Genomic DNA, 129,168 nt, shown 5'->3' with positions numbered 1-129,168 from the left:
TCCCTGTGTGTGACAGCTGGCCCCGGCGTCTTTGTCACTGCTCCCTTAATCACACACCAGCAGGTCTGCTGCAGCCTGCCACTGAGCTGTGGGTAACCTGACAGATCGCACACCCTGCCACACTTCCTGCTCCTACTGACTGTCCGGCCCTTGTCTGGTGACTCTTAACCTGACCCGGGGCCGAATTTGGGTCAGGTGGGGTTAGGGCCAAGGCCATGGTTTGGGGGGCCAGCAAGACGGGTCGCGGTTCTCTTGGTCGCTGTGGTCGTCATTCATCAACTCTGTGCCTGCTGTCCACTTGTCCCCCCCCCCCGACCTCTTTTTTTTTGTCCTCCGCATGTTGATCCCACACAGCGGCACGCGTATCAGCTGAGCTCAGGAAACGGTCGTGTCAGAAGGGTCATGCGGCAGACGCCGTGTTAATTCTCTAGAATTAGCACAGCCATCACCCTCAACGCGCGCACACACACACAGACACGCACACCATCAGTCTTGACACACACATGTACACCACCGCCCCTCAAACCGCATGCACGTGCACACACACACACACACACACACCTCAATACACACATGCTCCAAATCCCACTAGTACTACCCCATCAATCAAATATGAGACAGTAGAGAGGGCATCCATATCATGCGTGGGGTTAAGCGTAGGGGGGAGAGCAGGGGAGGAACCCCAGACAGACAGACAGACAGACAGACAGACAGACAGACAGACAGACAGACAGACAGACAGACAGACAGACAGACAGACAGACAGACAGACAGACAGACAGACAGACAGACAGACAGACAGACAGACAGACAGACAGACAGACAGACAGACAGACAGACAGACAGACAGACAGACAGACAGACAGACAGACAGACAGACAGACAGACAGTGTGGATTACAACATCCATGGGCCAGATGGAGAGAGAGAGATAGCCCATTATGTAGATCCTCCCTCTGTCCTCATGCATCTATACCTTTACATTATTCAGGAAGAAAAGGGTGACAGTAAATAATGAGCGCGAACGCCGAGGGGACAATAGAGGACAGAGCTATAGGGCAGAAGGCGCACAGGTCTCAGGTGCAGCCTCCCTGACCTCGAACTCTCCCTTGACCCCTCATTGCCATCCAAAGTCTCACTCATGGCTCGAGTCACCTCTGTCTGTGGTACTGTATATTCCAGGTGGGGGATGAATATTGGTTAATGGACACACACACACACACACACACACACACACACACACACACACACACACACACACGCACACACACACACACACACACACACACACACACACACACACACACACACACACACACACACACACACACACACACACACACACACACCAGGCTAACAGTCAGGGCCCTGGGCCACGTAACCTTGTCTCAATCAGGGTGGCAGAGCCCAACCTCCACCCCCCACCCCCTTGACAAGCTGCTGGGGGTAGCAGGCCAGGCTGCCAGCCGTCCACTCAGACAGACACACTGGCCCATATGGCAGCAGCTCTGCAGATCTGGAGAGGGGGAAGGGGGTCGAGATGGAGGGGGGAGTTTAAATTAATCAGCAGACCATCCCCAACTGTCCACCACTCCACCACCACCGTCTTCAGGGAGTTGAGGCCGTCTTCAGGGAGTTGAGACCGTCTTCAGGGAGTTGAGGCCGTCTTCAGGGAGTTGAGACATGGTTTAGATTGTGGCTGATTGTAGTTACGTGTCTGTTTTTTTGAGGGGAGGATTGTGTTTGTATTTGTGAATGCATATGTTATGTTTGTATATGCATACACACACACACACACACAAAATACACACATACACACACATATAGTGACTTCAGAAAGTATTCACACCCCTTTACTTTTTACACATTTTGTTATTACAGCCTGAATTAAAAATTAATTAAATGGGGATTTTGTGTCACTGACCTACACCAATACCCCATAATGTCAAAGTGGAATTATGTTATTTTATTAATTCATTTAAAATGAAGAGCTGAAATGTCTTGAGTCATTAAGCATTCAACCCCTTCATTATGGCAAGCCTAAGTCAATTCAGGAGTAAAAATGTGCTTCATAAGTGGCATGGACTCTGTGTGCAATAATAGTGTTTAACACGGTTGTTGAACGACTACCTCATCTCTGTAACCCGCACATACAATTATTTGTAAGACCCCTTAGTCGAGCCGTGAAAATCAAACACAGATTCAACCACAAAGATCAGGGAGGTTTCACAATGCCTCGCAAAGATGGTCACCTATTGGCAGATTTTTTTTAAATCAAGAAAAAACAGCAGACATTGAATATCCCTTTGAGCATGTTGAAGTTAATAATAACATTTTAGATGGTGCATCAACCCACCTAGTCACTACAACGATACAGACATCCTTCCTAACTCAGTTGCCAGAGAGGAATGAAACCTCTCAGGGATTTCACCCATGAGACCATGGGTGACAGTTACAGAGTTTAATGGCTGTGATAGGAGGAAACTGGATCGACAACATTGTAGTTACTCCACAATGCTAACCTAAATGACAGACCAGTTCCTATTCATTACTCACAACCCTGCGTGTTGGAGATTTTCGAGGGTTGTGTCCCCTTCTCTACTCTCGCTAATCTCTCTCTTCTACCCTTTTCTTTGGACGGACCAGGAGGCAGCAACAGTAACAGTGGCTTGACCGCGGCTGCCGCTGCCTTTCTGGTCCAGCAGCAAAAGCTGATAACGCCTGAAGGACTGGAAGAACCCCAGACAGCATCACCCCCCCCAGACAGCATCACCACCAGAGAAATTAACTTAATGGCCCGAATACAAAGCGTTATGTTTGGGGCAAATCCAACACAACACATCCATGTGTACCACTTTTTCATATTTTCAAGCATGCTGATGGCTGCATCATAATATGGGTATTTTTAATTTTACCTTTATTTAACTGGGCAAGTCAGTTAAGAACAAATTCTTATTTTCAATGACAGCCTAGTGGGTTACCTGCCTGTTCAGGGGCAGAATGACAGATTTGTACCTTGTCAGCTCAGGGATATGAACTTGCAACCTTTCGGTTACTAGTCCAATGCTCTAACCACTAGGCTTCCCTGCCCCATGCTTGTCATTGGCAAGGACTAGGGAGATTTTGGGGGAATAAAAATAAACGGAATAGAGCTAAGCACAAGTAAAATCCTAGAGGAAAACGTGGTTCAGTCGGCTTTCAAACTGACACTGGGAGACAAATTCACCTTTCAGCAGGACAATAACCTAAAACACAAGGCCAAATATACACTGGAATTGGTTACCAAGATGACATTGTATGTTCATGAGTGGCCTATGTAGAGTCTTGACTTAAATCAGCTTGAAAATCTATGGCAAGATTTGAAAATGGCTGTCTAGCAATGACAGCCTACAGAGCTTGAATATTTCTTTTAAGAATAATGTGCAAATATTGTACAATCCAAGTGATTCTAACATGTGTTCTCAGGGGGTAGAATAGTATTTAATAGTATTTTTCCTTCATTTTTTACAAATGTTTGAATTTTTATTCCACTTTGACATTACTGATTATTTTCTGTAGATTGTTGACAAAAATGACAAACAAAATGTGGAAAAAGTCAAGGGTTGTGAATACCTTCTGAAGGTACTGTACACACACGCACGCACGCCCGCCCGCCCGCACGCACGCACACACACACACACACACACACACACACACACACACACACACACACACACACACACACACACACACACACACACACACACACACACACACACACACACACACACACACACACACACAAATCAGAATCATCTGCATCTATGCCAAAATCCTGAAGATGATTGTGTGCTTATATATATATAGCTGCGTGTGATCACTTTGGTGTATACCTGTGTGCAAATGCATTAGTGTTTGCTGGCTCCATTGTAAATGTTTGGAACTACACGCGAGTATGTGCGTGGGGTATTTTGGGTTTGTGTGGATCTATACGGTTAACCCTCAAGTGTGTGTTTGTAACTACGCTCATGGGCCTTTGTTGAGTCTTATATGAACCCATGGTGTTCCATTCATTGTAGCTTTTAAGAATATTAAATTGTATCCTTTAGAATGGCTTGGGGTGGCCACCTGCCGTACAAATTACAAAGGAGCAACAGCATGACAGATGTATGAAGACTAGGTCATATGGTCAAAGGATTTTTCATAATTGTGCCCATTGTTATTTGTGCCACTCAAATCAAGCAGCGTCGTCCGCATAGATATAACCTCTGATACCGAAAGTGTTAAACATGAATACATCATAAATGCTAATGTCATTCTTGTTGCAGTGACTTGGAAGCCTTCATTTGAATAACAGTGCTTGTGTCTGTGACTATAATTTCCGTCGGGGTATTTTGACCTCGGTCAAGGCCTTTCAAATGTACAGTGTTTTAACACATATCAGAGTGGTAGCATCACATTATATTGTCAGACCTGGGAATGTTATTCTGGGATCCAACTTTAAACACGCCACTTACTCAATTGAACAATCCATCAATGTCTGTTTGTCTGTCTTGCTATCTATCTAGACATCTTTAACAGATTAATTTAAGTAACCTTTGGATATCAGCCTAAGTATACATGTCTGTGTTTGGATTTCATGTGTGTGTGTGTGTGTGTGTGTGTGTGTGTGTGTGTGTGTGTGTGTGTGTGTGTGTGTGTGTGTGTGTGTGTGTGTGTGTGTGGGGGGGGGTATTGAAAGTATATTGAAATGGACATCTGTCTGGAAATGCTGTACTCAAGACACTATTGAGGTAAACACTTAATCCTATGGTGCATGGGGTGGGGGGTTGGGGTACAAAGGGTGCTGGTGGCATTTATGTGGCTTGGCTTTGTGTCATATGAATATGTTACACCATAACAAAGCTAGGGATAGATGGCATTGAACACGAGTTCACACAGACAACAGGGCCCGTATTTATAAATCGTCTCTGTGTAGGAGTGCTGATCTAGGATCAGGTCCCCGAGTCCATATAATGTAATTCATTATGATCTAAAAGGATAAACTGATCCTAGATCCCGACTCCAGACTACACATGCCCCCCAGTGGTGGGACTTCGATTTCCGCTTATGAGTGACTTCCCTTTTTCCACATATCCTCTAATCTTTCTCCCATTTCAGTCTTAAATAAAGTATTGTGTTACAGTATACAGTAGCAGTATTGAAAAGTATTAAAGTATTGTAAAGTATTATAGTTAATAGCTGAGGTCAGAGGTCATCCCACATTGCTACATCCCAATCATGTAACTAGATTTCGGAAACCGGTATGTTTGTGTCACATTTAGCTTTTCCTGTTTTTCATGTACTGCTCCGTATTGCTCCGGGGTGAAGTTTCCCTTAGGTACAGGTCTAGGATCAGCTTCCTCTCCCCCAATCCTAACCATTAGTTGGGAGACTTCACCCTACACTCTTCTGTATCGGCATTTCTTATGTGTCACATTAGTGTCACCCCAGGATGAGCAGACATAACATTCTTATGTGAAGAGACCTGAAAGTTCACAAGAAGTCACATGCAATAGATAGGTTTGACCACTAGAGGGTAACAAAGGTTTGGGAAACAAAGAAAGATGATCGAACAGCTCCATTTACAACTTCTTCTTAGTGTCTTACTTACTTTTCATTTTTGGTATTTGCAACATAACAGTATAAACCCTCCAAAAAATATTATTAGTACAAGCACACCTGAATAGAAAATATTAGAAATGTATTCCACACACACGTTGTATTGCAGTTCGTGTCCCTTGGGGCCAACTCTTTCCTCTGTGCATCATCAGGTGTTAAAGGTAGACTACATACATTTGGAAGGGACTCCATTAGTGTACTTCCTCCCTGTATCCTTGTCAGGGCAGTTGCAGTACAAAAAAAGACATAACCTAGAGAGAGAGAGGGCCATGCATACAGGTTGAGGGCCACTCATTCTAAATAGGGGTACAGTAACTGCTGTGCTGCCTTGTAGCAGATACAGTGCAGCAGTGCATTCACAGCTAACCTACATAGCTTGACAGACTCCGACAAGCTCCTTTCTCGCAACTGTCTGGTTGCATTCCAAATAGCACCCTATTCCCAATTAGTCCACGAGCCAGGGGTGTGTCGGTCGGGCTCACTTGGGGTGACGATGTCTCATAGTGATTTCTTTGAAGGTCTATGTCCCTAGAGTTGGAACATGTGTGATAGCAGTGCAGCTATGGTAGCTTTCTGTGTGTTATCACTCTTTCTTTCTTTCATTCATTCATTTTTTTCCAATAAAAATATTACCCCATGACAAACAATGTCAGTATACAACAAGTAATTGCTCACTTATACCGTTTAACCTTATATCATTGGAAAGCTTAGATTCACAATTTCCACATAGACACCGAGAGCCTTAAACATGAATAAATAATAAATACTAAAGTCAATCTTGTTGCAGTGACTTGGAAGCCTTCACTTTAAAAATGGTTACTTGTGTCTGACTATCATATCAGTCAATATATTGAACCTCGCACAAGGGCTTTGAAATAACAAATGATTTTTTACACCGTCTTAACACTTAAATCAAAGCTGCAGCAATACATTGTGTTGTCAGTCTTGGGAATGTTATTCTGGGATCCAACTTTAAACACACTTCGACTTACTATCTATCCACCCCTGCCTGCCTGCCTGCCTGCCTGCCTGCCTGCCTGCCTGCCTGCCTGCCTGCCTGCCTGCCTGCCTGCCTGCCTGCCTGCCTGCCTGCCTGTCTGCCTGTCTGCCTGCCTGTCTGTCTGTCTGTCTGTCTGTCTGTCTGTCTGTCTGTCTCCTGTCTGCCTGCCTGCCTGTCTGTCTGTCTGTCTGTCTGTCTGTCTGTCTGTCTGTCTGTCTGTCTGTCTGTCTGTCTGTCTGTCTGTCTGTCTGTCTGTCTGTCTGTCTGTCTTAATTTAAGTTACTTTTGGATATCAGACTACGGGTCGGTCGGGCTCACTTGGGGTGACAGTGTTTCATAGTGATTTTTGAAGGTCTATGTCCCTAGTTGGAAAATGTGTGAAAGTAGTGCAGCAGTGGTAGCTGTCTATGTGTTATATGACTCTCTTTCCTCCTTCTATACCAGGGCTCTCCAACACCGTTCCTGGAGAGCTACCCTCCAGTAGGTTTTCAATTCAACCCCAGTTGTAATTAACCTGATTGAGTTTATCAACCTGCTAATTATTAGAATCTTTAAAAAACAAAAATTAACACACACACACAGCTAGAATATGGGTCTAAAAAGATTTATAGATACAGGCCCAGAATTCACGCATTTAACCCCACAGCAGCCTTTTTCTTACATGGCCACTAAACTTAATGGGGACTTATTGGACAACTTCGCTTGACCATACCTGTATGAAATATAATAGTATGCCCAAAGACATTAAGTTGTTCCTGGTGATATAATACAACAAAATGAGCCAAATATGTAAAGATAATAGATTATTGATAGAATTGTGGTAAGAATGTGCCCAAATCACTGATTTCTGAAGATGTTATGATCAATAACTTGCCATATTTAAATCTTCAAATATGTGAAATTGTAACAAAGACACAGGAAGCAGGTGAAGTCGGTGAGTTTAAGATGAACAAACACAGAGCGAGTACAAGAACGAGCGTAGCGTCCGAACACACAGAAACAATACTGCCTGATGGGTGATACAATGGAATGGCCCCACAAACCCAGGGGCTCGGCTTCCAGCAGAGCGGGATATTACTGATGGAGAGCCAATGGTGATCACCTCGTACGGAACACTGGAGCCTCACTGCAGTGGTGGTCCGCCTGCTCCTTCTGGGGGCGACTCACGTGGGCAGCGTTCCAAACCATGGAAAACAGAAAGGAAAACGGCGCCCACTGCTGTTCATGCTCCCAGGTGATATTTGTTTACAACAATGTTTTGACCCTGAGGTCTTCATCAAGCATCCATATATACACACAGGGGGAGTACTCAATGACATCACTTCCTGAAACAGGAGGTTTAAAAAAAGTAGTATAACACTTTCACAATATTAACATTCAATGTATCAAAATATCAAAATATATGATCATACACAGGGAATGTGATCAATATTTACAGTAATATACATACAATATTCAATTAGGATTTTTTTTAAATATACAAGACAATAAAAATGGTTTCAAGTCAAACACCTCGTTAAGGCCAAGAGGAGACAGTGTGTTGAACCTGTGGATCCATAAATATTCCCTTTGAAGACGTTGCCTCTCAATGTTCCCTCCCCTGCATGACATCTTGACCACTTCTATTCCAATGTATCTCAGAGAACTAATAGGAAGTCCAGCTTGTACAAAATGAGCAACAACCAGATTTGTTGTCCCACCTGTCCATATATTGCTGCATTGCTCACTGATCTGTGTCTTAAGGCTTCTACGGCTTTTCCCTATGGAAGATAGACCACAAGGACATTTCAACATGTAAATAACATTGGTGGACATGCAGGTAATCAGGCCCTTGTTCTTAAATCTTTGTCCTGTGCTTTCCAAACCACTCTTCCACCGCAGGAGTGGCGGTCTGGCTTGGCGTCCACGGAGCCAGGGTCTGCTGGTACCCCAGGACGCACTGGAAGGGAGACAGCCCGGTGGAGGAGTGATGAAGGGAATTCTGGGTGTTCTCCGCCCAGCGAAGGAGTCGGGCCCACTCTCCCTGCCGTTTCTGTCAGTGACTCCTAAGGAACCTCCCCAACTCCTGGTTCATCCTCTCCACCTGCCCGTTGGACTGAGGCCAGTACCTGGAAGTGAGGCTGACCATGACCCCCAGCTTCTCCATGAAGGCTCTCCATACTCATGACGTTAATTGGGGGCCATGGTCAGAGACAATGTCCTCTGGGAAGCCATAGTGCAGGAAGACCTGCTGGAACAGTGCCTCAGCAACCTGGAGAGCGGTAGGGAGACCAGAAAGCGGGATAAAAACAACATTTTGAGAATCTGTCCAAAACAACCACAATAGCAGTGTAACCATCAGAAGAGGGGAGATCAGTGATGAAATCAATGGACAGATGAGAACAAGGCCGCTGAGATACGGGAAGGATTTTCCCTGCTGGAGCATGTCGAGGAGATTTGGTTTAGGCACAACAGAGCAGGAGTTGACATAGCAAACGACATCCTGCGCCAAGGTGGGCCACCAGTACTTAGCAGAGGTGGATTGAATGGTGCGGGTGATACCTAGGTGTCCAACTTATAGGGGCCACCCTTAAGGAGAGATGAGACGATGGACCTGAAGATCTTAATGAAGCGGTGGTAGAAGATGGCTAACCCCAAAAAACGTTGTAGTCCCTTTATGGTGGTTGGGACTGGCCATGAGCTGATTGCCTCAACCTTCCTTTAATCCATAACCTCTCCCTGCGGGCTGATCCGGTATCCCAGGAAGGAGACAGAGGACTGATGGAACTGACACGTCTCGCTGCCTTGACGTACAGGTGGTTCTCCAGGAGATGTTCTAGGACTTCCTGGACGTGGGAGATGTGATCCTCAAAGGTGGCCGAGTAGATCAGGATGTCGTCGATATACAAGACCACCTGACGCCCAAAGCATGTCGCGGAACGCCTCATTCACGGATGCCTGGAACACCGACGTAGTGCCCAGACATCGTGCTGAAGGCCGTCTTCCATTCATCCCCCTCACGGATGCGGATAGGATTGTAGGCACTCCGCAGGTCCAGGTTAGTAAAAAATACAAATAAACAGGCACCGCGGAGCTGTAAATAAACACAATATAGCCTCAAAACATGGTCAAAACTATCATTTTGATATCATGGATGGTCAGTCCTCACATCTGTAACTGTCTGTGAATTTGAGTGTGGTTTCATTTAGGGCTGTGTGAAATGGCCTCAAAGTAATATCTCTATATTTTTCAGCGGCTTGGATGATTCACGATAAATATCTCGATTTTTCTTGTTTTTCTGTAAAGAAATTTAAAAAGACCAATATATAATTTTAAACCAAACTTTCTTATTAAAATAAAGAAAATATACCAGGCCTCAAGGCCTATTTGTGCAAACTTGCCAGGCTGTCATCATTGTATGCAAATCAAATAAAAAATGAAGAATGAAAAAATGTATCCATAAGAAGATTTTGCACAATAATAAACCAAATTATAAAAATTCTGTCAAACAAAATATCTTCCTTTACTTTGTACTTTACAAGTTGCTGGCGAGGACACAAGCCTGTCTACTGACTCTAGCTTGAGGCATGCCCTGTGACAATGTTCCCACTAGAGGTCAACCGATTATGATTTTTCACCGCCGATACCGATTATTGGAGGACCAAAAAAAAGCTGATACCGATTAAAATCGGGCCAATTTAAAAAATACACAATTACAATTAATTATGACAATTATAACAATATTGAATGAACACTTATTTTAACTTAACTTAATATTTAACTTAATATAATACATCAATAATATCACTTTAGCCTCAAATAAATAATGAAACATGTACAATTTGGTTTAAGTAATGCAAAAACAAAGTGTTGGAGAAGAAAGTAAAAGTGCAATATGTGCCATGTAAAAAAGCTAACGTTTAAGTTCCTTGCTCAGAACATGAGAACATATGAAAGCTGGTGGTTTCTTTTGACATGAGTCTTCAACATTCCCAGGTAAGAGGTTTTAGGTTGTAGTTATTTTAGGAATTATAGGACTATTTCTCTCTATATGATTGTATTTCATATACCTTTGACTATTGGATGATCTTATAGGCACTTTAGTATTGCCAGTGTAACAGTATAGCTTCCGTCCCTCTCCTCGCTCCTACCTGGGCTCGAACCAGAAACACATCGACAACAGCCACCCTCGAAGCAGCGTTACCCAGGCAGAGCAAGGGGAACAACCACTCCAAGTCTCCGCTAACTAGCTAGCCATTTCACATCGGTTACACCAGCGTAATCTCGGGAGTTGATAGGAGTGAAGTCATAAACAGCGCAATGCTTGAAGAATTGTGAAGAGCTGCTGGCAAACGCACGAAAGTGCTGTTTGAATGAATGCTTACGAGCCTGCTGCTGCCTACCATCGCTCAGTCAGACTGCACTATCAAATATCAAGTCATAGATTTAATTATAACATAATGAAACTGTCACGCCTTGGTCATTGTATCTTGTGTTTTGTTTGGGTAGGCCAGGGTGTGACATGGGTTTATATGTTGTATTTCGTATTGGGGTTTGTATTAATTGGGAGTGTGTATTATTAGGGGTGTGTCTAGTTAGGCTTGGCTGCCTGAGGCGATTCCTAATTGGAGTCAGCTGATTCTCGTTGTCTCGGATTGGGAACCGTATTTAGGCAGCCTGAGTGCGCGTTGTATTTCGTGGGTGATTGTACCTGTCTCTGTGTTAGTCACCAGATAGGCTGTAATTAGTTTCACTCGTTTGTTGTTTTTGTATTTTCAGTTATTTCATGTACCACATTATCTTCATTAAAAGTCATGAGTAACCTACACGCTGCATTTCGGTCTGACTCTCTTCAAACAGCAGACGAACTACATTACAGAATCACCCACCTTTCACAGACCGAGCAGGGTGTGAACTGGCAGGATCTAAAGGAGGACGCTATGGACGGCAGAAGCAGGGATTATACGACGTGGGAAGAAATCGACAGGTGGGCGGCCGACCCAGAGAGAGTGCAGGAGCCCGCCTGGGATTCCCTACAGCAATGCGAAGAGGGCTATACACGTATGGAATCGAGAAGGAAAGCATTGCTATACAGAGCGAAAACTGAAGGTAACAGGGGAAAGCGCAGAGAGAGAGTGGCTGAGTCAGGAAACAGACCTGAGCCTACTCTCCCTGTTAATCGTGAAGAGCAGTTGCAATGGGAGAGAATGCATCATTTGGAGATTTGGACATGGGAGTAGGAATTAGACGGTCAAGGACCCTGGGAGCAGCCGGGAGAATATCGCCGTCCCAAGGAGGAAATAGAGGCAGCTAAAGCGGAGAGGCGCATGTATGAGGAGGCAGCACGGCGACGCGGTTGGAAACCGGAAAGTCACCCCCAAAAAAATATTGGGTTGGGGCTAAAAGGGAGAATAGTTATGCCAGGTAGGAAACCTGCGCATACTCCCTGTGCTCACCGTTGGGCTAGAGAGACCGGGCAGGCACCGTGTTATGCTATGGAGCGCACAGTGTTTCCAGTGCGGGTGCAGAGCCAGCTGCGACACATACCAGCCCTTCCTATTGGCCGGGCTAGAGTGGGCATCGAGCCAAGTAAGCTTGGGCAGGCTCGGTGCTCTAGAGCTCCAGTGCGCCTGCACGGTCCGGTCTATCCAGAGCCACCTCTACACACCAGTCCTCCGGTAGCAGCTCCCCGCACCAGGCTTCCTGTGCGTGTCCTCGCGCCAGTACCACCAGTTCCAGCACCACGCACCAGGCCTCCAGTGCGCCTCGCCTGTTCAGCGCAGCCAGTGCTTTTCTCCCCTCCTGCGCTGCCGGAGTCTCCCGCTTGTTTAGCGCAACCAGAGCTGTTCTCTTCTCCTGCGCTATCGGAGTCTCCCGCCTGTTTAGCGCAGCCAGAGCCTTGCTCCTCTCTTGCGCTGCCGGAGTCTCCTGTCTGTCCAGCTCCACCAGTGCTCCCAGACGGCCCAGCGCGTCCAGTGCGCATCGCCTGTTCAGCACAGCCAGTGCTTTTCTCCCCTCCTGTGCTATCGGAGTCTCCAGCCTGTTCAGCGCAGCCAGAGCCTTTCTCCTCTCCTGCGCTGCCGGAGTCTCCTGTCTGTCCAGTGCCACCAGTGCTACCAGTCGGCCCAGCGCGTCCAGTGCGCCTCGCCTGTTCAGCGCAACCAGAGCTTTTCTCCTCTCCTGCACTGTTGGAGTCTCCCGCCTGTTCAGCTCAGCCAGAGCCTTTCTCCTCTCCTGCGCTGCCGGAGTCTCCTGTCTGCCCAGCGCCGCCAGTGCTGCCAGTCGGCCCAGCGTCACCAGTCTGCCAGGATCCACCAGAAGTGCCAGTCTGCCAGGATCCGCTAGAAGTGCCAGTCTGCCAAGATCTTCTAGATCGGCCAGACAACATTAATCATCCAGGTCCACCAGCCAGCCAGGATTTACCGGAGCCTACTACCTGCCTGAGCTTCCTCTCAGTACTGAGCTTCCTCTCAGTACTAGGCTCCCTCTCTGTACTGGGCTCCCTCTCAGTACCGAGCTTCCTCTCAGTACTGAGCTTCCTCTCAGTACTGAGCTTCCCCTCTGTCCCGAGCTGCCCCTCTGTCCCGAGCTGCCCCTCTGTCCCGAGCTGCCCCTCTGTCCCGAGCTGCCCCTCAGTTATGTGGGGATCAGGGTGAGGACTATTAGGCCATGGTCGGCGGAGAAGGTGGATTATCCTAGGACGCGAAGGGGAGGAACTAGGACATTTATGGAGTGGGGTCCACGTCCCGAGCCAGAACCGCCACCATGGACAGACGCCCACCCGGACCCTCCCTATGCTCTTGAGGTGCGTCCCGGAGTCCGCACCTTAGGGGGGGGTTCTGTCACGCCTTGGTCATTGTATCTTGTGTTTTGTTAATTGTTTGGGTAGGCCAGGGTGTGACATGGGTTTATATGTTGTATTTCGTATTGGGGTTTGTATTAATTGGGAGTGTGTATTATTAGGGGTGTGTCTAGTTAGGCTTGGCTGCCTGAGGCGATTCCTAATTGGAGTCAGCTGATTCTCGTTGTCTCGGATTGGGAACCGTATTTAGGCAGCCTGAGTGTGCGTTGTATTTCGTGGGTGATTGTACCTGTCTCTGTGTTAGTCACCAGATAGGCTGTAATTAGTTTCATTCGTTTGTTGTTTTTGTATTTTCAGTTATTTCATGTACCACATTATCTTCATTAAAAGTCATGAGTAACCTACACGCTGCATTTCGGTCTGACTCTCTTCAAACAGCAGACGAACTACATTACAGAAACACAGAAATACGAGCCTTTGGTCATTAATATGGTCAAATCCAGAAACTATCATTTTGAACGTTTATTCTTTCAGTGAAATATGGAACCGTTCTGTATTTTATCTAACAGGTGGCATCCCTAAATCTAAATATTGCTGTTACATTGCACAGCCTTCAATGTTGTGTCATAATTATGTACAATTCTGGCAAATTAATTGCAGCCTTTGTTAGGAATAAATGGACTTCACACAGTTCGCAATGAGCCAGACGGCCCAAACTGCTGCATGTACCCCGACTATGCTTGCACAGAACGCAAGAGAGGTGACACAATTTCCCTTGCTAAAAGAAAGTAATGTTACCAGGCAATATTAATTAAATATTCAGGTTTAAAAATATATACTTGTGTATTGATTTTAAAGAAAGGCATTGATGTTTATGGTTAGGTTCACATTGGTGCAATGACAGTGCTTTTTTCGCAAATGCGCTTGTTAAATTGTCACCCGTTTGTCGAAGTAGGCTGTGATTCGATGAGAAATTACGATTATATGCAACGCAGGACACGCTAGATAAACTAGTAATATCATCAACCATGTGTAGTTAACTAGTGATTATGTTAAGATTGATTGTTTTTTATTAGATAAGATTAATGCTAGCTAGCAACTTACCTTGGCTTCTTGCTGCCCTCATGTAACAGGTAGTCAGCCTGCTACGCAGGCTCCTCGTGGAGTGCAATGTAACGCAGGTGGTTAGAGCGTTTGAATCCCCGAGCTGGCAAGGTAAAAATCTGTTGTTCTACCCTGAACAAGGCAGTTAACCCACTGTTCTTAGGCCGTCACTGAAAATAAGAATGTGTTCTTAACTGACTTGCCTAGTTAAATAAAGGTTAAATAAAAGTGTTAAAAAAATATTTTTAAAAGCAAAAACAAAACAAAAAATATTTAAAAATAATAATAATAAAAATATAAAAAAATCACCCAAATCGGTGTCCAAAAATACCCCTTTCCGATTGTTATGAAAACTTGAAATTGGCCCTAATTAATCGTCCATTCCGATTAATCGGTCAACCTCTAGTTCCCACCTGTGCTAAAGACCCTATTCGAATGGGCACTTGTAGCAGGAATGCACAGGTACTTTTTTAGCAATATTACTCAGTCTTGGGAAGTTGGCCTAATGGAGCCTCCACCATTCAAGTGGGTCTTTGTCTGGGTCTGTGGGCCAGACAGCACTGCCTTCTTTAAGAAGCTTGCAAGTGTTTTCTTGCCTTTCTTAGACACAGGTTTACATTCTTCTTGGCGCACAGTTGTGCCAGAGTGCCATGTGCTTTTCCTCAGCTTAGCAGACTTCAGCTCCAAAACAGCTCTTTGCTTGATGCTCTCAATCTTGTCATCTGCTATATATGTTGTCCTGAACCGGGGATCCACCAGCGAGGCCATTTCAAGGAGTTCAACTGTGGCAGGAGCTTCGTACTTGTTGTTAAGATACTGTAGTGTGGCACTCTTGATTTTCTTTGTGAGCTTTGAAGAACTTCAGATGTTTTCAATGAGGAGACTCTCAGTTACATAGCAAATGTTCAGTTTTTACAAAAATATTATTTTTTCCCACGACAAATCGCTCCGTTTTGTTCATCACATTTAGCTACGAAAAAAACCTGTATCTGTCACGCCTTGGTCTTAGTATTTTGTGTTTTCTTTAATTATTTGTTCAGGGCAGGGTGTGACATGGGGTTATTGTATTGTCGTATTGGGTTTTTTGTAGGCATTGGGATTGTGGTTGATTAGGGGTGTGTCTAGTATAGGCTTGGCTGCCTGAGGCGGTTCTCAATCAGAGTCAGGTGATTCTTGTTGTCTCTGATGGGGAACCGTATTTAGGTAGCCTGGGTTTCACTTTGTATTTCGTGGGTGATTGTTCCTGTCTCTGTGTAGTTTCACCAGATAGGCTGTAATTAGGTTTCACTTTCCGTTTTGTTGTTTTGTATTTGTATCAGTTATTTCATGTACCGCGATTCATTCATTAAAGACATGAGTAACCACCACGCTGCATTTCGGTCCGACTCTCCTTCAACAAACGAAGAACGGCGTTACAGTATCCAGGAGTGTAATTCTCTTGGCAAGCTCATTAGCATAACGCCACGTTAACTATTCATGAAAATCGCAAATGAAATGAAATAAATATATTAGCTCTCAAGCTTAGCCTTTTGTTAACAACACTGTCATCTCAGATTTTCAAAATATGCTTTTGAACCATAGCTAAACAAGCATTTGTGTAACAGTATTGATAGCCTAGCATAGCATTTAGCCTGGCATTCAGCATGCAACATTTTCACAAAAACAAGAAAAGCATTCAAATAAAATCATTTACCTTTGAAGAACTTCAGATGTTTTCAATGAGGAGACTCTCAATTAGATAGCAAATGTTCAGTTTTTACAAAAATATTATTTGTGGAGACAAATCGCTCCGTTTTCTTCATCACGTTTGGGTAACTTTTTTTCCAAATTAACTCCATAATATCGACAGAAACATGGCAAACGTTGTTTAGAATCAGTCCTCAAGGTGTTTTTCACATATCTATCGATGACAAATCCTTCGTGGCAGTTGACTTTCTCTGAAGAAATGGAACGCGCATGGACCAAGAGATTACGCAATAATTTAGACGCAGGACACCGGGCGGACACCTGGTAAATGTAGTCTCTTATGGTTAATCTTCCAATGATATGCCTACAAATACGTCACAATGCTGCAGACACCTTGGGGAAATGACAGAAAGGGCAGGCTCATTCCTGGCGCATTCACAGCCATATAAGTAGACATTGGAACACAGCGCCTTCAGAATCTGGGGCATTTCCTGTATGAAATTTCAACTTGGCTTCGCGTGTAGCATTAGTTCTGGGGCACTCACAGATAATATCTTTGCAGTTTTGGAAATGTTTTTTCTTTCCAAAGATGTCAATTACATACATAGTCGAGCATCTTTTCGTGATAAAATATCTTGTTTAAAACGGGAACGTTTTTTATCCAAAAATTAAAAGAGCGCCCCCTATTTCGAAGAAGTTAAACCGGAAAAACTTCCATATTACTGAAAAAACATTGCTGCCCTTTTTGGGGATTATTTCATCCTCACGAGAGGCTGAGCTGGCTTCCTCACTTCCTCCATTTTGGCAGAACTCTTACCGCCACTAGACTTCTCCGCCATGGTTACAATTTGTGAAAGGCTGTCTAGGGTTGTGATTAGTGGATAACCTCTTTGCACGTGTTGTCACGCAATTGGGACATGATTCGACATTGGGCTGACAGAGAAGAGACCGTGAGATGCTGCATTTGTGAAATGTCACAACATTATAACCAAACCTCTATGCTATGCAATCTGGTTTCTTAGCTGGTCATGGGTGCACCTCAGCCACGCTCAAGTTTCTAAACGATATCTTAACCACCATTGAGAAGAAACAATACTGTGCAGCCCTATTCATTGACCTGGCCAAGGCTTTTGACTCTGTCAATCACCACATCCCCATCGGAAGATTCAACAGCCTTGGTTTCTCAAATGATTGCCTCGCCTGGTTCACCAACTTCTTCTCCAACAGAGTTCAGTGTGTCAAATCTTCTGGCCCTTCTTCAGTGTGTCAGATCTTCTGGCCCTTCAGTGTGTCAAATCTTCTGGCCCTTCTTTGGACACTGAGTTAACAACCCTCCAGACGAGCTTCATTGCCATTACCAGTCTCCTTCCGTGGCCTCCAACTGCTCTTAAATACAAGTAAAACTAAATGCATGCTCTTCAACTGATCGCTGCCTGCACCTGCCCGCACGTCCAGCATCACTACTTTGGACGGTTCTGACTTAGAATATGTGGACAACTACAAATACCTAAGTGTCTGGTTAGACTGTAAACCCTCCTTCCAGACTCACATAAAACATCTCCAATCCAAAGTTAAATCTAGAATTGGCTTCCTATTTTGCAACAAAGCATACTTCACTCATGCTGCCGAAACATATCCTCGTAAAACTGACCATCTTACCAATCCTCGACTTTGGCGATCTCATTTACAAAATAGCCTCCAACACCGTACTCAACAAGTTCGATGCAGTCTATGTCACCAAAGCCCCATATACTACCCACCACTGCGACCTGTACGCTCTCGTTGGCTGGCCTTCGCTTCATACTCGTCGCCAAACCCACTAGGGCCTTCCGTGGCCTCCTTATAAGACCCTACTAGGTAAAGTCCCGCCTTATCTCTGCTCGCTGGTCACCCATAGCTACACCCACCCGTAGCACGCGTTCCAGCAGGTATATCTCACTTGTCACCCCCAAAGCCAATTCCTTCCAGTTCTCTGCTGCCAATGACTGGAACGAACTACAAAAATCTCTGAAACTGGAAACACTCACTAGCTTTAAGCACCAGCTGTCAGAGCAGCTCATATTACTGCACCTGTACATAGCCCATCTATAATTTACCCCAAACAATTACCTCTTCCCTACTGTATTTATTTAGCTCCTTTGCACCCCGGTATTTCTACTTTGCACACTCATTTACTGTCAAATCTACCATTCCAGTGTTTTAATTGCTATATTGTATTTACTTCGCCACCATGGCCTATTTATTGCCTTTACCTCCCTTATCTCACCTCATTTGCTCATATTGTATGTAGACTTATTTTTCTACTGTATTATTGACTGTATTTGTTTTACTGCATGTGTAACTCTGTGTTGTTGTATGTGTCGAACTGCTTTGCTTTATCTTGGCCAGGTTGCATTTAAATAAAGGTGAAATAAAACATTAAAAAATAAAAAAACAGAACCTTGATTCTTGCGATACAGGCATTTTCCATATTGTGCTAAAACAAACTCAAATATATCACCCAGCCCTAGTTACATTTCTCCAGCTCCATCCCTCAGCTTTTTACCGGAAGAGGAGCAGGAAGGACACTTTGTTATTGTTTCTACTGCTTATTGCCACTAAGTTAAGTTACAGATTAAATACACACCAAAATATGTTACAGATACTCTAAAAATGTCACATCACTCAGACAGTTAGTGAATACACAGCATGTAGCCATGCAAACAATCAATCAATCGTATTTTACAAAAGCCCTTTTTACATCAAAATAATAACCACAGTGGTTATAGAGGGTGTCACAGTTCAACACCTCAGGAGCAAATGTCAGTTGGCTTTTCATAGCTGCGCATTCATAGATCGAGACAGCAGGTCCGGGAGAGAAGGAGAGAGTCGAAACAGCAGGTCTGGGACAAGGTTGCACGTCCATTGAAACGGGTAAAAGAAAATCAGTGAAAAAACAATTCCACTCCGATTCCCTTTATGGATGTGTGTATCTTTGAATTTGCTGTTGAACGGCCTGCTCCTTCTCCAATTTCGGGAAACACCATCCCACTCCCCCAAAGTGACCGCCACTTTCTCTCTTTGGGCACTCAGGAGAGTCCGCTGGGATGGTGATAGAGACAGATTTAAGTTACACAAATCATTTTAGGTCATTTCTCTCTACATGTCTACATTTGACATAATATAATGCACTCACCATTAGCACTGCGGTCAACGATGCCATGTAGGAGCTCAGAAGGGAAACACCATGTCTTCTCCTCCTTGATGAGTTTCACCAAAAACGCCCTGGAAGCCTTGGAGAACTGTTGCCTGAAACGCAGCACTCCCTCTTTTGTTGTAGCCTGCTGTCTGTCCACTGAATAATTGTGGTCCAAGGCAGCTACTTGGCGTTTGCGATCATCCTCAGCAGGCCAAACTTGTTCCTCTTGGCCACGTATTTAGTGTACAGGGCATGTACACTCTCGAGTTCTACTCTACAATTGGTTGTAGTTATTCACATAGGGATGGGGGCGGGGGTGAGTGTGTTAATATGTGATGTGGTGAACTGCGATGATCCACTTTTCTTTTAGCACCTGGACACTCCCACCAGCAGTGGCGGCACAGTAATGCCCTCACCCATGGCAGTACCTGACATGCAGGGAATAAATGAGACCCCTGATTCACTGACTTCATAATCATATAGTTTGGATTTTATATATATGACAGTACCTCTGTCTTCCCGATGAACACCAGCTGTTTCCTCACACCTTTGGCAATGTGCCACAGGTCATACTCATGCCAGGTATCAGCATGTGAGCCCCTCAAATGCACCCTCACACTTGGATGCCTGTCAGTGGCCAGGGTTTCAATACTGCATCCATGGGACTGTTGGTAATAATGATTGTATTATCCTAAAAAGGTACCTACAGTGGGGAGAACAAGTATTTGATACACTGCCGATTTTGCAGGTTTTCCTACTTACAAAGCATGTAGAGGTCTGTAATTTTTTTATCATTGGGTACACTTCAACTGTGAGAGACGGAATCTAAAACAAAAATCCAGAAAATCACATTGTATGATTTTTAAGCAATTAATTGGCCTCCGTGTGCTGTGTCCACGTGTAGTTATCCTCTGGCACAATGTAGATGCACTGTTGGTTTGCGAACTGTCGCAGCGACAAGGACACCAGGCTTAGGAGGTGACATGTTTCCACAGTAAGGAAGCCACCAGTAAGGAAGACCGCTGATGGCAACAACAGATTCCTCGCAAACAACTTCCCCACTCTGGTCTGGGACTCCCACTTCCTCCTGTGGCCCACGACACACTGTCTCCATGGTGATGGCAAAACCATTTCTTTTCGTGGATGAACTGATGACACCAGCTCGACATCATGGCTCATGGCAGACATTGAACAACTCCTTCAGCTTGCTATAATAGACTATGTATTTCGGATCTTGCACACACTCTTCGATAGCATATTTTGGCTCGCACTGTGATGACTGTGATTCTGAGCTCTCGGGTTCATACAGCAAGTTCTGGTCTTCATTGATCTCACTCTCACTCTCCGTCAGCTCCATCTGTGGCATATAGGGGCAGGCCTCTGTTGTATACTGATGGTCGTGAGCACAATCTAGCTGGGCCCCGAGCTCTTTAGTGATGGTCCCGGTGGACCTCTCCTCCACTGCAGCACAGGAACACTCTGGCACCCAGGGGTCAGTTTGGCATGCGGTACTAACCGTTCTTTTCTGTTGGTAGAAAACAATTAAGGCAGCTATTAGGCTATAGGTCTATTCAAGAATCACTGCATATACTGCATATTTCCAATTGTATATACAGGGATGACCTATTGTGTCTTGAAATAAACAATAGCCTTAGAAATAACATGGATTAGCTTGTGCCTCCTCCTGTACAGTCTCCTCCAGGATGAAAACATTCTCAGGGATGAAGATGTCACCCTGAAAAGAAACAAACGTTTTGTTAAGTCAGCTGAACCCAAATATATCAGTTGGCGTTAACAAGCTACCTGTCTTGTATGCTATGGCAACACACAGCCAGTACAGGGACACTTATTTTTCAGCAAACATTAGCAATGTCAACTTCAGTCTAGCTAACAAAACATTCAAAAACCAAAACTGTCAACAAAATGTACCACAGTACTTGACCATATATGGTGGAAGCTAGCTACAGTAGCTACCTAATAACAAGGCTACACAGAGAAACTGTGTTTGCAAATTAAGCTGCATTTGAGTTACTTTCGAACGTTAGTTGCTGGAGGGTGTTACACAAAACACTTCAGACGCATTTAGCTAGTTACCTTCAACTAGAGTTGCGACAAGGTGTCTAACGTGTGTCTAACGCTAGCCTAGTCAACAGCAGTCATGGCTCATGAAAGGTTCATGTTACCTCAGGCTCCATTGACTCCTCCTTTCAGTTCGGCTTTTGCTTGACTCCGAAACCAAAGTCAGCGATGTTGACGATGGTCGGTTGGTAACCCCTACATCATAACCTTCGAAATGTAAAATTGAGGGGGAAGCAGAGAGCTTCAAAGTAGGCCTATGACTCCTTTCCAGTCGGAAACTCCCAGCTGCTTCATCGAAAGTGCCTTTCATCTCGAAGTCTTCCTCCGCGAAATGCTGGCTGGAGATCCTGCTAGCTCGAGCTGACACGTCCTTCCTCTTCGGGACATGGAGCCACTTCTTCGAAAGTTGTGGGTCCTTGGGCAGCCGATGGTAGCTTACCGAGGGATTTCTTTGGAGCCAATTCCTACAGCCTGGTGCTATACAGTTTCGTATTTGAATTACCTCTTGTTGTTGCCACCTCCGATGTCCACACCTAACCTCACTCACATCAATTCACTCTCTGCACAAAAACTCAATACCACAGACAATTAGCTCATTCTTGCCAGTGACGCAATGGAGTGAGTCATTACTATGACAATTTAAAATGGCGCTGACCATAGCTCAAATTAACCTTGTTGACGATCAAAATACTAAATATAGAGATGTTTTTATGTTAAATGCATATGTTTAGTATTAGTGCCCTTTTACATGGAATTCCATGGCTAAGCTTCCAAAATTCTAATGTCAATTGCACACTATGGGCAACTTTTAAACAATAGTTTTAGCTGGTGCTTTTAATGTTAGTTATATTATATATAATTTGAATGGTAATTTCATGACCTTTCAGAACCACTTGTAAAATGAAGTTAGATATGTAGCAGGGTTTCCTATTTAAAGACATGTATACAGATCATTCTGCTATCATTCTGCTATCATTATGCTATCATTCTGCTACAGGTACATTCTGAAAATGTGTCTGATGGATAGCTGTGAATCTAAGCCTTCCAATGCTAAAAGGGTATAAGTGAGAAATACATTCTTGTATAATGACATTGCTTGTGAATGGGATGGAGGGATGAAAAGAGTGATACTGATAACACACACAAAGCTACCATTGCTGTACTGCTATCACACATTTTCCAACTCTAGGGACATAAACCTTCAAAAAGATCACTATGAAACATCACCCCAAGTGAGTCTGACAGCCCAAATTTGGGGGTCTGTCTCATGGACTATATGTAGTGTACCACTTTTGACCAGAGCTCTATAGGGCCCTGGTCAAAAGTAGTGCACTCAATAAGGAATAGGGTGCCATTTGGGACAGGCCCAAATGTCTGTCTGATCTACTAAGAGCTCACTCTTCTCACCCCTCCGGGATTTACTGTTTGTCTGTGTCAGGCTCTTTGGAATAGTTGGCAGATAGGGTTGGTATTGATTCAGTTTTCAGAGCCCCATACTACCTCCTCATTTACAGTACGGTGTTAACTCGTTTTGAGGAAGGGCCATATGCTAAGAGCCCAAGAAGCGGTCAATATAGCCTGCATCCCAAATGTAATTCCTTATATAGGGAGTGCACTACTTTTCACCAGGGCTAATTGGGGTCCAATGGTGAATAGGGTGCTGCTTCTGCCTTTCACAACTACTGTCTAGGACTAGTGACTAGTGAGTCTTCTATAAACAGTTTATAGGTTATTGATGATCCTATTACACTGGCAATTTTAATCGGAAAGTGAACTTACTTGCCATTTCTCAGCACTTTAATAAATTAGGCGTATGCTTCACTTAGTTCCTTTAATGTGTCTTTTCCCATGCCAAAAAGAAAATGGATACATATCATGTCACTTCTTAACCTTTTGAGGTGAAAAACTGTAGTGGACTAATAGGCTATGTAAACTAATGATATAAAGTTGCCCTCTGTAAGCATGGTAATGGGCAAATTAAATATCATCACTAAAATGTGATTGTATTGTAATATATTTCTGCTAAAGGTATTGGGATATTTAGATCAACACCAATCCCTATTAGGTACAATGCAACACCATACACATCATGTTTGTTTCATAAAAGTGTAATGAACGAGTTATAACATGATATCAATCTTTTATTTGAGAAAACATCTAACCCAAATCATGGGAAAATAGGGTGAGGTCAAAGATAACATTTCACCCATCAAAAACAGAAATAGGTAGGCTACTGAATTGCAGCATTGTTCTGATATCATTATTGTTACAAACTATTATACAAACAATACATTGATTCATGGTAACTCATGATGTCTGTTCATATAATGATTTATAAGACTTTATAATGGTCTTACTGTGAATTATGAAAGTCCAGCACACCAAAAAATATTTTCATTCACAAAAAGCACTGGAGTAAAATACTTTAGTAAAAATACTTTAAAGTCATTTTTTGGGGTATCTGTACTTTACTATTTATATTTTTTACTACTAAATAATTTACTTTTTACTCCATACATTTTCCCTAACACCCAAAAGTACTGGTTACATGTTGAATGCTTAGCAGGACAGAAATGGTCCAATTAACACACTTACAGTTGAAGTCGGAAGTTTACATAAATTTGGGATGGAGTCATTAAAACAATTTTTTCAACCACTCTACAAATTTCTTGTTAACAAATTGTAGTTTTGGCAAGTCGGTTAGGACATCTACTTTGTGCATGACACAAGTCATTTTTCCTACAATTGTTTACAGACAGATTATTTCACTTATAATTCACTATATCATAGTGGGTCAGAAGATTTTGACGGTGCCTTTAAACAGCTTGGAAAATTCCAGAAAATGATGTTATAACTTTAGAAGCTTCTGATACGCTAATTGACTTAATTTGAGTCAATTGGAGATGTACCTGTGGTTGTATTTCAAGGCCTACCTTCAAACTCAGTGCCTCTTTGCTTGACATCAAGGTAAAATCAAAAGAAGTCAGCCAAGACCTCAGAAAATAAATTGTAGACCCCCACAAGTCTGGTTCATCCTTGGGAGCAATTTCCAAATGCCTGAAGGTACCACGTTCATCTATACAAACAACAGTACGCAAGCATAAACACTATGGGCCCACGCAGCAGTCATACCACTAAGGAAGGAGATGCGTTCTGTCTCCTAGAGATGAACGTACTTTGGTGCGAAAAGTACAAATCAATCCCAGAGCAACAGCAAAGGACCTTGTGAAGATGCTGGATGAAACCGGTACAAAAGTATCTATATCCACAGTAAAATGAGTCCTATATCGACATAACCTGAAAGGCCGCTCAGCAAGGAAGAAGCCACTGCTTCAAAACCACCATAAAAAAGCCAGACTACGGTTTGCAACTGCACATGGGGACAAAGATTGTACTTTTTGGAGAAATGTCCTCCCGTCTGATGAAACAAAACTAGAACTGTTTGGCCATAATGATCATCGTAATGTTTGGAGGAAAAAGGGGGAGGCTTGCAAACCGAAGAACACCATCCCGGGTGGCAGCATCATGTTGTGGGGGTGGTGCACTTCACAAAATAGATGGCATCACGAGGCAGGAAAATAATGTGGATATGTTGAAGCAACATCTCAAGACATCAGTTAAAGTTTGGTCGCAAATGGGTCTTCCAAATGGACAATGACCCCAAGCATACTTCCAAAGTTGTGGCAAAATGGCTTAAGGACAACAAAGTCAAGGTATTGGAGTGGCCATCGCAAAGCCCTGACCTCAAACCTGAAAAGGTGACTGCAAGCAAGGCCTACAAACCTGACTCAGTTACACCAGCTCTGTCAGGAGGAATGGGCCAAAAAACACCCAATTTATTGTGGGGAGCTTGTGTAAGGCTACCTGAAACATTTGACCCAAGTTAAACCATTTAAAGGCAATGCTACCAAATAATAATTAGGTGTATGTAAACTTCTGACCCACTGGGAATGTGATGAATGAAATAAAAAAGCTGAAATAAATCATTCTCTCTACTATTATTCTGACATTTCACAATCTTAAAATAAAGTGGTGATCCTAACTGACCTAAAACAGGGAATATTTACTAGGATTAAATGTCAGGAATAGTGAAAAACTGAGTTTAATGTATTTGGCTAAGGTGTATATAAACTTCCGACTTCAACTGTATCCCTGGTAATCCTGATTGTCAGGCTCACTAAACAAACATGCGTTGTTTATAAATGCTGTCTGATTGTGCCATTGGTGTGCCATTGGTTATCCATGAATAAAAATACAATTATGCCATCTGGTTTGTTTTACATAAGGAATTAGACATTTTTTATACTTTTACTTTTGATACTTATGTACATTGTAGCAATTACATTTACTTTTGTATATATACTTAAGTATATTTAAAACCAAATACTTTTATAGGGTGACTTTCACTTTTACTTGAGTCATTCTCTGTTAATTAAGATATCTTTACTTTTAGAATGGGGTACTTTTCCACCACTTACAAAAAGTATGTTGGCCACTGGTTAAACTTTGTTAATTAATGGAAGAAAAAAAACTCCCCTTTATCTTTAATAATCGTATTGTGCTCAATTAACTGCAATACTTGAGAGAGAGTACTAGGCTAAACCTCTTGGAAGAGGAGAGAGAGAGAGAGAGAGAGAGAGAGTTGGAGGAGGGGGCTGCGCCTCTTGGCATCTCCCCCACCCCTATCTCTTTACACGACTACCGAGTGCCAACCCGTCTAGTTATTCCAGGAATGTGTTGAACATGGCTGCCACGATGAAGGCACAGAAAACGGGACTGTTAGAACTTCGAGTTACCGTGGACCGTTGGATCCGTGTATTAGCCACACTTACGGAGGAGACTTTAACCGTGAGCCCCGGAGAGGTCGCCGAAGACATAGTTAAACCCAACCCAACTCCTGCCGGTGCCATTAACGGAGACCCAGCCAACCTCAGCTCCTCTCCGGTCCCAGAAACAATCACCAACGTTAAGCGCACGGTGCGAGTTACCAAGCAAGATGTGGGAGGACTTGGAATTAGTATTAAAGGTAGGTTCTGTGTATTGCGTAATCAAATGACACTATCAAAAACATTTATTTGGTCCGTTTTTTTCTTCAAGTTTAACAATGTAAGCTACTCGATACTTGCGTTGGACTTTACTAAAAGTAAACGCTGAAAGTACCAACTTCCCTCACCGAATACTTAAACTCTTCGAAGGTCAGTAATTGGGTTGAAGTTTTTCCATGGGTTTTTTCTCAATTGGTTTGTTCAACTCCTTCGTCCTCTTTCCTCAGTCCTCTCGCCTCCTTTTGAAGGTAATCGAGGAGAGGTGGCGAGAGTTTACGTGGGCGAAAATGCGCTTGTATGAAATGAGACTTGGTTGAGTCAGGCAACTTTCATTTACATGGTGGAAACCCAAAATCAATGTGTAAAGTGATACAAAAATAAATAATAATACTTGTTGTGCAAGACATTTAAAAAAATAAAATGATAAGTAGCATATTGTTTTTAAACGTGTACATGCTTTTCTCCTCACACAAAACAAAAGCTGATTCAAATGAGGTGTGGCAGATTTAAAAACAATTCCAGGAAGGACTTGGGTAGGATACACATGACTATCATAGATGAAAGGTGTCTATCGAGGAGGGGAGGACACTCTTCCATTCGCTTAACAATTGAGAAAAGGCCATGCTGTAGTGCACTAGGCTAGGCTGTTTGTGATAGCCGAAGTTTTTCAAACAGCGGAACCTTTTGAAAAAACATCACAAACTGTTCTCGTCAATAAAGCCATTTGAAGCTATTCAAGTAAACTGTGCAACCAACTATTTCTCTAAATGTTATTTTGATGACTTGATTCTCTCCCTAAACATGTTATGATCGGGTGAATATAGCCTACCAAGAAAGTTTGTCAGGATGCATGGTAACTTCAAGAGAAAGGTAGCCTATCTGCCATGCTGCTGTGCAATAGTGGCATATAGTAAACTCTTCATACAGAAATAAGAGCTGATGTTAGACAAGCACCACTGTGAAATAGTTACATGGTGTCATGAGAGCGAAATGTTGCCTAATGTTGACCCATGGGAATAAGTCTGCATGTCTAATTGAATTAGGACATCTATTTATTAGGTGACCTGCTTTTCTTTTAATTATTGTGTTCACGAGTTATTACCAACATCAAAATGTCTCCATATACACTGAATGTACAAAACATTAGGACCACCAGCTCTTTCCACGACATAGGTGAATCCAGGGGAAAGCTATGATCACTTTTTGATGTCACCTGTTAAATCCACTTCAATCAGTGTAGATTAAGGTGAAGAGACCGGTTTAAATAAGGATTTTTAAGCCTAAAGACAATTGACATGTGGACTGTGTATGTGTGCCATTCAGAGGGTGAATGCGTAAGACAAAAGATTTAAGCGCCTTTAAACAGGGTATGGTAGTAGGGGCCAAGAACTGCAGCAGTACTGGGTTTTTCACGCTCAACAGTTTCCTGTGTGTGTCAAGAAAGGTCCACCACCCGAAGGACATCCAGCCAACTTGACACAACACGGGCCAGCATCCCTGTGGAACGGTTTTGACACCCTGTAGAGTTCGTAGCCAGACAAATTGAGGCTGTGCTGAGGGGCAAAAAAGGGTGCAACTCAATATTAGGAAGGTGTTCCTAATGTTTTTCACACTCAGTGTATCCCATGGTCTTTTGGGAGTATTCCATAGTCAATGTGACGGCTCAAACTTGTGATGAGGAAACAAATCATCTCACTGCTTCCGGCATGATCGCGATGGAAAAGCAGGTCAACAAAAACCCTTTGGGGCACACCCTTTAAATCTAATGTAGCCTCATGACTATGTATTGTACGTCATTGTAGTGTGCACATGCAATCAGATAAGGTGATGGAACATGCTTTTAGGAAAAGCGAGACTTTTGAGGTCTCAAGCGGAAAACAGAGTATTTCTAAGAATTACATCCCTACTCCTGTTTGAGCTTAAGACGGTGTGTGCTTGTTTGTCTGTTTGTTTGTGAAGAGCAGTAGCGGTGTGTGGGTAAAATCACCGGGGAAGCCAAGCCAGAAAAAAAAAGCCATAATACAAGCGATGTGGTGTGATAACTGTGTCGTTTGCTCGATAACCTGTTAGTTCATATGCCTCGTGCCATGATATATAGGCACAAGGCCGAGACAAAAGAAAACACAGTGGCAGAATAAATTCAACGACACCTTTGTTTCATCACAAAACCAGAGCGCAGACCTCTGTCCGGTGAAGTCCACAAAGCATATCGCATGTAACAAACAGTTACATGATCTACAGCAAGGTCAAGCAAGTTAACGTCTCCGACATTTTCGGACTAGTAAATAACTATTGATTTAGAACCATGGAGAGTTACCAAGTCAAGTCGCAAAGAAAATAGGAGCTGCCTCCACTAGTCCAACACCATTTCAATTTCAACATTTCAACATAATCAAATCACCTATGCTTAGTCTAATACAGTGACAACTACAAGATACCAAAAATAATTTAGTCCAATCAACGTAAGCTAAATATGATGGTGTTCTCGGAGTGATTAGAGGTGTTGGGTTTGCCCAAGATATAGTATTTTCCTTGATGGCCAAAAAGCTACATTTTAGTCTCATCTGACCAGAGTACCTTCTTCCATATGTTTGGGGAGTCTCCCACTTGCCTTATGGCGAACACCAAACGTGTTTGCTTATTCTTTTCTTTAAGCAATGGCTTCTTTCTGCCCACTCATCCGTAAAGCCCAGCTCTGTGGAGTGTAACGCTTAAAGTGGTCCTATGGACAGATACTCCCATCTCCGCTGTGGAGCTTTGCATCTCCTTCAGGGTTATCTTTGGTCTCTTTGTTGCCTCTCTGCTTAATGCCCTCCTTGCCTGGTGTGTGGCAGGTTTGTTGTGGTGCCATATTCTTTCCATTCTTTAATAATGGATTTAATGGTGCTCAGTGGGATGTTCAAAGTTTCGATTATTTTTTTATAATCCAACACCGATCTGTACTTTGTCCCTGACCTGTTTGGAGAGCACCTTGGTCTCCATGGTGCCGCTTGCTTGGTGGTGCCCCTGCTTAGTGGTGCCCCTTGCTTCGTGGGGTGGCAGAATCTGAGGCCTTTCAGAACAAGTGTATATTTACTGAGATCATGTGACAGATCATGTGACACTTAGATTGCACACAGGTGGACTTTATTTAATTAATTATGTGACTTCTGAAGGTAATTGGTTGCACCAGATCTATTTAGGGGCTTCATAGCAAAGGGGGTGAATACATATGCACGCACCACATTTACGTTTTTTAAACAGTTTAAAACAAGTTTTATTTTTCATTTCACTTCACCAATTTGGACTATTTTGTGTATGTCCATTACATGAAATCCAAATAAAATTTGATTTAAATTACAAGCTGTAATGCAACAAAGTAGGAAAAATGCCAAGGGGATGAATACTTTCGCAAGGCTCTGTACCTGTGCTCAGTTAAAACAGCAGCAAAGCTGGTTAGGAAAATTGCTCAGTATAGCCAATGACAATACAGTGCCAGTCAAATGTTTGGACACACCTACTCATGTTTTTCTTTATTTGAATTTGTTTCTACATTGTAGAATAATAGTGAAGACATCAAAACTATGAAATAACATATGGAATCATGTAGTAACCAAAAAAGTGTTAAACAAATTTATATTTGAGATTCTTCAAAGTATCCATCCACCCTTTGCCTTGATGACAGCTTTGCACACTCTTGGCATTCTCTCAACCAACTGCTTGAGGTAGTCACCTGGAATTAATTTAAATTAACAGGTGTGCCTTGTTAAAAGTTAATTTGTGGAATGTCTTTCCTTCTTAATGTGTTTGAGCCAATCAATTGTGTTGTGACTAGGTAGGGGTGGTATACAGAAGATAGCCCTATTTGGTAAAAGACCAAGTCCATATTATGGCAAGAACAGCTCAAAGAGACACGACAGTCCATCATTACTACAAGACATGAAGGTCAGTAAATCCGGAAAGTGCAGTTGCAAAACCATCAAGAGCTATGATGAAACTGGCTCTCATGAGGAACACAACAGGAAAGGAAGACAGAGTTACATCTGCTGCAGAGGATCAGTTCATTAGAGTTAACTGCACCTCAGAAATTGCAGCCCAAATAAGTGCTTCACAGAGTTCAAGTAATAGACACATTTTAACATCAACTGTTCAGAGGAGACTGTGTCAATCAGGCCTTCATGGTCAAATTGCTGTTAAGAAACCACTACTAAAGAACACCAATAAGAAGAAGAGAATTGCTTGGGCCAAGAAATACGAGCAATGGACATTAGACCGGGGGAAATCTTTCCTTTGGTCTGATGAGTCCAAATTTGAGATTTTTGGTTCCAACCTCTGTGTCTTTGTGAGACGCAGAGTAGGTGAACGGAGGATCTCGCATGTGTGGTTCCCACGTGAAGCATGGAAGAGGAGGTATAATGGTGTAGGAATGCTTTGCTGGTGATATTGTCTGTGATTTATTTAGAATTCAAGGCACACTTAACCAGCATGGCTACAACAGTATTCTGCAGCGATACGCCATCCCATCTGCGTTGCGCTTAGTGTGACTATCATTTGGTTTTCAACAGGACAATGACACTTTTGGTTACTACATGATTCCATATGTGTTATTTCATAGTTTTGATGTCTTCACTATTATTCTACAATGTAGAAAGTAGTAAAAATAAAGAAAAACCCTTAAATTAGGTGTGTCCAAACTTTTAACTGTTACTGTGTAAAATGCACCATCATTAAACATCAATGGTTGTGTTTATCGTGGCTGTTGTAAATAATGCAATATAATAGAGAATAAATGGAGATTTACTTCCTGGAATGTCTGCATAGACCATCTCATCGCTGTGGCAACCTGCCCAGGACAGTGGTCCATTTTGATAGACGGCCTGGACCTACTGCAATGCAAAATGCTTCATCGTTTGTCAGGAATGATGTGTCTGGTGTTGTATTAGTTTCAGCCCCCTTTTACAAAAGGAGTCCCCCTAATGACATAAACATTTAATGACATAAATATAAAAACAATTGCGGCTTAGAAAATCAATTGGCACTGTTTAAATAAGTGAAACCGACCACCAACTGGTGACTCCCCACTGTCTCGACAGAGTGGTGCTGCCACGTCAAGCCGAGAGAGAGCGAGCAAAAGGCAAAGAGGCGGCCAGCTGACACCACAATGCGAACAGATGACAAGAAGATCCCAGAATGCAGTTGTCATTGGCCTAAGATGAAAGCTATTTGATGGCAGTGGAGCAGTCTGTCTGGGATGTTTATTTTCAGAAGCTCACCCTGGTTCGGTGGAGGGAGGCATGGAGTCGACTTTGCGTTTGGACCAAAGTGCCGAAGTGCATTTAAGGCCGGATAGGCTTGAGGCCTAAAGTTTGTTTTGACACCATATACTGTACGATAGGTAGAAGGAGACTGGTGTGTAGAAATTAGTGCACAACTCAGATGTTCAGCTCATGCAACAAATCTTATGTTAAATAGTTAGTCTGTTTGAATAAGCATTGGTTGTATCCCTCAAGAGTAACAAAGCGAAACACAATTGGTGCTCTCCTTTTCCGGTCTCATAGACTAGACGTAAATGTAAATCCGAGACACTCAAATTAGTATTATATGTTACATTTGGTATGGTTACATAAGACCAATGTTTTGCCTTAAGCAAAACGGAAGTAGGATGGTTGGTTGGGGTGGATGGGCAGGTGTATAACGAGAATGTCGAATCTCATAACGGACAACTTTAGCATTTTAGCTAATTAGCAACTTTTCAACTACTTACTACTTTTTAGCTACACTAAAGAACAAAAATATAAATGCAACATATAAAGTGTTGGTCCAATGTTTCATGAGCTGAAATAAAAGATCCCAGAAATGTTCCATATGCACAAATCGCTTACCGTAATTGCTGGACTATTAAGCGCACCTGAATATAAACCGCACCCACTGAATTATTAAAAAAATATGTATTTTGTACATAAATAAGCCGCACATGTCTATAAGCCGCAGGTGCCTACCGGTACATTGAAACAAATGAACTTTATACAGCCTTTAAACGAAACACGGCTTGTAACAAAAATAAATAGACTTTAAACAAAAATAAATAGACTTTAAACACGGCTTGTAACAAAAAACAAAAATAAATAGACTTTAACAAAAATAAATAGGCTTTAACGAAACACGGCTTGTAACAAAAATAAATAGGCTTTAACGAAACACGGCTTGTAACAAAAATAAATAGGCTTTAACGAAACACGGCTTGTAACAAAAATAAATAGGCTTTAACGAAACACGGCTTGTAACAAAAATAAATAGGCTTTAACGAAACACGGCTTGTAACAAAAATTTAAACAGTAGCCTACCAAGAAAGTCATTGGTCACTATCTTCCTCCTGTGCACTGAAACCACAGAGGTCATCTCCTTCGGTATCGGAGTTGAATAGCCTCAGAATTGCTTCATCCGATAATGGATCGTTTTCATTGTCGCTCTCGTCACTTTCATCCGGAGGCAAATACCCCGCTGAGCTCATGCTGCCCCTTCAACACGCAGCAGTCCAGCCTTTCGAAACCCGTTGATGATAGTGGATTTTTTGACAATGCTCCACGCTGTCAGGGCCCACTGGCAGACTTGACCATAAGTTGCTCTTCGCATGCGGCCCGTTTTAGTGAAGGATGTCTCCCCACTTGTCATCCAAGCCTCCCACTGAACACGGAGCGCCACCTTAAATGCACGATTTACACTGATGTTGAGTGGCTGCAAATACTTTGGGCCATCTGCTTTTCTTCCCTCTGAAAGGTTTGTTGTCTTTTTGCACTGAGTCAGTTCCTCACGCTGCTTTTTACAAAGTCTTATAATCGACTCATGAAGGCCAAGCTCCCATGCAGCAGCTCTATTTCCTTTTCCAACAGCCAGATCAATCGCCTTCAACTTGAAAGCTGCATCATATGCATTTCTCCGTGTCTTTGCCATGATGAGGGTGACAAAATTACAACCGTAATCAGAATGATGGGAAGTTTGAGCGTGCTCAATTTACGGTGCTCATTTTTTTGGCGCGGCATGAATCTTGCGAAAGCAGGAAAAATCCATAAATTAGCCGCATCATTGTATAAACCGCGAGGTTCAAAGTGTGGGAATAAAATAGCGGCTTATAGTCCGGAAATTACGGTATTTCTTTCAAATTTTGTGCACAAATATGTTTACATCCCTGTTAGTGAGCATTTATTCCTTGCCAATATAATCAGTCCACCTGACAAGTATGACATAAAAAGAAGCTGATTAAACAGAATGATCATTACACAGGTGCACCTTGTGCTAGGGACAGTAAAACGTCACTCAAAAATGTGCAGTTTTGTCACACAACACAACGCCACAGATGTCTTCAAGTTTTGAGGGTGCTTGCAATTGCCATGCTGACTGCAGTAATGTGCACCAGATCTGTTGCAAGTGAATTGAATGTTCATTTCTCTACCATAATCCTCCTCAAATGTCGTTTTAGAGAATTTGGCAGTACGTACAACCGGCCTCACAACCGCAGACCACTTGTAAACATGCCGGCCCAGGACCTCCACATCCGGCTTCCTCACCTGCGGGATCATCTGAGACCAGCCACCCGGACAGCTGATGAAACTGTGGGCACAACCGAATAATTTCTGCAAAAACTATCAGAAGCTGGTCGTCCTCACCAGGGTCTTGACCTGACTGCAGTTCGGCATTGTAAACGACTTCAGTGGGAAAAGTGGGCCACTGGCATGCTGTAGAAGTGTGGTTTTCACTGGTGGGTACAGGTTTCAACTGTACCGGGCAGATGGCAGACTGTGTGTATGGTTTCATGTGAGCAAACGGTTTGCCGATGTCCACGTTGTGAACAGAGTGCCCCATGGTGGCGGTGGGGTTATGGGCATGTATAAGCTATGGACAATGAACAATGGCAATTTGAGTGCACAGGGATACCGTGACGAGATCCCGAGTCCCATTGCCATTCATCTGCCGCCATCACCTTATGATAATGCACGGCCCCACGGCACAAAGATCTGTACACAATTCCTGATAGCTGAAAATGGCCCAGTTCTTCCATGGCCTGCTTACCCACCCGACATGTGACCTATTTAGCATGTTTGGGATGCTCTGGATTGACGTGTACGACAGCGTATTCCAGTTCCCGCTAATGTCCAGCAACTTCGGATAGCTATTGAAAAGGAGTGGGACAACATCCCATAGGCCACAATCAACAGCCTGATCAACTCTATGCAGATGAGATGTGTCGCGTGAGGAAAATAGTGGTCACACCAGATATTGACTGGTTTTCTGATCCACACCCCTATCTTTTTTAAAGTTATCTGTGACCAACAGATGCATATCTGTATTCCCAGTCATGTGAAATCCATAGGTTAGGGCATAATTTAATTTATTTCAATTGACTGATTCCCTTATATGAACTGTAACTCAGAAAAATCTTAGAATGTTTTGCATGTTGCATTTATATTTTTGTTCATTGCACTTTGCAACTACTTATGATGTTAGCTAACTCTTCCCCTAACCCTAACCTTAACTATTTTACCTAACTCCTAAACTTAACCCCAACCTTAACTCTAACCTTAACCCTTACCTTTAGCCTAGCTAATGTTAGCCAGCTAGCTGACATTAAACACTTAGCTAGAATTTGTTACATATCATACATTTGCATTTAACATCTTATACATTTAACCAAATTAAAACTTATTGTGTGTTTTGCAAATTCGTAACATATAATACGAAGTCGCACAAAAACCATCAAGCACTGTGATGAAACTGGTTCTCATGAGGACCGCCACAGAAAAGGAAGACCCAGAGTTACTTCTGCTGTAGAGGATTTTAAGTTCATTTGAGTTTATTGCACCTCAGAAATCGCAGCCCAAATAAATGCTTCACAGAGTTCAAGTAACAGATACATCTCAGCAGCAACTGTTCAGAGGAGACTGCATGAATCAAGCCTTCATGGTCGAATTGCTGCAAGGAAACCACTACTAAAGGACACCAATAAGAAAAAGAGGCCTGCTTGGGCCAAGAAACACGAGCAATGGATATTAGACTGGGGAAATCTGTACTTTTGGTCTGATGAGTCAAAATGTGAGATTTTTGTCGCTGTGTCTTTGAGACTCAGAGTAGGTGAATGGATGATTTCCGCAAGTGTGGTTCCCACTGTGAAGCATGGAGGAGTTGTGATGATGTGGGGTGCTTCGCCGGTGACACTGTCTGTGATTTATTTAGAATTCAAGGCACACTTAACCAGCATGACTACCACAGCATTCTCCAGCGATACGCCATCCCATCTGGTTTGCTCTTAGTGGGACTATCATTTGTTTTTCAACAGGACAATGACCCAACACACCTCAAGGCAGTGTAATGGCAATTTGACCAAGGAGGGTGATAGAGTGCTGCATCAGATGACCTGGCCTCCACAATCACCCAACCTCAACCCAATTGAGATGATTTGGGATGAGTCGGACCGCGTAGTGAAGGAAAAGCAGCCAACAAGTGCTCAGCATATGTGGGAACTCCTTCAAGAAAAGCATTCCAGGTGAAGTTGGTTGAGAGAATGCCAAGAGTGTGCAAAGCTGTCATCAATGCAAAGGGTGACTACTTTGAAGAATCTAAAATCTAAAATATATTTGGATTTAACATTTTTGGGGTTACTACATGATTCCATATGTGTTATTTCATAGCTTTGATGTCTTCACTATTATTCTACAATGTAGAAAAAAAGTAAAAATAAAGAAAAACTGGAATGAGTATGAAACTTTTGACTGGTACTGTGTATACTGTATATATATTTACAAGAAATATATAGGGGGGATTGGAAATGGTTCCGACAATTAAAAAATAAAAATAGTAATAGAAGTGTGATTTATTTCTTTTCCGAATTTCACATATTCAAGTTGATTGGCTTAAATGCAGTTTATGAAATATAGCCCAATATTGCATATGGTCTATGATTTGTTAATGATCTAATCTAAAAGTCTATTTGGAGTTTGTTCCTTGGTGATTTTGATTTGGTGATGTTACAGTCTGGGATTTCATTATCTGGTAGATCTATTTTTACCAATTGAATCACTGAGGATATTTTTTTCTGCTCTCGCCTCCCACACAATTCACCAGGCATCAGAATCTCAATTTGGTGGCCATAATTTCTGAATCTCAATCACTGAACGAACAACCATCAAATGTCACACTGGCGTGCAACACTAGCCCCACTCAGGAAAGGCATAGATAATGTTGACAGCGATTGAGATGCATGGGTGTGTCAGCCCCGGCATCTTTTATTGAGGGCACCTGGCTCTAGTCTCAGGCATGAATTAAATCCGTAGAATCGCCCGTGGGAGCCAACCTTTGAAATATATATTCGGAGTTAATTTGATTTAATCCTCTTTCGGAACATTTCTCAGCCACCCCAAGGCCAAGACCCAACTGGCACTTGACATTATTGACAATATTTCCCATGAAGGGCCCTCTGGAAGTGGCAGATTCATCAGCCTATGAACTGACCTTCATTATCCTGTTAGAGAGAAGAGACTGCAGCCGGGCAAAGTGGATGACTGGTGTCCTCGTATTCTCTACAACTGCAGTCTAAATGTGAAACATGTCCCTTGCTCAGCTTTTCAAATTAAACCGTTGAGCACTGTCGCGGGTGATGCAGTCTTATGTACTTACTATGAACTCTGAGTGACAGAACAATCTCGTCAGTCTCAAGAGTACCTACACCCATGGAGCAAAACTTTCCTTGTGCATTGCTACTTTCCTTTCTCGTAAACAACGTTCAACAAACTTTAGAAGATTCCCAAGAAACACCTCAAATGTTAGTCACTAGTATCAGATCCACTGGGCAAAAACGTGTTGAATCAACATTGTTTCCACGCCATTTCAACCCAACGAATCAACGGGAAAAAGTGATTGGATTTGCAAAAAGTTTGAACCTAAAACCAATGACACGGTGAAATGTTTTGCTGATTTCACGTTGAACTCACGTTAGTTGACAACTTCAACCACATGTAAATGTGCCCAGTGGGGAGGGACTTACTTTAAGCCCTAGGATAAAGCGTATGTATTATAATCATGTAGACCACAATATTTTATATTCATACCCCATCATATTCATGCACAATCTAAGCCCTGTAACCATCTGGTTTTGTAGTTTGTACGTGAAGCGTACTGTGTCTCATTGATATGAACTGAGCCAATGTCATGTGCTCTACATTATGATAAAAAAATGTTATTTAACCTTTATTTAACTTGGCAAGTCAGTTAAGAACAAATTCTTATCTTACAATGACGGCCTACTTTACAGGTGGAAAAGAGAACAAAATGCCCATTCTCATCTCGAAGATCTTCAAGGGGTTGGCGGCTGACCAGACGGAGGCCCTGTACGTGGGTGACGCCATCCTGTCGGTCAACAGCGCCGACCTCCGGGACGCCACACACGACGAGGCCGTGCAGGCCCTGAAGAAGACGGGCAAAGAAGTCATCCTAGAGGGTAAGCAACACCAGGATATTAAGGCATGGCCGGTGTTCCAGGAATTGTTCTAGCGTGACCAGGTCATTTATCGACACTGGTGTAGAGGTTCAAACCCTGAATTGCATGGTGTGTACTGCTTTGGTTCTCTTATAGCCATGAGTTAGATTCCTTCTCCTTCAGTGAATTAGAAGTAAGATGAATTGTGAGTAAGTGAACAGTAAGTAGCAAACAACTGCCAAGAAATAGAAAGGTTTCACTTAGAGGAAAAGCCTCTAAGAACACTGAGAGAGAGCGGTTCGTAGTTTTATTTTGGGGGCCGTAGAGCGGGCTTATCAGAGTTGATCCTATTGAACCAAAAATAATGGCTGCCACAAATCTCATCAGAGCCCATCAAAACGTCTTGGATAACTGACAATCCACTCATTAGTTCTGTAACTGTTTCATCCCGAAATGATCGGAAAACTTCTGGAGACTTCTAGGCTGCCAGTCGGCACTGCGGGGGAGAGATGTGGAGAAAGTCCTGGAGGGGATCCTGTAGGTTCACTGCTCTCTGTCTGTTACACAGGCCAGGCAGCGCCCACAGCAGGTGAAGGGAAACCGACAGTATTGAATTGGAGATGAGGTCTTTAGCTGCAGGGAGTGGGATTAATAGAAGGCTTTCATGTTGTCCATCGATTGCGTCACAGCTGTTCTCTCCCAATCTTTTATGCACATAAAGAAAATGCACATCATTGGTCAGAGCTGGTATTCTACACTCTACAACATTGATTAAGATTGTGCTAATACTCTAGAAGGGGAGCACAATATCCACAAGAATAGTTTTGAGTGGATTTCTGTCATGTTTAGTTAGGCTGTAAACCTCTCCAGTCCAGTCTAGATCGCCCACTGAGACTTACAGTATACAGTGGGTGGATAAACCAGTTTATTGATGCGAGGCAGACAGACTGTCAGAGGAAAATGTTTTCAGACCCTACGGCTAAGTCTCGCAACGCTACAGTGCTCTACAGCCCGGCAGTCAAGCAGATGAAATCACTCTAAATCCCTCTGCCCTGTCAACACTAGAGCAGAAAAGCATTGATGTCAGACAGCTCATCCACCAGGCCTGTGATCATTAATGTCAGAAATCATTTCGTAGGTTACTCACCTCGAAGGAACAGATGTGGCAGCAAATGGGTCGCGAGGTTTCGGGACTTTGCAATGGGGGAGGTTATTGAGAGGCTTTTGTTGTGTCTGGAATTGCACCTGCAGCGCCTGCATTATCCACCGGTTTGTAAACAACAGCGCTAGACTGTAGGTAGTTCTGTTGTATTGTAAAGTTCACAGCAGAGAAGCTGTTAGATGTCATGGCGATGTGGCATTTTATTAGCATGGCACCTTTGATAACAGTCTGACTTCTACAACTTGGAAAAGAAAGAAAAGTACTGCCTCTGTGCTCCACTTAAAAACAGACTTCCATAGCTTTCCATGAAGTTCAATCAGATCATCTTGATCGACTTCCCGTGTGGCGCTGTGGTTAAGGGTGCTGTACTGCAGCGCCAGCTGTGCCATCAGAGACCCTGGGTTCGCGCCCAGGCTCTGTCGTGACCGGGAGGTCCGTAGGACGACACACAATTGGCCTAGCGTCGTCTGGGTTAGGGAGGGCTTGGCCGGTAGGGATATCCTTGTCTCATCTGTCTCATCTCGCACCAGCGACTCCTGTGGCAGGCCGGGCGCAGTGCACGCTAACCAAGGTTGTTTCCTCCCGTCACATTGGTGAGGCTGGCTTCCGGGTTGGATGTGCGCAGTGTTAAGAAGCAGTGTGGCTTGGTTGGGTTGTGTATCGGAGGAGGCATGACTTTCAACCTTCGTCTCTCCCGAGCCCGCACGGGAGTTGTAGCGATGGGACAATACTAAAAACAATTGGATACCACGAAATTGGGGAGAAAAATGGGTAAAAATAAAAGTACTTTGGGCATTTTTTTTAAATAGTTGGGAGTATTTAAATCACTTCACTAAATACAGTGCTGAACTAAATACAAAGACCTCACTTCCACACATTTAGCTCAAACACCTCATTATGAGCCATTAGAATTCCACTTGATCACAGCGTGAATGTTTTATTAGAAATAATTACGTCTAGAATTGGTATTAGATTCAAAAACAGGCATATGTGGTGTTTACCCGTTATGCCTAATGAATGCTTTTAATGGTGCTCATGTCAAACTTAAGCTACGATTGACATTGCATTTGTATCATTTACAACAGCTATCCCTATTTCAAGCCTGTAGTATGTTACTTGATTATTGTACCACGGAGTTCATGATAATATGTCATGATAATGTGGTCTAAGACAAATGGCATAATGGACAAACATTACTACATTACATTACTTACAGATATGCGAGGAGTGTAGAGGTTTCAGGGTAGAGTAGAACGGCTCTTTAGTATGTTCCTGTCATTCCTCCATCAACGTGGAAATGGAATAATCAATCCGACTTGGGGACATAAACACCTGAGAAAGTCAGATACATATAACAGCAAAGCATCACAGATAAAATCAGTAAGCCGCGGCTGGCTTTCATTTCCTATCTGAGTTAACATGGTGTGTGTGAGAGAGAGGGGGGGGGGTGCGCGCGGCCCCTGATGTGGGCATACTTCGTGTCCACACCCTGTAGGCACACACCTGCAAAATATGCAATATAATATCATATATATCATATAATACAATATATTCTTACTACTTTATTGAGAGTGCTTTCATCGCTGCCAGTGGCCAGCCAGGCACCGTCCCCACACAGTGAGAGTGAACCAGGGGGAGAGAGGGGAGCAGTGGAAGCTGCTGAGGGGAGGACGGCTCATAATAATGGCTGGAATGGAGTAAATGGAATGGCATCAAACACATAGAAACGAGGTGTGTGACAACATTCATTCAGCTCCTGCCATCACCACGAGCCCCTACTTCCCAATTAAGGTGCCACCAACTTCATGTAAGGAAGGATGGAAGGATGCTCCACATGGCAACCAGGCCTGACTGGGTGTCACAGGGGGTGGCCGGGTGGCAGTGAGGTGACACCGTGACATGGATAGGAGATAGAGACAAAGTGTGTCTGTGCGCGTACACATAGCTTACATACACAGGTTTGTGCAGTGTTTAGTGTGTTTTCGTGGGAGGTTGGGTGGGAAAGATTGCTGATGGTGCACCATGTGCTGTGGCGTGGGGCAGAATGCGAAGCTTCTAGGGTAAGGCGATGGACAGGGAAGAGCTCTCCCTAAACCCCAGCAGACCAGTAAGCTTCAGCTCCTTAGGTGGTACCTACATAGCCCGCCGTGTAAAAAGGTTTGGCATGTGTCCCGAAAGGCCCACTACTACCTACTTAGTGTACTATATAGGGAATAGGGTGCCATTTGGGACGTAACCTTGGTTACTGCTAATGAGATAATAAACACAGCCTACCGGTACATGTATTCAGTAGAGACCAACAGATGGGGAAGTAGCGAGAAAGTGTGAGAAAGTTTGGCAATCGCAGCACTGTTCCTCAACTATAACCACATGTATGATGCCAATGCAGCCGTGTTTTAAAATCTCAGTATCAAATCATTTCTGGGCAGTAATTAAGTACCATACTGTTTTTTTTATGGTCAAAAATAAATATAAATAGCTTTCGAGCAAAGATAGATCCCTAGGACTGTCTGAGAGTGGTCTGAGTGGGGAGGGGAAAACCGAAAACTAGCTGTTATTGGCATTGAGGTTTGGAACTCATTGTCTTATTGGTCTGTTAACTAATTTACCACTTGGCGACGTCACCGGGCAAGCCAAAACTCCATCCCACCAAAACAAGCTGAAATTTCAGGCGTTCTTTTCAAACAACTCTTACACTAAAGGGGTATTATCATAATTCTCATAATTTCAGGGGGAAAAAGTTTTTTACTGCGCTGGGCCTTTGTCAGGCTAACTTTCAGTTGAATTTTACTGGACCAGTCTCTGGCAATGGCAGTAAATCCGTGGGTGAAATGTGCTGGTGCCCACTGCCAAGCCATTTAACGAGGCACACTGGTCACGACTGACAGAGCGGCCCAGCCTGCCTTCACACATAGCTAATGGGGCTCTGAGGACAATGTAGACCAGGCTGTGAAATGTCGACCATTGAAGCATTACACTGACAAGGCAATGACAAATATCTCTGGAGCTATTGCAACCACAACCCTTTGCTCCTTGAACTAATCGGGCACTTGAAAAGTCCCTCTGTGTTCCTCTTTATTTGAGTGTGTGCGTGTGCGTGTGCGTGTGCGTGTGTGTGTGTGTGTGTGTGTGTGTGTGTGTGTGTGTGTGTGTGTGTGTGTGTGTGTGTGTGTGTGAGAGAGAGTGTGTGTGTGTGTGTGTGTGTGTGTGTGTGTGTGTGTGTGTGTGTGTGTGTGTGTGTGTGTGTGTGCAAGTACGTGCCTCTGAGTAGTTTACAAAAATGTGTGTGTGAATGTGTGCCTTATGAGTAATTTAGTGTATATGTGTGTTCATGCCAAAAATGTCTTTCTCAGTCCACATGACAATGATGCTAATATGGCCTAGCCAAGTGTGTTTTGTCCAACAAATAAGGCTGAGGGGTCAAGCATCTCTGTGACATACACAGCTTCCCACAGTGCCAGGATGGTCGGACCAAGATGCAGCATGGGGTAGGTTAATCATTTTATTTATGATAGACTACCCACCCTAGCCACTCCCTGACCTAACCAAAATAGAGAAATAAAAGATTCTCTAAGGTCAGGGCGTGACAGAGTTCTTCAACTGCAGCCGCAGCCAAACTCCCTCACTGAAGGAACAGGTGATGGCGAGCAACTATGTCCACCCCTCCCTCCCCTTCCCGGCATATCCCAATCCCTGAAGGCTGAGAAACCGGAAAGCACTATAGGATCTGTGGTAATTCCTCTCATCCCGACATTCCTGTTCTTTCCCAAGGCCAAAGCGAGAAAAGCCAAATCTCCCCAGGGCTTATGACACACGGGCAGTGCTGCAGACATTACATTTATATTTTTTTCGACATTTCTCGCCTGTTATATTTCCCTAAAGTATTTGAGCCTCCGCACCTTGGCACACGTATCTGTCCTAATTTGATTAATTGGCAGTTGGGTGCCAGTTTTGTGCCCACGCAGCCTTGTGAGGTAACAGCCGGAGCTAACTTGACCCTAAAGCTCTCGTGCGGCAGGGCTAGCCTCTGCTAACATGTAATCAACTTAGCAAGGCTTGTAACTTTACTGTAAGCTTAGTGACTGGCTGGTTCTAACTTCTTACCAACAGCAAGAGTACATAAACATGAATTTTGTTGAGAGTTGCTAACCTCCTCTACAGAATGGTTTTCTAAAGGGTTAAAAATATAAAATGTTTACAGGGAATTGTTAAGCTCCCTGCTAAGCAACGCCACACTGATCACTACAGGCTGACAAACATTGACAAAACAACCTGAGGTTTTCTGGTTAATTAGCCTGTCAATCAAAATAAATTGGCTGGTGAAACTTGAAGACAATATCTCAGTGGTCCACATCAAAGCAACCAAGGATGGTGCCAACAAAATGGCTGATGAGCCAGTTACAGTATTACCCCCCACAAATTAATTGGAGCTAACCGCTAACCTTTGAAGGACCACCATGCTTTGTTCCCTGAAATAGTCCTCTCTCATCTGGCATTGTAGTGCCCAAGGTGTTGATACATGATATCGCCAGAGGTGAAATGTCCAACTGTCTTTCAAGTCCATACACAGAAAGCGACTAATGACCACACAGAGGCGCTTTTGTAGGAGGCTCTGTTTGACTCAAACTTTTACTGATCTTAGGTCAGTGGACGAAGTCAGTTGTCCTATCTGGACTGCTACACTAGACGTGTAACTTTTGCAGCCCGTGAGATAACCCTAATCATTTCTTGCGCTGCTCTGGTTCCATTTTCAACATTTCTACACACAGCTCAGGCCCGATAACCCTTGATAAAGTGGCTCAAGCACTGCTCTTGCTGGCCAAAAGGTTTACCCTTCCTGTTACGATTAACGAGTGAAGATACATTAACGGACAGCGCGAAACCCGAAAATGCAAACAAAATACACTCTAACACAAAACAGACGAACAAGCTCGCACGAAACAGAAGCTGGCTGAACAAACTTATATAATCCCACCCTAACAACCAAACAAGAAACAGGTGATACCAATCAGACAAAACCAAAGGAACACAGAACAACGGATCGGTGATAGCTAGTAGACCGGCGACGACGACCGCCGAGCGCCACCCGAACAAGAAGGGGAGTCACCTTCGGTAATATTCGTGACACTTCCAGTGTAACAGTTACGCTTCCAATGTAGCAGGTAAAAACCCTACTTTTTCCCCAACAGGCCGGGAAAAAGAAGAAAGAGAGCTACTGTGGATGGGGCAGAGTCCTGCATGTGTTTGAATCTTGATTCGATTAATAATAATCAGAATAATAGCCTGTTATTTAGCTATGCATAATATGTGTTTTGTTGTGAAGAGAACCAAGTCATGCAGACTTAAAAAAAAAAAAAACGTTTCAGGTATCACGTTTCAGGTAAGACCCAGATGCAGACAGTGTCGAAGTAACCAAAGTTTATTACTAGTACAGGGGCAGGTAAAACGACAGGTCAAGGGCAGCCAGAGGTCATTAATCCAGATGGGGTGCAAAAGGTCCAGAATGGCAGGCAGTCTCAGGGTCAGAACAGGCAGGGGTCAATAATCCAGTGTGGTGTGGCAAGGTACAGAACGGCAGGCAGGCTCAGGGTCAGAGCAGAATGGTCAAAACCGGGCGGAACAAGAACAGAGAGACGCAAGGGGAAACCCGCTGGTAGGTTTCACGAAACAAAACGAACTGGCAACAGACAAACAGAGAACACAGGTATTTAGCACAAGTCTCCAGTCATCTCTAGATATCGAAGTAAGTCGCCCCACATGACTTACTTTGCTATAAAGTGATAAAGACTGTTCTTTTGCCACCTTTTAGTCAGATCTTTGGTTGGTTGCTTGTTAGGTGAGGGTCAATGACATTTAGACTTGGGCAACACAGCTTTGCCTTTAGAGTATACATCAGAATTGTATTTTGTGATGTGCATTTATTCATATAGGCCTATGCAGCAGACACTTAGCTTGGAAACTGTTTCGGCTTTAGTCACACATTTGTGTTCTGGCATGACAACCACACGGCCAGGAGTTGGCTAAAGTAGAATGAAACAGGGCCAGATTGTGTTTGCACCACATCATTTTGTTCTGCAATATAACACCAAATAAAAGCTAAAACATGATACTGTTTCTTTCTCTTAACCTTCACTTAACTTTTTGGACTGTCCTCAAAAACAGGTGCAAAGAGGTAAAGTAATTGGTATGAAGATAATTAGTATGGGTACATTGACTACTTCTACTAGTGGTGTGCCACTGACAACAACAACTAGCTCCAAAACCTTGTTGGGTTTGGGATCCTCGGGTCTCTACAGTATGTGTTTTACATAGTCGGACCACCAGCCTGGGGAAAGATTTGCACGTCCTGTTCCCAAAGACGTTCTGGCCTGAGTGCACATTTTGGTCAGGCTCATATGTGGATTAGTACCACAAAAGAAAATGGTTCAATTAAATTACAACTCACCCTGACCGTTTTTCTTATACACCCCCCAAGCAGGCAAACCCCTTAAGGACCAGTGCCCCCACCCTACCCCCTGAGAGGCCTAGTTCTTCACAATAACTCCTTAACTCATGCTGGCTGAGTTTGTGTATGGAGAGATGTGTGCCATGAGTTAAAATCACTGATGCCTGTGCCTTTATGTCATCACGACAGCTCCTTCTAACAAATCGGTCAAAAGTCTATTAGTATGTCTTATTATGTTGACCCATAGACATATCAATGTGTCATTCCATCAATCGAGTCCCTTTATGTCCCTCAGATATTATGAGTGTACATTTTTGATAAAACACTAACAGTTTGATCACATACATCCAGGGGCACAACTTTAACTGGGTACTGGGCGACATGACCCCCCCCCCACATTCTGAAATTGCATTTTTGTCCCCCCCAATTGTATCATGGCGCTGTGATACAAAAAGTGCCATCGGTGTGCTTTAGGACCACGAGGCCACCTCAGAGCAGTCGGTTAAGCTGTTTGGCTGTTTCAGATAGCTGGATTTAGGACCAGGCGGACGCCACAGAACATTCAGACAGGCTGTGTGAATGCAAAGCTTCAGAAAGGCTGCCTTATAGGACCGGCACAGGAGAGTTGAACAGAGGCAGCTGCTGTCTGTGTGTGTTTAGCTTTTTCTCCAAGTTGTAAAGGCAAGCAGAGCAGAAACTGGCTACTCTTTATTTGACTTTATTTGGCTGCCAAGGTAACTGCTGTTTGACTTAAAAAAACATTTATTCCCAGTGCTGAGCTAGTAGTGTAACTGATATGTAACCTTAGCTAATGTTTCATCCCCTCTCAACTGAAGTTCTGTAGCTACCACAGCCAGCTCTATGGTCTAGCTATCTGTCAAGTAGCAGTATCAAACTGCAGTTGTGTGTATGGAAAGGTTTTGTAGCCTTTGTTTTGCCGTTTCAACAGAAGTAAATAAACTTGGCTAGTTTTTGCCAGTTGATGTACCATTGGAGCTAGCCAAAAGTTGGCTAATGTTATTTTTAAGTTATTATTTTCAAAATAAAACATTGAACATTTATAGTCAAAGCATAGTGTAAAAGCAGGTGGCCTGGTTCTACTTTTTTTCTACCATTTTCTAGTGTTTTGTGGTGGAAAACTGAGCATGTCGAGCATAACATATCAATCTTGTTTCCCATAGATAGGCTAAAATGTTTTAACATGTTCAAAGCTTCCATGTCACAAGAGCAGTAAAGGCTGATTTAAGATGAAATCGTCAACCCTGATACTGTCAACTTTGTCACTTTTATGGTGACTTTTATAGTAAATTTTCTTAATTTAAACTCTTGAGATGGGACATTTTCGTTGTTATGAAGTTGAACATGTGTTCTTAAAGACAGATAAATTCTAAAAAGTTATTTGTCACAAAGTTACACTACCCAAAAGGTACTCTATTAGTGGAATGACAAATATTATGATATACACTGAGTGTACAAAACATTAAGAATACCTTGCTAATATTGAGTCCTGGTGGATCATTCTTGATACGCACAGAAACTGTTGAGCGTGAACCTAGCAGCGTTGCAATTATTGCGCCTGTCTCAAGGCTTAAACAGCTTTCTTTAACCTGTCTACTCCCCTTCATCTACAGTGATTTGAAGTGGATTTAACAAGTGACATCAATAAAGGATCATAGCTTTCACCTGGATTCACCTGGTCAGTCTATGTCATTGAAAGAGCAGGCGTTCATAATGTTTTGTAGATTCAGTGCATATACAGGTAGCTGCCAAAATAAAGGAAACACCAACATAAGGCGTCTTAATAGGGAGCTGGGCCACCACGAGCCAGAACAGCTTCAATGTTCCTTGGCATACGTTCTACTAGTGCTTGGAACTATTGGAGGGATGCGACACTAATTTACGCCAGTGATTGAAAGTCCATAATTTGGTGTTTTGTTGATAGAGACGGAAAACACTGTCTTAGGCACTGCTCCAGAATCTCCCATAAGTGTTCAATTGGGCTGAGATCTGGTGACTGAGACGGCCATGGCATATGGTTTACATCGTTTTCATGCTCCATTCAGTGATCACTCATGCCCTGTGGATGGGGGCATTGTCATCCTATGGGGGCATAGCCATGGTAGCGAAAATAATGTCCAGCATCTTTATACATGACCCTAAGGATGATGGGATGTTAATTGTTTAGGAATTGCTCAGGAACCACACCTGTGTGGAAGAACCTGCTTTCAATATACTTTGTATCCCTCATTTGACAGTTAGAGCGTTGGGCCAGTAACGTAAAGGTCGCTGGTTCGAATACCCGAGCCGGCAAGGTGAAAAGTCTGTCGATGGGCGCTTGAGCAAGGCACTTAAAACGAATTTGCTCCAGGGGTGCCGTATTACTATAACTGACCCTGTAAAACGACACATTTTATTGCACCTGTCTGGTGTGTGACAATACAACATATATTTTTTTAAATTTATTTACTCAAGTGTTTTCTTTATTTTGGCAGTTACCTCTGTACGTTGCTCTGTATTGACCTTATTCCTGTTGGAATTTCTACAGTTTATCCTTGAGCCGCTTTTTAGATGGTGTGCAGTCTCCCATAGGTAAATATCTAAGATTAACTTCCCCTCCCCATTCTTAACCTTAACCATTAGTGGGGGAAATGCAAAACTGAGCCCAGATCAGTGTCTAGGGGCAAATTCACCCTACAACTTTGGTCCATACAATAACTATTTAGCCTACATCTACAGACATGATGTTGCCATGTCGCCACAAGAACCGCTATGGGCGCACCAAGAATCACCTCTGGCATTGGGCTTGGTTTACATAGACTGTTTGTACTTACATTACCTTTGGCATTACCGTTGACTGCAACGAGTGGAGTTCTGAATACAAAATAGACTAAAATGGACATTCAGACTATTTTTTTGCCGGCACTTACACCTTCCAATGGCTACTTGGAATATGCAAATATTTATATTTTTACCTGTGGTAGAAAAAAAGCCCGGAAAGTGGAAGGCTGACGGAATCGCAACTGTAGATGCATATTGAAAAGTGGGAAAATAAGTGCTGAATTCAGTTAACTTTCCCGACTTTGGCGAAATTGTACATAATTACCTCTTTACATTTTAAGCAAAGCAATCACATTTTTAAGATATGCTGTATACCTGAATAAGTTAGGAAGTAACCCCTCTGAGTGCGTCCCAAATAGCACTCTATTCCTAACATAGAGCACTAGTTTTGACCAGAGCCCCATTTGGGATACTGACTGTGACCCACTTATCAGTTTGGCCGTTGTCCATGATTGTAATGATTTGGACTGTGTGGATGATTTGCCTCTCGCACTTGGAGTAAAATCATTTCTATTGGAGGGAATACCTAACTACCTTACCCACTCTAGCCAAGTGAGTCAGTCCACATAATTGGACACACATTACAGGCCTGGCTCTTATAAATCTTACCACATTAAGTTCAGGAAAGACCACACACATACTGTACGCATACACACACACACACCACATCACATATGGCTTTATTAGACTTCATTGCACATGTTAGTAAGGAGAAGAAAAAATAAATGAGCTGGAACAATGGAAGTCCCTGTGAAAATACCGCAACATTGTGTCTTGACTGCAACCATGACACATTGTTTACACACACACACACACACAATCACGTAGAAAAGGGAACCGAGCACTGTGTGTCTGGTGTAGCACTGGGGTGTTCGTATTTGCACAGGGACTGTATTAGGGACTGTACTATCTTGTTTTTGTCGGCCAGGGACATTTTGCGTGGGAGGTTAAGGGACATTCCACTGGCTAATAGAGCTTACGGGGCGAACAGCATGCTTCAAAAGTCACAGTGTAGCGAATGAAACGGAAATTCCAGCAGCTCCCACGGCAACAAAGAAGCAGGGATCTCAGCCACAGAGCATTGTTGTCTTTGACTTGGTAACGGAGAGTTGTGTTTACCAAGTCAGACCGCGAAACGAATGGACCCTACTGGTCTCGCTTTAAATGATGTTCAGCTTATAAAGGCACTACAAAAATGTGTTACAAAGCGTCTATAACCCTATGTCATGCTTTATAAAGGGCTCATTAACGTGGCATAACTGTGATATAAACATGTGCTTTATAAAGGGTGACATGTTGTGGCACATGCTCCAAAGAGAAGTCATGTTAGTCACATTACACCGTAACTCGTTCCCAGACACTTCCGCCCAAATGCGTGGTAGCTCTGGTGGACCGACGCATTAAACTTGGCCTTCATTAGTGGGAGTCAGGTTTAAAATCTAATTTTAAGAAGAGAAATTGTGGAAATTGGCAGGGTTTAGCCATAATGATGACTTTGTGGCTGTGTTAACTAGTGACGACTATGGGGATAGATGACAAATACTTTACTCAGTAAGGTCCCTCCCATACAATTCGATGGTCACTCCCACTAAGGTCAACTTTGAAAGGTTGACATACCAGGCTTATACAGGCTGTGTGCGCCATAGCCTGGGGACGATGTTACGCCAATAAACAATTACCTTGATGAAAGCCCTCAACTTAAGGCAATTGAAAGTGGCTTTATTCTGGAACCAAATGACATGTTGCTCACTACACAAACACACACACAACAATATAACAAGCCATTCCGTGGGGTTCTGGGCCCAGTCAGGTCTTTGACTCAACATTATAAGGAGCCATACCATGCAGTGCTGGGCCCAGTCAGGTCTTTGACACATTCACCCACTCCCCCCGCTGAAAGATCAGCCACAAAATGTTTGCACCATTGTAATAAGTTGTAATCAAGCCCTGGTCTCCAGCATGGGAACAGACAAGGAATACCCGATGCGGTAGTCTCAAGTTGGACTGCTCCAAATGGCTCTCACACACACACACACACACACACACACACACACACACACACACACACACACACACACACACACACACACACACACACACACACACACACACACACACACACACACACACACACACACACACACACACACACACACACACACACACACACAGCTTTGCAGGTCCATCAACCCATCTAAATACCTCTGACACCCTACAGTAACCTGTGGATCATGATAGAACCTTCATAAATCCGTAGAACGTTAATAACCTATTTATTAATACTTTATGTAGTGTCCTGTAATAGTTTGTTTGAAGTGAGACACCTTCGGTCATTCATAACACATACATTATGACTATATCGCAGGACGCTGGTCTGGGGAGCTCTATTTAAAAAAATCACCTTTATTATAAGCATTGCATGCATATAATCACATTGGCATAGAGCAGTAGAGGCACTTACAGATGTTGCACACATGGGCAAACATTTATTTTGTCCTTTTATAAAGGCATTTCATGCGATTCTATATAATTTTACTTTGGCATAATATTTTTTGCAACGGCTGTTGGAAGGAGTGGAGGACCAAGGTGCAGCGTGGTACGTGTTTATTTGAACTGAACACTGATTAACAAAAAAAAACAACGAAGAGAACGAACGAAACCGAAACAGTTCTGTCTGGTGCAGAAAGACACAAAATAGAAAACAACTACCCAGAAGACACAGGTGGGAAAGGCTACCTAAGTATGGTTCTCAATCAGAGACAGCAATAGACCCGGCCAAACACACAGAACTAGAAAACATAGAACACAAGACATAGAATGCCCACCCCAACTCACGCCCTGACCAAACCAAAATAGAGACATAAAAAGGATCTCTAAGGTCAGGGCGTGACAATTTTTAATGCCGCGTCCCAAACAATAGGGAACTCAGAGCTGGGTAATCTCCGACTTCCGACTTCAGTGCGTTCATGTCAAGACTACTGGGAAATCAGGGCAAAAACATTTTGAACGGTCATCCAACTCGGAATTCCAAGTGGGGAACTCTGGCCTATATAGAGCTACGATTTTCCGACCCGAAGATCACTGATGTCATGATTCGACCTAGTTTTTTTCAGAGTTGCCAGTTGTCTTAAAACCACCATAGTACCCCACAAATGATCAAAATTACAGGTCACTTTGACACTGAGAATCTGAGATTGTTGTGAACTCAGAAAATCTCATTTTGTTGTTCTTCTATAAAGTAGTGTGAAAAAAATGGGAAAATCCAAAACCTGGAGAAACAAAACAGAAAAAACAGAATTAAAATTTTAAAAATCAAAGAAATTGGGCATGACTTTTGGCTGTGCATGACTGCATTTTTAATGTGTTTGTCATCCTGCAGCACAGCATTTTGGGGACAGTTGAGGACAGGTTCAATATTGGTTATGCACCCAAGACTGAAAGAGGTTGGGCCATCCTAGAAATGTTTTAGAGTAACATAATATATACAATTTAGTAGGCGCTTTTGTCCAAAGCGACTTATAGTCATGCGTGCATACATTTTTACATATGGGTGGTCCCGGAAATAGAACCCACTATCATGACGTTGCAATGCTCTACCAAGATGCATGTCAAGGTTATAAATGTTTTGTGAAGCCTCAATTTAATATGATTTATAAGGCTTTTATTAACCCCTCTCAGCCAAAAGCCGAGGAAAATGCAGAGCGCCAAATTCAAATGAATTACTATAAAAATCAAACTTTCATTAAATCACACATGCAAGATAGCAAATTAAAGCTACACTTGTTGTGAATCCAGCCAACATGTCAGATTTCAAAAAGGCTTTTCGGCGAAAGCAAACAAAGCTATTATCTGAGGATAGCACCTCCGGAAACAAAGAGAGTAACCATATTTCAACCCTGCAGGCGCAACACAAAACACAGAAATAAAAATATAATTCATGCCTTACATTTGACGAGCTTCTTTTTTTGGCACCCCAATATGTCCCATAAACATCACAAATGGTCCTTTTGTTCGATTAATTCCATCGATATATATATCCAAAATGTCAATTTATTTGGCGCGTTTGATCTAGAAAAATACCGGTTCCAACCTGCGCAACGGGACTTTAAAATATCTCAAAAGTTACCTGTAAAACTTTGCCAAAACATTTCAAATTACTTTTGTAATAACTTTAGGTATTTTTTTAACGTAAATAATCGATAATATTGAAGACGGGATGATCTGTGTTCAATACAGGAGAAAAACAAACTGTAGCTAGCTTTCTGGTCACGCGCCTCGATCTAACAGTACACTTCAAGTGACCCTCGTTCAAGATGGCTGTACTTCTTCATTACACAAAGGAATAACCTCAACAGATTTGTAAACACTGTTAACATCCAGTGGAAGTGATAGGAACTGCAAGAAGGTCCCTTAGAAATCTGGATTCCCAATGAAAACCCATTGAAAAGAGAGTGACCTCTCTGCTAAATAAGTTATGTTATACTCACAGACATGAGTTTTAGAAACCTCAGAGTGTTTTCTATCCAAATCTACTAATAATGTGCATATCTTATCTTCTGGAGATGAGTAGCAGGTAGTTGAATTTGGGCATGCATTTCATCCGGACGTGAAAATATTGCCCCCTGTCACCAAGAAGTTAAGCATTGCGTATGCCACCCTTTATAAAATATGTCATAGTTGATGTAGTGGGTTATGTCACATTTAACATGGGTGGTTATGTCACACAGATCTACCACATTTATGAGCCTTTTATAGAGCATGACATATGGTTATAGTGACACGTTTATGTAGTGTTTATGAAGGCTTTACAAGCTGCATGTCATTTAAAGCGGGACCAACCCTGTCCATCAATGCTGACTGACTACGGCAGTGTACCCCCCCGGACGCCAGTGGACAAGCATTGTGATGTGGACCCAAAAGTGTGCGTGACATGGTTTACCACCATAGCACATCTCCCCCGATAATAACACCAAAGGGGGATTTGTTAAATATGTTTCCATTTACCCCATCTTTTTGAGTTTTATGACAATTTAAGTGGCGACTGCTGTGATCTCTTTTTTGGCCCGTCTGGCGATTTAGTGAATGCTTTAGGAAAACGCCCCGAGTTAAGTGAATAGAGTCTAACTGAATTGGGTAGGAAATGTATAGTCGGGATTTGTGAGTTCAATGTAAAGACTCCCAAAGAAAAGCTTAGCGGGAGATTGGAGCAAAGAAACTCCACACACGCACACATAGAACTACTTTCGAGGCCTGCCAGATAAGCTAAAGTAATAACAGTGCTGTTTCAGCTAAATTTAGCCCAACATTGAATGTGGCCGCCACTGGTATTCATGGAAACATTTGGATTCTGTTAAACATAATTTGCCTCTGGTTGAATCGAGCTTAGTCGTATTTTCCACCCCAGCATTCTCTTATTCTCTACTGGGCCAAGCTATTCAGCGGTGGCCTCCTCCCTTCCCTTTCCATTGGCTCCGATTAGTGATGTAGGGAAATAGAAAATACCTATTACTATTCATCTGGAAAATACCAATGAATCTCGCCCGCTCCTAGTCTTTGGATAATGGGAATTTATCCAAACATATGTAAACCTACCTACATTTAATTTATCATCCAAGCCTATTCACTCAGAACCTACAATGCACCATCTACCAACACCAAAGGCTATACAGTATATAAGCTACCTGAAGAAACTTCTGAAAATAAAAAGACATCTGTCTCAGGCAGGGGAGTGAAAGAGAGTGACCCGGCTCTACATATTTTAATGGTTTGTGACTCACTGACACCGCCCCCGGTTAGAGGGGAATTAAAACAGCCCAAGAGTTAACAACACACACAGGAACTTTATTCACACACAGATACCCATGTTCACAGAAGATGAACATGGGTATGTACACGGGTATGGTTTCTGTGTTCACGCATTCCATGCACATACGTACAGTATGTACACCCATACTCATAGACTGGAGTAACACTGTTCATATACGGCAATATTTCCTCCTGTGGAGAGTGTGGGTCAGGCTGGCTAGCCAATCAGAACCTGGAGAGACTGCATGGCTAGAGCGTGCACAGGGGTGAGACACATGGCTATTGTCCGATTGGCTGAAGCTATGAGCTGGAGGCGATATCGATCTCTCACGTGAGGAGGAGAAAGGGTGATGATGGGTGAGTCAGACAGCACGGCTCTAGCCAGACATGAACAACAACACACACTGGAAATGAGTCCCACAGCGCCCTCAGCAGGGGGATTCTGTAACAGGGAGAGTGAGGTAAATTTAGCAATTTTTTACATTCAGCATTTCTCTGTCAAGGGAAATATAGTATTATTTCTAACAAAGATGTACATATATTTCAGGATGTTGTATATCCCTGGAAATAATCAGAATTCATGTGAACGTAACAGTTTTGAAATCATAGCTTGTCCAAAAAGAAGTGTGCTCTTAGAGACTGAAAAAATAGACAGAAAAAAATATATCTCCAGGTCATCAGACTATTAAATAGTCACCACTAGCCAGCCTCCGCCCAGTACCCTGCCCTGAACTTAGTTACTAGCCGGCTCCCACCCAGTACTCTCACCATTAGCCAGCCTCCGCCCAGTACTCTAACCTGAACTTAGTTACCAGCCGGCTCCCACCCGGTACTCTACCCTGCACCAAACCTTTTCCATATTTTGTTACGTTACAGCAAACATCGGTATCGGCCCAATGTCTAGTTTAATGCCGATGTGCAAAACCGATGTCAAAGCCGACGTGCATACCTACATGACGTAGGTACATGACGTAATGACGCCACGTAAAATGTTGGGCTACACGTGCAACACAGCATTCCTAACCTAGCCCACAATGTCTGCTGTGTGGATCGAGCAGTGATTTGAAAGAATAAGAAAATTTCAGCGAGACAACTCAAAGGCGAAATCCATTAACACCCAAATAATGGAATTCATTGCACTTGACAATCAACCGTTCTCTGTCGTGGGTGATGTTGGCTTTCGCCGACTGGTCGAGCACCGGTACACATGTGGCCCTACCGGAGTTACACAGTAATAGTGTCACTGCTATTAGCTTCACGACATATTATGGAACGCCGTTTGGGTCTTTGCGTGTCAAAAAAGATAAACTGTTAACAAATAACTGTCAAATGTCAAATAACACAGTTAGATTATAGAATGTTGTGTGTTGTGAATTTGCATGTGCAAGCCAAGTGCCACCACTACTATCGGTAGCACTGTCAAAGCTGTACCAATAAGTCTGCAAACAAGCAAACACCGGCCACGAACAATGTGTTTACAATACCGCATTGGTAATAAAGCATTACTTGTTTGACTGCAACTTCTGGGGTAGCTAGCTTTAGCTTGGTACCTAGCTAGCACCAATACAACCAGCCTGAAAACAATGACCAGTAGAAACTGGTCCTTATTCTTAGCAATGATTTAGGAATCCTTGTAAAGAAGGATTAGCTAGGTTGCCACTTGTTGTTCATGCATTGAAATTGAACTTCAGTTCATGAAAATACATAGCTAGCCCGTTTCTTAACCCTGTTGCCCAACGCTAACGTTATAAGCAGCCAGCTAGCTTCATCTGGCTAGTGAGGCTCGACCGGACCGGGTTATGTGTTGTGAAGCTAGCCACAATAAGGATTAGGCACAATAAGGAGTAATCACAATAGTAGAATTTGCGGTTTGCCTTCAAAATAAAGTACCTCTTTGAAAGTGATGCAGAATGTTACAATTGGTGGAATCATGCCATATTTAGACTAGATAATGTTAAACAAGGTTGAAATGTGAAGCAATGAAATGGGGTATCAGTCTACTCGGTGACACCCACAGAACACACCTGTGAAGAGTTTGAGCAAATATTAGCGTTGTAGCTCTTATCACGGGACTGTGACTATGTGAAATCCCCTCCCCAGTCAACCTATTGTGCGTATTTACATTCAAATTGTACTGTACAGCTTTACCTAAGGATTGGGGATCAATGAAATGGGGTGTCAGTCTACACAATACACAATATATTTTTTTCCCAACGTCCTCCTCAGAGTTATCAGACTCCAAAACATCCAGGCAGTGTTGGAGGGAGGCTGCGCCAAGCGGAGGTTTTGGACCCAGATGCTATCCACCCAATTATCCTCGACTCCAGACACCCTCTTACCAGGCTCCTCATCAAGAGTTATGATGAGCGGCTTCTCCACCCAGGGCCAGAGAGGGTCTATGGGGAGATGAGGCGGAAGTACTGGATAATTGGAGGACGAGGAGCCATTCGTAAGCACCAATACGCCTGCGTAGAATGTCAGAGATGGCGGGCCGGAGCTACGGTGCCCAAAATGGCAGATTTACCCCCTGCTCGCTTGCGCCTCCTTAAACCACCCTTCTGGTCAACAGGAGTAGATTGCTTCGGCCCCTTGATGATCAAGTTAGGTCGTCGTGTGGAAAAGCGCTGGGGCATTCTATTCAAGTGTATGACAACCAGATGTGTCCACCTGGACCTACTGGAGAGTTTGGATACGGAAGCCTTCCTCATGGCCCTACGGCGGTTTATCTCCCGACGGGGAAACCCTACGAGATCCTGGCTGACAGAGGTACGAACTTCAAGGCAGGAGAAGCCAGGTTAGAGGAAGCCTTCCAAGCCATGGAACCCAGCCTCCAGGATCAGCTGATGGACCAACAAAAAGAAGAACCGGACATATATCCGGCCAGTTGCCCGACTGATTCCTCTCCCTGAGATGACAGAGGATGGGGAGCAATGAGCCTTTTGAGGAATGTGGAAATTAACAAATTTCCGGGGTGGCTGTAGAAAAGGCCCATGGAGTTGGTGGAATACTCCTTTAATTAATTGCCATTTACTCAGCTGGGCCAGGGGCGCTTTAATTAGGTCAGGTGGAAATGTCCAACAGATCTCAACTCCATAAAAGGAGGAAATTGCCATTGCCTGATCTCGCTGCTTTCTCTTCCCTAAATCCATCTGATCCAGAAGTTCTGTGCGTCCATGAATCCACGTAAGTCCACCGACTCTTACCTTTCATCTGAATGATCTGTGGTGATCGGGAGAGTGGGCCATTCAGTTATTGTTTATAGTTATCACCGCGGAGCGCGGCTTGGAGCGCACGCTTCAAACATATTGTGTAATGTGAATTGTTAATAATGACTGCTATGATTTGATCTTTGATTATTAATTTGATTGTATACATGTTATTTGTTTCCTTTGTGATGCAGCACAGACTACCAGTAAATATACCACTTTATGGTTAAAGGAATTCCTGCCTCAGTCTCATACATTCCTCTGTCACCTGACACGTGACCACCTGTTCACCTTCACTGTCAGTCATCCTACCTGTCCAGCACCCACACAGATTCCACTAATCTTTCAATGCCAGAGATGAGAAGCAGGTACGGGGAGTCAACATTTAAGAAGGAACAGACATGTAACAAGACAGGCACAACGTCAGCACACGGGCAAAACAACGACATTCGACAATCAATTTGATTTATTTATTTTTGATTTAACAAACATACAGTCAATAATACAGTAGAAAAATAAGTCTATATACAATGTGAGCAAGTGAGGTGAGATAAGGGAGGTAAAGGCAAAAAAAGGCCATGGTGGTGAAGTAAATACAATGTAGCAAGTAAAGCACTGGAATGGTTGATTTGCAGTGGAAGAATGTGCAAAGTAGAGATAAATAATGGGGTGCAAATGTGCAAAATAAATAAATACAGTAGGGAAGAGGTAGTTGTTTGGGCTAAATTATAGATGGGCTATGTACAGGTGCTGTATTCTGTGAGCTGCTCTGACAGCTGGTGCTTAAAGCTAGTGAGGGACATAAGTGTTTCCAGTTTCAGAGATTTTTGTAGTTCGTTCCAGTCATTGGCAGCAGAGAACTGGACGGAGAGGCGGCCAAAGGAAGAATTGGTTTTGGGGGTGACCAGAGAGATATACCTGCTGGCGCGCATGCTACAGGTGGGTGCTGCTATGGTGACCAGCGAGCTGAGACAAGGGGGGACTTTACCTAGCAGGGTCTTGTAGATGACCTGGAGCCAGTGGGTTTAGTGACGGGTATGAAGCGAGGGCCAGCCAACGAGAGCGTACAGGTCGCAGTGGTGGGTAGTATATGGGGCTGTGGTGACAAAACGGATGTCACTTGATATACTGCATCCAATTTATTGAATAGGGTATTGGAGGCTATTTTGTAAATAACATCGCCGAAGTTGAAGATTGGTAGGATGGTCAGTTTTACAAGGGTATGTTTGGCTGCACGAGTGAAGGATGCTTTTTTGGCTAAATAGTAATCCAATTCTAGATGTAACTTTGGATTGGAGATGTTTGATGTGAGTCTGGAAGGAGAGTTTACAGTCTAACCAGACACCAAGGTATTTGTAGTTGTCCACATGTTCTAAGTCAGAGCCGTCCAGAGTAGTGATGTTGGACAGGCGGACATGTGCAGGCAGCAATCGGTTGAAGAGCATGCATTTAGTTTTACTTGTATTTAAGAGCAATTGGACGCCACAGAAGGGGAGTGGTATGGCATTGAAGCTCGCCTGGAGGGTTGTTAACACAGTGTCCAAAGAAGGGCCAGAAGTATACAGAATGGTGTCGTCTGCATAGAGGTGGATCAGAGAATCACCAGCAGCAAGAGCGACATCATTGATGTATACAGAGAAGAGCGTCGGTCCAAAAATTGAACCCTGTGGCACCCCCATAGAGACGGCCAGAGACCCGGGCAACATACCCTCCGATTTGACACACTGAACTCTATCAGAGAAGTAGTTGGTGAACCAGGCGAGGCAATCATTTGAGAAACCAAGGCTGTCGAGTCTGCCGATGAGGATGTGGTGATTGACAGAGTCGAAAGCCTTGGCCAGGTCAGTGAATAGGGCTGCACAGTATAGTTTCTTATCGATGGCTGTTAAGATATCGTTTAGGACCTTGAGCGTGGCTGAGGTGCACCCATGACCAGCTCTGAAAACAGATTGCATAGCGGAGAAGGTATGGTGGGATTCGAAATTGTCGGTAATCTGTTTGTTGACTTGGCTCTCGAAGACCTTAGAAAGGCAGGGTAGGATAGATATAGGTCTGTAGCAGTTTGGGTCAAGAGTGTCCCCCCCTTTGAAGAGGGCGATGCAGCTGCTTTCCAATCTTTGGGAATCTCAGACGACACGAAAGAGAGGTTGAACAGGCTAGTAATAGGGGTGGCAACAATTTTGGCAGATAGTTTTAGAAAGAAAGGGTCCAGATTTTCTGGCCCGGCTGATTTGTAGGGGTCCAGATTTCGCAACTCTTTCAGAACATCAGCTGACTGGATTTGGGAGAAGGGGAAATGGGGTAGGCTTGGGCGAGTTACTGTGGGGGGTGCAGTGCCGGGGTAGGGGTAGCCAGGTGGAAAGCATGGCCAGCCGTAGAAAAATGCTTATTACAATTCTCAATTATAGTGGATTTATCGGTGGTGACAGTGTTTCCTGTCTTCAGTGCAGTGGGCAGCTGGGAGGAGGTGTTCTTATTCTCCATGGACTTTACAGTCTCCCAGAACTTTTTTGAGTGTGTGTTGCAGGAAGCAATATTCTGTTTGAAAAAGCTGGCCTTGGCTTTTCTAAATGCCTGTGTATATTGGTTTCTAGCTTCCCTGAAAAGTTGCATATCACGCCATATGATGTTTTTGTGTTGGTTAAGGGCAGTCAGGTCTGGAGAGAACCAAGGGCTATATCTGTTCCTGGTTCTACATTTCTTGAATGGGGCATTCTTATTTAAGATGGCGAGGAAGGCATTTAAAAAAAAAATAACCAGGCATCCTCTACTGACGGGATGAGATCAAAATCCTTCCAGGATACCCCGGCCAGGTCAATTAGAAAGGCCTGCTCGCTGAAGTGTTTCAGGGAGCGTTTGACAGTGATGAGTGGAGGTCGTTTGACCGCTGACCCATTACGGATGCAGGCAATGAGGCAGTGATCGCTGAGATCTTGGTTGAAAACAGCAGAGGTGCATTTAGAGGGCAAGTTGGTTAGGATGATATCTATGAGGGTGCCCGTGTTTATGGCTTTGGGGTGGTACCTGGTAGGTTCATTGATAATTTGTGTGAGATTGAAGGCATCAAGCTTAGATTGTAGGATGGCTGGGGTTACATATGTTCCAGTTTAGGTCGCCTAGCAGCACGAGCTCTGATAGATGGGGGGCAATCAGTTCACATATGGTGTCCCGAGCACAGCTGGGGGCAGAGGGTGGTCTATAGCAGGCGGCAACGGTGAGAGACTTGTTTTTAGAGAGGTGGATTTTTAAAAGTAGAAGTTCAAATTGTTTGGGTACAGACCTGGATAGTAGGACAAAACACTGCAGGCTATCTTTGCAGTAGATTGCAACACCACCCCCTTGAGAGTAAAAGGAGGTTTCTGGGGGCGATAAAATAGCTTCAAGGTATAATGTACAGACAAAGGTATGGTAGGATGCGAATACAGTGGAGGTAAACCTAGGTATTGAGTGATGATGAGAGAAATATTGTCTCTAGAAACATCATTGAAACCAGGTGATGTCATCACATGTGTGGGTGGTGGAACTGAAAGGTTGGATAAGGTATAGTGAGCAGGGCTAGAGGCTCTACAGTGAAATACGCCAATAAACACTAACCAGAACAGCAATGGACAAGGCATATTGACAACTTCTTGCGACTCTCAAACCCGGATCCGGGAGCATAATCATCGCCTCAAACAAATTAGCATAACACAGCGGACATAAATACCCCTACAAAATGTTCCTATTCATGAAAATCACAAATGAAATATATTGAGACACAGCTTAGCCTTTTGTTAATCACACTGTCATCTCAGATTTTTAAAATATGCTAGACAAGCATTTGTGTAAGTTTATCATGGCATAATGCTATGCTAGGCTCTGCTGGCAGCAGGTAACATTTTCACGAAAATAAGAAAAGCAATCAAATTAAATCATTTACCTTTGAAGAACTTTGGATGTTTTCACTCAGGAGACTCCCAGTTAGATAGCAAATGTTCCTTCTTTCCAAAAATATTATTTTTGTAGGCGAAATAGTTCCCGTTTGTTCATCATGCTTGGCTGAGAAATCGACCGGAAAATGCTATCACTACAACGGCAAACTTTTTTTCCAAATTAGCTCCATAATATCGACAGAAACATGGCAAACACTGTTTAGAATCAATCCTCAAGGTGTTTTTAACATATATATTCGATAATATATCTGTCGAGGCAATTGGTTTCTCATAAGAAGGGATTGGAAAAATGGCTACCTCAGTATTTTACGCAAGATTTTCTGCGGGAGACATCAGGTGACCACTTGCTAAATGTGGTCCCTTACGGCTATTCTTCAACGGAAATGCGTAAAAAGACCTCACAATGCTCTAGACACCTTGGGGAATACGTAGAAAACGTAAGCTCATTCGTAGCTCATTCACAGTCACATAAGGAGTCATTGGCATGCAGCGCTTTCAAAATATGGGGCACTTCCTGATTTAATTTTTATCTGGGTTTTGCCTGTAACATCAGTTCTGTTGCACTCACAGACAATATCTTTGCAGTTTTGGAAACGTCAGAGTGTTTGCTATCCAAAGCTGTCAATTATATGCATAGTCGAGCATCTTGTCGTGACAAAATATCCCGTTTAAAACGGGAACGTTTTTTAATCCAAAAATGAAAATACTGCCCCCTAAGTCACAAAAGGTTTAAGGAGAGGCATGCTTAGTCGAGTGATCATAAGTGTCCAGTGAGTAGTGGGGTTGGTTGGTGTCATGGTGATTCAGACAGCTAGCCGGGTCATCGGTTGCAAGCTAGCATAGGATGGAGGTCTGTTTTTAGCCACCTCGTGCGTTTCCGTCGGTAGATTAGTGGGGTTCCGTGTGGTAGAGGGGATCAATCCAATGGGCAAAATAGACATAGTTATAGTGACCCAAGAAAAATTGTCAGATAGACCTATTCAGATTTTTATTTATTTTTATTTTATTTCACCTTTATTTAACCAGGTAGGCAAGTTGAGAACAAGTTCTCATTTACAATTGCGACCTGGCCAAGATAAAGCAAAGCAGTTCGACAGATACAACGACACAGAGTTACACATGGAGTAAAACAAACATGCAGTCAATAATACAGTATAAACAAGTCTATATACAATGTGAGCAAATGAGGTCAGAAGGGTATAGCAGATATCAGCCGATAAGACAGCTAACGATTAGCGGACCGCAGATGTGCGTTCAGTTAATGTCGCGACGGAGGGGCCAGTTGGATAACTCCCTCGGGCAGATAACGTATAATAGATAACATAATGCAGCAGTGGGGAACAGCGATGGGGAACTGACAAATATAGGGGAGGGAATAAACAGGTGACCTAGTCCAATAATATGCTGATGCGCGTGACGGGGAAAGGCAGGCGTGCGTAATGCTGGGGAGCCTGGCGCCTTCGAGCACCAGGGAGGGGGAGCGGGGGCAGGCGTGACATGCAGTATTGTTTTTCCCTCTGGTATAGTGTTCAATACACATATGTTGACAATAAATAAGCCTCAATTCACAGTTCTTTCAGAGTCCCGCAATAAGAGCTACGACGCTAATGTTCTCTGGGTGTCACTGAGTAGACTGATACCCCATGTCATTGATCCACAATTCATAGGTAAGGCTGTGCAGTAAAATAAGTATGCCCCCAAATGCAATTCTAAATTATAATGCATCCAAAGTGATTTGAACAGGTTTTTGGCAAATTAACAAATTATTGTCTTTTGTGGATTTTATAACATTCCAACCTCGTTTAGCATTCAATTATGACATAATTCTACTACTTGTGTTAATTTGCATCACTGTCAATTACATTATTTTATTTTGAAGGCAAAGTCCACTATTGTGGCTAATCCTTATTGTGGCTAGCTTCACAAAGATAGGTCCGACCACCATTAATCAAATAAGAACTGTCTTGTGAATTAGGTTTATTTAAGATGATGACACCTAGCTATATGGTTAGCTAGCTAAACTATAGCTACTGAAACAGATTATGTCGTTTTGCTATGTTTTTGGGGAAGAACAGTGTTTGCATCCATGAGCTCGCTAGCTTTATGACCAGCATTGTAAGTGCACGAGACAACTTTACCAGCTTCATAGCATACGTATCAATGAATCGTTGTGACATATGAAATAGGAGTGATAGTGTAATCTGTGTAATAACAATGTACATTTATGAACATGTTAAATTATTATGTGACTTGCAGTCATATTCAGGTCCTGATAGTGTTATTTGACATGCAAAGACCCAAACGGCGTGTGTGTGTGTGTGTGTGTGTGTGTGTGTGTGTGTGTTTTTGATTTACAATGACGGACTACCCTGGCCAAGGCCGGACGACGCTGGGCCAATTGTCCACCGCCATATGGGACTCCCAATCATGTCCGGATGTGATACAGTCAGGATTCAAACCAGGGACTGTAGTGACGCCTCTTGCGCTGAGATGCAGTGCCTTAGACCACTGCGTCCATGTGTGTGTGTTAACTATTTGACTGTACTAGAATGCTTAAAAGGCAGCAAAAGTTTCATCGGATATCGGTATCGGCCAAAAATGTAATATCGATGCATCACTATTTACAGCCTTATTCTAAAATGATTTTTTTTTAATTATTCCCTAATCAATCTATACACAATACCCATTAATGACAAAGTGAAAAGAGGATTTCAGACATTTTTGCAAAGGTATTTGAAATAATAAATACCACATTAGTATTCAGACACTTGTTGAAGCACCTTTGGCAGCGATTACAGCCTTGAGTCTTCTTGGGTACAAGGCCACAAGCTTGGCACACCTGTATTTGGGCAATTTCTCCCATTCTTCTCTGCAGAACTCTCAGGCTCTGTCAGGTGGGCCACTCAAGGACATTCAGAGACTTGTCCCGAAGCCACTCCTGCATTGTCTTGGCTGTGTGCTTAGGGTCGTTGTCCTGTTGGAAGGTGAACCTTCGCTTCAGTCTGAGGTCTTGAGCACTCTGGAGCAGATTTTCATCAAGGATCTCTCTGTACTTTGCTCCATTCATTTTTCCCTCGATCCTTACTAGTTTCCCAGTCCTTGCCACTGAAAAACATCCCCACAGCATGATGCTGTCACCATAATGCTTCACCGTAGGGATGGTGCCAGGTTTCCTCCAGACATGACGCTTGGCATTCAGGCCAAAGAGTTCAATCTTGGTTTCAACAGACCAGTGAATCTTGTTTCTCATTTTTAGAGTCCTTTAGGTACCTTTTGTCAAACTCCAAGCGGGCTGTCATGTGCCTTTTACGGAGGAGAGGCTTCCATCTGGCCACTACCATAAGGGTCTGATTGGTGGAGTGTTGGTGGTTCCAAACTTCTTCCATTTAAAAATGTGGCCACTGTCTTCTTAGGAACCTTAAATACTGCAGGCATTTTTCCCCAGATTTGTGCCTCGACACAATCCTGTCCTGAAGCTCTACGGACAATTCCTTCAACCTCATGGCTTGGTTTTTGCTCTGACATGCACTGTCAACTGTGTTTTCTATGGGATCGAAGGCTCACTATGGAATATAGGTTCTCCCTGTCAGAACTCTACACACAGCTCAGCTACTTTACAAATGGGAAGCTAGGCTAAACTCTAGAAGGGAAATTAGAAGAATGGTAGAAGCACAACTCTAGAAGGGCAATTAGAAGCATGGTAGAAGCAAAGTATCCAGGAGTCATCGAGGCTTGAAACACTGGTGGGGCTGTCAGGTGTGTGTGTGTTTGTGTGTGTTGGTCAGAGTTTTTGGTGTGAAAGTGTTGCCCAGGTAACCATGTTGGTAGTCTGGTACAAGTGTGAGGGGTGTTAGACTAGCAGTGTTATGCCACAGAGAGAGAGATGCATTGTTATTCTTCCTATAACAATGCATTTTATAATACCATATTAGTATTATGACATTAGCTTTTATAACCTTCAATATGCTTTATTTGATCATATTTTGGACCAGAATAAGGCTCTCTCTCTCTCCACTACCTATTGTTCCTGCATTGAGGATTCAATATCTTCATTGGGTGTTTTCATAATTTATCTGCAGGTAATCGGCAAAAATCAGTAGTACCCTACCAGTATGCAAAATAGGGAGCCAAATGAACCCATCACTAGACAACACTGACGAGTGTCTTCTGTGATCACTGGCAAGTCTCAACATGGTGCTTTGAATCCTATGAAAATACAAAGCTCTGACGAAGGCCGTGAGGCCGATACGTAAGCGTATAAAAGATCAGTGATACTATCAAGAGCAATGTGCGGTTTCCTTTTTCCCTAATCCTAGGAAAATACAAATAAGATCTTTGGTTTACTTGTCCCGATGCGATACCATGGACATATAACTACGTCGTATGATTTATATATATTTTTACGTACTTTTGTATTTAACCTTTATTTAACTAGGCAAGTCAGTTAAGAACAAATTCTTATTTACAATGATGACCTACCCCGGGCCAAACCCTAACACGGACGACGCTGGGCCAATTGTGCACCGCCCTGTGGGACTCCCGATCACGGCCGGTTGTGACACAGCCAGGAAATAGCAAAGGGATGAAAGGAGATTTACTTTATTCAGTCAGTTTGACACCTTTTACTTTATTCAGTCAGTTTGACACCTTTTACTTTATTCAGTCAGTTTGACACCTTTTACTTTATTCAGTCAGTTTGACACCTTTTACTTTATTCAGTCAGTTTGACACCTTTTACTTTATTCAGTCAGTTTGACACCCTTTTACTTTATTCAGTCAGTTTGACACCTTTTTACTTTATTCAGTCAGTTTGACACCTTTTTACTTTATTCAGTCAGTTTGACACCTTTCACTTTATTCAGTCAGTTTGACACCTTTTACTTTATTCAGTCAGTTTGACACCTTTGACTTTATTCAGTCAGTTTGACACCTTTTACTTTATTCAGTCAGTTTGACACCTTTGACTTTATTCAGTCAGTTTGACACCTTTGACTTTATTCTGTCAGTTTGACACCTTTGACTTTATTCAGTCAGTTTGACACCTTTGACTTTATTCAGTCAGTTTGACACCTTTGACTTTATTCAGTCAGTTTGACACCTTTGACTTTATTCAGTCAGTTTGACACCTTTGACTTTATTCAGTCAGTTTGACACCTTTGACTTTATTCAGTCAGTTTGACACCTTTGACTTTATTCAGTCAGTTTGACACCTTTGACTTTATTCAGTCAGTTTGACACCTTTGACTTTATTCAGTCAGTTTGACACCTTTGACTTTATTCAGTCAGTTTGACACCTTTGACTTTATTCAGTCAGTTTGACACCTTTGACTTTATTCAGTCAGTTTGACACCTTTTATAAATTAGTCAACACTTGCTCTTCAGTTGTCAATCAAAGCACAGTAAATAGCCTATTCGCCCCACCTCCGTGACTGTATAGGCCTATGAAACACTTGAAAGAAGGCGGCAGGTAGCCTAGTGGTTTGAGCGTTGGGCCAGTAACCGAAAGGTTGCTTGATGAAATCCCCGAGCAGACAAGGTAAAAATCTGTCATTCTGCCCCTGAACAAGGCAGTTGTTCCTAGGCAGTCATTGTAAATAAGAAGTTGTTCTTAAGTTCTTAACTGACTTTTTAACATTTTTAAGTAAAATAAATTCATGTGCCACAAAACAGAAATGAAGTGGATTTCAACTCATCTTTATTACTTACAGTACATTACATGGGACGTGTAAATTCACTCACAGGAGACGATGAATAAGCATCATGCTCTCCCTCCTCCGTGAAAAGAAATTAGACTGCAGCCAACCACAGCTCACAAAAATAACACATGTACCGAGAGGCAGGACATGCAGCAGACTGACAAACCAGCAATCTTTCCCTTTCATTGCTCACTTTGTGACTGACAGGCGCCTGTCCAATCAATAGATCACTAGAAGATGCATATTGTTCATTCTAGCTGGAGAAGGCTAAACTGTCTTTTCTGACAAGCAAATTGAAACTTTTAAATGAAAAGAAACCTACTTAATTTATGAAGTGGAAAAAGTAGCCGGCTTACATAGTCTGTTATCGGCTATTTAGCCGACGGACGGCGCTTATGGAAAACACTGGAGCATACTGCTGACTTGTTGGTAGGCCTCGGAGAGACTAACTGACTGACCGACTTTTGAGGTCAGAGGAAGCCCCTGTTTGTCCCCTGAGAGAGGACCACTTCACACCTCCCAAGTGAAACCTGAGTCGTACCCTTCTGGTCCCGCTCTCCCGTCCTCTGGTCTATTTATACCCCAGCCTGCACTTCATACCACAGCCTAGTGGGCAGCAGAACCGCCACCACTCTGGAGGAGGAGGCTGTGTGTGTTTGTGTGTTTGAGCATGCACGTGTGTGCTTGAATAATATATAATAATAATATAATAATGTGTGTGTGTGTGTGTGTGTGTGTGTGTGTGTGTGTGTGTGTGTGTGTGTGTGTGTGTGTGTGTGTGTGTGTGTGTGTGTGTGTGTGTGTGTGTGTGTGTGTGTGTGTGTGTGTGTGTGTGTGTGTGTGTGTGTGTGTGTGTGTGTGTGTGTGTGTGTGTGTGTGTGTGCGTGCGTCTGGTGAGTGAACGAGCAGGCTGGCTGTGGTGCGTCTGTGTGGGCATAGGCCATGTGTAAGAAGCATGTATAAGACAGAGAGCGGGTGCTTGCACGACAGGCAAGGCGAGCAGAGGATCAGGATTTGGTCACGGCAGTGAAAGAGAATACTCGCTCATGAAATTCGCAACATTGATAGGAGCCAAGGCTATAGTTCGAACTCCAACTTCATTTGGCTAATTAACCTTCTCTTGCACACTCCATCAGCTAAACACTGAGGGGCGGTTTCCCGGACACTGATAAGGCGTAGTTCTGAACTAAAAGGCATTCTCATGGGATATTTTTAGTCTAGGAGTAGGCTCAACCTGTGTCTGGGAAACCGACCCTCAATTGTTCTTTAACTGAGCTTAGTCTTGGACTAAAAATTCATTTAAATTAAAATCCTCCATTGAGTAGGTATTTTCAGTCCAAGACTAGGCTTAATCTGTGTCTGAGAAACCCCAAAATCCCCCCCCAAAATTTTACGGCTCGCAATTCATCTTATATGACACCTTCCTTAATACAAATTCTCTTTTTTCCTCACAGTGAAATACATCAAGGAGATGTCTGCCTTTTTTAAGAACACCTCCCCCGGTGCACCCTTACCCTGGGACTCCCCCCCTGCCACATCACAGAAAGGCGCACACGCCCCTGCCGAGCTGAAGGAGGCCAGGACCATATCGCTGAAAATGTGCCAGGTGACTAGGAAACAGTGCCCCCCGGACACAGAGAACAGGTACTGCGGGTGAAAACCAGTCCCTGAAAACCGGAACATTCGGTTGTTGGGGACTTGGCACAGGCTAATGGGGAACTGAGTTCCACGATGAGAGAGAGTTAGAGAGAGAAACTGGGTACAATGGCTTGTATCTTGAATTCAGTAAGATGTTCATCAAGTCAAAAGACCCACAAGGCACTCCTTTTGGAATAGAAATGAAGGTCCGTTGAAGGTAACGAGCACCCTACTTCTTAATATTCACCTGAAGCAAAGTAGCGCTGCTCTGTTTTATCTCCTTTTTCACAGCGAGTTCTGAGCTCCGTCTGCTGTCCCCTTTGGTTTAACTTTTGGTAGCCTATGACGTGATGAAAATGATTGAAACTTTGTTTCACTAAGCTTAGTTCAAGGTATGTAGTGGAGCACTAGTGTGTGTGTGTGTGTGTGTGTCCTACTTCATCTCTCTTTATATCTCACCTTTGGTATGAAGAATTCTATCAAAAAGAAGCACACTGGTTTTGGACACTGGTATTCTCCACAATGAGCTTTATCCGGGCTCAAAACCAACGTTTTCGGTCAATGTTAACACATTGTGGAGCAGACCAGGGGACGAGTGTTTATATTTCCATGTATGGAAGACCTTGAATGACAAATACCCAACAAACTGTGTTTAGGTTAGAATCACCTCATGTCAAGTTACCATGACTACTTTGTCCAGAGGTAAAGTGGATGAGAATATTTTCCTTTGACCCTCCTCAACTTCAAGGGTCATCAAAATGTGGAATTTAGCGCATTCACAAGGGACCTGACCACAGCGAATACTGTTTTCTTGTGTTCGTCTCCCCCCTTTCTCTTTTCACCTCTTTTATTTCGCCCCGTCTCTCGCTCTCCCCTCTCTCTCCTCCCCCATTTCTCTCTCTCTTTTTTGTCCCCCTCTCTTTCTTCCCCCTCTCTTTCTCCCTCTGTCCCCTCCCCTTCACACAGGTACTTTGAGGTGATCTCGTCCAGCAGAAAGAGCTCAGTGTTCCTGAGGGCCAAGGACCCCGTCATGGCCCAGTCCTGGTACAACGCCATCCAGGTAGGGGTCTTGGGCCTGGTTCCCCGCATCAGGGATGAGTTGAGGGCCATGCAGGCGGACCTGGAGGTCAAACACATGGGCTGGATCACTGAACAGGTACAAAGGGTCAAAGGTCAAATATTTGTTTGTGTTTGGTTTTATGCATTTTAATGGCAGGCAGGACTGGGTTCAAATAATATTTCAATTCTTTCAAATACATTGAGCAGTTGTACACACTGTTCAGAGGTGCTAAATACTCTCCACCGGTAAAAACTATTGTTGTGTCTGAGCCTTTAGCGTGCCAGGAGTGCCAGGTGGGCGGGCTTTGCACTTTTGAGAATTTTCTATTTGTTCGATTGCAACAGACAAGCTCAATCAAGCACAGATAAAGTATTTGAAATGATTTCAAATAGTTTTTGAACCCAATGACGTAAATTATTCAACCCTAACCAAGAAAGGCCTTTCTATTGGTTGGTCAGCTAATGTGTCCCTTGAGTGTGTTTCAAAGAACATTGTGGGGAATGCATTTTAGGATATACAGTGTATTTGGAAAGTATTCAGACCCATTGACTCTTTCCACATTTTGTTTCATTACAGCCTTAATTTAAAATGGATTCAATTCATTTTTATCCTCATTAATCTACACACAATACACAAAGACAAAGCGAAAACATTTTTTGCAAAGTTATAAATAAACAAAATACAGGAATACATTATTTACACAAGTATTCAGACCCTTTGCTATGAGACTCGAAGATTCGAAATTGATCATCCTTGAGATGTTTCTACAACTTGATTGGTAAATTCAATTGATTGGAAAATGATTTGGAAAAGCACACACCTGTCTATATAAGGTCCCACAGTTGACAGTGCATGTCAGAGCAAAAACCAAGCTATGAGGTCAAAAGAATTGTCTGTAGAGCCCCTGAGACAGGATTGTGTCGAGGCACAGCTCTGGGGAAGTGTACCAAAACATTTCTGCAGCATTGAAAGTTCCCAATAACACAGTGGCCTCCGTCATTCTTAAATGGAAGAAGTTTGGAACCACCAAGACTCTTTCTAGAGCTGGCCGCCCGGCCAAACTGAGCAATCGGGGGAGAAGGGACTTAGTCAGGGAGGTGACCAAGAACCCGATGGTCACTCTGTGGAGATGGAAGAACCTTTCCATGTGTTTGTTGCCATTCCATTCGCTCAGTTCCAGCTATTATTGTGAGCCATCCTCCCCTCTGCAGCCTTCACTGCCTGGCACCATCCCTACGGTGAGGCATGGTAGTGGCAAGGGGGCGTGGGTATATTTTTCAGTGGCAGGGACTGGGAGACGAGTCAGGATTGAGGGAAAGATGAACGGAGCAAAGTACAGAGAGATGCTTGATGAAAACCTACTCCAGAGTGCTCTGGACCTCAGTCTGGGGTGAAGATTCAGCTTCCAACAGGACAACGACGCTTAGCACACAGCCAAGACAATGCAGCAGTGGCTTCGGGACAAGTCTCTGGATGGCCCAGCCAGAGCCCGGACTTGAACCTGATCGAACATCTCTGGTGAGACCTGAAAATAGCTGTGCAGCGACAGTACCCATCCAACCTGACAGAGCTTGAGAGGATCTGCAGAGATGGGAGAAATGGGAGAAACTCCCCAAATACAGGTGTGCCAAGCTTGTAGTGTTTAAAAAATTTAAAAAATACATTTGCTAATATTTCTAAAAATCTGTTTTTGCTTTGTCATTATGGGGTAGGTTGAAGAGGGAAAAAACACTTGAATCAATTCTAAAATAAAGCTGTAACGTAACAAAATGTGGAAAAAGTCAAGGTGTCTGAATACTTTCTGAATGCACTTTTTACTGCGTGACATACATTTATAAATGTATTTGTAATATGTACATTTGTATGGACATTTTATTATTTGGCACATTTTTCTGTTTCACATGTATTTGACATTTTTCCTATGTATTTTTTTCAGCATTTAGCATTTTAGCAATGCGAAAGCCAGATTAGCAATGAACAGAATGAAATAACACTGACTAACACTGTGTTCTGTTTAACTGCATTAGCGACTAGCCTAGAAGCAGTCGACTGAAGACTGTACGACATGTCTGTTTAGTTTATTGAAAGCAACTTTCTGTGTTTTCTGAGAATAGGTTTAGCATTAACGTTAGCCTTGTGCTAAGGAGCTGCCAGCTAATAGGTAGTATGTGCCTTACAAAGGCAAAATAATTAACGTTGTTCAAGGACTTAAATATATAGGGCCCGTTTCCCAGACACAAATTAAGTCCTGGAATCAGAATTATTTCAATAGGGAATAGCCAGAGAGACAGCTTTTTTATTCTGGACTAGGCCAATATTGTTGAAAACCCAACAACAATGTAGTAAAAGCCCTTGATGGACGGAACAATACCATCAAGCACCACAACACATGGAATTTTCCAAGAATTATATATTTCTTTCAAAGTTTTAAAGCAGCCTTGCCTACCGTGAATGCTGACAAATCAATACATTTTGGGATGAAAGGAGTGAAATTGTCAGAAACTAGACACTTCGTTGTTATTTCTGCTGAATAAATGATGTTGTTAAACATTCCCCTACTTTATTATGGAATTGAAAATTATTATTTGATCTTAGCCTTTTGTCAAAGAAGCATTGGAATATGCGACAGTGTCATCAAGGCAAAGGGTGGCTATTTGAATCTCAAATATATAATTTGATTGGTTTAACACCTTTTGGGTTACTACATGATTTCATATGTGTAATTTCATAGTTTTGATGTCTTCACTATTATTCTACAATGTAAAAAATAAAGAAAAACCCTTGAGTAGATGTTCTAAAACTTTTGACCGGTAGTGTATGTTGTGACATTTGATTCCGAAAAAGTGTGTGTGTCTGTCCTCTCCCCCAAGGCGACCCAGGGTCCAGAGAGACCGTTGCTGGCTCTGCTGACTGAGAGAGACCTGCTGCTATACCCCACCCTGCCTGACACTAAAGACAGCATCAACAGCCCAGTCAAGAGCCACCCGCTCATCACAACCAGGTAGGACACAAACACTATCTAAAAACCTTAGCCCCGGGTACACACTAAACATTTCCCCCAAAACCTTTTCTTCAAGGGACATTATCTCTTAAAGGGATGGGCAACGGAACCGGATATGGTGGCCATCTTTGATTTGCCAGTGCTTTCCAGTGCAAATAATGCAGTCAGAACTGGCAGATACAGTACATCACATAAACAGTTGTGAAAAGACACGTAGAAAGGTTTAACCTTGCAAGATTTTGTAACTTTTAACCAGTCATGTATAAGTGTGTACGTGCCTGTCACCTAACACATGTGGCAGTGTCACACTGTGTAGGGTTGAAACCAGACAGTCAAATCTCCTTCCAGCCAAGTCAGTTAAATGACGAGCCACGGCTTAAGATCATTAGGTCAAAAAGTCATTATCTCATCATAACTAGGAGTGACACATTCGCATGTACACACACTACCCTGTTTGCCTGTACTGTATTTAAAGCCAGTCTGTCAAGACATTCTGGCCAAACAGCAAATCATACTTAAACATGCTATTGGCATACTTAATAATCTTCCATAAATGGCCCATTGAAAATGTTCACGCATGTTGTCATATTAATGTGCAAATTATTAGGAAAACCAGCAAGTTGTGTTTTGGGTTTTCTCCACCCCTCATGGTTCTCTCTCTCATTTTCCACTCTTTCTCTGTTCTCTTTTTTTCTCTCGCTCTTTCCCTACTTATCCTCTTTCTCCCTCTCTCTCCATCCCTCCCTACCTCCCTCCTCTTTCATGTCCTACTCTTCCTCTCCCCCCTCCCTCCACCCTTTTCTCTCTTCCACATTCTTACCACCTTTCTCCCTCTCCCCATCCCTGCCTCCTCCAGACTGGTCCACTCGGGTCCGGGGAAGAGCTCTCCCCTGCTGGATTCGGAGCTCTCCTTTGGGCTGCGGATGGGCACCAAGCAGGGTGTAGAGACCCACGTGTTCCGGGTGAACTCGGCCAAGGAGCTTTCAACCTGGACCCACATGCTGGTGGACGGCTGCCACAACGCCGCAGAGCTCATCCAGGAAGTCACCACAGGTACGGATGAAGGAGTAGCGGATGAAGTTAGCCTGCTGAGCTAAAGCCTAGGGGGGCTAATGCGAGTCTTCAGGTTTCAGACAAGGTACAGAACGAGGAGCCTCCGCCAAGTTAGCCCGACTGAGCATAAGCCTAGGCATGAGCTCGGGAAGTTAACACAAGTCTTCAGGTCGCAGACAGGGTTTCAGTACGGAACCATGCTCGTGTCATGAGAGGTCTGAGACAGGAGGACTTACGTTAGCTCCTTGAGAAAATGTTTAGGCTTTTAGCTCAGAGGGCTATCACGGTCTTCACAAGTTAATCTGTAGGCCTACTGCAGTGCAGGTAAAAACATTGGGGATTGGAAATGATGCAGACAATTACATTGACAGAAGCCCCAATCTATCTTCAATATTAAAGCTGATCTACCCCCCATTTAAATGCTCCAACTGTAAGTGTATATGTCATCATGGATTCCTGCAAAACAACAGCAGATAGTCAAGCAAAAGACCACAGCAAGTATGTGCAGGTCTGGCTGTTTAAATAGGGTAGTACTGCCCTCTACTGGTTTTCTGATGTGGTGCAGCATATTGTCAATAAAAAGTCACTCATTGCATTCATGGGATGCAGCCACATCTAAGCTGGACCTACAGAATAAATGAATTGCAACTGTCTGCATTCATACTGACTATATGTTCAATGTCGGGAAGTATGTCTCATAAGAGCTGTCCTTGTCAATTTGTCAGAGAACAGATCAGTCAATAAACTACTGTAGCTTTTAGTATTTGGTTTTGTAAGGGGAGTGAAACAGAGACGTGAACGCCTATTTACAATGTTTAGCAGATGCTTTCACCTAGAACGCCTTACAATAAAAACGTTTAGGGGTGGTTTTCTGGACACAGTTTAAGCCCAGTCCTGGGCTTAATTACGCAAGATCAATGAAGAATCTTCATGAAGAAATCTGTGTCTGGGAAACCGGCCCTTAGTGACCAACCAACCTGTGTTACCCCCCCCCCCCCTGTGGTGCCTGGCAGCCTGCAGCTGGAACGGGAAGGAGTGCAACCTGGGAGTTCACATCAACGAGGGCTTTTCCCTGTTCACCGAGGAGATGGGCATCAGGAAGACGGTGCTCCTCCAGCAGCCCTTCGAGCGCCTGCGCATGTCCTCCGACGACGGCGTGCGCATGATCTTCCTCGACTTCGGAGGACCCGAGGCGGAGATTGTGAGTTGGACTGATGACTGGTTGGTTGGTTATTTGTTTGGTTGGTCTGGCTGTCTTTCTGGATCTCTTTTTCTCTTTTGTTTACTCTTTCTTTCTCTCGCTTCTACTCTCTTTCTCTCTCTTTCTCTCTCTCTCTCTCTCTCTCTCTCTCTCTCTCTCTCTCTCTCTCTCTCTCTCCCTTATCCATTTTCGTTCACGCTGACATTCTACCCATAGAAAGATTACGCCCCGTGAATGATGCCCTGGACACGAGTAAATGAGTAGAGAAGGGGTTAGATCACCCCTGTTGACTTCAGAGGATGGTCTGTTCCATGTGCAGGTGTTGGGCAAAATGATGAGAAAATAATGGTCCCTACAATATATGTGGATATGGAACAGTCCTTCTCAACAACTGGGTGATGCTTTGCATTTTGGCAACTCAACGGTAACACGGTGGGCTAAGAAGTCCATGCTGCGCAGTACAACTTTATTTCACGTAACTTGATGGTAATAGCCTAATAATTGTGTGCCAAAGCCAAATTGTGCTCAGGCGCAGCACACATCATGTAAAAAGAGAAGCATGAGAGGATGTCTACTTTCAAAGGGAGAGGGACATCTGTCTGTCTCTGTGTGTGCCAAATAGATAATAGATAATATACTAAAGTGAAATAAAAAATGTACAGTACACATAAAAGTTCCAAAGGAATAGAGACATTTCAAATGTCATATTATGGCTATATACAGTGTTGTAACGATGTGCAAATAGTTAAAGTACAAAAGGGAAAATAAATCAATATAAATATGGGTTATATTTACAATGTTGTTTGTTCTTCACTGGTTGCCCTTTTCTTGTGGCAACATGTCACACATCTTGCTGCTGTAATGGCACACTTTGGTGTTTCACCCAATAGATATGGGACTTTATCAAAATTGGATTTGTTTTCAAATTATTTTAGGGTCTGTGTAATCTGAGGGAAATATGTGTTTTTAATATGGTCATACATTTGGCAGGTTAGGGTGTGCAGCTCAGTTTCCACCTCATTTTGCGGGCAGTGTGTACACAGCCCGTCTTCTCTTGAGAACCAGGTCTGCCTACGGTGGTCTCTCTCAATAGCAAGGCTATGCTCACTGAGTCTGTACATAGTCAAAGCTTCCCTTAATTTTGGGTCTGCCACTGTATACTCTCTGTTTAGGGCCAAATATAATTCTAGTTAGCTCTGTTTTTTTTGTCAACTCTTTCCATTGTGTCATGCAATTCTTTTTGTTTTCTCATGATTTGGTTGGGTCTAATTGTGTTGCTGTCCTGGGGCTCTGTGAGGTCTGTTCGTGTTTTGTGAACAGAGCCCCAGGACCAGCTTGTTTAGGGGACTCTTCTCCAGGTTAATCTCTCTGTAGGTGATGGCTTTGTTATGGAGGGTTTAGAAATCGCAAACTTTTAGGTGATTTTTGGACATTAACGGTTCTTTTCTGTTTTTTTTAATTATTAGCAGGTATCGACTTAATTCTGATCTGCATGCATTATTTGGTGTAATACGTTGTACACAAGAGGATATTTTTTTGCAGAATTCTGCATGCAGTCTCAATTTAGTGTTTTTTCCATTTTGTGAATTCTTGGTTGGTGAGTGCACCCCAGACCTTGCAACCATAAAGGGCAATGGGTTCTATAACTGATTCAAGTTGTTTTTTTGCCAGATCCTTATTAGTATGTTGAATTTGATGTTCCTTTTGATGGCGTAGAGTAGAAAGCCATTCTTGCCTTCCCTCTCAGATCGTTCACAGCTTTGTGGAAGTTACCTGTGGCCGAGGTGTGTAGATGTTTAGGCCGAGGCATGTATCGTTTTTTGTGTGCTCTAGGGCAATGGTGTCTAGATAGAATTTGTATTTGTGGTCCTGGCAACTGGACCTTTTTTGGAACATCATTATTAATATTTTTGTCTTACTGAGATTTACCATCAGGGCCCATGTCTGACAGAATCTGTGCAGAATATCTACGTGCTGCCGTAGGCCCCCCTCGTTTGGGCACAGAAGCACCAGATCAGCAGCAAACAGTAGACATTTGACTTAAGATTCTAGTAGGGTGAGGCTGGGTGCTGCAGACTGTTCTAGTGCCCTCGCCAATTCGTTGATATACAGTGCATTCGAAAGTATTCAGACCCCTTTACTTTTTCCCCAAAAATGTACGTTACAGCATTTTTCTAAAAATGATTAAATAGTTGTTTTCCCTCATCAATCTACACACGATAACCCATAATGACAAAGCAAAAATAGTTTTTTTAGCAAAAACTTAAAATATCACATTTACATAATATTCAGACCCTTTACTCAGTATTTTGTTGACGCGATTACTTCCTCGGGTCTTTTTGGGATGATGCTACAATCTTGGCACCCCTGTATTTGGGGAGTTTCATCCATTCTCCTTTGCAAATCTTCTCAAGCTCTGTCAAATTGGATGGGGAGCATCGCTGCACAGCTATTTTCAGGTCTCTCCAGAGATGTTCGATTGGGTTCATGTCCGGGCTCTGGCTGGGCCACTCAAAGACATCAAGAGACTTGTCCCGAAGCCACTCTTGCACTGTCTTGGCTGTGTGCTTAGGGTTGTTGTCCTGTTGGAAGGTGAACCTTCACCCCAGTCTGAGGTCCTGAGTGCTGTGGAGCAGGTTTTCATCAAGGAACTCTCTGTACTTTGCTCTGTTCATCTTTCCCTCGATCCTGACTAGTCTCCCACCACCATGCTCCACTGTAGGGATGGTGCCCGGTTTCCTCCAGATGTGACGCTTGGCATTCAGCACAAATAATCTTGGTTTCATCAGGCCAGAAAATCTTGTTTCTTATGGTCTGAGAGTCCTTTAGTGCCTTTTGGGAATCTCCAAGTGGTCTACCACGTGCCGTTTTACTGAGGAGTGGCTTCTGTCTGGCCACTCAACCATAAAGGCTTGATTGATGGAGTGCTGCAGAGATTGTTGTCCTTCTGGAAGGATCTCCCATCTCCACAGAAGAACTCTGGAGTTCTGTCAGAGTGACCATTGGGTTCTTGGTCACCTCCCCGACCAAAGCCAATCTCACGATTGCTCAGTTTGGCCGGGCGGCCAGCTCTAGGAATAGTCTTGGTGCTTCCAAACTTGTTCCATTGAACCTTTTCACATGTGAGTTCCATATATCTTTATCGTTCTCCCCAGTGTGTTGTTTTATTCACGTGATGTCAGAATGCGCTCACTGTTCCAAAATGTGATTGTTACACACCAGGACAGTTAATCTGCACTGCCCTCAAACCAAGGCACGCTGCCTGTATATATTTATAAGCTGTTTCATCTTGTCAATTTCAAATGATTTTCTAACAAGTTTAGTTTTCTAACAACAGTTTGAATTGAGGTGTGTTCCGCCTCATTAATTCACATAAAATCAGGCCATTTCACTTTTGCGGACAATTTATTTTTGAGGCATTACTGACCCGGACAAACTTCCCCAAGCACTTCCCAATTGTTTCTGCAGACATTTGCGCATCTCCAGTCAGAACAAGACCTGCACACACACGTGTTCACATTTTCCGTCTGGTGCCCACATCGAATTCACCGTTGTTTTCATTACTACATGATCACTGGAAATGTGTGTGTTTCTATCAAAGTAAGTGCCTTATTATGTTATAATAGTTTCTGTATGTCGTGTTATCTCGTTTCTACTGTAGCTCACTGTGTGTATGGAGCATAATATTTTTGTGTTTATCCCTTATAACCGCAGACACGCGAGGTAACGTTACTAATTTCATAACCTTTATGGTGTTCTATTAGCTCCGTAAAACAATGCTAATTGCGTCAGAGAAGTACTTTCAGAAACCACACACGCAAACAAACATTATTTGCCAATATCATAACTGGAGCTGGGCATCTTTCGAGCTGGAGATTGAGGCCAGCTGTTGTATGCAAGCGTACGCTCCTTAACAGCTTACCTGGATGTAAACACAGCAAGAAAACACTTAGGCCAATATGTTGAACAACAACAACAAAAACTTGTTTTACTGAAGGGAAAAAAACGGAATATGCATAACCCATAATTCATATTAATAACCCCCCCCCCCAAAGCATGGTGAAACACATAGAGGTGTATCACAAGCTAAACACATGTATTTTGACAACTTCCTCTACTTACTACTCCCGGTGCCAGACAGGCAGACTTTGCAGTGCCTCTGTGTGTGACTACTTTGAGCAGCAGTTTGAAGGGGACTTTGCAGGGAAAATGCTGTGCAGTGAGGTGTAGGGGATTGTCTGCAGCAGGACGACCCCCAGTGGATGGGCGCCAAGGGGTGTGGTGATCCTCCAGCTCAAGTCGCTCTGGATAAGAGCGTCTGCTAAATGACTTAAATGTAAATGTAAATGAGGTTCTCATGAGGTTCTCTCTGTACTTTTGGTAGGTAATGACTTTACCCATGGGGGAGAGGGAGTGGGGAGGATGAGGGAAGGGAGAGGATGAGGAGGCAGTGGGCAGGTGGGTGAGATATTGTCACTATAATTGCATAATGGAACTGTATGTGATTTGTATGTGAACTGTACATCCAATTACAAAAATACCTTGTTCAGTGATCATCTCACCTGTTAGTTGGTGGTGAACTATGTGGCCGTTGAGGGCAGCAGTGTCGATCAGATGGAAAAATACCAATTGGTAGTTTTCCAGAGTGCGATTCCACAAAGCTGTTTATCATGTCCGCCTTATCCACGGCCCCCATTTTGAGGTTATAGTCAAGCACACAGTCTGGTTTGATTTCTCTCTCTCCCGTCAGGTGGTCCACCTTCCCTGTGGCCGACATGGTTGCTGTATGGACAGTAGAGAGGACATGGCCGTCTCGTTTGTCATGCCACTTTACTGCCAGCTGTTGACCGTTCTCCTTGAACTCCACCTCTCCTCTCTGTATCATCCTGCATCCGAATACTGGCATCCCCTTCCTGTTCGACCTGAATGTGCCACAGGCCCCTGTGCTGTTGGAGAGCAGATGCTAGAAGAGTGTCGGACTGCTGTACCAATTGTCAACGTACAAAGTGTGTCCCTTGCTGAGAAGAGGAGCCAGCGTGGTCATCATCACGGATCCGGACACCCCAAACCCCTCATAATGTTAATCCTGTGTAAACTATAATTTCCTGGACAAACCCTGTCTTCACATCGCACATAGCAAATAATCAATAAATCACCATCAGAAAATGTTTTGTGTGGTATTTATTTACTGTTTTATTCACATGTTTTCAAGTACTGATGACTAATCATGCATTCTAATTCTTGCATAGATTGTAATGGACACATTATGTGTGTAAAATACTTTTTTGAAGGTTGTACTGATTTATGATGAGCTAAGCTAATTCCAGCTATATGTGCAGCCATGTTTGTAGACATACAACTCATTCTGGGTTTGACGTGATGACGTGAGGGAGGGTTCACTCATTTTTCGAGTGAACTTCCGGAAGTGAATGATGGGATGTAAACGATGGTAGACGACACACCCTCTTCAACATGCATACTGCAAACAGACCAAACTCATCTTGTCTCCTCTTATTATCTCTACCAATCTTTGGATTACTTTCTATTTCTAGAAAGTGTTTTATTGAATTATTCAATGGTGATCTCATCCGTGATGTGATGAATTATAAATAGTAATTATTATTAACTAATTCATATTGTGGTTTCTGTCAGCCGAGAGTCTAAACATGACCGCTTGTGTTACATCAATCTTTCCTCAGTGAGCGCGAGGACAAATGTAGCCTACATTTTCCAGTTTGGATGATTGTGTTATGCTGTAGCTATTCAGTGAATGTCTGAACATTGCATCCGCAAACAAACGGGTCACATTCACAACATAATTTTGCAAGGACTGTGTTTGTGCAAAATGTTTCTGTGAAAAAACAGTGTGGCCAGCTCAAACGCTGACCGTTGTGTCAATCGATACTGGACGTTCTGAATAAGCGTTCTAATCACAGCCTACGCTGCAGGGACCACTTTAGAATGATCACACCCATTTGTTGGTATGTGTAAAAAGGTTAAGAATGATGGAGGCCACTGTGTTCTTGGGGACCTTCAATGATGCAGAAAGTTTTTGGGACCTTTCCCCAGATCTCTGCCACTCACAATCCTGTCTCGGAGCTCTACAGACAATTCCTTCGACCTCATGTCTTGTTTTTTTTGCTCTGATATGCACTGTCAACCGTGGGACCTTATATAGACAGGTGGGTGCCTTTCCAAATCATGCCCAATCAATTGAATTTACCTCATGTCTTGTGAGGTGGAAACATCTGGAAACAACTTGTAGAAACATCTCAAGGATGATCAATGGAAACAGGATGCACCTGAGCTCCATTTCGAGTCTCATAGCAAAGGGTCTGACTACAAATGTAAATAACGTATCTGTTTTTATTTTTAATACATTTGCTAAAATTCTATAAACCTGTTTCTGCTTCGTCCTTATTGGGTATTGTGTGTAGATTGAGGGAAAAAATAATTGAATCAATTTTAGAATAAGGCTATAATGTAACAAAATGTTAAAAAAGCGAAGGGGTCTGAATACTTTCTGAATGCACCGTATATGTTGAAGAGGGTGGGGCTCAAGATCAAATCAAATTAATTGGGTCACATAAACATGGTTAGCATATGTTAATACAAGTGTAGGGAAATGCTTGTGCTTCTAGTTCCGACAGTGCAGTAATATCTAACAAGTAATCTAACAATATCCCAACAACCACCTAATACACACAAAGCTAAAGGAGTGAATGAGAATATGTACATATAAGTATATGGATGAGCGATGGCATAGGCAAGGTGCAATAGATGGTATAAAATACAGTATAAAAATGTGATATGAGTATTGTAAGATATGTAAATATTATTAAAGTGGTATTGTATAAAGTGACTAGTGATCCACTTGTTAAAATGTCCAGTGATTGGGTGTCAATGTAGGCAGCAGCCTCTCTGAGTTAATAATTGCTGTCTAGCAGTCTGATGGCCTTGAGATAGAAGCTGTTTTTCAATCTCTCAGTCCCAGCTTTGATGCACCTGTACTGAGGTAACATTCTGGATGATATCGGCGTGAACAGGCAGTGGCTCGGTTGGTTGTTGTCCTTGATACTCTTTTTGGTCTTCCTGTGACATTGGGTGCTGTAGTTTTCATGGAGGACAGGGAGTTTTCCCCCAGGGATATGTTGTGCAGGCCGCACTAGCCTCTGGAGAGCCTTGCGGTTGAGGGCGGTGCAGTTGCCGTGCCAGGCTGTGATGCAGTCCGACATGATGCTCTCGATTGTGCATCTGTAAAATTTTGTCAGGGTTTTGGGTGACAAGCCAAATTTCTTCAGCCTCGCTGTTGCGCCTTCTTCACCACACTGTCTGTGTGGGTGGACCATTTCAGTTTGTCTGTGGTGTGTACACTCAGGAACTTAAAACTTTCCACCTTCTCCACTGCTGTCCCTTCGATGTGGATAGGGTGGTGCCACCTCTGCTGTTTCTTGAAGTCCACAAGCATGTCCTTTGTATTGTTGACGTTGAGTGAGAGCTTGTTTTCCTGACACCACACTATGAGTGCCCTCACCTCCTCCCTGTAGGCTCTTGTCGTTGTTGGTGATCAAGCCCGCTACTGTTGTGTCGTCTGCAAACTTGATGATTGAGTTGGAGGTGTGCATGGCTATGCAGTCATGGGTTAACAGGGAGTACAGGAGAAGGCTGAGCACACACCCTTGTGGAGCCCCAGTGTTGAGGGTCAGCAAAGTGGAGATGATGTTTCCTACCTTCACCACCTGGGGGCAACCAGTCAGAAAGTCTAGGACCCAGTTGCACAGGGTGGGTTTGAGACCCAGGGCCTCCAGCTGTAGTCAATGAACATCATTCTTACATAGGTATTATTTTTGACCAGATGGGATAGAGCAGTGTGCAGTGTGATGGCTATTGAGTAATCTGTGGACCTGTTGGGGCGGTATGTAAACTGAAGTGGGTGGCCAGTAAGGTGGCGGTGATATGATCCTTGACTAGCCTCTCAAAGCACTTCATGATGACAGAAGTGAGTGCTACGGGGCGGTAGTCATTTAGTTCAGTTATCTTTGCCTTCTTGGGTACAGGAACAATGGTAGACATCTTGAACCATGTGGGGACAACAGACTGGGTTGAGCATGCTCTGAGGACATGGCTAGGGATGCTGTCTGGGCCAGCATCCTTGCGAGGGTAAACACGTTTAAATGTTTTACTCACAGTCATGGAGAAGGAGAAGGGGGGGCAGTATTTGTTAGCGAGCCGCGATGGTGGCACTGTATTATCCTCAAAGCGGGCAAAGAATGTGATTAGTTTGTCTGGAAGCATGACGCGGCTGTTTTTGTAGTCCGTGATTTCCTGTAGACCCTGCCACATACGTCCCCTGTCTGAGCTGTTGAATTGCGACTCTGATACATCCTGTTTGAGTTTCTGCCTATAAGCTGGTACAAGCAAGATGGCGTTGTGGTCGGATTTGCAGAAGGGAGGTTGGGGGATGGCTTTGTATGCATCACTGAAGTTAGAGTAGCAGTGGTAGAGAGTATTAGCCCTGCATGTCGTGCAATCAATATGCTGATAGAATTTAGGTAGCATTGTTCTCAAATTTGCTTTGTTAAAATCGCCAGCTACAATAAATGCAGCCTCCAAATATATAGTTTCCAGTTTACATAGAGTCCAGTGAAGTTCCTTGAGCGCCGTCTTGGTGTTCGCTTAAGGGGGAATGTACACAGCTGTGACTATAACTGCAGAGAATTCTCTTGGTAGGTAAAATGGCCGGCCTTTGATTGTAAGGAATTCTAGATCGGGTGAGCAGAATCAAATCAAATCAAATCAAATTTTATTTGTCACATACACATGGTTAGCAGATGTTAAATGCGAGTGTAGCGAAATGCTTGTGCTTCTAGTTCCGACAATGCAGTGATAACCAACAAGTAATCTAACTAACAATTCCAAAACTACTGTCTTATACACAGTGTAAGGGGATAAGGAACATGTACATAAGGATATATGAATGAGTGATGGTACAGAGCAGCATACAGTAGATGGTATCGAGTACAGTATATACATATGAGATGAGTGTGTAGACAAAGTAAACAAAGTGGCATAGTTAAAGTGGCTAGTGATACATGTGTTACATAAGGATGCAGTCGATGATGTAGAGTACAGTATATACGTATGCATATGAGATGAATAATGTAGGGTAAGTAACATTATATAAGGTAGCATTGTTTAAAGTGGCTAGTGATATATTTACATCATTTCCCATCAATTCCCATTATTAAAATGGCTGGAGTTGGGTCAGTGCCAATGACAGTGTGTTGGCAGCAGCCACTCAATGTTAGTGGTGGCTGTTTAACAGTCTGATGGCCTTGAGATAGAAGCTGTTTTTCAGTCTCTCGGTCCCAGCTTTGATGCACCTGTACTGACCTCGCCTTCTGGATGATAGCGGGGTGAACAGGCAGTGGTTCGGGTGGTTGATGTCCTTGATGATCTTTATGGCCTTCCTGTAACAACGGGTGGTGTAGGTGTCCTGGAGGGCAGGTAGTTTGCCCCCGGTGATGCGTTGTGCAGTCCTCACTACCCTCTGGAGAGCCTTACGGTTGAGGGCGGAGCAGTTGCCGTACCAGAAGGACTTGAGTTCCTGTATGTTGTTATGATTACATCATGAGTCGTTAATCATAAAGCATACACCCCCGCCCTTCCTCTTCCCAGAGAGGTGTTTATCTCCGTTGGCGCGATGCATGGAGAAGCCCGGTGGCTGAACCGATTCCAACAACAGAGAGCCATGTTTCTGTGAAACAGAGAATGTTACAATCTCTGATGCCTCTCTGGAAGGCAACCCTTGCTCGAATTTCGTCTACCTTGTTGTCAAGAGACTGGACATTGGCGAGTAGTATACTCAGGAGCGGTGAGCAATGTGCACATCTACGGAGCCTGACCAGGAGGCCACTCTGTCTGCCCCTTCTGTGGCGCTGTTGTTTTGGGTCGGCTACTGGGATTAGATCCATTGTCCTGGGTGGTGGTCTGAACAGAAGATCCGCTTCGGGAAAGTTGTATTCCGGTCATAATGTTGGTAAGTTGACGTTGCCCTTATATCCAATATTTCTTCCCAGCTGTATGTAATAAGACTTAAGATTTCCTGGGACAACAATGTAAGAAATAATACATAAAACAACTAAATACTGCATAGGTTCCTAAGAACTCGAAGCGAGGCGACCATCTCTGTCGGCGCCAGTTATAGTTACAAAAAATAAACTGGTCACAGATGCTTCACGTTGGGATGTTGTTCTTCGGCTGGCAAGCCTCCCCCTTTATCCTCCAAACATAATGATGGTCATTATGGCCAAACAGTTCTATTTTGTTTCATCAGACCGGAGGAAATTTCTTCAAAAATTAAGATCTTTGTCCCCATGTGCAGTTGCAAACCGTAGTCTGGCTTTTTTATGGTGGCTGTTGAGCAGTGTCTTCTTCCTTGCTGAGCGGCCTTTCATGTTATGTCGATATAGGACTCGTTTTACAGTTGTTTTCTGAGGTCGTGCATGATTTCTTTCGATTTTCCCATGATGTCAAGCAAAGAGGCACTGAGTTTGAAGGTAGGCCTTGAAATACAACCACAGGTACACCTCCTATTGACTCAAATGATGTCAATCAGAAGCTTCTAAAGCCATGACATAATTTTCTGGAATTCTTCAAGCTGTTTAAAGGCAAGGTGAACTTAGTGTATGTAAACTTCTGACCTACTGGAATTGTGATACAGTGAATTATAAGTGAAATAACCTGTCAATAAAAAATTGTTGGAAAAAATTATTTGTGTCATGCACAAAGTAGATGCCGACTTGCCAAAACTGTAGTTTGTTAACAAGAAATTTGCGGAGTGGTTGAAAAAACAAGTTTTAATGACTCCAACCTAAGTGTATGTAAACTTCTGACATCGACTGTATTTGTTTATAGCATTTGTTAATATTGTGCCGTTCCTTTGGCTTTGATGCCTCTTGATTGAGTATTGCTCTGTTCAAGTGGAATGTGATTTGGCTGTGATCTGATAGGGGTGTCAGTGGGCTGACTGCGAAAGCTCTGAGAGATTCTGGGTTGATGATCAGTGATAAAGTAGTCTGCAGGACTACTGCCAAGGGATGAGCTGTAGGCGTGACTACCATATGAGTCCCCTCGAAGCCTACCATTGACGATGTACAGACCCAGTGTGCGGCAGAGCTGCAGGAGTTATGACCCGTTTTTGTTGGTTGTTTTGTCATAGTTAGGTCTAGAAGGGCATATTTGGTAGGGAATGCTGTCACCTCCAGGTAGGTGTTTGTCCCCCTGTGTGCTAAGAGTATCAGGTTCTTGTCCAGTTCTGGCATTTAGGTCGCCACGGACTAGTACATGTCCCTGGGCCTGGAAATGGTTGATCTCCCCCTCTAGGATGGAGAAGCTGTCATCGTTAAAGTATAAGTATGGGGGTTCTATTGGCGTATAGGTAGCACACATGAGGACATTTTACTTATGAATTTCTAGGCAGATGTAAAATGTTCCTGTTTTGACTAATTTAATAGAGTGGGTTAGGTCTGATCTATACCAAATTAGCATACCCCCAGAGTCTTTTCCCTGTTTCACAACAGGTTGTGTGGGGGATGGGACTACCAGCTCTCTGTAACCTAGAGGACAACCAGTGGCTCCCTCTCCTCTATACCATGTTTCTTGTAGGATGACAATGTCTGTATTTCCACTTTATTTGATGAAGTATGGGTTCCTGCTCTCTCTTTAATTAAAGCCATCAGCTGTGTTATTTCGCTACAATATCATGTCAGGGATATCAGTACATCACAAAGAGTCTCCTTAGAATAACAAAGAGTGTGCCCGGCTCAGTTTACTGCCATCCTATACCTCCTACCTTCTCTCAGTCCCCCATCCCACCTCTCTATCTCCCTCTCTCTATCTCCCACATTTGTCACCTTCCAATATATCATGGATTAAACTGTTTTTATATGGCAACTTTCAGGACAAATCGAACCACTGTATTTTTTTATTCACCAATATATTTCATGCATAAAGGCTCTCCAAATCGTTTTTAAAATTCATGAATATTTTCCTAACCCTAAATAATATACAGGATCAGAGTATATATAAATGAACCGATTGGTACTGAAAAGGAGACGAATATACTAGTGATGCACCGATATGACATTTTTGCCCGATACCGATATCCAATATTTTCCTAACCAATAACCGATATTTAAAAAAATTGCGGCCTTTTAAGCATTCTAGTACAGTTAAATTGTTAACACACACACATGGATGCAGTGGTCTAAAGCACTGCATTTCAGTGAAAGAGGCATCACTACAGTCCCTGATTCGAATCCAGGCTGTATCACATCCGGCTGTGATTGGAGTCCCATAGGGCGGCGCACATTTGGCCCAGTGTCGTCCAGGCCGTCATTGTAAATAAGAACTTGTTTTTAACTGACTTGCCTAGTTAAATCCAGTCGTTCCTCTGGTGATGTAGAGGTTAACCCAGGCCCTGCAGCCCCCAGCATCACTCCCATTCCCCAGGCACTCTCATTTGTTGACTTCTGTAATCGTAAAAGCATTGGTTTCATGCATGTTAACATTAGAAGCCTCCTCCCTAAGTTTGTTTTATTCACTGCTTTAGCACACTCTGCAAACCCGGATGTCCAAGCCGTGTTTGAATCCTGGCTTAGGAAGGCCACCAAAAATCTCCATTCCTAACTATAACATTTTCCGCCAAGATAGAACTGCCAAAGGGGGTGGAGTTAGCCTGCAGCAGTTCCGTCATACTATCCAGGTCTGTGCCCAAACAATTTCAGCTTCTTCTTTAAAAAAATCGACCTTTCCTGAAACAAGTCTCACCGTTGCCGCTTGTTATAGACCCCCTTCAGCCCCCAGCTGTGCCCTGGACACCATATGTGAATTGATCGCCCCCCCCATCTATCTTCAGAGTTCATAGAGTTTGGTGATGTCACGCCCTGGTCTTAGTATTTTGTGTTTTCTTTATTATTTTGGTCAGGCCAGGGTGTGACATGGGTTATTTATGTGGTGTGTTTTGTCTTGGGGTTTTTTGTAGGTCATGGGATTGTGGTTAGTGGGGTTGTCTAGAATAGTCTATGGCTGCCTGGAGTGTTTCTCAATCAGAGGCAGGTGTTTATCGTTGTCTCTGATTGGGAACCATATTTAGGCAGCCATATTCTTTGAGTGTTTCATGGGTGATTGTTCCTGTCTCAGTGTTTGTTTGCACCAGATAAGGCTGTTTAAGTTTTCCACGTTTATTTATTTTTTGTATTCAGTTGTTCATGTGTACTATTTCGTATTAAAAGAACCATGGACACTTACCACGCCGCATATTGGTCCTCCGATCCTTTTCGCCTCTCCTCTTCGGAAGAAGAGGAGGAAATCCCTAACAGGTGATCTAAACTGGGACATGCTTAACACCCTGGCCGTCCTACAATCTAAGCTAGATGCCCTCAATCTCACACAAATTAACATGGAACGTACCAGGTACAATCCTAAATCTGTAACTATGGGCACCCTCTTAGATATCATCCTGACCAACTTGCCCTCTAAATACAACTCTGCTGTCTTCAACCAGGATCTCAGCGATCACTGCCTCATTGCCTGCATGCATAATGCTTCCGCGGTCAAACGACCACCCCTCATCACTGTCAAATGCTCACTAAAACACTTCAGCGAGCAGGCATTTCTAATCGACCTGGCACGGGTATCCTGGAAAGATATTGACCTCATCCCGTCAGTAGAGGATGTCTGGTTACTCTTCAAAAGTGCTATTCTCTCCATCTTAAATAAGCTTTCCCCATTCAAAAAAATGTAGAACTAAGAACAGATATAGCCCTTGGTTCACCCCAGACTTAACTGCCCTTGACTAGCACAAAACATCCTGTGGCGTTCTGAATTAGCATCGAATAGCCCATGCGATATGCAACTTTTCAGGAAAGTCAGAAACCAATATACTCAATATACATACTCAGTTAGGAAAGCTAAGGCTAGCTTTTTCAAACAGAAATTTGCTTCCTGTAGCATTAATTCCATACGTTCTGGAACACTATAAAGTCCATGGAGAATAAGAACACCTCCTCCCAGCTGTCCACTGCAGTGAGGATAGGAAACACTGTCACCACTGATAAATCTATGATAATCGATTTCAATAAGCATTTTTCCACAGCTGGCCATGCTTCCCACCTGGCTACCCACACCCTGGCCAACATCTCAGCACCCCCTGCACCAAATTGCCCAAACCCCCTCCGCCGCTTCTCCTTCACCCAAATCCAGACAGCTGATGTTCTGCTAAATCTGGATCCATACAAATCACCTGGGCTAGACCCTCTCTTTCTAAAATTATCTGCCGAAATTGTTTAACCCCTATTTACTACACTGTTCAACCTCTCTTTCATATCATCTGAGATCCCCAAAGATTGGAAAGCTGCTGCGGTCATCCCCCTTTTCAAAGGAGGAGACACTCTAGACCCAAACTGTTACAGACCCATATCTATCCTACCCTGCCTTTCTAAAATCTTCGAAAGCCAAGTTAATAAACAGATCACCGACCATATCGAATCCCACCGTACCTTCTCCGCTATGCAATCTGGTTTCCGTGTTGGTAATGGGTGCACCTCTGCCAAGCTCAAGGTCCTAAACAATATCATAACCGCCATCGATAGAAGACAGTACTGTGCAGATATCTTCATCGACCTAGCCAAGGCTTTCGACTCTGTCAATCACCACATTCTTATTGGCAGACTCAATAGCCTTGGCTTCTCAAATGACTGCCTCACCTGGTTCACCAACTACTTCTCAGAGTTCAGTGTGTCAAATCGGAGGGCCTGTTGTCTGGACTTCTGGCAGTCTGTATGGGGGTACCACAGGGTTCAATTCTCAGCACGACTCTTTTCTCTGTATATATCAATGATCACTCTTGCTGCTGGTGATTCTCTGATCCACCTCTACGCAGACGACACCATTCTGTATAGAACTGGCCCTTCTTTGGACACTGTTAACAAACATCCAAACGAGCTTCGACACCATACAACACTCCTTCCGTGGCCTCCAACTGCTTTTAATCGCTAGTAAAACTAAGTGCGTGCTCATCAACCGATTGCTGTCCGCACCCTCCTGCCCGCCTAACATCACCACTCTGGACGGTTCTGACCTAGAAAATGTGGACAACTACAAATACCTAATTTTCTGGTTAGAATGTAAACTCTCCTTCCAGACTCACATTGAGCATCTCCAATCCAAAATTAAATCTAGAATTGGCTTCCTATTTCACAACAAAGCCTCCTTCACCCATGCAGCCAAACATACCCTCGTAAAACTAACCATCCTACCGATCCTCAACTTCGGCGATGTCATTTACAAAATAGCCCCCAACACTCTACTCAGCAAACTGGATGTAGTCTATCACAGTGCCATCTGTTTTGTCACCAAAGCCCTATATACTATCCACCACTGCGGCCTGTATGCTCTTGTTGGCTGGCCCTCACTACATATCCGTCACCAAACCTACTGGCTCCAGGTCATCTATAAGTCTTTGCTAGATAAAGCACTACCTTATCTCAGCTCACTGGTCACCATAGCAACACCCACCGCATGCGCTCCAGCAGGTATATTGCACTGGTCATCCCCAAAGCCAACACTTACTTTGGCCGCCTTTCCTTCCAGTTCTCTGCTGCCATTGACTGAAATGAATTGCAAAAATCTCTGAAGCTGGAGTCTTATATCTCCCTCTCTAACTTTAAACATCAGTTGTCAGAGCAGCTTACTGCTGTACCTGTACACAGCCAATCTGTAAATAACACACCCAACTATCTAATCCCCTCTTGCTTTTTTGCACCCCAGTATCTGTACTTGCACATCATCACCTGCACATCTATCACTCCAGTCTAATGCTAAATTGTAATTATTTTTCACCTCTGTCCTATTTATTGCCTACCTCCCTACTCTTCTACATTTGCACACACTGGACATAGATTTTTATTTTATTTTGTGTTGTTGACTGGACGTTTGTTTATGTGTTGTTGTTTTTGTCGCACTGCTTTGCTTTATCTTGGCCAGATCACAGTTGTAAATGAGAACTTGTTCTCAACTGGCCTACCTGGTTAAATAGAGGTGAAAAAAATGTATAATAAAAAAATAAAGGTGACACACCATACTGACCAAAATGTTATTTTGTGGCATTTACGTATTTCCCCATTTCTAGTAAAACATAATCAAACCTATTTCTTTCACTTACTTGCTGTTTTGTTGTTCAGTCGATTCATTCTCTACCAGGTTTTCTATGGAACACCTTTTGGGTCTTTGCAAACAAAAAGATACATGTCAAATAACACTATTTGACGTGTCAAATAACACAACATAAACTGTTTCAGTAGCTATAGTTAGCTAGCTAGCTAACTATATAGCTAGGTGTCATCTAAAATAACCCTAATTTATGAGACAGTTCTTATTTGATTTATGGTGGTCGGACCCATCTATGTGAAGCTAGCAATAAGGATTAGCCACAATAGTGGACTTTGCGATTAGCCTTCAAAATAAAAGTATTCTACTATTTGAATTCATTTGCATCACTGCCAATGACATACTTTTATTTTGAAGGCAGACCGCAAATTCCACTATTGTGCCTAATCCTTATTGTGGCTAGCTTCACAACACATAACCCGCTCTGGTCGAGCCTCACTAGCCAGATGAAGCTAGCTGGCTGCTTATAACGTTAGCTTTTGGCAACCAAGCTAATAATAACTCACAAGGATTCATACATCATTGCTATGAATAATGAAAATGACTGCAGTTTCTACTTGTCATTGTTTTCAGGTTGGTTGTATTGGTGCTAGCTAGGTACCAAGCTAAAGCTAGCTACCCCAGAAGTTGCGGTCAGACAAATTATGCTTTATTACCAATGCGGTATTGTAAGCACATCGTTTGTGGCCGGTGTTTGCTAGTTTGCAGACTATTACTGTGTAACTCCGGTAGGGCAACATCTGAAAAATAGCGCACTTGGTAGTGTCGGCGAAAGCCAACATCACCTACTACAAAGAACGATTGATTGTCAAGGGCAATGAATTCCATTTTCTTGGCTTTAATGGATTTCACCTTTGAGTTATCTCGCTGACATGTTGACTGCTCGATCCACACAGCAGACATTGTGTGGGCTAGGTTAGGAATGCTGTGTTGCACGTGTAGTGCAACATTTTACGTGGCGTTATTACGTCATGTTATATAGGTATGCACGGTATCTTTGACATCGGCTTTTAACATCAGCGTGTCATGTTTGTCATTTATTATCATGTCTTGTCCCTGTGCTCCCCATTCTATTCGTTTCCCTCTGCTGGTCTTATTTGGTTCTTTCCCTCCTTCTATCCCTCTCTCTCCCCCTCCCTCTCTCACTCTCTCGCTCTCTCTTCTCTCTATCGTTCCGTTCCTGCTCCCAGCTGTTCCTATTCCCCTAATCATCATTTAGTCTTCCCACACCTGTTCCCGATCCTTTCCCCTGATTAGAGTCCCTATTTATTCCTTTGTGTTCCGTTCCTGTCCCGTCGGTTCCTTGTTTAGTATTCACCATGCTGTGATTGCGTTTCGCCCTGTCCTGTCGTGTTTTTGCTGTGATTGTGTATCGCCCTGTCCTGTCGTGTTTTTTGCCTTCATCAGATGCTGCGTGTGAGCAGGTGTCTCTGTCAACTACGGCCTGCGCCTACCCGAAGCGACCTGCAGTCTGTGGCCGCTTCTCCAGTTATTCCCCTCTACAGACTAGAGGATTTTTGTTATTCCCTGTTTGGACTTAAATAAACTCTGTTTCTGTTAAGTCGCTTTTGGGTCCTCTTTCACCTGCATGACAGAAGGAACCGACCAAGGAATGGACCCAGCGACTTCAGACGCTCGTTACACTGCCGTCGAGATCCAAGGAGCCATGCTCGGCAGACACGAGCAGGAATTGTCTGCTGCTCGCCATGCCGTGGAGAACCTGGCCGCTCAGGTTTCCGACCTCTCTGGACAGTTCCAGAGTCTACGTCTCGTGCCACCTGTTACTTCCTGGCCTGCCGAGCCTCCAGAACCTAGGGTTAATAACCCACCTTGCTACTCCGGGCAGCCCACTGAGTGCCGCTCCTTTCTCACGCAGTGTGAGATTGTGTTCTCTCTCCAACCCAACACATACTCTAGAGAGAGAGCTCGGGTTGCTTACGTCATTTCACTCCTTACTCACCGGGCTCGTGGAAGAGAGCTCGCATCAACGGTGTTTCCCTGCTCCGCATCGCAACCATCTCCCTCCTCTGGCTTTGAGACTGAGCCCATGCAGCTGGGAGGGATTCGCATCTCGAATAAGGAGAGGGAACGGAGGATCACCAACCGCCTGTGCCTCTATTGCGGAGTTGCTGGACATTTTGTTAATTCATGTCCAGTAAAAGCCAGAGCTCATCTGTAAGCGGAGGGCTACAGGTGAGCGCAACTACTCAAGTCTCTCCATCAAAGTCCTGTACTACTTTGTCGGTCCACCTACGCTGGACCGGTTCGGGTGCTACATGTAGTGCCTTGATAGACTCTGGGGCTGAGGGTTGTTTCATGGACGAAGCATGGGTTCGGAAACATGACATTCCTTTCAGAGAGTTAGAGAAGCCTACGCCCATGTTCGCCTTAGATGGTAGTCATCTTCCCAGTATCAGATTTGAGACACTACCTTTAACCCTCACAGTATCTGGTAACCACAGTGAGACTATTTCTTTTTTGATTTTCCGTTCACCGTTTACACCTGTTGTTTTGGGTCATCCCTGGCTAGTATGTCATAATCCTTCTATTAATTGGTCTAGTAATTCTATCCTATCCTGGAACGTTTCTTGTCATGTGAAGTGTTTAATGTCTGCCATCCCTCCCGTTTCTTCTGTCCCTACTTCTCAGGAGGAACCTGGCGATTTGACAGGAGTGCCGGAGGAATATCATGATCTGCGCACGGTCTTCAGTCGGTCCCGAGCCAACTCCCTTCCTCCTCACCGGTCGTATGATTGTAGTATTGATCTCCTTCCGGGGACCACTCCTCCTCGAGGTAGACTATACTCTCTGTCGGCTCCCGAACGTAAGGCTCTCGAGGATTATTTGTCTGTGTCTCTTGACGCCGGTACCATAGTGCCTTCTTCTTCTCCGGCCGGGGCGGGGTTCTTTTTGTTAAGAAGAAGGACGGTACTCTGCGCCCCTGCGTGGATTATCGAGGGCTGAATGACATAACGGTTAAGAATCGTTATCCGCTTCCCCTTATGTCATCAGCCTTCGAGATTCTGCAGGGAGCCAGGTACTTTACTAAGTTGGACCTTCGTAACGCTTACCATCTCGTGCGCATCAGAGAGGGGGACGAGTGGAAAACGGCGTTTAACACTCCGTTAGGGCATTTTGAGTACCGGGTTCTGCCGTTCGGTCTCGCCAATGCGCCAGCTGTTTTTCAGGCATTAGTTAATGATGTTCTGAGAGACATGCTGAACATTTTTGTTTTTGTCTATCTTGACGATATCCTGATTTTTTCTCCGTCACTCGAGATTCATGTTCAGCACGTTCGACGTGTTCTACAGCGCCTTTTAGAGAATTGTCTCTACGTAAAGGCTGAGAAGTGCTCTTTTCATGTCTCCTCCGTTACTTTTCTCGGTTCCGTTATTTCCGCTGAAGGCATTCAGATGGATTCCGCTAAGGTCCAAGCTGTCAGTGATTGGCCCGTTCCAAGGTCACGTGTCGAGTTGCAGCGCTTTTTAGGTTTCGCTAATTTCTATCGGCGTTTCATTCGTAATTTCGGTCAAGTTGCTGCCCCTCTCACAGCTCTTACTTCTGTCAAGACGTGTTTTAAGTGGTCCGGTTCCGCCCAGGAGCTTTTGATCTTCTAAAAGAACGTTTACGTCCGCTCCTATCCTCGTTACTCCTGACGTCACTAGACAATTCATTGTCGAGGTTGACGCTTCAGAGGTAGGCGTGGGAGCCATTCTATCCCAGCGCTTCCAGTCTGACGATAAGGTTCATCCTTGCGCTTATTTTTCTCATCGCCTGTCGCCATCTGAGCGCAACTATGATGTGGGTAACCGTGAACTGCTCGCCATCCGCTTAGCCCTAGGCGAATGGCGACAGTGGTTGGAGGGGCGACCGTTCCTTTTGTCGTTTGGACAGACCATAAGAACCTTGAGTACATCCGTTCTGCCAAACGACTTAATGCCCGTCAAGCTCGTTGGGCGTTGTTTTTCGCTCGTTTCGAGTTTGTGATTTCTTACCGTCCGGGTAGCAAGAACACCAAGCCTGATGCCTTATCCCGTCTGTTTAGTTCTTCTGTGGCTTCTACTGATCCCGAGGGGATTCTTCCTTATGGGCGTGTTGTCGGGTTAACAGTCTGGGAATTGAAAGACAGGTTAAGCAAGCACTCACGCACACTGCGTCGCCGTGCGCTTGTCCTAGTAACCTCCTTTTCGTTCCTGTTTCCACTCGTCTGGCTGTTCTTCAGTGGGCTCACTCTGCCAAGTTAGCTGGTCATCCCGGTGTTCGAGGCACTCTTGCGTCTATTCGCCAGCGCTTTTGGTGGCCGACTCAGGAGCGTGACACGCGCCGTTTCGTGGCTGCTTGTTCGGACTGCGCGCAGACTAAGTCGGGTAACTCTCCTCCTGCCGGTCGTCTCAGACTGCTCCCCATTCCTTCTCGACCATGGTCTCACATTGCCTTAGACTTCATTACCGGTCTGCCTTTGTCTGCGGGGAAGACTGTGATTCTGACGGTTGTCGATAGGTTCTCTAAGGCGGCACATTTCATTCCCCTCGCTAAACTTCCTTCCGCTAAGGAGACGGCACAAATCATTATTGAGAATGTATTCAGAATTCATGGCCTCCCGTTAGACGCCGTTTCAGACAGAGGCCCGCAATTCACGTCACAGTTTTGGAGGGAGTTCTGTCGTTTGATTGGTGCGTCCGTCAGTCTCTCTTCCGGGTTTCATCCCCAGTCTAACGGTCAAGCAGAGAGGGCCAATCAGACGATTGGTCGCATACTACGCAGCCTTTCTTTCAGAAACCCTGCGTCTTGGGCAGAACAGCTCCCCTGGGCAGAATACGCTCACAATTCGCTTCCTTCGTCTGCTACCGGGTTATCTCCGTTTCAGAGTAGTCTGGGTTACCAGCCTCCTCTGTTCTCATCCCAGCTTGCCGAGTCCAGCGTTCCCTCCGCTCAAGCGTTTGTCCAACGTTGTGAGCGCACCTGGAGGAGGGTGAGGTCTGCACTTTGCCGTTACAGGGCACAGACGGTGAGAGCCGCCAATAAACGCAGGATTAAGAGTCCAAGGTATTGTTGCGGCCAGAGAGTGTGGCTTTCCACTCGCAACCTTCCTCTTACGACAGCTTCTCGTAAGTTGACTCCGCGGTTCATTGGTCCGTTCCGTGTCTCCCAGGTCGTCAATCCTGTCGCTGTGCGACTGCTTCTTCCGCGACATCTTCGTCGCGTCCATCCTGTCTTCCATGTCTCCTGTGTTAAGCCCTTTCTTCGCACCCCCGTTCGTCTTCCCTCCCCCTCCCGTCCTTGTCGAGAGCGCACCTATTTACAAGGTACATAAGATCATGGACATGCGTTCTCGGGGACGGGGTCACCAATACTTAGTGGATTGGGAGGGTTACGGTCCTGAGGAGAGGAGTTGGGTTCCGTCTCGGGACGTGCTGGACCGTTCACTCATCGATGATTTCCTCCGTTGCCGCCAGGATTCCTCCTCGAGTGCGCCAGGAGGCGCTCGGTGAGTGGGGGGTACTGTCATGTTTGTCATTTATTATCATGTCTTGTCCCTGTGCTCCCCATTCTATTCGTTTCCCTCTGCTGGTCTTATTTGGTTCTTTCCCTCCTTCTATCCCTCTCTCTCCCCTCCCTCTCTCACTCTCTCGCTCTCTCTTCTCTCTATCGTTCCGTTCCTGCTCCCAGCTGTTCCTATTCCCCTAATCATCATTTAGTCTTCCCACACCTGTTCCCGATCCTTTCCCCTGATTAGAGTCCCTATTTATTCCTTTGTGTTCCGTTCCTGTCCCGTCGGTTCCTTGTTTAGTATTCACCATGCTGTGATTGCGTTTCGCCCTGTCCTGTCGTGTTTTTGCTGTGATTGTGTATCGCCCTGTCCTGTCGTGTTTTTTGCCTTCATCAGATGCTGCGTGTGAGCAGGTGTCTCTGTCAACTACGGCCTGCGCCTACCCGAAGCGACCTGCAGTCTGTGGCCGCTTCTCCAGTTATTCCCCTCTACAGACTAGAGGATTTTTGTTATTCCCTGTTTGGACTTAAATAAACTCTGTTTCTGTTAAGTCGCTTTTGGGTCCTCTTTCACCTGCATGACACAGCGTTACACTAGACATCGTTCAACTAGTTCACCGATATATCGTGCATCCCTAGAATATATGTGTATTTGGATGGTTTTCTTTCATTGATCCCTATTCTGATCCCCTCTATATATTCTGAGTCTTTCGAGAAAATTCTAAGTAAAGTTACACCGTATTTAAAGGGATGACTTTAGATACATGTACTGAAAACCCTATTGAATGAAAACTTCATGAGAAAATCTGTTGATCAGCAAGTGGGAGGGTTTTCAGGGGTTGAATTCAATTTATTCAGTGTGCGCAAGTTGCTGCACCTGCAAAGCCTGTTATGCACCTGCATAAAGTAAGTCTGAATACCAACTATTGAAACGTGTAAAAAGGAAATCGATTTCCTAAGTCTGAATCGGGCCATGATGAAACCCCATTTTCAAACCCCCAAAAACATTTCAATATAGAGTAAACTTTGCAACTTCTCTCTCCCCCTTCTTTCTCTCTCTTACCCTCCCTTCCCTCTCCTGCAGCAACTGGACCTCCACTCCTGTCCCAAGACCATGGTGTTCATCATCCACTCCTTCCTCTCCGCTAAGGTCAAGCGGCTAGGCTTGTTAGCATGATAACATTTTAACCTCCCTACCCACCCTGAAAAACCACCGAACCACCCATGCGTATTTACACGCAGCCACGACTAACGTTAGGAGGATGTGACGTCACTGCAGAGGATATGATGTCACGGCTCTGTTTCAAACCTCACCAAACTCTTACCAAGGGCCACCGTTGGTCAGAATTAAAGTGGAAAGCGAGTGGATTGAAGATATACTGTACCTGCAATAATGATGCTTTCAAAGGTCCTCATCAGTCGTAAGGGCAACATCTGTCCTAAGAGGATATTAACTTACGAGAGCCAAACTTACACTTATGACAGCCGACATAGCACTGTTGCCAAGCTCAAGGGGCTAAATGTTTGAATTGTATTTGATTGTTTCATGGGTCATAGCATGTCCATTGTCATAAATGATAAGTCAATTGATATAACCTCTCACAAGTGGTTATGACAGGCACCACTGATTTTACAACGGCTTCATAAAAAAGTTACACAATTTAAAACTGTTACATGCACTGCTGACTGATCGTGTTGAGCTATTCAGAGGGTTTACTGTTTTGCCATAACATTTTTTGAGAAACATTATTTTATGTCTGCTTTTAGAGCAGTTTTCCAAGTACTGATTCAGATACATTTTGAGTGCAGCGAAAAGCCTTTTGACTCTGCATGTCTTTAGTAGGTTCATAAATGTTTCCCGTAACCAATATCAACATGAAGATAACTTAAAATGTGCTTTCTGACATATTGTTTAACACCTAAATCCAGACATGTAGATACAGGCACCAAAACGGATTGTTGCCACTGTAATTTCACTTAACAAAAGCTCCACCCTCCAACTAACTGAAATGACTTTATGCATAAGATTACTGTGCATTTATAGATACAGTATATACAGAATTTGACACGTTATCATTTCTGTTGGAGTGCACACTACGACCCCTTTTGATTTAGGAAGTTGTCCCTCAAAACTAGATCCGTTTCAGTTTGAGGAAAGATCGATGGAATGGTTCTCCCATAGGTATAACCAGCCATATAGGTGTATGTAACTGTATAGTATACGTATATGTATGTATTTGGCTCTGGGTATAACATTATCAATGAATACATTGAAAGTGTTTCCTATTAAAAGAGTTATCAGAGTATATGCTACAGGTACTGAGTTGTGTTATATTTAAGCCTTTTTAAGTCCTTACAAAGCTAGTTGAATACACATTATGTCCTCTTCTTAACAACTACAGCCAAAATCGCTGATGCATTTGAAAGATATAGGCTTGTTGGGGACTCATGATGCAGTTTTTATACAGTGTTAGTCCTTTTGTTAGGTGTGTGCAGTTACAGAATTCAAACCAACTTAAAATGAACAGAAATGGGGTCTATAGTTTACATGTCCATGTATGTGTTCGATTGCCCCCATTTCTTTTGTGTCAACAGACTATTCACTACCCGTGGCCTTCGCTCTACAATGCTAAACAAACCTATATTAATATATATTTCAAACTAAAACTTGTTTGCTTTCAATAAGAAACATTTCTTGTATATTATTATTTAAACAAAAAGGTGTGCCTTGCAGGGTTGTTTGTATATAAAAAGTGTAATAAACTTTGTTAACTTTTACAGGGTTTTATTGGTAGATCTCTGGGTATCAGTTTGATTAACAAGCTGCATATGTAATAGGGACCCCGCCCACAAAAGTGCAGTAACTGGAGTGTACTGTGTTATTTTGGAAGCTTTGCTTTCCTAATAACTTCAGTGTGCTTGCAGTTGAAGTATAACTGGGTCATTCCATGAATAGCGTACGTTCTGCTTCCCTTTGATATTTTAAGTAGACATTTTTTTCACAGATATTTAAGCCTGTTATGTTAAGTGAAGGGCCCTTTTAATATAGACCATATGGAACATTTTTTTTCAATCTGACTTTGCTAATGTGCCAAATATCTGCATCCCTCGTCATGTTTTTCAGACTTCTAGGAACATTTTAACCCACTTAATTGGCACTTACTATAATCTTTTTTTTTTAACCCCTTGAGTTAGGAAAACATGTTTTTTTATGAAGTTGAACATGTGTTCTTTATGACAGAATGTTACAATTAGGTGAAATTAATAGGTTTTTTGGACCAAGTTTCATTACCCGAAAGGTACTCTATTGGTGGATTCTACTGCATTGTACTGTAGTTAAACTTCCTCTAACTGCAGTTATATACTGCAAATTAAGCATACTGCACAACAGTACATGCAGTATAGTGTACTGCAGTTATACTGCACTGTAACTGCAATCTTTCGTAAAAGGAACGTACGGGCAACCCAGGATGGGAACCCCAGTCCACTTCATACCCACAAAGCAACATTTTGACATGCCATCAAATGAACTATCAACATCGTTCTCATTGGATGGCCATGGCTTCTTTCTCTTCCAAAAATGTACCATGGTAGTACATAGAGCTGGTCGATGGGGCCAAAAAGAGCTGGGAGATAGGGACAAAAAGAGCTGGGAGATAGGGACAAAAAGAGCTGGGAGATAGGGACAAAAAGAGCTGGGAGATAGGGACAAAAAGATCTGGGAGAGGAACAAAAAGAGCTGGGAGATAGGGACAAAAAGAGCTGGGAGATAGGGACAAAAGAGCTGGGAGAGGAACAAAAAGAGCTGGGAGATAGGGACAAAAAGAGCTGGGAGAGGAACAAAAAGAGCTGGGAGAGGAACAAAAAGAGCTGGGAGAGGAACAAAAAGAGCTGGGAGATAGGGACAAAAAGAGCTGGGAGAGGAACAAAAAGAGCTGGGAGAATAAGTTTATAACAATGTGCACCACAGTTTTTTATATTTTTTATTATCCTTCAAACTACTATTTTATTGGTTGTAGCCATCAAAAAGGGGTCCACGGCCCCAAACAGATTGAGAACCGGTGGTCTAGTAGTGTAGTGTAACCGATTTAAAATCTTTGGATGTGAATAGGGTATGGTGAGAAGAATGTAGTCTGACGCCTTGAAGATAAGGTTTAAAATAATGTTTATCTGATGCTTCTCTCTTCGATACAGTTGTCAGTTGTCTCGCTCTCTCTCATTCAACTAACTAGGCTACTAAATAGCCAACATACCAAACCATTTGTAAAAAGCTATTGATAATCGTATCTCATAAATACATTTTCATCATGTCATTTTCATAATTCTAAACATATCCCTAACAACCGCAAGTTACAATGTTTCCCTTTGTTTACACTCTCTGTGTGAACCTTTGTTGGAGTCCTCTGTTTTTATGCTAATAGGTTTTTAGAAATCAAAACGTCATGAAGAAAGTACTACAATAATATTAGTACCCTCCGCTTAACTTGGTGTTTCCTATCCTACGATTTAAAACTCGCTCACCGCAAAGAAGTTGTATAACACACTGTATTACTTATACAACTGGTATAAGGACCGGACATGAGACAGGAGTAGAAATTAACGTGGGCGTTGTGTAATGCATTTCACAGGACAAGACATTCCAAACATTCCAATGTACTAAAAGTAGAAGGGACAAAGTAGAATATCAATACACAACATATTCCTCCCCCCTTTACTTTTCATGCCTCATAAGGAAAAAGTAAATATTCACTGTTTTGCATGTTATTTTCTTTATATTAAGTTACTTTTTTTACCAGAACAGTTCTCCTAATGTAACAATGAAACTTTTCAGTATGACCTCTCCTGAACTCGGGATAGTCGGAGGTTAGTCTTTCTCTTGCAGGCTAATGACGACGTACAGGTGAGTCTAAAGTCACATTGTATGGCCAGACTAGGGTACAACAGCACCCCGAGTAGGCACTCTGACTGTTTCAAGTGATATCTGTTCGAGAACATCGATAGTAACATGTTTTCACAACAAAACATATTTCATTAAAGTGTTGACAATCCCTCTCTTTATGCGCTCGAGAAAGGAATGAGGGAGAAAGAGGAGGAGATGAAAACGCACAGTGGTGAGATATTCTGTAGCTAAGGTAATGCATCGACCTATTCATTCTGAAAATGTAAAAAATACCATATTACTATGCTATTCAAAATCAAATGCAAATTCACTATAATTCTAGGCTGACTGCAAGCCGCCCTGCACAATCAATGAACCAATAGCATTGCCTAGGTCTATACGTTCTCTCCCAGACTCCTGGATAGAAGGTTTGGTGGGTAGCACAAGGTAACCAGTCCATCCAGTATGCATAATAGTATAGTCCACACTTAATTAAGGTGATTACTAGAATTTGTTACATTTTGAAGTATAGGCTAGACCAATTATGTAACAGAACATCTTAAATCTGTTAAATGCTTAATTTTTACTGCTATGCATAATATGCGGTAGGCAATTAGGCTATGTATTGTATAAGGGCACAATCATTATTTAAATTCATAATAAAATGATCGGGCTTGGCCTTCATATATAGGCCTATACGTATGCATGTTTGGATGTTTTGAATGAATCACCACTTCAGAAAGGGCTGTCCATTTTGCTGTGTTAGGCTTTGAAACAAGATCCACAATGACCATGTTTTCCACTCAGTTTCAACCTGTTGTTGAACTTCCTTCTTCAAATTGATCGATCACGGTGAGAGGAGTTTTAAAAACATGATACCGTTTTAATGATAAGTGTGCGTGATGTGATTTTCATTTCATTTGCATTGATTTCAGAGCGGTTAGAGGAACAATAGAGCGCTGAGTACCAGGCCATTAGCAACCTGACGGACGTTAGCGGGTTGGGTCATAACCAACACATGTCCAGAGTGCATAAGAGGAGATTACTGTGACAAAATTTGACTGCCAGTGTGGCAGTAATACGGTCATAGTGCTGACTTTATGTGCTGGATTCCGTTTGCTTCCTTGAATGACAGGAACTCTTCAGACAACAATTGGGGGCCATTATCGCGAACACTCCTGACTGAAGATTGACCGCAGTTCTTTGATGGCTCTCTCAGCTGAAGTGCTCTTCATCACTGTGACCTCAGGCCATTTGCTGTTTGTGTCGACTACGATTTCAAAATAATATATACCGTATATATTTACAAAAAATATATATTTTGGAGATTGGAAATGAGGAATACAATTACACCGATAGAAGCCGCAATCTATCTGCAATATAAAAGCTGATCTTCCCCCTAAAAAGAATACAGCAAATAAAAATAACATATGGTCCTCCAGTGGGCCTCCATATGGTCCTCTCTGTGGACTCGCTGCCAAGGCTCCACTGGGAAGCTCCATGGGTGTAGCGACGCTAGCTTAGGCATGTTCCTCATAATTTGACATTGCACAACATGACTTAGCCTTGTCTTCGATAGCTGCGCTCAAGCCTGGCCACCAAAAGTAGCTGCATGCAATCTCCTTCATTGGCACCATGCCAAAGTGCCCTGAATGGACTTCTTCACATACAGTGGGGGAAAAAAGTATTTAGTCAGCCACCAATTGTGCAAGTTCTCCCACTTAATAAGACGAGAGAGGCCTGTCATTTTCATTATAGGTACACTTCAACTATGACAGACAAAATGAGAAAAAAAAGGATTGTAGGATTTTGAATGAATGTATTTGGTCACCTACAAACAAGCAAGATTTCTGGCTCTCACAGACCTGTAACTTCTTCTTTACGAGGCTCCTCTGTCCTCCACTCATTACCTGTATTAATGGCACCTGTTTGAACTTGAACTTGAACTTGATAACGAGCATCCGGACTGAACTGTCAGCTCGTGTTTTCTCACCGGGTAAAAGGCTGTCCAACAGCTCCCGTCCTTTCCCACGATTGACAATGTCCATGACAACAGACGTCACTGGATCAGTGCAGGTGAACTTCTTCACTTGGGCTGACGTAACCGGGGTGTTCATCACTTCCTTGAAGTAGAAGATTTCAGCCTGGGAGTGTTCTGTGTGGTGTGCGACAGGTAAGGGAAGCCTTGGGAGGCCGTCTCCATTGCAGTGATGCTTAGACATTCTATACTTGATGTTGTACTGGTGAGCAGATATCAGTAAGTCCCATCGTGTCATGCGGCTGGCTGCAAGCGACAGAATGCTGGTGCGGGGACCAAAGATGGAAGTAAGGGGTCTATGGTCTGTCAGCAGTGTGAATCGCCATCCAAACAGAAACTGCTGGAATGTTTTAACTCCGAACACGATGGCACTCTATCTGTGCTTAATTGCTCCCGGCTCTCATGATGGCATGATGTGTGAGACAACAGCACCAACACATAAGGTGATGCATCACATGCCAACTGTAATGGCAAGTTGGGGTTGAAGTGGGTTAGGGCCTCTGACTGAGCTAAGGCTGTTTTCACTTGAAGGCCTCCTCACAAGTATCTGTCCACTTCCACAGTTTGTACATGCAGTGGCTTTGGCATGTTAGCTAAGTTCGGCACAAACTTTGCGTAATATGTCAGTAGTCCTAAGAATGATCTCAGCTGATTCACAGTAAAGAGCTTCCATGATGGCGCCTTATGGAGTCCCGAACTGTCGATGACGTTGCCCAGGTACTCAACGGAAGGCCCGGAAAAACTCACATTTGTCCTTCCGGACCCTCAATCCGTACCCTGCCGGTCTCTGTAGTGTAGCGGCAAGGTTTCTCAGGTGCTCCTGCTCGTCTTTGCCAGTGATGAGTAGATCATCGAGGTAACATTGGACCCTGGTGAGCCCTCTCTCCGTATCTGGTCCATAGCTCTCTGAAACAAGGCCGGAGCTGAGGTGATACCAAAAGGAAGCCTCCGGAACCTGTACAGTCCGATGTGAGTCACTATGGTCAGCATGCATCTGTAGATAGGCCTGACATAAGTCTATCTTACTGAATTTGTGTCCTCCAGCTAAACAGGAAATAAGGTCATCAACGAGGGCTAATGGATATATTCCAGCAGGGTTAACGGTGACTTTGAAGTCGTCACAGAGTCTGAGGGCTCCGTCTTTTTTCAGGAGTGGAACGGCAGGTGTAGCCCATTCACTAACACCTCCTGGACCCAATGCTCCACTCCTAACTAGTTTGTCTAGCTCACTTTAAACTTTGGGTTTTATGGCGAATGGCTCTGGCTTTGAAGCATTTTGGCTTGCTGTCTGTCTGGTTTTACGGTCAGTTTTAACATTTATGTCCTTTATACTGCCAAGTTTTCCATTGAACACAGCGTGTTGCTTCAATATCCCTTGTAGGTTTGAATTATACGAGTTTCATGCCCGTTTGATCTGTTCCAGCCAGGTTTGTCCTAACAAAGCTGGATGGTTGCCTCTCATGATGTAGGGTGGTAGGTTTAACTTCTGTTTGTTGAGCTCCGTGTCCATTGTCTGAAATATGCAAATATTCTTCTACTTCAGACAGGGTATCACTTTGTTCACCCTCTGTGTGCTCCATTTTATGCACTTTCTTTTCGTACTTCCTGAAGTCACTTTTCTTTTTTTCAGTACTTTTGTTTGATTGTGTGCGTTCTCAATGTGACCCTTTTTGCCACAAATTCTGCAGTCTTTCCATCAACACTTCTGCCGCTTGGCGACCAGGGACCTCATTTATAACCATTGCGTAAATTTCACCCGAAATATATGCGCTGCGCGCTCCATTTCAGAAAAGTCTGCTCATGTACAAACACATTGACATTATAAACTTGCTGCACAGTCCATACATACGCATATTTCCGTTATAAATCAACACCTGTGGTAAAACGCGTGAACTGTGCATTAAAACAACACTGGGAAAACACCTCCATTCACCTTTTATGCTGTCAATAATGCCCTTTATTTGCTGTATATTTGGGAACTATTGGGATTAGGTCATGGCATGCAAAAGACAAATTGTTGTTCAATATTTAGTTTATCAATAGATTATTGGGTGTCAATGTCCTGCCTTGGTATAGGCTCTGAGATTAAATAGGCAATGTTGTCACGCTCCTATCGCATGCACAGAAATACTGTAACCTACCCATAATGTAAAATATTTTACATAAACGACCAGTCTATTTACTGTGTTGGCAAAATGTTTTTATCTAATCTAATGTTTTAATCCCCCATTTGCGCAAAATACTTACTTGCAATACAAGTGCATACTGCATGGTCTAGGGTTGGGCGGTATCCCGATTTTCACATCATCATATCATCCTTCTCTCACCCTGGGATTTCAGTTCACAGGGAGCTGCCAAAAAAAAATCTCAAAAAAGGGCTTCTATTAGCAAAAGCTAGCAAAATTAGCACACATAATAGCGAATTTCCATGGAGGCTGCTAGCTACATATGCTATCGAGCGCAAATGAAAATAAATGAATTGCAAATACAGGCAATCCAGCTCAAAGTTATACGTATATAGGCAGGATCTACCAAATGTAATTTTTGGTGAGTATGGACATTTACAAATCAAATCTAATTGTATTTGTCACATGAGCTGAATAAAACCAAGAGGGGCCCCCGTGTTGAGGATCTGCATGGCAGATGTGTTTTTGCCTACCCTTACCACCTGGGGGCGGCCAGTCCAGGATCCATTTGCAGAGGGAGGTGTTTAGTCCCACGGTCCTTAGCTTAGTGATGGGCTTTGTGGGCACTATGGTGTTGAACGCTGAGCTGTAGTCAATGAACAGCATTCTCACATAGGTATTCCTTTTGTCCAGGTGGGAAAGGGCAGTGTAGAGTGCTACGGGTCGGTATTCATTTAGGCAGGTTACCTTTGCTTTCTTGGACACAGGGACAATGGTGGTCTGCTTGAAACATGTATGTAGTACATACTCGGTCACGGAGAGATTGAAAAAGTCAGTGAAGACACTTGCCAGTTGGTCCGTGCATGCTCTGAGTGCACATCTTGGTAATCCTTCTCGCCCAACGGCCTTGTGAATGTTGACCTGTTTAAAGGTTTTGCTCACATCGGCTACGGAGAGTGAGAGCTTTGTTTGCTTCTCTGTGCTTCTCTGTGTGTGGAGAAAGTTTTCTTTCCTCTGGTTGCACATATGACATGCTGGTAGAAATGAGGTAAAATGGATTTAAGTTTGCCTGCATTAAAGTCACCAGCCACTAGGAGTGCTGCTTCTGGATGAGCATTTTCTTGTTTGCTAATGGCCTTCTACAGCTCGTCTTAGTGCCAGCGTTGGTTTGTGGTGGTAAATAGACGGCCATGAAAAATATAGATGAAAACTCTCTTGGTAGATAGTGTGGTCTACAGCTTATCTACAAAGAGTGTTTTTGTGCAAATGAACAAAGTTTGATGCAAAGTTTTGACAGTACTGGCTCTCCAACAGCATGTCAAATCAAATCAAAAAATCAAATTGTATTTGTCACATACACATGGTTAGCAGATGTTACTGCGAGTGTAGCGAAATGCTTGTGCTTCTAGTTCCGACAATGCAGTAATAACCAACAAGTAATCTAGCTAACAATTCCAAAACTACTACCTTATAGACACAAGTGTAAGGGGATAAAGAATAGGTACATAAAGATATATGAATGAGTGATGGTACAGAGCGGCATAGGCAAGATACAGTAGATGGTAAGTGTGCAGTGTGGTTGAGATTGCATCATCTGTGGACCTATTTGGGCGGTAAGCAACTTGGAGTGGGTCTAGGGTGTCAGGTAGGGTGGAGGTGATATGGCCCTTGACTAGTCTCTCAAAGCACTTCATGATGACGGAAGTGAGTGCTACGGGGCGATAGTCGTTTAGCTCAGTTATCTTAGCTTTCTTGGGAACAGGAACAATGTTAGCCCTCTTGAAGCATGTGGGAACAACAGACTGGGATAGGGATTGATTGAATATGTCCGTAAACACACCAGCCAGCTGGTCTGCGCATGCTCTGAGGGCGCGGCTGGGGATGCCGTCTGGGCCTGCAGCCTTGCGAGGGTTGACACGTTTAAATGTTTTCCTCACATCGGCTGCAGTGAAGGAGAGTCCGCATGTTATAGTTGCGGGCCGTGTCAGTGGCACTGTATTGTCCTCAAAGGGGCAAAAAAGTTATTTAGTCTGCCTGGGAGAAAGACATCATGGTCCGTGACGGGGCTGGTTTTCTTTTTGTAATCCGTGATTGACTGTAGACCCTGCCACATACCTCTTGTGTCTGAGCCGTTGAATTGAGATTCTACTTTGTCTCTATACTGACGCTTAGCTTGTTTGATTGCCTTGCAGAGGGAATAGTTACACTGTTTGTATTCGGTCATGTTTCCGGTCACCTTGCCCTGATTAAAAGCAGTGGTTCGCGCTTTCAGGTTGACACGACTGCTGCCATCAATCCACGGTTTCTGGTTTGGGAATGTTTTAATCGTTGCTATGGGAACGACATCTTCAACACACGTTCTAATGAACTCGCTCACCGAATCAGCGTATTCGTCAATGTTGTTGTCTGACGCAATACGAAACATATCCCAGTCCACGTGATGGAAGCAGTCTTGGAGTGTAATCAGATTGGTCGGACCAGCGTTGAACAGACCTCAGCGCGGGAGCTTCTTGTTTAGTTTCTGTGTGTAGGCAGGGATCAACAAAATGGAGTCGTGGTCAGCTTTTCCGAAAGGAGAGCGGGGCAGGGCCTTATATGCGTTGCGGAATTTGGAATAGCAGTGATCCAAGGTTTTTCCAGCCCTGGTTGCGCAATCAATATGCTGATAAAATTTAGGGAGTCTTGTTTTCAGATTAGCCTTGTTAAAGTCCCCAGGTACAATGAATGCAGCCTCTGGATATATGGATTCCAGTTTGCAAAGAGTCAAATAAAGTTTGGCTCTGAACATCGATGTGTCTGCTTGGGGGGGAATATATACGGCTGTGATTATAATCGAAGAGAATTCCCTTGGTAGATAATGCGGTCGACATTTGATTGTGAGGAATTCTAAATCAGGTGAACAGAAGGACTTGAGTTCCTGTATGTTGTTGTGGCCACACCACGTCACGTTAACCATGAAGCATACGCCCCCGCCCCTCTTCTTACCAGAAAGATGTTTGTTTCTGTCGGCGCGATGTGTGGAAAAACCAGCTGGCTTTACCGACTCCGATAGCGTCTCTCCAGTGAGCCATGTTTCCGTGAAGCAAAGAACGTTACGGTCTCTGATGTCCCTCTGGAATGCTACCCTTGCTCGGATTTCATCAACCTTGTTGTCAAGAGACTGGACATTGGCGAGGAGAATGCTAGGGAGTGGTGCATGATGTACCCGTCTCCGGAGTCTGACCAGAAGACCGCTTCGTTTTCCCCTTTTACTAAGTCGTTTTTTGGGGTCGCCGGCTGGGATCCATTCCGTTATCCTGGGTGAAAGGCAGAACACAGGATCCGCTTCGCGAAAGTCATATTCTTGGTCGTACTGATGGTGAGTTGACACTGCTCTTATGTTCAGTAGTTCTTCTCGACTGTATGTAATGAAACCTAAGATGACCTGGGGTACCAATGTAAGAAATAACACGTAAAAAAAACAAAAAACTGCATAGTTTCCTAGGAACGCGAAGCGAGGCGGCCATCTCTGTCGGCGCCAGAAGAGGATTGTCAACAGGCTGTGTCTGTGTGGATTCGCTAGCGCAATGGGCCTGCCTGCTCTGTTTGGAGAAGAAGGGGGAGGAGCAGACAGACCGACAACAGAGAGGAGAAAAAATGCAAGGAAATCAAGATATCAGTGGCAGCTGTACAAATAAGTAATCCAAAGGGCTTTGACTTCTTAAACACGGCAGAAAGCTAACACAATTTGATGCCCCATCACCTTATTAATTCAGCCACTTACTTAGACAGCAAGTTAAACTTAGGGTTTGTGTTAACACAGAATTTTGCTTTTAAAAAAAAAAAAATCAGAAGATATATCTTGCTGCGTTTTGTAAACACAGATCTAAAATGCTTCTTATTAGAATTTCTGCTCGGCATCAGACTGATTTTGTGTTTCAGTTGCACTTCTAAATTCCAATGAGAATTCAGGAATGGCATTCTATCAGCAGACTGCGCTCTGATTGAAGTGTAGCTACTCTTCTCCAATATTTTTCTCAGTGTAGCCAGCCTATTCTTGTGTAGCCAGCCTATAAATGCAAGATTTTTTAAACAAAAAATTAGGAAATGTAGCTGGCTGCATTCTTTCTATGATAGTCCTAAACATTCTAAATATGATGGCCATGCAAAAAAGACCTGCTCATCTACTTCTGTGGCTCCCAGCCAAATAGCTTTGTTGTCATCTGATGAAAATGAAGCAATTTTCTGTTGAATGTGCTGCACGAATGCATTTTCTGTGAAGGAAAACTATAGTTGCGTGTTCCTGATCACTCTATTGAAGAAAGAAAAAACACGGTTGACTTTCAATATAAAACGCGACCTCTGTCAATACACGGATGTACTCACTTGCGTGTGCTCTCGCTTTCTCCCGTTGTGCTATTTACAAACAAACATGACTGGGTCAACTGTTCCGGGAAACTACGTAACCTCCATAAAGTAAAAATAATGTGACAGGTGAAATGAGGAACGTGATCTGCTTTATCTTCTAAAGCATTGAATAAGTTGACTGCAGGTATTTACTTTTTTTTTAATAGCTACAATATTCAAATATATTGAAAAACTTTAAAGAAATAGTTTCAGCAGTATTGAGGGTATTGAAAAACCATCCCATGGCTATTTCCAAATACACCGTATATACGGTATACCGCCCACACCTAGCATGGTCTAAAGTTTGCGGGGAGGTTAGCACATTCTCAAGTCAAGTTAAATTGGGATAAATGCCAATGCACATTTTTGGGGTATATTTTGTAGGTATGCACGGTTTGTAAATTAGGCCATTGGCTTAGATAACTCATGCACTTGGGCCGATGCACTTAGCTGCTGTGCATCTTTATTTGACATTTCCATTGACGCACTCACTTCTATTGCTCTCTGCAGTGTTAAGGTACTCTCGGTAAAAAGGCGTTTCTGAATTGCCTCACTGCATGTGCCACACACTAACACTTATAGTGTCACTCAGTGATCGCCCAAATTCACAGTGTTCAGAAAACTGTTTCTGAAAGAGAGTGACATACATTTGAACTCGGAAGACTACATACACCTTAACCCAAATACATTTAATCTCAGTTTTTCCACAATTCCTGACATTAAATTCGAGTAAAAATTCCCTGTCTTAGGTCAGTTAGGATTTCACATTTTAAGAATGTGAAATGTCAGAATAATAGCAGAGAAAATTATGTATTTCAGCTTTTATTTCTTTCATCACATTCCCAGTGGGTCAGAAGTTTACGTACACTCAATTAGTATTTGTTTGCATTGCCTATAAATTGTTTAACTCGGGTCAAATGTTTCAGATAGCCTTCCACAAGCTTCCCACAATAAGTTGGGTGAATTTTGGCCCATTCCACCTGACAGAGCTGGTGTAACTGAGTTAGGTGTGTAGGACTCATTTCTCTCACATGCTTTTTCAGTTCTGCCCTCAAATGTTCTATAGGATTGAGGTCAGGGATTTGTGATGGCCACTCCAATACCTTGACTTTGTTGTCCTTAAGCCATTTTGCCACAACTTTAGAAGTATTCTTGGGGTCATTGTCCATTTGGAAGACCCATTTGCGACCAAGCTTTAACTTCCTGACTGATGTCTTGAGATGTTGCTTCAATATATCCACGTAATTTTCCTACCTCATGATGCCATCTATTTTGTGAAGTGCACCAGTCCCTCCTGCAGCAATGCACCCCCACAACATGATGCTGCCACCCCTCTGCTTCACGGTTGGGATGGTGTTCTTCGGCTTGCAAGCCTCCCCCTTTTTCCTCCAAACATAATGATGCTCATTATGGCCAAACAGTTATATTTCTGTTTCATCAGACCAGAGGACAGTTCTCCAAAAAGTATGATCATTGTCCCCATGTGCATTTACCAACTGTAGTCTCGCTTTTTATGGCGGTTGTGGAGCAGTAGCTTCTTCCTTGCTGAGCGGCCTTTCAGGTTATGTCGATATAGGACATAACCTCGTTTTACTGTGGATATAGATACTTTTGTACCTGTTTCCTCCAGCATCTTCAGAGGGACCTTTGCTGTTGTTCTGGGATTGATTTTCACTTTTCGAACCAAGGTACGTTTATCTCTAAGTGACAGAACGTGTCTCCTTCCTGAGCGGTATGATGGCTGTGTGGTCCCATGGTGTTTATACTTGCGTATTATTGTTTGTGCAGATGAATGTGGTACCTTCAGACGTTTGGAAATTGCTCCCAAGGATGAACCAGACTTGTGGAGGTCTACAATTTTTTTTCTGAGGTCTTGCTGATTTCTTTTGATTTTCCTATGATGTCAGGCAAAGAGGCACTGAGTTTCAAGATATGCCTTGAAATACATCCACAGGTACACCTCCAATTGACTCAAATTATGTCAAATAGCCTGTCAGAAGCTTCTAAAGCCTTGACATCATTTTCTGGAATTTTCCATGCTGTTTAGAGGTACAGTCAACTTAGTGTATGTAAACTTCTGACCCACTGGAATTGTGATACAGTGAAATAATCTGTCTGTAAAAAAATGTTGGAAAAATGACTTGTACAAAGTAGATTACTTGCACAAAGTAGATGTCCTAACTGACTTACCAAAAGAGTGGTTGAAAAACAAGTTTTAATGACTCCAACCTAAGTGTATGCAAACTTCTTACTTCGACTGTACATATTTTACTGGTTTGTTATTCACTGGCACCACCCCCGGTTAAAGGTGAATAAATCAGCCCAATAGTTAACACACAGGAACGTTATTCAACCCCCTAGTGTCGATTGACGCGCTGGAGCGTCAATCTAAATTACGTAACAAAAAAATCCACATCAAAATCCATCAGTTTAAACTAGAGATATCTGTTTTTTTCCCCATTGGATGCGTCAATCCCTCACACCCGCCAGTGCCGCACTTCCGCGTCTGCTGTGACAGGTGGCAGAGATAGAGCCGTGTTTGTCAGACGTAGCGTCTGAACGGTTTGACCTTCACGTAGCGTCTGAACGGTTTGACTCTCACAAACACGATGGTGTTCTCCGTTTTGCTCTAGGACCTCCACAAGGAACTCTCTGGAGGTAACCGGTGTCGTTTAAAAAAACGAATGGAAGTATAAAGGTAGTTTTGAGCCTACCAAAAAAAGGGGTTAAATATGTGTATACATATATAGTAGTATACATACATATATTTTCAGAGTTTTTAAAATATCTCCTAAATTTATGACAGACATTATTATGATAAATGTTATGATAAATGTTTTGCCATTTATTGATGTTATTCAATGCATTTCTATGGGCTTTAGTAGTAAAGGCCAAAATCTATATTTTATAAAACACTTTTTTTTATATAGTTTTTTGATACCTAAAATCAAATAGCTAAATTATCCATATTATGACCATCTTAAAACTATTCCATAGTCAGCTTAGACTCTTAAATAATTAAACACACCGAGGAAGATGAATTTGGGGATGCACATGGGGATGAAAAGTGGGTAAAGTAGTGGAATGGTAGCGGTTCTGTAACAGAGGTAATAAATACACACATACCGAATGAATTCACCAGGGCACAAAGGCACAGGTACAGAATCTTACAGAATATAGCAGTAAGGACTGTATAAATTGCATTTGTCACCTGCAGAGTATTACACAACACTGTAAACTCAGAAGGGGAACATTATACTGAACCAAAATATAAATGGAACATGTAAAGTGTTGGTCCTATTTTTCATGAGCTGAATTAAAAGATCCCAGAAATGTTCGATATGCACCAAAAAGCTGACAGGTGTGGCATGTCAAGAAGCTGGGAGGGGGGTGGGGAGGGGAGTGCTGAGGAGTATTTCTGTCTGTAATAAAGCCCTTTTGTGTGGACAAACTCATTCTGATTGGCTGGGCCTGGCTCCCCAGTGGTTGGACCTGGCTCCCAAGTGGGTGGGCCTATGCCCTCTCAGGCCCACCCATGTGAAATCCATAGATCAGGGCCTAAGCTATTTATTTTAATTGAATGATTTCCTTCTATGAACTGTAACTTAGTAACATTTTGGAAATGGTTGCGTTTATGTTTTTGGTGTAGTATACAATAAGCAATAGTAGTAACCTAACTGTGAAGAACAATATACAAATGTCACACAATTTACTTTGGGCACACACTCCACCCCACAAGTCCAGAGATATGAGTGAGTCCAGTTGTTGATGGACAGAGACAGAGATATTGCTCTCTGCCACCGCAGACTGCAAGTATTGTGTGACCTGCAGAGTCAAGAGGATGGACAGATGTTCAGCCCCCCTAGTAACCTCCCTAGCAACCTATCAGGGCGCAGGTCATTCAGGTCAGAGAGAGTTTGAGAGACAGGTTTATGGTACCCTCTAGACTCTCAGGCTCCGGTAGTGGGGGATGGGGAATGGAGTGTGCAGCTCAAGGTTGTGAGGTGCTGATAACAGTCACCGGCAGAGAATTTGTAACACTTTCAATACAACCACAAACTGTGAAATTGACTCCCCCTCCTCTTGATTTCTCTTATGAAACCTGAATCTCTCTGCCATGATCAGTGGTTTGGGAGAATAATGTCCTTTTTAAGGTAGCCACAATTTCATCATATGATTTGTCACCAGGCTTTTCAGGCATTACTAGTCTGCGCAGTAGATTGTATTTTCCATAACAGTCTAAAATGTTGGCACAACTACTTCTGCTTTAATTGTATTTGCCAACACAAAGTACTCAAAACATTCTGTGTACCAACTACATTGTTCCACAGATTCATCAAATTATCCTATATTTCCAACCAGTGCAGACATTTTCATATCTGAATGGTAGAATGGGCAAAACGAGTGACTTAAGCGACTTTGAGTGTGGTATGATCGTCGGTGGTGAGTGCACCGGCTCCAGTAACTCCGAAAGGGCCGGCCGACCTGGGATTTTCATGCACAACATTGTCTAGACTGCCGAGAATGGCAGTCCTGTGGGCGAGAACAGCTTGTTGGTGAGAGGTCGAAGAAAGAATGGCAAGAATTGCACAAGTTAACAGGCGGGCCACAAACAAGTAAATAATGTCGCAGTACAACAATGGGGTGCAGAACGGCAACCGACAACTTGTCGGTCCTTGTCACCGATGGGCAATTGCAGCAGACGACCACACCAGGTTCCACTTCTATCAACTAAAGACAAGAAGAAGCGGCCCCAGTGGGCATCCGATCACCACCACTGGACAATTGAGGAGTGGAAAAACATTGCCTAGTCCTACGAATTCCGGTTCCTATTGTATCATGCTAATGGCAGAGTCCGGATTTGGCGTTAACAGCATGAGTCCATGGCCCCATCCTGTCTGGTGTTAACGGTACAGGCTAGTGGCAATGGTGTAGTGGAGCAGGGAATGTTTTCCTGGTACACATTAGGTCCCTTGATACCAATTGAGTAACATTTCCATGCCTGGAAGAGTTCAGGCTGTTCTGGAGACAAAGGGGGGCCCGACCCAGTACTAGATATGTACCTAATAAACTGGCCACTGAGTGTATAGTGCACATTCTCTCACATTTCTGGTTGGCAACAAAGGAAACCCCAACATTTTCAAAATTGCTCTGCATATACAGCAGATGTGTGCAGTCTCAAAACCAGTGGGTAATCTGACAGTTTATTAACTGAAGGCAAATTGGCCCCAGCCAATACAGCTAAGATGAATCTGTGTCCCAAATGGCACCCTATTCCCTACACTCTTCGAATAAAGGGTTCCAAAAGGGTTCCTTGGCTGTCCCAATAGGACAACCCTTTTTTGGTTCTAGGTATAACCCTTTTTCGTTTCAGGTAGAACCTTTTTGGGTTCCATGTAGAACCCTCTGTGGAAAGGGTTCTACCTGGAACTGAAAAGGGTTCTTCAAAGGCTTCTCCTATGGGGACAGCCAAAGAACCCTTTTAAGGTTCTAGATAGAACCTTTTGGTTCTAGATAGAACCCTTTCCACGGAGGGTTCGACATGGAACCCAAAAATGTTCTACCTGAAACCAAAAAGAGTGTAGTGCACTAGTTTTGACTAGGGCCCATAGGGTTCTGGTAAAAATAGTCCGCTATGTAGGGAATATGATATTATTTGGGATGCCCATGATAGCTTTACAGTCTACTGCTGAGGGAACAGTAGAATATCCATGAAGTGTGATACCCTTTCCATTGTAAATCAGTATTTCAAATAACACCTCCTTTTAGATTTTTACAGTAATGGCACAATATCAGTGAAGTGCAGGCGCCACATGCCGGTAAATCTAGTCTCAGTGGCTTCACTAGCTCCACGGCACAACAAAGAGAGGGAATAATAATAGTGTATATCAGACTACCAAATCAGGATGGAGAATCCATATTAGCCCCCCGTCGATAACCGTGGTTGAGGGGTTGCCATGGCAACTGGGGTCTAAGAGATTGGCAGCGGCCTCAGTGTTCTATCAGTTAGCTGGAAAAATTGCCAATCAGCCCGTTAGATCCACCGTCTGGAAGGGAGGCCGCGGAAGATTGTGTGAATATATTTTGATTAAAAAATGGGAGGCCACTTACGAGAGAGAGAAAAAGGAGAAAATTGGTGGCAGCGGTGGGATCCGCATCAGTATTCAGCAAAGGTCGCACCGGGCTTCTTACAATTATGGCGAGCCGTTGTCTGGAGAGTCAAACATTTTTAGATTTTAGACAGAAGGATTAGGATATTGACATATTGATATGAATCTATTTCAATATAGATTCTTCCCTCCATTTTTTGTTGTCAATTTGGCAGTATTATTTACTACTCTTCAATCAATAAATATAGAAATGAATTCGAATAAATACCATGAACTGAATAAGGGAGGTTTACCTGTGGTATTTATTCTGTTGCCTCTACAGACAGCTGGTAAAACACCTCAGAACCTCTCCTTTTCAGACTAATACCTGTACAGTTATGTCGCCCACCACCAGCAAACACGGCATCACAAGCCTCACCGGAGGCTATTCTAACCTCTCTGCCTGTCCGTTCGCACCTTTGTCGACTCATGTCAACCGGTCTCCGGGGGAACGTTGAGCAGTGATTCTACAGTTAGCCTGACACTCGCCACCCCCTACTCCTCCCCCTCTTCCCTTTCCTCCCCTCACCTCTTCTTTCAGGTCACCTCATCAGTCCATTCCACTGCTCACTGAGCCATGCAGTGAGCCACAGCCGAACAGCAGCATGAGGGGATGACACAGGGTTCTCTGACTGCCGGCGTTGCACACCGCCTGTGTCTCAAAATGACACTCTGTTTCTCCAATACGGTACAATATAAGACACGGGTCCAAAGTAGCACACTAAGGGAATTCTGGAATGACCTATGTCTTTCTCCAAGGGCCTTGTTTAACGGAAGCCCAGAATGGAATGTCGGTGACATTTTGCTCAATGCTCTCACTTTGTTTACGTTTAGCCATCTCGTTGACCTGGTGGCGTCATGACTCAGAAATGTTTTTGTTTTTTTTGGTCCAATGGTGAATGTGCTCTGAGGTTGTCATTTTGGCATTAAAGTAGAAAGTGGAGATGAAAATGGAATGTTTGCTGTGCTGTTTACCGAGCAAACAAAGGGACTGGAGATACCAACTGTGGAATCTCTTTAGGGAATGAACCATAACACTGACCTGCAACAGGTGCATTAGCAATACATTGAAATAACATAAAAGCAATGACCTCTGTTGACTGTTGTTTATGATTGGACATGCAGTACGTCCTCATATACAACACCGTATATTAAAGTGATAAAGCGGCGATGCTAGTGGTCCTCCTTTCGTTGATTAAAATACCATGCTTAATTACAGCATGTAACTGTTAATTGCAGATATGATGCAAAAGTGATTTAAAAAAAAAAGGAAATCACATTTTGCTCATGTCTGCAAGACACGGATGGTGCAAGAGCATATGGAGCACACAACTTAAGTCTTCTCTGTGGTCTTGATGTACTATTTATCAGAACCACTAGGGGTCACTGTGTCTCTATTCATGCTGCCTCACAAAGGGTATTAGTGTTCGGTGAGAAAGAGGGGGATAGACAGTGGAGAGAGAGAGAATTGGAGCTCTGATTAGAGATGACCTAATTCAGCTCAGGACGTCCCACAATGAGCTCTCCCTAACACACACACACACACACACACACACACACACACACACACACACACACACACACACACACACACACACACACACACACACACACACACACACACACACACACACACACACACACACACACACACACACACACAATACTAGCAGTGCAATTCATATTGGAAAAGCATGTTATCTTTTTTTCCTCACACACTTGTGCAGTTGTTACTATGAGGTATTGTCAAATCAGAACAGGACTTTCAATAATCAGATGAAAGATGACAGTTTGGTAAATTTTCAAAAAGAGGAATTCCGGGCTTTACATTATCCCCACATGAAGGACTATCAAATCATTTTCAAATTAACACCACTTTCAATAACAACGTTGACTATTTGCAGAGTGAGGAGCTCGGGCTAAAACAGCAACCCTTGTCAGCATAGCGGAACTCAGCCGAGCTTCAATCATGTTTGTTTGATCTCATTCAAACTGGCTCCCGGACAAATGAAAAAGGACAGAGCGAATCACAGAGAGTGAGCTGACTTGGCCAACTTTAACAAGACTTCTCTCACTCACCCCCGTTTTCCCAGAGGCAGGAGTTACGGGTAGTCATTTCATACTAAAGCATGGCTGGGAGTTGTTTTTTTTTCTCGATTGTATTATTGTTATTATTACAGTATGTACTAAAGACCCAGGTTAGGGTTATTAAATATGTCATTTTTGCTCAAGTAAGCTTCTTGGAAATATTCCATCAGAGCCTTTTTATTCTTCCAAATGTAGTTATGAATTTTAAAGTAGACCGGTATTACTGTTGGAGAGCGGGTTGTGATCTGAATTCTGAGTAATGCCGAGATTGGAAATTCTTGTTCCACAGGCTCTTAAAAAAAAGGAGAATATGACTGTCAACCATGGAGGGTAAGAAGGAAGGGAGGGGGAAGGTGTGAGGGCCTATGAAAACCAGGGGTGTTTGATAACGACGACATCAGATAGACATTCAAGAGGATTTTTTTTCTTCCGTTGTTGGTATTCATGAGCATATGTTCGTGTGTAAAGTCCTCCATCAATAAATATGCACAGTCCTTAATTGTTCCGTCATAATTAGGCTACAGTTCTGGGGGGGGGGGGGGGGGGTTTGGCTCGGTTCTACGAACGAATGCTCGTTCTTTTGTTTCTTGCTTTGGCGCCTCTAATGATTTCCATGACAATTGAGGGAGAGAGAGAGGCTGAGAAATGCTGGTGGAGGAGAAAAAAACGAGGGCCCAATCAAAACTGAATGGCATATTAATAGAGTCCAAGCAAACAGATGGCGACTGCCAAAAACAAACACAGAAAATACACACAAAAAAAAACACAATTTTTTTTTATTCAATTAGGGCGGAGGATTCGTGGATGGCACGTTGATGCACGTTGTTTATTTGGTCTTTTCGATTAATTTGTAAATCCAATAAAAACGTTATGTCTTTCCAGTGGATTCTAGTTTTATATTATCTGTCGTTCGTGATAGGCGAATGGAGTAGGTTGCGTGGGAGTTGAACGACAAGATTAAGTCATTATGGTTCTTGGCTGATGTGTGGGGAAAAACAGACACAAAACGTCCCCAAAATACTAGTGGATTTCCAGGGCACACAACACTATTCGAGTAAGACCTGTGTGTGTTCATTTCTCACAGGACATTTCACATGTTATATTGATATTTATTATGAGTTTTACATGTACTTTTGGAAGCCGAAGTCTTGACCATTGGACCAAGAGGACCAACATTAATTTTGAAGATGCAGGTGACCATGAGCAACCATGGCCACTTCACTTTCATTAGCATTTTCATATTTAATGTCAACTACGGCTGTCAAAATAAAATAAAAATTTATTGAGGTTGTTGCAGGATTTGTTGTGATTAATCACGATTAATCGCAAATTCATAATTTGCTCAAATTTAGTTCTAATTTAAGATTTTTGTTAGACAAAAAGCATGACAAGAATATTGCTGTTTTGATTTTGTCCAAAGTAACCATTAGCAAAATTAGGTAAATTTATAAACACACTTTCTTTAACCTCAAAATACCTTCTTTTTTTCCACTGTTGGTTAGAGCCTGATTTGATTTGATTTGAAGTCCGCTTGTTTTGACATCACATTGTGGTTTTTAGCTGTATAGGTTATGTATTTTGGATGTTTTCAGTGTATTTTGGATGTTTTCAGACAATGCGCCCCAAAACAAGTGGGCACTAAAATGACAAAAAGTTGACTTGAGTTAACCGGTTAACTCTGACAGCGCAATTTTTTTCTTTGGGCTTCTTCCAACGGTCACTGACCAACGTATGAAGAAGAGAAATGTGTGCCTGCAGAAGTAACACTCAAAATGGATGGTTCAGAAATAAGACATGATCATTTTAAACACACCTGAATTATTTTATTCAGGCAGGCTAAATTACCTTTTTTACAGAATGACATTATAGAATTAGTGATTCCATACGTGGATACATTGCTACTGCAACATGTTAACACCACCATTTCACATGTGAGGAGAATAACACTATTTCACCACCACGTGTTAAACTTGCAATTCCACATGTGAAAGGTAGATTTTCACATGTGGATGTTTCTTACATGGGAAACTGCAACTTTGATTGTCACATTGTGAATGGATTTCACACGTGAACTTACTATTCCATGTGTGATATTGAGATTTTCTTACACATTAAACTGCAAATGTGATTTTTACCTGTGATGGTTCTTTACATGTAAAAATGCAATTCCATATGTGAAAGTGACATTTTCACGTGGAGTTTTCTTAGATATGAAACTGCAAATTTGATTTAGATATGCGAACGTTTTTAACATGTGAAACTGCAAATTTCACGTGCAACTGAGATTCACATGTAAGGTGAAAACATGTTTTTCCTCTCACGTCAGAAGGGGTTGTTAACATGTGAACTCTAAATTTAATGCAAGTGAATAAATGTTTTTACATGAATTTTAAGCTCAACATGTGATTTTCACATGTGAAACTGCTAATTTGACATGTCGCTATGCCTCTGCGTTGGAATTCCCATTTAGGAACAAGATCATCAAACAATATGGTGGATTTGAAGCTTCTAAACCCCCTGATGGGTGGGATTATCATATCCTGTCAATCATCAAACTCTCATTTCCCCATATCGATGCTTCTATTGGACTAAATCAGCCTAGATAGGATTGGTAGGACACCCACTTTGGGATTATAAAATCTGATTCCTACTATGAATATCAAACACTTTAGCTCCCCTTAAAGCTGTAAAGTGACTAAGGGGAAACCCTATTTTGGACCATAAGAGCCAAAGTATAAGCTTTGAGTAGAGGCGATTCTTGGCCCAATTTGTGGATACAGCTGTCTCAGTCCCACAGTATCCCACTCAGTGAAGTCCTCCTGTCTGCGGCAGCGTGAAGTGTTCATCCTCTATTTGCAGTTACAGTACAGTGCACCAGACTTGGCCCAAGAGCCTAGCAACAGCCCCTCCATTTTGGCTTCAAGCCCATTCTCAGCAGTACAGACCCGGGCCATAAGGTGTCTCTGGATCTCTAAGTCAGTTTGAGCAAAATGTGAGAAGGGTTATTTTTTGCTCTCTCTACAAAGGAGGTTTCAACGCTAGCAGTTCCCAAGTTGTAAGACTTTCTCGTGTACCCTTTGTAAGCTTGGTATTACCTGGTTTAGTTTGATTGGCTTTAATGACATTGCCTTGGGTTGATTCTTAATCCAACCCTCTTTTACCTCATTGCATTTTAAGTCCAAACACAACCTCTGTCTTTCTTTGATATATGTGACACTGAATGAAGAAACTTTTGAGTGGAAGCACTGTCACTTATAGATAGAGAAGGAAACAGGGAGAGAGGGGGGAGTAGAACACGAGAAAGGGAATGGCCATGAGATATGAATATCGCATTGAACTTTCTACCTTTCATAGAAAAAGGACTCCAGGTTAGAACAATTACCGGAAGAGCAGAAAACACATATAATGCAATAGCACACTTCCTCTCTTCAAACAAGCCGAGGCAAAAGACAACGGACACAACAAGCCAAACAATACACTCTATGTCATCCTTTCCAACTGTCCTTTAGTCAATGTTGAACCCAATAGAGCTTTACAAAAGCTTACCTTTACCTTCTAACAGTTTACCAAACATATTGCTTCGCTGTATTGAACAAGATGCAACCCAAAGCAATGATCAAATATTTTTTTATTTGCGCCAATCAAAAGTGCATCAATATTTGCAGTCATGTCAATACATCATGCTTTTTACTACAAATATGTTCACAAACTGGATCAAAGACATATTCCTCCTGAACATTTTCAAAATCTGCCACAGGGTCTAAAATATATGTATGGGTGATATTGCTCAAATAGTGTAGCTCAAAGCTTAGTAAGTGTTTAAAATGACTACAAAAAAACCTGTTCCAACTTCACTTGTTCTAATTTGAGTTTATCCACGGCCATATCTGTGGTGAACATAAAAAGTTCCCTCACAGAAATAACACGATCCTACTTTCACGGTACACAATGTGATGAGAAGATAGTTATGTCTGCGGTTCTCCATTTGAGTCATCCTCAAGGGGAGAGGTAGCAACAACTGAGAACAAGAAAGAACAGTGGTGCTATTCTTTTTCTGCTCACACTAAGTGAGCACAGTGGTTTCTCTGCTTGGATGTGGGTTTATGCAGCCCGCAGCAAAATGAAACAGAGTTAATAAACGAAAGAGTACTTCTTGTCAGTCAAGTCTTTACAGGCCACCAATTGTTCAATGTTCTCAACCACCACCACAGTTTTCGTATAGAACGAACGTGACAGTTCAACGTTCCATGCCGTTTTTGTGTCAGTCAAAAAGGATCCCTTGGAGATCTATCAAAAAGTTTGACACGACCAAAATATTTCAGTCTGACCACCTAACGTTGATATCACTGATTGCCAATATCTACTTACTTTTTGAACTTTGCATTGTTGGGACAGGGCTCGCAAGTAAGAATTTCAAAGTCAAAATCTACACCTGTTGTATTCAGCGCACGTGACAAATGCAGTTTGATTTGAAATGACAGACTTGATCATAACAGCCATAGAGGCTAATAACAAAGTGGTAAAGTGAAGTAAAGACGTCCCTGTGTTGGCATTCCCACTCAGGAACAAGATCATCCAACAATATGGGGGATTTGAACTGTTAACTATGAATTACACTTTTAAAAATTCCTCAGAAAGGAATGTGGAATGTGTCTAGCCGGCTAGCGCTGACTTGAGGGTCCTGTTCAAATACTCTTAAAATGCATCCTTCCATCAGAGTGATCACTGATCTGACATGACAGGATTAGGCTAGTGTTGGATTGATTTCACGAATTATGCCTTATTAGATCAGTGATTACCTCAAGCAATGGGAGAGAAAAAAGGGTGGATTTGAAGAGTGTTTAGAACAGGGCCAATATACAGTGCCAGTCAAAAGTTTGGGCACACCTACTCATTCAAGGGTTTTTCTTCATTTTTACTATTTTCTACATTGTAGAATAATAGTGAAGACATCAAAACCATGAAATAACACATGTGGAATCATGTAGTAACCAAAAAGTGTTAAACAAATATTTTATATATTTTTTACATATTTTGAGTAGCCACCCTTGGCCTTGATGACAGCTTTGCACACTCTTGGCATTCTCTCAACCAGATTCATGAGGTAGTCACCTGGAATGCATTTCAATTAACAGGTGTGCCATGTTAAAAGTTCATTTGTGGAATTTCTTCCCTTCTTAATCCGTTTGAGCCAATCAGTTGTGTTATGACATGGTAGGGATCGTATACAGAAGATAGCTGCATTTGGTAAAAGACCAAATCCATATTATGGCAAGAACAGCTCAAATAAGCAAAGAGAAACGACAGTCCATCACTACTTTAAGAGGATAAGAGGATAATGTGATACCAGCCTCAGAAATTGCAGCCCAAATAAATGCTTCACTGTCACGTTCTGACCTTAGTTCCTTTGTTATGATTTTGTTTTAGGTTGGTCAGGGCGTGAGTTGGGGTGGGTAGTCTACGTTCTTTTTTCTATGTGTTTGGCCAAGTATGGTTCTCAATCAGAGGCAGGTATCGTTCATTGTCTCTGATTGAGAATCATACTTAGGTAGCCTGTTTTTTCCACATTTTAGTTGTAGGTGATTGTTTTCTGTTTAGGTTGTTTTCCCTGACAGAACTGTGCGCTTTTGTTTTCTCCGTTTTGTCATTTTGTTTGAGTGTTTTTTTTTGTGAACATTAAATATGAACAATCTCCACACGGCGCTTTGGTCTCATTCCAACGACGATCGTTACAGAATCACCCACTAACCAAGGACCAAGCAGCATGGTATCGGGCAGCAGCGATCTCTGGACTCATGGACATGGGAGGAGATTTTGGACGGAAAAGGACCCTGAGCACAGGCTGGGGAATATCGCCGCCCCAAGGCAAAGCTGGAGGCAGCGAAAGCTGGGTGGCGGCGATATGAGGAGGCAGCACGGCAGCGCGACAGGCACAAGAGGCAGCCCCCAAAAAATGTGTGTGGGGGGGGGACACGGGGAGTGTGGCAGAGTCAGGTTGGAGACCTGAGCCCACTCGTGCCTACCGTAAGAAACGCAGTACTGGTCAGGCACCATGTTATGCGGTCAAGGGCACGGTGTCTCCAGTACGCGCTCATAGCCCGGTGGGTTATAGGCCAGCCCCCCACAAGTGCCAAGCGAGAGTGAGCATCCAGCCAGGGAGTGTTGTGCCAGCGCAGCATGTTTGGTCTCTGGTACGCCGTTTCGACCCAGGGTATCCTGCGCCGGCTCTACGTGCTGTTTCTCCGTGGCGCTGGGAGGGTGCAGTGCGTTCTATGCCTGCGCTCCGCAGGTGCCGGGCGAATGGGGGTATTGGGCCTAAGGGAGAGGTGCGAGTGGTAAGCACCAGATCTCCAGTGCTCACCCACAGCCCGGTTCAACCTGTGCCTGCACTCTGGATGGTCCGGGCTAAAATGGTGATCCAGCCGGGAGGAGTGGTGCCAACGCTGCGCACCAGGGCTCCAGTGCTCCCCCACAGCCCGGTCCATCCGGTGCCTCCTCCAAGCACCAGGGCTCCTGTAGGTCTCCCCATCCTGGTGGGTCCTGTAGCAACCCCACACACCAGGCTGTCTCTCCGTCTCCTCCCTCCAGGTCCGCCCGTCTGTCCTGAGCTGCCAGAGCCGCCCGCCTGTCCTGAGCTGCCAGAGCCGCCGGGGGGGGGACTGTCACGTTCTGACCTTAATGTTATATCTTTGTGTTAGGTTGGTCAGGGCGTGAGTTGGGGTGGGTAGTCTATGTTCTTTTTTCTATGTGTTTGGCCCAGTGTGGTTCTCAATCAGAGGCAGGTGTCGTTCGTTGTCTCTGATTGAGAATCATACTTAGGTAGCCTGTTTTCCCCATATTAGTTGTGGGTGATTGTTTTCTGTTTAGATTGTTTTCCCTGATAGAACTGTGCGCTTTCGTTTTCTCCGTTTTGTCATTTTGTTTGAGTGTTTTTTTTGTGAACATTAAATATGAACAATTTCCACGCTGCGCTTTGGTCTCATTCCAACGACGATCGTTACATTCACAGAGTTCAAGTAACAGACACGTGTCAACATCAACTGTTCAGAGGAGACCTCGTGAATCAGGCCTTCATGGTCGAAATGCTGCTAAAGGACACCAATAAGAAGAAACTTTTGGTTTCATCTGACCATATGACATTCTCCCAATCTTCTTCTGCATCATCCAAATGCTCTCTAGCAAACTTCAGACGGGCCTGGACATGTACTGGCTTAAGCAGGGGGACGCGTCTGGCACTGCAGGATTTGAATCCCTGGCGGCGTAGTGTGTTACTGATGGTAGGCTTTGTTACTTTGGTCCCAGCTCTCTGCAGGTCATTCACAAATGGAAATAAGACATTTTTGCTGCCCCAATAGCCTCTGCCCCCAAGAGTGACGCTACACAAAGAGTGCCTTCAGAAAGTATTTACACCGCTCAATTTATTCCACATTTTGTTGCGTTACAGCATGAATTCTAAATGGATGAACATTTTCTCACCCATATACACACAATACGTGGGGTGGCATGTAGCCTAGTGGTTTGAGCATTGGACTAGTAAACGAAAGGTTGCAAGATCCAATCCCCGAGCTGACGAGGTAAAAATCAGTCGTTCTGTTCCTGAACAAGGGAGTTAACTCACTGTTTTTAGCTGCCATTGAAAATAAGAATTTGTTCTTAACTGACTTGCCTGGTTAAAAGAATAAAAAATTGCCCGTAATGATAAAGTGAAAACATTTGTTTGCGAGGCATTGGAAAACCTTGCTGGTATTTGTGGTGTGGGAGAGATGAGGTAGTCATCACCAAAATCATGTTAAACACTATTATTGCACACAGAGTGAGTCCATGCAACTTAATATGTGACATGTTACTTTTTATTCCTGAACTTATTCAGGCTTGTCATAACAAAGCGGTTGAATACTTATTGACTCAAGATATTCCTGCTTTTCATTTTCCATTTATTTGTAAAAATCATAAAAACATAATTCCACTTTGACATTGTGGGGTATTGTGTGTCGGCCATTTTAAACTCCAGCTGTAACACAACAAAAACTAGAAAAAGTCAAGGGGTGTGAATATTTTCCGAAGGCACTCTAAATAGTCATTGATGAACAATGCTATTCATTTCCTGAAGTTGTAAAATGGTGGCTATTTCGATGTGGAATAGACATCATAAATGGTATCCCCACTCAATGGGAAGAGTCAAAAGGCCTGTAGTTCATTCATACATCCATTAATCATGAACTATATCAATGTATGTTATATGTTCATGATTTCCTTTATTAAGGCCATAACTACAGTACATTTGCAGAGCTGCGAAAGGTATTCAGCTGTCAGGAAAAACAAAAAGGAGGAAAAGCAACAAATCAAACAAGAGACTAAAAGAGACATAAAGATGTACATTTTATGAGGTCGTGTTATCAAGATCTTAAAGAGCTTCTTAAATACGGGTAATATGGTCATTTGAAAGCAACGGTAATATTCAGCACACTGCTCTGGTGATCAGTCATAGAGAGAAGTTCAGTCTCACCTGAAGTTTCTGAATCTGTCTTAGGGGCATTTAGCATCAGAAACAAGGCACCTTGCCATATTCTTAGATAATTCTGTCACAATACTGCACATATCCTTTCATTTACAGTCAACCTGATAGTGGGTTGGGAAAATAATCTGTATGATCAAAATTTTTCCCATTATTGTTATGATAGAATACAATAAATTCACATTCAGTATATCAAAGGGACATTTTTGATATTACATATTTTATCATATATATATATATAACATTGACTGTATGATAACCTCACATATTTTTCACTGCCTGGTCTCGACACATTTTTTGCAATAACTGCATTTCTACAAAAAAAAAATGCTATAAATGCAAGTTGCACGGGCACTTTTAAGGAATCATTTCATACTGTTGAATCTCCAAACACCAAACAGATTAAATGAACACAAAGTGAAACCCTGTTCTTGTCAAAACCGCCTACATTTCCTGTTCTCGCTCTAACACGGAACCAAAGTTGCAACTGACAAGTTTTTTGTCAGGTGGCCATGTGATTTTTGAAGGCCGCACCTAACACTGACCTTCTACTTTCTAACTCTCCACTGAGGCTCACTAGCTAGGCACCCTCTCATGTGGTCGGGTGAGCTAAAAATGTTGACTTGGAATCCAGAGTTGGTACGTTACGCGACCACAAGAGAGCAAATGAAAAAAAGAGGTGTTTGTCAGAAAAAAAGAGGGTTTGACTCTTTCCACCGAGGCCCCCACCATGGTGGAAAAGTTTCCATTGTGATCTAACAGATTGTCTCTGTGTAGACGGCTCCAAACAAAGGCCACACCGGTGTCCACCTCAAATGTCACACCCCTGTGCCTGATTTAACAGCTAATTTATATCCTAGTATGGACAACGTGCATCTGGCCACTACCAATCTAAACAGACCTCAACAAACAGAGAACGTAATCAAATCAAATCAACTGTTATTTGTCAAACGCTTCGAATACAACAGACCTTACAGTGAAATGCTTACTTACAAGCCCTTAACCAAACATGTAGTTTTAAGAAAATACCTACAAAAAGTAAGAAATAAAAGTAACAAATAATTAAAGAACACCAGTAAAATAACAATAGCTAATATCAATATTCAATATCACCTACTGTATCTCTGCACCCGTATTCTTAAAGTGTCTCAGAGTGCGGATCTAGCATCAGGCTCTCCCTTTTATTCAGTTTGATTTAAAGGACAAAACTGATCCTAGATCAGCACTCCTACTGAAAATTTGGTCCGCTTTCCCGGTCCTTTGTGAATACCGTTGTACTTGATATGGAAAAGCAAAGCTCTTTTGATTGTATGGTTACAAGTGTTTTGACTTTTTTTCAATTTCTTCTACTATAAATTGTATTTTTGCATTTGACTTTTTCCTTGTGAGATTGAATTTGTGAAAGACAATAGGATTATGGGACCTGACAAAATTGTCAAATTGAGGCTGGCGGCTCAGTATTTAGTGTTTAGTTTACTACGGTGCACATAATGACCATGGAGAGTAGTATGCGTCAAGGTGGAGAAACTGTCAAATAAAGAAAAGCCATTGTAACTGCAAGGAAGGGGAAAATTATGTCAATTTAAACATTGCACAGAGGAGCCATCACCCCAACCTTCCCAAACATTGTGTTCACACACGCACGCACGCACGCACGCACGCACGCACGCACGCACACACACACACACACACACACACACACACACACACACACACACACACACACACACACACACACACACACACACACACACACACACACACACAAAAGAAAGACACCAATGTGGCTGTGCCAAAAAAAACTCCATTATCTGGTATTCCATTAAGAATGTATGACTGATTTTCATATAATGTGTGTCATATCACGAAGTGGCAGTCCACGTTTTCCAATTGTTCAATAATGATCTATTTGCCAATTCAATACTGCAAGAGAGAGAGGGAGATGCCAGCCGCAAATGAATAAAACATAAAATGGCACGGTCGTGACAGTTCCCTTGAACAGCTCCCCACTCTCGTCTCTCTGGAAGACTTGTGTGCAATTGGGGTAAAATCTGTGTTTTGGATGGATGCCTGAGTTTGTGTACAGTACGTACGCCATGCATTTCTCTGTTCTCTTTAGCTCTGACTTGACGCCCACCACACCGTGCACCACTTTCACATAGCAGCAAAGCAAATTCAAGCCTGCATCTGTTCATGGTTACGGAGATAGTTTTAGGACAACATTCAGATTGGGCCGGTGTTGGTGTTAGCTCTAGCGACGACAGCTAATTAG

The 129,168-nt window shown here is 43.2% G+C and overlaps 1 protein-coding gene across 2 annotated transcripts; it reads left to right on the top strand.

The window, feature by feature from the left end:
- The first annotated feature begins 26,090 nt into the window (after positions 1–26,090).
- On the top strand, positions 26,091–99,493 carry LOC124003610 (alpha-1-syntrophin-like). Of its 2 annotated transcripts, none has more exons than XM_046312013.1 (8): positions 26,091–26,493; positions 37,794–37,979; positions 68,497–68,686; positions 69,647–69,836; positions 72,611–72,741; positions 73,598–73,794; positions 74,808–74,995; positions 97,800–99,493. In XM_046312013.1, the coding sequence occupies exons 1-8, from the start codon at positions 26,211–26,213 to the stop codon at positions 97,890–97,892; spliced, it is 1,458 nt and encodes a 485-aa protein (XP_046167969.1). In that variant the 5' UTR covers positions 26,091–26,210; the 3' UTR covers positions 97,893–99,493. The 2 variants fall into 2 exon arrangements, with proteins under 2 accessions (XP_046167969.1, XP_046167968.1); XM_046312012.1 differs by lacking the exon at positions 97,800–99,493 and adding an exon at positions 79,746–80,133.
- Positions 99,494–129,168: the final 29,675 nt, after the last annotated feature.

The sequence above is a fragment of the Oncorhynchus gorbuscha genome, linkage group LG18 (genome assembly GCF_021184085.1).
Source record: "Oncorhynchus gorbuscha isolate QuinsamMale2020 ecotype Even-year linkage group LG18, OgorEven_v1.0, whole genome shotgun sequence".
NCBI lineage: Eukaryota > Metazoa > Chordata > Actinopteri > Salmoniformes > Salmonidae > Oncorhynchus > Oncorhynchus gorbuscha.
The sequence above is the reverse complement of the archived record's forward strand: the minus strand, read 5'-3'. Positions and strand labels throughout refer to the sequence as shown.

Excerpts from the sequence above, each read along its gene's own strand:
- LOC124003610 (XM_046312012.1), top strand. The coding sequence starts at position 26,211 with ATGGCTGCCACGATGAAGGCACAGAAAACGGGACTGTTAGAACTTCGA. Across the intron at positions 72,742-73,597 it reads CACCCGCTCATCACAACCAG|ACTGGTCCACTCGGGTCCGG; the intron begins GTAGGACACAAA and ends TGCCTCCTCCAG. Across the intron at positions 73,795-74,807 it reads CATCCAGGAAGTCACCACAG|CCTGCAGCTGGAACGGGAAG; the intron begins GTACGGATGAAG and ends GGTGCCTGGCAG.